Genomic DNA, 144,179 nt, shown 5'->3' with positions numbered 1-144,179 from the left:
TCTGACAAGAGTTTCTGTGTGCAGGCTGACAGATCCATCGGCAGGGCAGAGGAAAGGCAGGGGATAGCCAGAAATGAAAAGAGAGAATTGGACATGAGATTTTTAAAAAGCTATGGAACATGGTAAGTAAATGCAAATAAGTGTATTCTTCCTTATGAATGTTTATGCTTTCACATTTTTCATTCCCTATGAATAAGAAAACATTTAATGCAGTATCTGTTATCCATACGTGGAAACAGATGCCATTTACTATTTCCAGTTTATTTCAGAAATAAATGCTATCAAAATTTAATTAATACATTTTGGCAACATACCTTCTTTTCATTCTTTAGATAGAATGTTTTCAAACTCCTGCTGCATCTGAAATAAGTCAAATATTATTTGTAGTATTTAAGTTAAACAAGAGGCATTATTATAGCAATTATATGTAGCTTACGAAATGTGTTCTTTAAGTAATACTTTTAGAAGTTAGACCTAAGTTGGGGGTTGCATAAATAGAAAAATAACCATATAAATAAAACAAAATCAATTCCTATTATTTTAATTTTGAATAATAGAGAACACATATGTGTAATGCTATTTAGATTAATCTGATAAAAAGTACAATTAATATGGTCTATTGAATAAACATAGCTTGAGAACGCGATGTTTGATCCCATTGGTTGAAAGAAATTTAAACAAGTTAAGCCATGTTTCATACTAAGTATGTTACTTGGCAATTACTAGAAAAGCTGCCCTTTATAAAAGTTTAATTAGTTTTTTTCTTTAATGAATTTTTCCTTAAAATGAGCTTTCTATTCTTATACTTTTAGAAAATTAAAATCTTGAGGTATGTGTTTTATGCTATGAATTTTTCAACCTAAAATGATAAAAATGGACCTGTCATAAGGTCACGTAAAAATTCTACTGGCAAAAAAGAAAAAGTAAAACTGTTTTGCTGTCTGTATATAATTGAAATATTTCTTTATTCATATGGACATAAAGATTTCAGAAAATAATTGATTTGAGGAATAAAAAAACCAATATATAATTCTTTAATTGTAACTTTGTTTTCTTTCTAGAAATTAGGGCTAAATTTGGAAACATTCAACTAATTACTATAGTTATAGTGTACTTAATTATGAAATGTGGGGGGGTATTTCAAATTGCATTATAGATACCCTTATCGGGAGTGTTCTTATTTAAACCTTTCTTGCTTCCTGGTTTAGAAAGATATCTTCTCACTATAGAAAGGTATCCTCTCACTAAATGTTCAAAACAGGGTTTAAAATAGGACACTGAACATAAAACACTGCGGTGATGATGACAATGTGACATCCAATGACTTAACAAATTGTAAGTGTGAAGATAAATTTGTTGGCTGACTTGGTCCCCAGTATTTACAGAAGCTGTTCTCCATAACACCTCTGTAACAGTAGCATGATAGGCGGGCCTTAAAAAATGAATAATGTGACAACAACATAACTAGATGGGCCATGTCAAATAAACAGTTCAATACCAGAAATACCAAGTAAAGAGACAGACCTTTATTGACTCAATTTTATGTTATCATTAATTAATAATATATCATGTAAATCACATTTTTACACAACCTGAATTAAGAAACTACCAATCTAACATTATTATCTTTTTCTCCCAAAGCTCTTTTTCTAAGACATTTATGTGTACTTCTGTGACATTTATGTCTATTTCTAGGGGAAGATTGTGTTTAGATGGTGGAAGTAGCTTCAAGTCCAACATTATTAATAAAAAGTAAAATCTGCAATTTTATTTATATCTTTCCATTTATCAAAAATATAAAAAGGTTAAAGAATTACACACATAAAAAACAATGCATCTGCAACTTTTGATGCCAAGGATTTGTAATAAGAAGGATTTTTCTCATTAGTAGTAGTTCTCAAACTGTGTCCCATGGGGACCTCAGTTTCCACAGGGACACCGTGGCCCCGCACCGCTGCAGAGCCTCCATCCCTCTGTAAGCTAGGCAGCTCTATTTGCCTCTTTTATACTTGCATATTCACGTGAAATTAAAAATATAAGTTATAGCCTTTGAAAAATATTTTAAGGTGTGCAAATCACTGATTTATTTCAAGTCTCTGATTTTACATAAGAGGCAACAAAGGCTCAAATAGATTGTAGATTATAAGTTTTAAGTATTCTTAAAGTATTCTAGGGTTCTATGCCAGTACTTTGAAAAACAAATGCTGTAAGTGAAATAGCAACTAAGAATATTTCCTCACTTAAGATTACAAAAATTTTCACTTAAAAGCAGAAATTAATCCTTGTAGTGTTACAAGATTATTTAATTCATAAAAAGGATTTACTCAGTTTCATTTAAATAACAAAAATCCGTATACGGTCAAGTGTTTAAGGGTCAATCAGTCACTTATGCTTAGGGGTGGGAAAATCAGGGTACAGAAAAACTTTAAAATTGTTATGAACCATCAACAAACTAAAATACATTAGAAAGTAAACCAAAGCATCTCCAAGTGTACCATTGGTTATTAGGCAACAATGTTTAATTTCTAAAATCTAATTTAAATGTAGTCTTTCAAGAAATTTACAATGTGTCACTTTGGTCACATTTATTGAATAAAGTTAATGATGGGTATCTCTTAAAAATGATAAATCCAGGGACTTTAAAAAGATTGTGAAATTTCTGTGTCCTTTCTATATTAGCACAAATAATTAAGACTTTAGAGCATTAGTCAATTAAGCAACTCAGAATTTCACCAAATTAAACACAAGAATTATATCAGAAATCTGAAATCCAAGGGAAAAAGAGATAATTTAACTAACCATAATCAAGTAGGTTGAAATCTGTTACTTTGAGATAGGAATCACCGACTTTTCTCTCTGAGTAGAAATTTTATTGCGTAAAAAATTATCAGAATTTCCAACACAAAGCATCTCCAGGACTGGCCTCATAGTAAGAGTGCTGAGTAAAGACCTGCACTGATGTTTCTGCAGAAGTTAAGTGATGACCTTCTCATTGGTCCTGTGAAGACTGGAAAAACATATGCTTAGTATTTCATTTTTCCGTAAGTGACTTGCATTTTCTTAAGTTGCCTCAATAGTAAATGTAGCTTCCCACTAAACAGCATTTTAATACTGATAGTGTGTCGGAGGAGACCTATGATATACAAGTATAGGTTCTAAGTTGTTCTAAAGAAGTGTACCACTTTCGGAGGGCAGGAGGAGGGGAGTTTCCTAACGAATGAGTTATTCAATGCAGGGAGGGGAGAGGAATGGCTATCAGTGATGTACACGGCTTATCAGGTACATCACTGGAAGCGCTGCACTGGACATATTTAGTAAACAAATTTAGAGATTTTTAGAAAAATCCTTCAAAGATATTGTTGAGTGTTTGCTTTCACCACCTTTCTACAACACACTCATTACCTTGGAGATTTTAACCACTTGGCAGGGCAACAACCTCTGAAGGAGAACAAGATACCCTTGCTGGTGATCAAAATGAACCGGAACAGCTCCAGAGGCAATTATAACACTGTTACCAAGGCACTGGAGGTGGGATCTGCCCTTTCTGTCTTCCACACACCGCTTCCGACAGACCACCTTATTATTTTCATCCAGTTTGTCACTTATACTGCCCTTCACCCTTTGTTAACCTTTCCCTATGTATCTTGTAGGCCTTTATGCAAAGAAGACAGTTTGTCTCAAGGCGCCCTCTGGTGATGCTGACAAAGATCACACAATCAAGACAGTAAAAGTACAAGTGCCAGAATATGCCCAGTATTTAACCCTTTGGGTTTAAGTTGGTAACTTCCAAAAAAAAAAAATAGTTAAACTCGTTAATATTTCCATTTAGGGGAATTCCACCAAACGCTTTTTAAATAATGTCACTGTCCAGAATGTAAATCTTCAAAAACACCTAGCTTAAAGTTTAGAAGATCAGGTTAATGATATGAAAATATTGAGAGGAAAAAATAAAGTCATGTAAAACCAAAAACAGGAGAGCGATGCAAACTGTCCTGGATGAACATTTAAATGATATTCATTTACTATTATCATTTTCCAAAATTATACTACTTAGTTAGTTTCTACTTCCCACTCATCTCATAAACCAGCTCGATAAAAATTGTGCTTTAGAAACTAATGAGGTAAATTTATTTTCTCTCATTCTGTGTTTTGACTTACTTGTTTAGCTTAGTTGCCAATGACTTTCTATCTTTTTCTTCTTTTTTAAGCATTTTTTCCCCCAAACTTTTACTCAGTCTGAAGTTCTGATGAGTTCAGTCTGTTTCTCCATTTGCCCAACCACCCGACTCAGTCCCGGTGCCCTGCCCTTCACTCCTGTTCCATGCCTTGGAGGCTAACCCCTTGGAAGTTGCATCAAAATCGGACTCCCTTCCTGTGTTGCTTTCGGTTGTGAGGCACTGACAACCAAAGAAAAAGGTAGAAAGAGAAAGGTTGGGGTATTTATTCCCCCCCCCTCAGCCTTCCCAAGATTCTGGTGGAAAGGTGGCTGCTCACCTCCACAGATGCAGTTCCCTTTTGCAGCCCTTCTTTCATGGTTCCGGCTCCCTCCAGGCTCTGGAACATTGGTCTTTTGTGATCTACCTTGATGCCTAGGAGTGGGAATGCCTTCTGCCTAGACTCATCTCTGAGTACCCATCATCGCCTTACTGGTTCCCTTATCCCTGTCCGCACCCCTGAGAACAGTCCCATCGTTAAATTTGCTTCCATTAAATTCCTCTAAATGGACCACTTACTGATATGATCTGGACTGATACATGTAGTTAATGTTTTTCCTAACCAGGAGCAGTTTAGAAATATGATGGGCCTTTGAAATTTCTTTTTTTCATTTTGGATGTTTTTTATTATATTTTTCATTTGGAGATAATCATAGATTCATAAGGTTGAATGAAATAACATGAAGATGTCGCATATCCAGAGTTGGGCTTTATGCTCCTCTGCTTTGCATGTTGCATCAAATCTGGAAAATCCAAATGAACTGCCTGAGGATCTGAAACATGGAGTATCCACAGTGTGCTAAGTTCAAAGTTTTATTTTAATAAAAGAAATAAAAATAGGCAAATAATAGTCCTACTTTGAAAACTCACCAGAAAAGTTCTTGCCATGTAAGCCTTTCTTATCATTTTTTTACATATATTTTATTGATTATGCTATTACAGTCGTCCCATTTTTTCTCCCCTTTCTCCCCCTCTGCACTGCACCCCCCTCCTTTCAGCATTCCCCCCTATCCTTAGTTTATGTCCATGGGTTGTGCATATAAGTTCTTTGGCTTCTCCATGTCCTATACTATTCTTAACCTCCCCGTCTATTTTGTGCCAACCAATTATGCTTCTTATTCCCTGTACCTTTTTCCCCCATTCTCTTCCCACACCCTCCCCACTAATAACCCTCCATGCGATCTCCATTTCTGTGATTCTGTTCCTGTTCTATTTGTTTACCTGGCTTGTTTTGTTTTTGTTTTGTTTAGGTTCAGTTGTTGATAGTTGTTTGTTCATTGTTTTGATCTTCTTTTTCTTAGATAAATCCCTTTAACATTTCACATAATAAGGGCTTGGTAACAATGAATTCCTTTAACTTTACCTTATCTGGGAAGCACTTTATCTGCCCTTCCATTCTAAATGATAGCTTTGCTGGATGGAATATCGTGAAAAGCAAGGACCTACAACCTAGACTACTCTATCCTCTGATAATTTTTTATGCCTACTTGAGATTAGAAGGATTCCAAGAAAAATCTCAGGAAAAGAATAATAACCAACATCCTGAGGGCAAGTAAAATGAAAAAAGAAAAACACTATATAAAAACCAGCAACTAATGCTTGAACCCAGTTATGAAAACACAGTAAAGTAATTTCAAGAACCCTCAAGGTCACTGACTTTTTATGATGTTCATTTTGATGGCTCTAAGTGCTCCTCAGCAGCCGAAGCTTCCCATAATCCTCCTGAAAGATATTGTAAACCTCCCCAAAGTGAGATTTTTAAATAAAAATACAGGTTTACTAGGAACCTCTACTGCTGCCTCTCAGCTCTCACTGGTTCTAATCAAAGGAGAGAGAGGAGCGGGAGAGCACACCTTCCTACCAGATAGGAACCCTCCGTAGGCAAGTCTGATGTGTCCTCGTTTACATAAACACCGCCCACCTAAAGCTGACCATTAACCACAAGATGCCCAGCAATGCTTAAGGTATTCGGGTTTGTTTTCTCAAATTTGAGTTTCTATAACTACAAGAAATTGACTAAACGGATCATTATTATTTCTACTTTGATATTTTTCATTTTATTTCCTAAAAATACAATAAGCAACATCCTTTGTCAATCATCATTCACTAGGAGGAATACATTTTAAGTAAAAAGATCAGTTGTAGCTTATTTCGGCAATTTATCTAGTTAAGAAAAGGAAGACATTAGCAATTCTTTAAATCACCTTTGAATAGTTATTGAAGAATTTCAAGGATTAAAATTATTGAGATTTTGGAAGGGAAAAACATTCAAGTTTCAGGGAACACTGTACTACAGCTGTTGATATTATCATGGTAGCATTTAGGTAGCTGTCATGGCAACCATAATGTAATCCTTCATTAATGTCTTGGAACACCCAGGCATTCCAGGAAGCAAGGAGAATGAGTCATCGGGTGGCATGCTCCTGTTGTGTGAGTCAGGAAAATGCCAATGCTGTCATTCAGCATTGTGGCGACATCATCATATGAGACAGAAAATGCAGCCACTATGTGATCTGTGACAGTTTCCACAAGAGCAAAGTGTTGGCTTCATAAAGTATTCCTGTAAGAGCATTTTCACTGATATTGGGACAGATTTTTACTTTGTGTTATTGTGCAGACTTTATATCTTTTCTTTTTATCTTTTAGGCAATTTACAACATATTCTTCACTTTCATGTTTAGATGCAAAGTCCAGGAGAAAGTAGAACACTTTTTTTGCTGCCTTACCAGTTTTGTTTGAAAGCAAGGGAACAGATTGAAATTAATGGCTAAATGAGATACTTTTTTACTTCATTTCCTGGTGTAATATCACATAGAATCTAAAATTGTCAGGACTACTGAATTCAGAGTTGGGTTTTATGCTCCTCTGCTTTGCATGTTATATCAAATCTGGAAAATCCAAACGAACTGCCTGAGGATCTGAAACATGGAGTATCCACAGTGTGCTAAATTCAAAGTTTTATTTTAATAAAAGAAATAAAAATAGGCAAATAATACTCCTACTTTGAAAACTTACCAGAAAAGTTCTTGCCATGTAAGCCTTTCTTAGCATTTTTTAAAAACTTTCTTACTGTTTCATGTGTAGTGTGTGTGTGTAAATAAAAGAGAAGGGAATTTTGTCTCTTTAAATATATATTAAATCCTACTGAGGTTGGGGAAAAATATATGGAAGAAAACAAAACTTCTTTCATAGTTAAAAAATATTGGCAGAAAGAAAAACTCCTTTGACTTGGCAAAGTTAGTTGTGCTATCACTGCTTATAATTTCGTGTTTGAATTCTTGACCATTTGAAAGTATCCACTAATAGAGTTTCCAATAGTTTCACAAATAAAAAAACTTTATGCTTGTTTTCCTGGTCTTTGATAAAGGAGGTTCTCCGAGGTATTGATATTCAATTTCTTTATTGCAAACTACAGTATGTCTGCAGAAAGTTTACATACTTACGCTTAGATGAAAAGAAGGGTGAGCTCTCTAAAATCACAAAGATTCCAGAGCCCTCTTTCTTAGTGGCTAACTAATTTATTTCTCCTCATACTAATCAATCTGTTGAAATTAGATTGCACACTCTCTGTCAAACTGGTTCCACCTCATCTCAGTGACCTTCGCTCTCCAACGTGTTTGCAGCACTGCACAGCCTGGTAGGTAAAGGCATGGCGCCACAGCTGGTGTAAGCCTTCGGTTTGAGTAAAACCTGCTTTTTGATGCTTATTTCTTAAACTTTTAGACATATAATGTTTTCCATTTAAATTCACATTCTATTATTAGAAAACCTTAGTACACACTTTAGCTTATTTAACATGATCATTCAACTATGAACAAAATTTTAACTCAGAATACAGGAAGCATTGGAAACAGCTTCTATTAAAGGTGATAAGGAAATAAACTTGAATTCTCTACTTGATAGTGCTTAATAAATTTCTACCCACTGGAGGGGGCGTGGGAGGCAGCAGGAATTCAAGACTCCCAGACCAGTATTCTTGCTCTGTCATTAATTAGTAGTATCATGTTGTATAAGTGTCATCTTGGATGACACCTTTCATAGTCTCAGTTTCTCTCTCTGTCAAATGAGAGAGCTGGCTGGGATAAATCTAAGATTCTATTCATTCCCAATATTCCTTGATTCTTTTTATGACCTCAAGATATTTGACACAGGAAGTCATTTTTGGAATTTGACTTATATTTTAAAACAACATTTACTACAATATAATGATACTTAATGCTCTTCTTTTCAACCTCAAAATGTTTTTTTTCTTATTATGTAATCTTTTAAATATCCCTTGACTAAGGAGTGGAACTATTATAATCCCCATTTTTCAAATACAGAAATATAGAGTTTCACTACTTGACCAGATGCAACAAACGCAGAGCACTGAGTCATATTTCCTGGTGTCAAGCCTTGCCATTGACAGTTATTTGAGATTGAGTCTGGATACCACCAGCACAGAGTGAGGACAGCTCAGCGCATCTACCAGGGAGACGGTATTCAAGCCTTCTTCTGATACTTGCTCTTGCTGTATCCGTAAGAAAAATTATACATGGACGTGCCCAGCCTTTCAAGAAGCATCGACAGAATAGGGAATGGCACTCCAAGTTAAATTAAATTAAATCACATCTATTTAAGTCAGTTTAAAAGATGACCACCGAATGGCAACATTTTGTGGAACTACCCTGGCTTCCCAGTGACTCCCACTGGAATGTATTTGTGGTATTATATCATATATAGCATGTTGTGTGAAAAGTGGTCAAAACATACTGAATGCAGTAGTACAATGAGTACTGGGTTGAGTAAAGAAACAGTGTGCCATTTTACATGGCAACACGAACTTTTATTTCACTTGTTCAGCAGAGAGAAAATATATCACTTAGCTTTCCTACTCTTCCTGGTTGCCCCTTCATGTTGCTGTTTGAATGTCTCTGAATGACTAAAAGGGGAGGAATTCCACAGCTTAGCATACAGAAGGCCTTTCTCTGGGCTGTGCTAGTTAGTTCTCTTGGTAAATAGGGATAACAAAGACCCCAAGAAATGAACAAATGACAGAAGTAAACAGTTCACAAAAGGGGAAATTCAGCTCTTTAACAAATGGTAGGAAAAGGTTTCATTTCACTAGTAATCAAATATATGCAAATTAAAATTCTAATGAGAGGCTATTTAGCAAAGTGTTTGGTTCTTTTTTTATGATAATACTCAGCAATGGCATCAGTGTGAGAGCTGCTTTCTGGCACGTTGCTTGTCGCACTGTTAAAAAGCTCTGTTAAAAAGAAAATTGTCAGTAATACAAATCAACATGTTCATCACAGGGCTATTTCATACCAAAAAGAAGAAACTGAATAAATGAAACTGAATAAATGTCCAACAAAGTGTTAAAGTATGGCTCCTCCTTGCCGAAACATTGTGAAGCAGTTAAAGTTATTTTTTAAGTGTCTTTAACCAAAAAGGAAAATAAATATTATCATGTAATGTGAGAAATCAGGTTATAAAAACCATGAAAACAAACAGATTTTTTTAAAGATTAAAAAAACTTATCTCTAGGGAGAAACAAAAAACCTTTGGAAAAAGTACTCTAAAATGTTAATAGTTGGCTTCTGATTAGTAACTCATCTTTTTACTTTTCTGTATTTTCAATATATTCATATTGATCACTTAAGGCTTGTAATAAACAAAAATGTAAAAAGAAGACAAAAGCTTTACTTTTTTCATTATTGCCTCTCTTTAAAAATATTATCTGAAGGACAAACTGAACTACCTGAATTTTGTCACTCATCACCGTTATCTTTGTCTTTCTGTCTTACATACTATCTTTACTTATAGTAAATAGATAATTAATCTATTTACCAAAACAAAAGGAAATGTTTTAACAGCTTCCTTAGAAGTTTTGTGTGAATATGCCCTAATAAACCACTGTTTATTCTTTCCTGTTTATTTTAACTCTATTTAAAATTTGAATCTCTATCTCACAGCTAAAACTTCCTTTTGGAATTTAATTGAGTGACCATGTTGTTATTTTTCAAGAAGAAAGGAAAAGAGTAAAAAATTGATGAAAGTTGTTACTATTTAGTCTTCAAAAAGAACAGTATGTCCTTTATCAGAGGAATGTCCAGTACTTGGGAAAAAAAAACCCAGAGGAGAAAATGAAACAGAAAGACCAGTGAACAGGTGTCCACAGGATCCCTTGACAGGTCATGGTGGAGAGGAAGAGAAATAGCCTCCAGGTTTCATCCCTGCAGTTCCTGCTGGTTCCTTTCCCCGTCTTTTTTTTCTTAAAATACTCTGAATTTGCGACTTGTGTTAGGACCATACAATGTCTCCTTGGTAGTGAATTTGATTAATTCTACTTGCATGTCAACAACGTCTCCACTCTATGAGCTGTTCTTTAATATGTGATTCTGAAAACAAAAAATGTCACAAAATGGTGCAAACTTCTTTTATTCTTAAATTTTATACTCATAAATTAAAGATGAATGATATGATCCCTTTTGTGATGGTTGTTGTTAGCTCCCAGCATGCAGATTTAACAACCCATTATTTATCCTCCTCTCTTAGGATTCATCATTTTTCCTACATTACTACATTGAAAGCTCACAGCCCTGTTATTGTTCACGCCCTGTGTATTTACACATTCCATTCTTAGTGCTCACCCATTATGGACTTTTTGCCATCTGGTGGAAAAATAGAGTGGACTACCAGATGGCAGTTTTGAAATTTCTGGAGGTAAAATGAGGTAGTTTTCATCGGGGGAAATTTTTTTAATGCAGTTTTTTTCTTTCGTGCATATTTTGGGGTCTGTCCACTGTTGAGAAGCCCATCCCCCCACCCCCGCCTCCCCTCGCTCTGGTCCCCTCTTCACCACCACTGTACCTGGTCTTCCACAGGCCGGGTCAGCTGCTCTCTAGGTGGTGAGCAACCCCTGCTCCAGCTCTCCCACCCCTGGCGAGCTTGGACAGATCATTTAACTTTGGTTTTATTGCCATTATCAGTAAACATGGGGCTAAAGTAGTTACCCTCTAGCTATAAAATCTTATGATCATTGAATGCGAAATTTGGGGAGCATTGCTGATTATCCAGAATTTTACATTAGCCAACAATACATCAGTTTCACTCTACTTCATGGTAAACTTTGGTTTATATATTTTATGAATACCATCATTTTTTTGATACCTTCAGCTTTTTTTCAGATACCACTTATTTATCTTTAGAGAGAGGGGGAGGGAGGGAGAAAGAGAGGGAGAGAAGCATCTACAGAAGGGTTGCCTCATGCGCACACCCCAACCCAGGACTAGGCCTGAAACCCAGGAATGTGCCTTGACAGGGAATCTAATGGGCCGCCTTTCGTTTTTGGAAGGACACCAAACCCACTAAGCCTCACTGGTCAGGGACACCCTCAGGATCTTAAAAAAAAGAATGTAAAAGTCAATGGGGGAAAGAACAGCTTAGTGCGGAAAGAGGAGCAAGCTTCTTATTTGTTACTGAAGTACTATGTCAAATCCTCTTAACTCTGGCTGTCATGTAAAAACCCAGGTGGGAGAGACAGAAAAGGACAGATTTTGTCTTGTCTTTTTATTTCTCTGTCTCTGCTAGACAAATGGCGGGGGCGGGGGGATGTAAAGTAGCAAAGAGTGGACATGAAGAAGAGCAAAGAATTAAGAAAGCCCTTTTTGAAATCTTGGAAAATTGTGCTTTACTGAAACAGAAATGAAGCAGAATTTACAACAATTCAATGACCCTTAATAATAAAATTAAACACAAAGTTATTTTATTTGATTAAACTCATGGCAAAGAGTCTAATGATAAAACTAAGGAGTATACAAGTATTTTTTTATGAATAAAATAATAACAATTATCCTTAATATCAAACTTTCATTGAAGGTTGAAGAGTAAGAAAAGCAGTATAAAACTAGTGAAATGGAAGTAACAGAAAACATATGTAATGCTGCTGTTGATGATGACAGCGACAGATTAATTCAACAAAGGGAGACTGAACTGATAACCAGCAATTTTCTATAATGGAGAATGAATATGCTGATAGGTAAGCCTATAGCAACATTTAACTGTAAGTCATTATTATTTTCCTATAAATCAAATTCTAATTTGAACTAATATTCATGATTAACACATTTTATATTTTTAATAGGGATATTCAACCTCGTCTGGCAATCAGAAAAATGCAAATTAACAAACAATAAGATGCCATTTTTGAAGTTGTAATGATAATTATTTTATTTAAAAAATAGCAACCTGCCCTGGCCAGTATGGCTCAGTTGGTTGGAGCATTGTCCCATACACCAAAATGTTGGGGGTTCGATACCCAGTCAGGGCACATACCTCAGTTGCAATTCCATCCCAAGTGGAGGCATGTATGGAAGGCACCAATCAATGTTTCTCTCTTTCTCTCCCCCTTCCTCTCTCTAAAATCAATAAACATATTTTAAAAATTAAAAAAAATAGTGTTGGTAAATGGGAGGAAAAAGACATTCTCATCCACTGTTCTTGGATAAAATGGTACATCTTTTTTGAAGGGTAATTTAGCACTGTGTTTCAAAATTTTGAATGTGTCATTCCTTTATCCCAACAACTTCACTTCCAGGACTAGATCCTACAGGAAAACATGACATATAAACACACACACACACATTCTAAGGACATTTATTATATATTACTAAGTACATAAAACATACATGATATAGATGTTAAGGATATATAACATACATATATATTTATACGAGGTCTGTCTGAAAAAGTCCAACCGTTGTTAACATAATGAGAACAGTTTGCACAACATCGATGTAACCTGGCAGCCAAGGAGAGTGGACTAGAATGCACATGCATGAACAATGATGGCTTCACTGTACTAGCCAGTGGGCATGGTAGATGCAGTTGAGTGAGCATGTGTACCGTGTGACCGTCACATTCAAAATGACCGAATGAGTAGAGCAATGAATCTGCATCAAATTATGCATTAAGCTTGAATATTCCTCCACAGAAACTATTTGGTGATTCAGAATGCCGCAGCTATGGGCAACTGGTGATTGGCAGTTTCATCACAACAATGTGCCTGCTCATACATCATGTCTCATGCAGAACCATTGGTGAGATTCAGGAGAATATGATGGGGCAGCTGATGGTGATTGGGAGAACTGTATGAAGGGGGACTTTGAAGGGGACTGAGGCACCATTTTCCTATGTACAATGTTTCTTATATTTTGTATCTTCTTCAATAAATGTCTCATTTTCATATTACATGAATGGACACTTTATGGACAGACTTCATCATAGAAATGTTATATATATGCATATATAGGTTAAGGACATTTATTACAGTATTCATACCAAAAAGTTGGAGGTAGTCTAAATACCTATCAATAAGGAAGTAAATTGTTATACCCATAAAATAATGTAGTATGCAAACACTGGGAAAAATGAGGTTAGGTCTGGTCTACAGTATATTGATTATTTCAAAATTGAAATGTGTTTAAAGCATTTGGTTTGACATCATGTCTAAATTTTGTTAGAATATGTTTAATATCAGCTGAGTTACAAAAGGAAGTTATATGCTACACTGGTACTCTACTTTGTTACCATCAAAATTGCTAGTTATTAGATTTTTGTGTTTTGCTCCTAATGTGTGAGTGCTCAAATATTGAATCCTCAAATTAATCTGAAAGTCGAGGGATTTCACATAGCAATTTGTTCCATATTTTATATAAATATTTGAGTGTATTGAGTAAAACATATTAAAACAACTCAAGGGATCGATTTGCTAAATCAGAGGTTCAGAGACCTTTTCTGTAAAAGGTCAGATAGTCAATATTTTAGGTTTTGTGGACCATCAAGTCTCTGAAATGTCATAGACAATAGGTAAATTAATGGGTATGGCTGTGCTCCAATAAAATTTTATTTACAAAAACAGGCAATGCGCTGGATTTGGCCGGCAGGCAGTTGTTTGCTGACCCCTGCACTATAAGCCAAGGTGCTGCTAATACAGTGAATCTTCTTTTTAGAGGTATCCTGAGTGGATACGTTTATCGTTTCTTTTTAAGGAGGATACATTTCAGTATGCAGCACACCAAATTTTCAACAGTGACTTCATATTATACAGTTTACAAAAATTCAGTTTATAAAGTAATACTATCTGCATGTTTCCTCCTTTATTACTATTACACAATTTAAAATGACTAATTACTTTGTATATTTGAGTAGTGTAAAATATTCTAGAGTTGGATGATTTTAATCAAGCAAGAAATCCTTCTGTGGTCTTTGTAAGCATGAGAAACATGATAATCAAGTAATATTATATATCTAGAAAAATTTCACAGACTCTTTTAGTTGTATACTTTTGTGACTTTAATAACTGATCTGGCATTTTTTAATCCATGGAGTGCCACAAGTATGTAATTAAAAAAAACTTTTTTAAGTATTACAAAAATACTTCATAATCATTATGAAAGGATTGAAAACCATAGCTAAACACAGAGAAAAGTAGATCATTCACAATCATTCCATTTAGCTACAACAGCCTTAAAAGAACTACCTATTTTCACTAATTCCAATTTCCCTTCCATGCACTCTTGAATCCACTCTAATAATTTTCAGTCTCACCTCTTCTCCAAAATTGTTTTCTCAAGGTTACCACTGTTTCGACTTTAATAAATCTAGGTATAATTCCTTAGACTTCACTTACACAATCTATCAGCAATATTTGACCCAATGGAAAACCCTCTTCAAAAGTATTTTGTTCATTTTGCTTTCCGCACTTAGTTTTCAGGAGGGGAAAACACACTTATCTGGTTTCCTCCCTGCCTGTCTAGTCCATTCATCTCAATCTGTTTTGTTTGTTTCTCCTCATCCCACCTTTTACACATTCATGTATCCCAGGATTCAGTCTTGATTTTTTTTCTCAGACTTTTACTACCTTGTATATGCTAAGGATCTTCAAATTCATATTCCCAACCCAGATATCTCTCCTTAATTTTAGATGTATATACCAAACTGCCTACTTATATCTCTTTTTTGAAAGCTATTGGGTATTGCAGACTTAAGATGTACAAAATTGAATTACTGATATTCTTTCTCATACCTGCCCTGTTTGAGTTAATGACAACTCTTCCAATTGCTCTGACAAAAACTTGGTGTCATCTTCTCCTATACCTCACATCTAATCTGTTGGCGCTTCCTGTCACGTTATCTATAACATATACCCAGAAATTAATCACTCACATCTCCTAGACCCAAGCCACTATCATCTGCTACCTATATTAGTATAATAGACACCTAATTGGTTTTATTCCTTTTTTTCTTTCCTTTTCTCTCTTCCTTCTTTTTTCCTTTCTTCCTCCCTTCCTCCCTCCCTCCCCTCCTTGCTTTTTTTTTTTACTGTCTTCACATTAATTCTATTCTTTCCACCAATTGAAACACAGTGTATCTATTAAACAATAAGTCAGATTATGTTGTTCCTCTGTTTAAAACCTAATTGCCTCCCATTTCACTCAGAGTACGTGCAAAATTCTTCTTCATACTTAGAAGGCATTACATAATCTGTTCATCTCAGATCTCTGTCTCTTTCTCTGACTTGAACTTTTATTTTCCATCCCTATCACTCTGTTCCAACCAGACTGAATTTCTCACTATTCCTAAATGCTTCAGGCATATGTCTGTACTTGCTGTTAATTCAATCTGGAATACATTTCTCTCAGATATCCTCATGACACGCACGCTCTTTCCATTCTTTTAGTTCTTTATTTAAAAGCAACTTCTTTTTTTTTCTTCTAAGATATTATTTGTTTATTTTTAGAGAGAGGGGAAGGGATGGAGAAAGAGAAGGAGAGAAACATTTATCAGTTGCTTCTCAAACACCCTGTCTGGGGACCTGGCCTGTAACCCAGGCATGTGCTGTGACCAGGAATCAAACCAGTGACCTTTCAGTCTGTGGGACAATGCCCAAACCACTGAGCCACACCAGTCAGGGGAAAAAGCCACTTTATTTGTTCATTTATTTTTATTGTTCAAATACATTTGTCTCCATTTACCCGCCACCACTCCCCTGCCCTCCCACTCCCCCACCCCCGCCTCAATCCTTCCCCACTTTGGAAAAAGCCACTTTATTAACAAGACCTTTCTTGACTAGCATAATATTTTTCCCACCCCTTCCCCCTCAACCATACATCAAAATTTTATTTCTCTGCTTTAATTTTTGTCCTCTAACATGCTGTATATTTTCCATATTGAGTTTATTGTTATTGTGTGTTTATTTCTCTCTCATGACTAGGATTTTTGTCTACTCACTGCAATATCCTCAGTGCCTAGAAAAGGGCCTAGTATACAGTACTACACAAATATTGACTGAGTGAATGGAGCTTCACCTATGTATACTGTTTTAGTCATTATGCTAATTCTCACTTAAACAAGAAACAAGTTTCATGTTGAATCGTTCTGACAATTTTACCTGTCAATCATGTGCATTTTAAATATTCTTTTTCACTCTTTCTAGTAAGCTCTATTCTCTCCATGAATGTTTTTCCATTTAGGGAGAAAAGCCCAATGTTGTGGTTACTCACTACTTTTTATTGATATTTATAGTAGTTTTAATTATGGTGAAATGGATCAGAGGAATAGAAAATTTCATTTATATTTTATTAAAAAATGGAAAATATAATGGTGATAAATTATTCCAGAACTTTAAAATTTTTTGGTGAAAGGTTAATGAGCCCTTGATATCTGAAATAAAAAGACGAAGTTGGAATTTGTTGCTCATTACACTGAGAGAGCTGTGATGGTCAGGCACAGTCTTTTCTGACAGAGTGGCCCGCTCCACTTATACATGGTTTCTGGACAAGAGGGATTTAAGGACTAGTGGACTTTCAGAGGCATAAGTGGGTTGACATCCTCTGAAGCAGCATGGTTATTCTGGTGAGAGGGGTGTTGATTGGTTGGCACTCTGAGGCATGTTTATTTAAATAAGGTTGTCTCTGACTGGCTTCCTTTCAGAAGGAAGTGGTCTACATTGATTGGTGAGTGAGGCCCGTGGTCACTGATTGATTAAACACAATTAAAACTGGTTCTGGTAGCTCTTTGTTACCATGGTTACTTGTTAGTCTTTTCCTAAGTTTGAGGCAACTTTAACCAAATGTTTACTGTTTAAAAGTTGCCTTATATCAGCTATGTTCAAAATGAAAACTATGTCATATTCTATAATTAGAGGCTTGTATTTTGAAGTTTGGGTCAAGAAAAATTGTTTACTAATTAGTCTCAGGAAAATCTCCCTTTTTTTCAGTTGCTTAGTGTTAGCCAAAAGAGTTATTTGCATAACTATTATTTTTAAAAATATATTGTTAGTTTTCTTTTTGTTTTTTGTACTCTTAGGGGCTCAGGTTCAATTCCTAAAATAACAAATTCTCATGGGAAATTTATGTCTTTTTGTACAATTTTGTAGGTATTTGATGATATTCTTATCCTTGCATTTACTCCATAAAAAAGTTTTTATAGGACTTTAGGTCAAGATGGCATCGTTAAATCTTCCGACAACCACACCAAAATTACAACTAAACTACAGAACAACAATCATTCTGAACTGCCTGAAATCAAGCTGAATGGAAGTCCTACAACTAGGGATTAAAAGAGGAAATTACATTGGTGGGAAGGGTGGAGATAAGGAACAGGTTGGCAGATACATGTGGCAGATAAAAATAGGGAGGGATATCTCAGCTGCAGAGGTCCCCCCTGAGAAGTGAGGGGTCCCAGTCCCACACCAGGCCTCTCAGCCCAGGGAACCAGAGCCCTGAAGAGAAATGCCCATCACTTCTGGTTATAAAAACCAGTGGGAATTGTGGCTGAGTGAGATGGAAGGCTTCTGGAGTCCCAGGCAGTTCTTCTTTAAGAGCCCACATACAACTCACTTGGATTCACTCCCTGTAAGCTCCAGCGCTGGGGCAGCAGTTTTCAGGGAACTAGGGACATACATAGAGGAACTGAATTGTCTGGCTGGGAGGGCGGCTCTCTGCCAGACAAAAGTGCTCACAGAGGCCAATACTTGCTTCTTTTTTTTTTTTTTTTGAGACCCACCCCTACAGAGCTGGCAAGTGGGTGCCATTATTTGAGTCTCCATCAACCTGCCTAACAGTGTTCACCCTGCCCTGATGATTTCCTGAGACCCTGTCTCACCCAACTTCTGGGCCCACACAATCCATAACCAGTGGTATTTCCAATGGCCTCTCTTGACTCATGTTTGGGACTTTTCTAAGATGCCTCAAACAAGTAGCATCTGGTCTCTGCATACCCCATATCTCTTGCTAAGTGGCCCCAGGCATGGCACTAGCAGCCTTGGTTCATAGCTTGGCCTCTCCTGGGTACTTCCAGGCCCAGTACAAGTAACAGCCATCTGCAGATTCCTCTATAACCTGTGCCAGGTGGCCCCAGGCAGAGCACAGGCTGTGGCTAACCTTGCCTCTCCCAGGAGGCTGCAATGCCAGTGCACCTGGTGGACAGCTTCAGACCATGCCAATTACAACTCAACCAACTCCATGAGTGACACAGTCAAGAGCCATGCTCGGAGAGCCCCAAAGCCCCAGTGAAGCAAGTCTTGCTCCATAGGGTTGACTCCAGCACAGCAGCTCCTCTGCTGTGGTCACAGCTGGGCCTTGCAGTCGATAGGTCTGCAAAGTCAGTTCTTCTCAGTGACGCCAGTAGCATTGAAGGCTCAACTACAACAGGACAGGGCACACAGCCCACACAGAGGCATACCTGAAACAGCCAGCTCAGGTGACTGTGGAGGCTGCGCCATAAGGCCCTATAGGACACCTACTATACAAGGCCACTCTAACAAGTCTGGGAGACATAGAAGCTCTGCATAATAAATAGAAATAAACATAGGGAAGCAGCAAAAATACGGAGATGAAGAAACCGATCCAAAATGAAAGAACAGGAGAAATCTCCAGACAAAGAACTAAATGAAATGGAGGCAAACAACTACCAGATACAGAGTTCAAAACAGTGGGGATAAGGATAAATGGTTGTAATGGCTCAAGGAACTTAGAACTTCAACAAACTTAGGGAGAACTTCAACAGCATGAAAAAGGACATAAAAACCTTAAAAAAGAACCAGTCAAAAATGAAGGACACACTAACTGAAATGAAGAGTAATTTACAGGGAATCAAAAATAAAGTAGATGAAGCTGAGAATCAAATTAGCAATTTGGAATATAAGGAAGAAAAAACACCCAAATAGAACAGTAAAAAGAAAAAAAGGGACTTTAACACCACATTGACACCAGTGGATAGATTTTAGACAGAAAATCAACAAGGAAAGAGTGGCTTTAAATGACACACTAGATTAGATAAAGTTGATACCTTTAGAGGATTTCACCCCAAAGTGGCAGAATGTACATTATTTGCAAGTGCACATGGAATATTTTTTAGGATACATCATGTGTTAGGACAAAAAAAACAAGTCTTTATAAATTTAAGAAGACTGAGCCCTAGCTAGTGTGGCTCACTGGATTGAGTGTCGGCCTATGAACTAAAGGGTCACTGATTTGATTCCTACTATAGGGCACATGTCTGGGTTGCAGGCCGGGTCCCCAGCAGGGGGCATGCAAGACGCAACCACACACTGATGTTTCTCTCCCTCTCTTCCCCTCTCGAGACATAAATAAATAAAATTTTTTTTAAAAGAAGACTGAAATCATATAAAGCATCTCCTCGGACCATAACGCTATGAAACTAGAAATCACTCACAAGAAAAAACTGAAACACACAGTCGTGCAGGCTAAATAACATGTTACTAAACAATGAATGGGTTAAAAATGAGATCAAAAAAGAAATCAAAAGATGCCTTGCAACAAATGAAGAGGAGAAAACAACAACCCCAAATTTGTGGGACACAAGAAAGCAGGAATAAGAGGGAAATTCATAGCATTACAGAATATCTCAAGAAAAAAGAGAAAACATAAATAAACAATCGAACTTTACACTCAAAGGAACTGGAATAATAAAAACAAAGTCCAGTGAGTAGAAGGAAGGAAATAATAAAGATAAGAGCAGAAATAAACAAAATAGAGTCTAATAAAACAAAACGAAAGGTCAACGAAACCAAGATCTGGTTCTTCGAAAAGATAAACAAGACTGACAAACCTTTAACCAGATTCATCAGGGAAAAAAAAAAAGAGAGAGAGGGTACCAAATAAATATAATCTGAAATAAAAGAGGAGAAGTAACAACAGACCAAAGATATACAACCACAGAAATACAAAGGATTGTATGAGAATATTACAAACAACTATATGCCAACAAATTGGACAATCTGGAAGATATGGATAAATTCCTAGAAACATACAATCTTCTCAAACTAAATCAGGAAGAGTCAGATAATCTGAATAGACAGATTACAACTAGTGAAATTGAAGCAGTAATAAAAAAAAAAGCAAAAACAAAAATACAACTCCCAACAAATAAAAGCCCTGGACCAGATGGTTTCACAGAGGAATTTTATCAAACATTCAAAGAATTAACACCTGTCCTTAAACTATTCCAAAAAACTCAAGAGGAGGGAAAATTCCCAAGCTCATTTTGTGAGGCCAGCATTATCCTAATTTCAAAACAAGGCAAAGACACTACAAAGATAAAACACTATAGGCCAATATTCCTGATGAACATATATGGTAAAATCGTCAACAAAATAGTAGCAAACCAGATCCTGAAACACATTGAAAGATCATACACCATGACCAAGGGGAATTTATTTGGGAGACTTAAAGGTTGGTAGGATAACAGCAAACCAATAGATGTGATAGACCCTACAAACAAAAGGAAGGATGAAAGCCACATGATCATAGCAATGGATGCAGAAAAAGTATTTGATGAAATCCAGTACCCATTTATGATAAAAGAGCTCAGCAAAGTAAGACTAGAGGGGACATTCACCAATGTAATAAAGGCCATATATGACAAACCAAGAACCAACATCATACTCAATGGGCAAAACTAAGACTGTTTCTTTTAATACCAGGAAGAAGACAGGGAAGTCCACTTTCACCACTCCTATTCAACAAAGTACTGGAAGTCCTAGCCACAGCAATCAGACAAAAAAAGAAATAAAAAGTATCCAAATTGGAAAGGAGATAGTAAAACTGTCATTATTCATACATGACATGATCTTGTACATAGAAAACCCTAAGGACTCCACCAAAAAGCTACTAAAGCTAATAAATGAATTTGGCAAAGAAGCAACATACAAAATTAACATTCAGAAAAGAGTGTCATTTCTATACACAGTAATGAACTGTCAGAAAGAGAAACTAAGAGAACAATCCCGATTACTACTGCAACAACAAAAGAATATGATACCTAGGAATAAATTTTTAAAAGGAGGTAAAAGATCTTTACTTGGAAAACTATGCCATTGAAGAAAGAAATTGAGGGAAATACACATTTGTGGAAGTATATACCATGTTCATGGATTGGAAGAATTAATACCATTAAAGTGTCCATACTACCCAAAGCAATCTATAGATTCAACACCATTTCTATTAAAATACTAATGGCATATGTCACAGATCTAGAACCAATATTCCAAAAATTTATATAGAACCAAAAAAGACCTCAAATAGCTTCCGCAATCTTGAGAAAGACGAATAAAGTTAGAAGATCACAATACCTCTTATCAAACTATACCACAAGGCCATTTTTTAAAATTTATTTTTAGATAGAGGGAAAGGGAGTCCAGGACTTGAACATCGGGGTTACTGTTTAGAAATGAATTGGGGTTACAGGAGCAGAGGAAGGGTGTGTGTGTTCACTGTTGTCAGCTGCTGCTGAGAAGTAAACCAGGATAAGGACTAAAGAAAAAGATGATTCTCAGAAATTTTTTAGTGCAATTACAAAATTAAAAGTCAAATTCTCATATAAAAGAAGAGAATAAGTGATGAAAATATGAGTATGTGGATGAGACCTTGTATTAAAGAATATTTGAATTCGACGGAAGAGATAGAAAAAGCTGCAAGAATCAAGTTATGTTTTTCTATCTTTTTTAAAAAGATTCTATTTATTTATTTATTTATTTTTAGAGAGGGGCAGGGAGAGAGAAAGAGGGAGAGAAACATTATTTTTGAAACCTATCCTTATTGGCATCAGGTTTATAAACTACATTGTATAAACCTGTCTACACATACTATTCATGAGCTCATGAGAAATAATATTTTTAAGAAAGAAGAGTGTCTCTAGATTTTTAAAAATAATTTTCTTTAAAACTGCTTTCAAAGTCTCAGGGTGAAAAGAAACAATGAAAGAAATACATTGAGTTAAAACAATCTCTGGAATATGCATATAGCATGGGTCAAGAAATGAAGAAAAATGGTAATTTAGAAAAAGAAATTATTAAGACTTTAATATTTTAGATCACTTCTACTATTTTAAAGAAGATTCTATTTTTATTTATTTTTTAAAAGATTTTATTTATTTTCAGAGAGGGGAAGGGAGGGAGAAAGAGAGAAAGAGAAACATCAGTGTGTGGTTGCCCCTCGAGCACCTCCTACTGGGGACCTGGCCCGCAACCCAGGCATGTGTCCTGACTGGGAATCGAACAGGCGACTCTTTGATTTGCAGGCCGGTGCTCAATCCAGAGCCACACCAGCTAGGGCCATTTTTACCATTAATTAAGATTTAACTGTCATTTTACTTTATTAAAAACAAAATAAAAATTTATTCTCTCTCTCTTTCTCCCCTCTTCCATTCCTCTCTCTCTGGAACAACAACAACAAAAATTTACTCTTAAAGAATTCAGCTTACTCATTTTCTACATTTCTACAGATTTAAGAGACCCCTAAAAATTATGAAACAGGAAGTTAGGATATGAAAAGCTTATTTTCCCTGGAAATTTAAAACCAAATCAAATTGAAATGGATATTCAGATCAATATATTAAAATATAAGGTAATTTTTAATGAGTTTTAGGACCCCAAATCACCTAATTTGGGGAAATATATACCATTCAATACTTTGAGCAGTGAATTATAGATTTTTTTCTATTAATTTTATAGACTTGATATAACTGAAAAAGACAGCTTTTTTCTTTACCATTTTTCTATAAAAAGATGGTAAACTTTTACCTCACTATTAACTCTCCTATGTTTGACCCTTGCAAAAAGCATACCATCACAGGATCCCAAGCACTAGCATCAAATCAAAAAAATTTTTTGCTAACAGTTTTATTGAAATATAATGAACATACCATACAGTTCACTCATTTAAAGAGTGCAGTTCAGTGGCTTTTGTATATTCATAGAGTTATGCAGTTTTCATCATAATCAATTTTAGAACATTTTCATCACCCTAAAAATTAATGCTGTGCCCTTTGGCAACCATCCTCAGTACTTCATTTCTGTTCATTGTTGCATAAAATTTCATTGTATGGAGAGACTACATTTTAAAATCTTTTTGTCTTTGATGGATCTTTGGGTAGTTTCCACTTTTTGGTGTTGTTAGTAATGCTGCTACAAACATTCATATCTAAGTTTTTATGTGGATATATGTTTTCATTCTCTTGGAAATATATGTATAAATGGAATTGCTTGATGATATCTTTAACTTTCTGAAGAACTGACAGATTATTTTCCAAAGAGGCTGCACAATTTCACATTTTCATTTGCAGTGTGTGAGGGTTAACATTCTTGTCATTACTTGTCATTACCTACCTGTTTTTTGATTACAGCCATTCTAGTGGGTGTGAAGTGGCACATTGTTTTGGTTTTGATTTGCGATTTTCTAATAAGTAATGATGTTGACCATCTTTTCACATGCTTATTATCCATCTGTATATTTTCTTTGAAGAATTTTCTATTCAATTCCTTTGCCCATTTTTAATTGGATTATCTTTTTATTATTGAATCGTAAGAGGTTTTTTAAAAATATATCCTAGGTATAAATCTCTTATTAGATATAGAATTTTCAAATACTTCTTCCACTCAGTAGTTCACCTTTTCACTTTCTTGATGGTGCCCTTTAAAGCACATAACTTTTTGATTATGATGAAGTCCAGCTAATCTATTTTTGTCTTTTGATTTCACATCTAAGGAAAATATCCAAACCCAGTCATCAAGATATATACCTAAGTTTTCTTCTAAGAGTTTTGCAGTTTAAGGTTTTATATTTTGAGTTAATTTTTATGTATAGTATGAGGTAGCAGTCCAGTTTTATTCTTTTGCATGTGGACATGTTTGTCCCAGTACCATTTGTTAACAAGATTATTCATGTCTGACTTAATTATTTGGCACCCTTGTCCAAAAGCACCGACCATAAATGCAAGAGTTGATTTTTAGATTCTCCCTTCTAATTCATTAAATATCTATCCTTATTCCAGTATTGAATCAAATTTTATGAGAACTCTTTCCTGGTCATCTTGCATATTACCCATTGTTTTATGTAATAATGTAAAGTCAGTGCAGTGGAATGTCCTTAACTCTACTTTTTTGGAGATTTTTTGTTTCTTTCTAAATCCTGTGCCCAGCTTATGTTTTGCTGACTCTGACATGTTAGGAAAATAGTCTTACGGAGATAATGTTCATTCCTTTTTTTCTCCATTCAAACCTTCAGTCTCTAACCCAGTGCCTCTCACTTTACTCCCATTCCCTTAAATCCTGGTAACAGGATCTGCTGACTTAGGCATTTACTTCATTGTGTTTAACTCATAATTCATAGACTCATCAATCGATTTCACTGCGTAGGAAGGAGAAAATTAAATCTGGCCTGTTACCTTTCCTTTTAAAAATCTCTCAATTTGAAATTTCAGAATTTTAAAGCCAATTTGTGTGCAATGGAGAAATACTGTGTTATAACATAAAGATGAGATGGTCTTACCTTTTCACACAAAGTTGAAGCAAGGTAGAGGAGAAATTGTATGTATTTAATAGTGCCAAAAGACACTACTTTTTTTTATTAGTGAGGTTTAAAATGATTTCATAATGTTTTCTATTTCCTCACTGAGGGAGGAAAGGAAAACGTAGTCCTAACCGGGAATGCGTCTCCACGGCTCTTGGCTGCTCCCTCTGAGCTCTTTGTTCTTTCCTTTTCATAAGATATGATCTGCACTTGCAGCTCTTTTCTCAGCCTGCTTCCTCCCTATGCAATATCTAAGATCCACAGCCCTCTTGTTATTGCGTCCTGTCTTGGTCTCTTTTAGTCCAAGCTAGCAAGCAGGGTTTTTGCCTCTACAATTCTCTTGGAAGTTTTGAGTTTTCTGTGAATTTTACTGAGGTTCATGTCATTAGAAAAGCCAACATCACGAAGCATTTTGAAATAAGATCTTCACCTAGGGCTCCCTGGACCTATTGTAAGACAATGCCTTTAAAATTCTTATAATTTGAAGATCCTTAAAGAAATTTCAGGCACCACCTGAAATTTTTCCAACATCTTAAGGATTTTCCAGTCTTGGCTTCATCCCTAGACCATGTTTTCCTGGAAGCACCCTGGATTTGATCTTAGGCCAGAAGCCTTTTCTTTATTTTAGCATTATTTGACAATTGGACATGTGGGAGAAGTTATAAAGGGGAAACAAATATTTGAAACTAATACGTCTTCGTTCTTTTATAGTTATTTGTCTTTTTAAGCTTACCTTTCTCATCGATTTTACTTTCAGCTCCTTCGTAGCAAGAGTCCCCTTTCCCCCAGGTTTCAGGGTCCTTTGGTTCACTTGCCGGAAGCCCTTGCTGTCGGCCTCTCCAGGGGCCATCGGGCCCATCCCTTGGAGGCCCTTTTGGTTTTCATTCTGATGCTTCTCCGCCTTATTTCGGGTTCCCCCCACCTCCTGTGTCAAAGGCACTCCTGCATGTGCGTGTTTTTCTGTTGTTGTTTTGTTTTAGTGGCAGCACTCTCTTCTTAATATCAGTATCTGTGCCAGTATTTATTGCTGCTTAATAAATCACCTCCAAACCTAGTGACTCAAAACAGCATTTATTTTGTTCACAAATCTGCAGTTAGGCCAGGGTCCGTGAGGCCAGCTCATTTCTTTACCACTTGCCATCAGCTGGGATGGCTTGAAGCTGGGAACTAGAATCATCTAAAGGCTTGTTCAATCACGTGTTTGTCAATTGCAGCGGGCTTTTGGCCGGGGTGTTAGCTGGGGCAGTCCCAGCTGGAACACCTGTACGAGGACTGACTCTGGCCTGGGCTGCTTCACTCCTGACAGCATGGCTGGGTTCTCAGGGTGAGCTTCCCTCCCAGGGAGAGAGGAAGTCAGATAGAAGCTATATCACCCAGACATGGAAGTCACACAGCATTTCCACCTTTTTCTATTCACCAGGAACCGGTTACTTACCAAGGCCAGCACCCATTTCATGGGAGGAGTGCCAAAGAATTTGTAGATGTGTTTTAAAAACTCCACATCACTCACCTTGTCTTATGAAATAAACAATACATCTAAAGGAAAGTAGTTTTTCCCGAGTCAGTATCACTGAATTTCCAGCAAGTTTGTGTTGTTATTGTTTAATATGTTCTCATATTCTGTGGGAAGTAACAAAGAATTACAAGATAGCACTACTGAATTAAACCATTTTTTTGTTCTAAAAAATATACAGTTCATCTCACTAAACTTTTACAGTGGAAGATTTGATTTCTCCTTAACCCTAGGAATCATTTCTTCTTGGAATGCAATTTAAATTAGCACCAGACACTTATAGTTCACTAAAAGGCTTATGGCAATAGAATCATATTTATAAGATTCATTATTTAGAGTATTACTTTGAAAGTCTTATTTTGGGAAGTATCTATTGACTCAGGCCTTAATAACTAAATATGACATGCTTAAAACTTCTTTTAAAGTCATGTAGAGTTAATATCGAGGAAGAGGTAAGAGACTTAATACTAAGAGGTGAGTTATAGTCATTTTGTGGAGGGAGACATAAAACGGTCATAAAAAAAGAGTATAAAATCAAGTGCACACACTATGTGGTAAAGACAATGACAGTATATATAGATATATATATTTTTTGTGACTCCTGGTGGTTTTAATTTAGTTCTTGATTTGGAGTAATTCCAGGTTCCACATACTAAGACTACTACAGTACAGATAACATTATATTGCAACTGAATTTATTTCAAAATTTAATACTGGTGTTGACTTAGACTATTCTCTCTTACTTCCTTCACAATCAAATATATTATTTTATTCATGCAGAATGATGATCTTCCCGCAAAACTGGAAACTGCATCTTCAAAATATTTACGTTTCAATGAAAGAAATTTCTTCAACAGGAGTTATTATCTATTAAAGCAAAACAAAGGAAATGTGAAAAACTAGAGAATAACAAAGAGAATTTGAAATAAAAAGTAGTTTGTGTAGCTCAAAAGACATATGAAAATGAATATGGTAGAATACAGTGAAGTAGCACAGAATAAACAGAAGATTGAAGAAAGAGCAAAGCAGAATATAAAAAAAAATTAGAAGAAGTCAATCTATTTTTATAGGTTAATTTATTGATCTTTAATTTGCTTTAATTCATTTCACTGCAAATTACATTTTGGGTATACACATTGTATGTGTTTCCTCTACTTCCCTTAATAGCAGTTTGTTCGTAGATTTTTGGGAGGAAGGAAGCATTTGTTTCTCCATTTCAATATTTCTGTTTTCATCATTGTTATCACTAAATTAATCTTTCAGGATGATTCTTACTAGAGGATCATATTATTTTTAAGACTATAAGGAAGAAAAGAAAAATTTTCATTTAAAAATTACGAGTGGTACCTCGGTACTCATCATTAATTTGTTCTGGAACTTGTGATGAGTGCCCAAATCGATTATGGAACAAAGAGACATTTTCTCTTGCAGGGCAGCCTGGTGACTCATACAAGTTCCAGCAAGTGTGACAAGTCCCAAGCAAGCACTGAGTGTTGAAACATTTTTTTTTCTCGTCAAAATGCAATGAGTAACAGGGTTTGATTATTTCTGAAGACCCTGAGTACCGCAGTATGACTGTATACAATTTGTTATATTGTTCAATTTTTAAATTTTTAAATTGATTCTGTTATTCTTTGAATTATCAAATACATGAATACTAATAAAAAGGATTTAACTTTATTTTTATAATTTAAATTTAATTTAGTTGACATTGATAATAAATATTTTAAACTTCAGCTTTTTTCATGTTTAAAGTTGCTCTCTAAATTGTTGACTGAACGCTAAAGGAAACAAATATAATTGTTCAGGTTATACTTATTTTAAAAATGTATCCTTCTTATTTGCTTTAGACACAAGTAGCATGTCAAGAAAATGTAGATTAGATTGAGAGAATCATAATGCTTCTATAAGAAGTCAGCTGGAAGTCAGAATTAAAGATCTAAATCTGAATTCTCCAAAATGAAAACTTCTTCAGGTTCTAAAGAAATAGATTTGGAAAAATATAAGGAACTCTACCTAGAAGAAATAGGTTCCATCTGAGCACCAAATATCTCTGTCTTTCATTGTTGTTGTTGCTGTTACTTCTTGTTCTTACCCATTTGGATAGTCTCTATTGGTAAATATCTGATCTGTAGTTGATCTGATGTACAGTTTTGTGGTCATATCATCACATTCGGATTGATAATGGGAAATGACAAGGTTCTACTTTATGTGGCAATAAAGATGACAGTGTGTATTCTAACATTCTAATAGCTTTAACATAATTCTGACCACACAAAAACAAAACTTTATTCGTAAATATGAAACAGAGAAAAATTCTAGGATTGATCCCTCAAATCAATATTATTATAATATTATAATATATTATACAGTTATAAGGTTGAGTTGGCAAACCATCTAAATTTCACATGCTCAACTGAAAGGGCTTTTGGCTCCTGTTGTTGTGGGGCTGAAGGATGCATCCAGCATCTCAGGAAACTATGATTATGATGGCCAGTTCTGTCCTGCACATGTATATTTTGAAAATCCCACAAAGTCAAGTTAGTATTTGAGCTTAGGGTTGCTCAATTTTGTTTGAAACTAGAAGAGAGGTTATTCTCTTCCTGCTTCCAAAATTTCCCTATTGGGATTTAACTCCAACTGCCCACAGTGGCTCAATGAAGCACTGTTAGCAATTGCCTTCTTCCCTCTCATATTTCCTCACTCCATTGCCTCCCAAATAAACTTCTTGCACTTTAATCTTTGCCTCAAGTTCAGATTCTGGAGGAAACTACACTAAGAAAGAGGTCTACTTTCATCTCCTACCTGTATAAATCAATTAAGGTCTATCTTCTAGTACATAGTAACATAATATTTTTTACTAAGAGTTGAAAAAATTTCACAAAACTTTATCATTTACTGACCACATACCAAATACAAGGTTTTAGACTAGGTGCTTTTCTCTCATTCAATTCTCTCAACCCACCATTATAAACCAATCATAGGTTTTTAATAATATGATTTGTTTGGATGTTTTATCCACTGTACTAAATTACATAAATTTACATAAAGTTTTACCTCCTGGATACCTGCTAGAACTGCCAGTACAATCCTGATTAGAAGTAGTGAAAGCAGATAACATTGTTTTAGTCCCAAAGTTAGGGGAGTATCTTTATTTTTAAATCAAGAAATGTTGTTTTTCGACCCCGAATAGCTGTAGCAATTTTGAGAAAGAAAAACAAAGTAGGAGGGATCACACTACCAGATGTCAAACTCTACTACAAAGCCACTATACTCAAAACAATCTGGTACTGGCACAAGAACAGATCCATAGACCAGTGGAACAGAATAGAAAGCCCAGAAATAAGCCCAGGTATATGGGCATCTAATATTTGACAAAGGGGGCAGAAGCATAAAATGGAGCAATAATAACCTCTTCAACAAATGGTGTTAGGAGAGCTGGATGGCTACATGCAAAAAATTGAAATCGGATCATCAGCTGACACCATACACAAAAATAAACTCAAGATGGATAAAAGACTTAAACATAAGTCGCAACACCATCAAAGTCCTCGAGGAGAACATTGGCAGGAAACTCAGATATCCCACAATTTTTTCACTGACATGTCTCCTAAAGCAAGGGACATAAAGGAAAGAAACAAGTGGGACCTCATCAAAACAAGAAGCTTCTGCATGGCGAAAGAAAACAGCAGCAAAATGAAAAGGGAGTCAACCGTATGGGAAAACATATTCGCTAATGATACATCAGATAGAGGTTTGATCTCCAAGATATATAAAGAACTCACTCGACACCACTCCAAGTAGGCAAACGATCCAATCAAAAAATGGGCAAAGGACCTGGGCAGATGCTTTTCCAAGGAGGAGATACAGAGGGCCCAGAGGCATTTGAAAGGATGCTCAGCATCACTAGCCATCAGAGAAATGCAGATCAAAACCACCATGAGGTACCACCTCACACTGGTCAGAATGGCCATCATAAACAGATCCACAAACAACAGGTGCTGGCGAGGCTGTGGAGAAAAGGGAACCCTAGTCCACTGTTGGTGGGAATGCAGACTGGTGCAGCCACTGTGGAAAGCAGTGTGGAATTTCCTCAAAAAGCTGAAAATGGAACTGCCTTATGATCCAGTGATTCCCCTGCTGGGACTATACCCTAAGAATACCAAAACGCCAATACAAAAGAACCTATGCACCCCAATGTTCATAGCAGCACAATTTACAATAGCCAAGTGTTGGAAGCAACCTAAATGCTCATCAGTAGAGGACTGGATCAAAAAATTATGGTACATATACACAATGGAATACTACGCAGCAGAAAGAAAAAAAGAACTACAAAACTTCGCGACAGCATGGATGGAACTGGAGAGCGTCATGCTAAGCGAAATAAGCCAGGGAGCAAAAGACAAATACCATATGATCTCACCTATTAGTGGAACCTAACCAACAATACAAAGATGCAAGGAAAATAAGACCAGCAACACTGAAAGGAAAAGAAACCAACAGAGACAAGAGGGAAGGAGGAAGGGGGGGTGGGAAAAAGGAAGGGAAGGGGAAAGTCAAGGAACATATAGCAAGGACTCATGGACAAAACCAAAGGGGAAGAGCTGAGGGAGGGAGGGAGGGAGGGGGCAAGGGAAAGGGGTGGGGGGTAGGCAGAGACAAATGTATTTGAAAAAAAAAAGAAATGTTTTTATCTTACTTGTGCTTCACCTGAAACTTTGTACTACTGCCTAATTATGATAAATACTAATGGATTTTCAGGGTGCAAATAGGCTAAATAAAGAATTACTGACTTGATTTTTATTAATTTTAGTGTTATTTCCTTAATGCCTATATCTAAGTCTGAGTTATAGCTAAAGATGAAATGAATGCTTATTTAATTTAAAGGATGTAAGCAGAACAAATTAGCAATCAAAATATAACTGAATTATTGATTGGCTAATTTATATAGTTTAAATTTAATTTTAAGGCCAATTACGAATTTTCCTGTGTTAGGCAGCCCTGGCTATAAAATTTTGGAAATAAAGCTCCAAGTGGCAATTTTCCCTTTAATCCTAATTATTTATGCCAGCACTTGTCTTTAACACATTTTTGTGTAAAAATCTGATTATGTAAATTTATATAGCAAAATGGTGAGATTTCACAAGAAAACATTAATAAAACTCTTAAAATCCTTAAAGGGATGGTGTTATATAAACTTGAATGTGATTATAATCTATGATTATAGTTCCCTTTGAGATTTCTGGAAATTAGGCCTACAAATAAATATAATCAAATACTGAAATATATTAGGAAAATAATTTCCAGAGCATCTGTGTGACCCATGGAAATGGGGAGCAGTTGACATTACAAAGTAGGTAAGTGGACAGATATATACAGAAACACATGCCTTGTTGGCCACTCATGCACCCCAGCTGGGGTCCTGGCCTGCAATCCGGGCATTTGCCCGGACCAGGAATCGAACCAGTGGCCTTTCTGTTTGTGGGAGGACGCCCAGCTCCCTGAGCCACAGCAGTCAGGGCCCAAGTATATTTTTTCTTGACCTCAGTAGGAGATGAACAAATGATTCATAGCATTCTAATTTTATTATTTAAAACAGAGGATCCAAGTTTTTGAAAGTTGTTCAAATAAGGCTCTACTTCAAGAAAAATAAAGTACTTTTGAAAATTTAGATACATTTGATACAATATACACTAAGTCTCAAATGTAGTATCTGGATCTTAAATTATTACAGTAAGGAATAGATATTGTTCAACTTGAACTTAATAAAAATAGCTGAATTTTGAAAAAGTTTACCTGATGTATGAGGTCTGTCAAGATATCCAGCCATGCGATATGAAAAATAGAGACATTTACTGAAGAAGATTCAAGATACAAGAAACATTGTACATAGGACAATGATGCCTTAGTCCCCTTCAAAGTTATGACCTTCTTGAGGAAATCCAGTTTGTTGGTAACAATTTTAATCAAGTCATTAGCAACTACTGCATGATGTTCCTTTTGCTCTGGTAGCAGAAGCCACAGAACGAATTTTGCCACAACACATTTCATGCCAAGATTCTACATCAAAATCTCAGACACAGTAGTTTTTGGAATCCCCAGATCAGTGTCTAGTTCTCACACTGTCAGTCGCCGATCTTTGTTGACTACAGCTTGTACACGTTCAACATTCTAAGGTGTTCTGCTTGTTGCAGACTTTCCAGAATGTGGATCACATTCAACAGATTCTTGACAATCTTTGAAGCATTTATGCCACACTTTTATTTGTTGCAGTTATTGCATCATCCCTAGAAGTCTTCTGAATCATCTGAATAGTTTCCGTGGAGGAATGTTCAAGCTTAACGCAAAATTTGATATGGGTCGGTTGCTCTCCTCACTCATTTTGAATGTGATGGCCACACAGTACACGTGCTCACTCAATGGTGTCTACTGCCCCCACTGACTTGTCCAGTGAAGTCATCATTGTTCACGCATGCACATTCCAGTCCAATCTCCTTGGCTGCCAGGTTACATCAATGACATGCAAACTGTTCTTGTTGTATTTACAATGGTTTGACTTTTTCCAGACTGATTTTGTATGTACTGGCAAACATGATATTCTAATCAGGCAAATTATTTGATAAAATAGATGAAGCCAGAATATTTAAATCACAGATACCAGAGGAAATTTTAAGTCAACATTTTTGTTTTACTTTTTGAAGATGTAAATAATTCTCATGGTTTGAATACCAAAAGTTTAAACATGAATACAGTGAAAAAATCTTTCCCATGTCTTTCATCTGCTGATTTCTCATACCTCAACAGTTAGTGCTAGTTTAATGCATATATAAACCAATACATTATTCTGCAGCATTTTCCTGCTTTTTTTCATTTAACAAAATAGTCTTGTTGATATTAATATGAAAACATAAGTAACTTTGTCTTTTTTGTTATCAACCACATAACACATTCAAATAAATGGATATATCTTGATTTAACTAATGTCCTGTTGATGGATATTTAGGTTGTTCTCAATAATTTGCTGTTTTCAGCAATACAAGAAACATTTTATTTCTTGTGTGTAAAAATATATCTGTGGGATAAATCCCTAGAAGTGAAATCAGAGGTTCAGAGTACAAAGGCATTTGAAATCTTGATAGATACTGTCAAATTCCTGTGTCTCTCCATAGCCCAGCCAAAGCAGTAATGGCAGAAACAATTTTACGCTTTTTCATTTAGAAATGCACAATGAAAAATGGGTTACCTATTAAGGAATTAGAAAGAAAGCAGGACAAGTTTTTTCAGCAATTTACATACTACATTTTCACTCAAAGATACATCCAACAGAAATTTATTGTGCACTTACTACATGCCAAGTGCTTTTTAGGTATTTGGGATATATATATAATCAAATACCACACACACACACACACACACACACACACACAAATCTAACTCAAAATCTCTGCCTTTGTGGAGCTTACATTTGAATTATACATTTTGGAATTCTATGCTACTTCATAAGAAGCCAATTAAATGTAATTATCCTGAAAATGAACTGTTGATATCCTAAGCAAAGCAGCCAGGCATATGCTGCCACTGCTATTTAAGTCTAACTACAGTCAATGTTGCATATAATTTCGAAGCTCCCCATCAAGTCCTTTTAAAACTACACACTTGAGTGAGAGCTCTTTTTATCTGACTCCATCTGCTGTTGGTAGTGATCAGCATACTGTGGGCAGTGTGGTATCATCTGAGATTAGGTTGTGAAATAGGAAGTGGAGTTACAGGCAGATCAGCAAGTAGTGCAAATTGCTGCTGAAACCAATGGTGTCCAATTCAGGTTTGGAGAGTAGGGAAGATAAGGTTATCAGCACATTCCCATCAGTGCACAGTTTCCTTTTTGCAGTCTGTCCTTGTTTTCGTTCTAGAAGGAGGTCAAAGAGATTCTACAAAAAATATTCAGAAGCTTACAGCAGCAATGCTCAGTATATTGAAAAAGTAAATAGAAATGGCAACACGTTAGAAACTGTGAGGGAGACAGAAAAGACCATTGGTGCCAAGGAAAAGTTGGTAGCAAATACAATGACAGAGATAGTATGGTCTCAGGCTTATTTTAAGTACTGTTCCTTTCTAAAAGGAGAATTTTTTAAAACTTTAGCTCCCCATTAGATTTAACTTTATAAGAAGGTGGTAAGCTACAGCTCTTGAAGTGTTGCCAATATCCTAGTTGGTTCTTTGCAGCCTTCAAAAAACAATTGGGAGTTTCACTTTTGATAAGGAAGCCAGACACAATGGCACCTTCAGGTATGAGGTGAAAAACAGAAAGGAGCTAATTCCAGACAGTGGCTCTTGAATCATATCTTGGCAGCTCCCTCATTATTAAAATTTCATCCCGGCACCATAAAAGCCACAATCAACAGTTGGTTACTGAATGAGTAGTTTCTGAAGTCCTAATACTTATCAGTCATGTTTTTCGGTCATTGAATTTTAGAACTAGAAGGAGACTTTCAGTTCCTGCAGCACGTTCCTTTAATAGCTGAGGTCGAGAAGGGGTGAAGTGTCGATGGTAGAATCCAGGTTTTTCTAGATTTCTAGTCCAGCAGAAGTCCGCTACAGGATCAAAAAGAAAAACCTTTAACACTCCGGATTCTGGGCTGCCACAAACGAAACGGTTCAAACTGGAATGACTTTGGGCAATGACACTGTAGCCCCCATGGGGCGTGCACACAGCAGGCGCTGTGAATGGCTGAGCGCCGAGGGTGAGTGGTCATGCTGCTCTGCAGCCGCCAGCCCGAGGAGCCAGCGCTACTGGATACCAGGGACCTCCTCCATCCTGAGTGTGCACATCTGGCCCCGCACTCTGATCACGCGGCTCCGGCAAAGGACAGCTCCGCATGGGCCGGGTAATGGTCTCAATGTCTCCAACCTCCATTTCGTCCCTTTGAGGTAGCACTTTTTCCGAGTGTCCCGGGGATTTCGGGGCCCGTGAACGGCCGACCTTGCTCAGCAGCAGCTCCCGGCAGGCCAGTGGGCCGAGGACGGGAACGCGTAGGGCCTGCAACCCCACTTTAAACGCTCGCCTTTCCTGGGCTCTATTCCTGCCACCCTAGCGCTCGGCGTGTTTCTATTTCGCCCTTCCCTCATTTTCCCCTATACCGTTTTCTCAGCACCTCCCACTTCATGTTTACCAAGTGCTCACGCCCACTTAGTTTCCAGCTCCCTCACCCGCCAAACCCTCGGCCCCTCCCTCTCCTGGATCAGCGAGTCCGATTCACCTCGCACATCCCCGGTCGTCACGTGCTCTGAGCCCGGCCCACAAGGTCACGTGACCCACCACCCCGCCCCGCCCCCGCGCCGGCGCGCTCCGACGTGCCCTGGAACTTACCCTCCCGCGGAGACTAGCCTGCGGGAACCGGCCAGACACGGCTGCCTTCAGGCTTGATTTAGTGTCTTGCAGACCCCTTGCTGGGTGAAAAGGCCGTCGCCTCCAAGAGGCTTCCGGGCCTTCGGTAAGGTGGTGGGCGCGGGGCCCTGCGTACAGGGGGCAGGTTGGTGGGGTGCTGCACAAAGGCGCTCCGGGGCCGGAGCTGAGTCTTCCGAGGGTGGCGGAGTTGAGGGTGACGAGGTGCGCGCGAGGTGAGGCCGGGAGGGACGCTTGAGGGGTCGGGCGTGAAGGTGGGCTCGGGGTTAGAGGGACTGTTGACAGCCCAGGGGCTGATGTGGACGAGACGGTTTAAATGGTAAGAAGTTGTGGCTCCACAGCCCCCCGCTTTCCTGACTTCCTGTGTGAGGGCAGCGCCCGCCCCGCCCCCAGGAAGGAGGGAGTCGGGGTTTGTGTGAGTGTGTGTGAGTGTTAAAGACTAGCTGGTGCCGCCCTCCTTCCTTGCCTCCTGCTGCGGCGTGTGCCCCTCCCTACCTGCTGTGGGGTGTTTAAACCTCCGCCCATCCAGGGATCCCACCTGGGGCCTCCACTCCTGGACTGTTGACCTTAAACTGGGCACTTTCATCTCTGCAGTCTTTAGCGGTGCCCCACCCCTGCTGAATAGACGTTTGCTACTCTTCAACTCTTGGGAGGAATCTCCTCAAAGTCCTTGAATTTAAAATACCCTCTTTACAAGCTTGTTGCCCTCCTCCCACCTTAGGGTACTTGATTGTTTTGCGAGGCAGTTAACTGCCCTATTTTTGTTGTTACTGCAGAGGAGAGCTGTCTACACGGTCTTCATTAAGAAATACGCACAGCCTTTAGCTTAAGAGATGTGCGATGTTTTCCCTCTGGATGCAGCAGCGGTTTTAAATGCATTTGCAAAAGCTCAAAAAGCAAAATGTTTAAAGCATATCTTTATGGAAGTTCTAATGTCATGCCAAGTGAAGTGTTTGTTGTGGGAATAGGCTGTTAACAGTCCTATTGCCTTATGGGTAATAATGATATATGGAAGAAGATTTTAGTGGTCATTTATGCACATATTGCTGTAAGGGCACATAATGTGGAGGAGCATTGAATGAGGAGTCACCTGCTTTGTGGTTCAGATTCTCCCATCCATTTCTAAAGGTGAGAACTTTGAAGACTGAATGTTACAGTGAAAGGTTATTAAAAAGTATATGGTCCCTAGCCACACCTCTTTCATACCAAAATGTTGGGAAATGGTGGCCTGGAGATGTATTTGCTCATATCCAGTATTCCTTACGTGATCTTCAGGAGGGTGTATTAGAGAATGTGTCGTCTTCCTATACTTTTTCTGTCCTGGCCGTTGTTAGCATTTTTCTTTCTCTTTGTTTTAAAAATGCTGCTGGAGCCGTTTCAGAGCTGGAATTAGGAAGCCCGGAGCAGTGACTAAAAAGTAAGCTGCGAAGACTTGATCCTGAGCCATGCAACCTCAAGAGCCACATGGGCTGGGCACATATGTGTGACCCATGGTTGCATGTAGTTCTGATGCTCTGGAGGTGTTTTTCTGTGGGGAAAAATAGTGTAACAGATTGTGTGTGTGTGTGTGTGTGTGTATTGCCCCAGTGTTTGTTGATAGATACCTGTTTGTACTTTGTCAATTATAGGAGTCAGAGAAGATTGCTAAACTCACTGATTCTTAATGATATCTGTATACATTAGTGTCTGTATATAGTCAGTATTTTATATAACTTTATAAATTGTTTTATTCCCCAGTTGTGATGCACAAGCAAATATATGTAAATACTGTAGAAAAACAGCATCTTATTTGTAGTTAATCATTTGGCCTTTCTTCCATTAATTGGAAAGTATCTGTTCAATGCTTTTTGTAAAAGGTGGATAGAAAATGGACTTTACAAATTTAAGTATTTTAAGTTATTCAGTTGACATTTCTGAGAATAAAAAGCTAATAAAATTTTTAGGTTGACTAAAACAGTGAATATGATGTGTAAAATTATTAAACGATAGTACTAATATTTTACTTATCTGAGAAAATTGGTACTAGGAAAAAGCAGCCTCAGGTGAATCTGCCTAAATCAGGCATTATAATTTTATGATAAATAGTGGGGGAGAAAAGTGAAGTTAGAACTTTTATAACAGTTTTAATTATACGTTGCAGAAATTGCAAATATGTACTGTTTTGTGGAGTGAATCAGATATGAAAAGGTATGATGCTACCACATAGCATCATTGTACTTCATTCAAGTCCTGCTTTTCAAATTATGACTTTCTGAGGTACACATCTGGCCACTGTCTTTGTGGTTTGCCTTTTTCAGTTGTTAACAGGTCTAACTCTGCCACTTCCTCGTTGTGGCTGGCTTTGCAGTGATTCAGCCATTTTCCTATTCCTTTTATTGACTTTATTGACTTAATAAATATCCTGCAGTTTCAATTTGCTGTTGATACAGCTTTTCCTTTTACCTGAACTGCAAATGCTGACATCTCAAAGTGCCCCTCCCCTGTTGGTAACCTAGTGCTTCTCGGACTTTAATGTGCATGGGACTCACCTGAATTCTAACAAGCCCCCAGGTGATACCCATTCTGCTCTTCTGCCCAGAACACAGATCACTGCTATCCAGTAGAAAGAAATGCCATCATCTATGTAATTGCGAAGTTTTAAGTGGCTATATGACAAAAGCAAAAAAAGTGAAAAAACCCCAAGCGAAATAAATTGTCATTTTATCATGTAATCAATATGAAATTACTAATGAGATATTTTACATTCTTTTTTCAACTAACATTTTCAAAATTGCCTGGTACTTTACAGCACATCTCAGTTTGCATTAGCCTCGCATCAAATGCTCAATAGCCGCATGCTTGGCAAGTGGCTTGTAGCACAAGTCTGGGGTCTAGAATCCAGATCAGTGCTCTTTTAAGTGTATTTTTAGATTGGCCCCATCTGCAAGCTTTTGAAATTTGTTAGAAATGTAAATTTTCAGGCCCTATCTTATACCTACTCTCTAAAATATCTGGGTTTCAGTAACTTTGTTTTGAAAGCTACAGGTTATGACTACATGAGGTATATGTGGTATTCTGAATGGGATCCTAGACCAGAAAAAAGTTTATTAGGGAAAAACTAATTTGAATAAAGTATCAACATTATTATCAGTATTTGTTCATTCAGTATGACAAACACACTGTACTGATGTCAGATAGTAGGGGAAATTGTAGAGAGGGTATATGGGGAACTCCCTGTACTGTCTTGGCAATAATCATGTAAATTTGAAATGCACCAAAAATAAAATGTGTGTGTTTTTAAAGCAGTTCTTCAGGTGATTCCATTGTTCACTAAAATTCTGAGGAGCATTGCCTCGGCCATTCAGGGCACAGGCCTAGATTATGGTTTCAGTTCCAGGTCGGGGTGCATACAGAAGGCAATCAGTTGATGTTTCTCTCTCACATCGATGTTTCTCTCCGTCCTTTACTCCCTCCCTTATCTTCTTTCTAAAATCAAAAATAAAAGAGTTAAACATTTTTTGGGGAGCAGTGATTTAGATCACTAACATGACCTACACTACTGCAGGTTGGGTGGCAGGATGGAGGCTAGTATGAAGTCGGGTAGGGTAATAATAATAGTATTTTTGTAATAAGAGCTAAAATTTATAAGGCACTTACCATGTGTCAGGCATTGTACCATGTGCCTTATACATATCTACTCTAATTCTCCCATTATGTGGAATGTCCTATTAATAAGCTTTGTTTCATAAATGGAAAAAAACTGAGGCTGAGAGAGGTTCAGCAAAGTAGATCATGTAGCTAGCAAGAGGCAGAAGCAGGGATGTTTGAGGAGGGAGTAATGTTATAAGTGATCAGTTAATTTGTGAGTATTTTTCTCTGACAACTTTTGCTTCTTTAAGTAAGCAGTGATTAGTGTGGATATTCTGTATCAGCTCTTGTTGTTTATAAAGTACTTTTTCTCTTTTCATTCTTACAAGGATCTTTAGAGGTCTGTCTCCTTTCCTTTTGTTTTTCAAATAAGGTAAGGTGCTCAGAGTCTGAGAGCGGATAAATGGCAAATCCTAGATACAAATTTCAGGCCTCTGACACTGAGTTCTGTGCTCTTTCCTTTTACTACAGGAGAATTTAGAAAGGGAGATATTTAAAAGTTTGCTGAAAATTACCTGTATTTTGCCATATATTAGTGGTTTATTTAAAAATTCAATTTTATTGAGGTTTAATGTATACATTAAAATACACTAACACTCAGCAAAAAAGAATACAGATATGCACTCCAACATGGAGAAGTCTCCACAGCATTATTTGGAGTGAAACAGGCCTGACACAGAAAGCTGCAAGTGTGATTTGTGAGTACTTTTCTGTCACAGCTTTGTTTCCTTGAATAAGTGGTGTTTAGTATGATCCTCTCTATCAAGCTTTATAGTTTACTTTTTTTCACATTTTCTCTTTACAGACTCACAAGGATCTTTTGAGGTTTGTATCGTTTCCTGTTTTACAGATGGATGTATTTGTTTAGGCATTCATCAGATGATAGGCCTTTGGGTCTTTTCCAATTTCTTATTCTTATGAATGAAGCTGTTATGAATGTCCATTGTAAGGCCTTTGCATGGACTTACTATTTTCTTCTCTTAGCTAAATACCTAGAAGAGGATTTGCTAGATCATATGGTAAATGTATGTTTATAAGAAATTGCCAAAATGTTTTCCAGAGTGGCTGACTCAGTCCACATTTCCACCAGCAATGAATGAGAGTTCCAGTTGGTGTTACCCTTACCAAATACATATACATATATGTTTAATTCCATTCTAGGAGGGGTTTAGTGATATTTGGGAATTTTAATGTGCATTATTTGGGTTTTAACAGCTTTATTGAGGTATGATTGCTCTATAATATTTAAGTGTGCAATTTGATAAGATTTCATATAGCAACACCTGTGAAGTACATACCATTATCACAGTAATGAACATAATTATCACCTCCCCACAAAAAGAAAATTTTTCTTGAGCACCTTTGTAAATCATTGTCCTGTTCCCTGGTGACTTTGATCTGCTTTCTGTCACAGTGGATTGTATTTTGTAGAATTTTAGGCAGATAGAATCTTCTATCTTGTCTGGATTTTTTTTACCCAGCAAAATTATTTTGAGATTCATTCAGTTTTTTGTGTGTATCAGTAGTTTGTTTCTTTTTATTGGTGAGTGATAGACCCCAGTGTGGATATACTGCAATTAGTTTATCCACTCACCTTCTGATGGACATTGGGGTTGCTCCCAGTTTGGGGTTATCACAAATAAAGCTGCTGTGAACATTAACATACAAGCCTTTGTGTTGTCATGTGCTTTTATTTCTTTTGGGTAAATACCTAGGAGTGTAAGTCCTGTATCATACAGTTAGATATATACTTAAACATTTAAGAACCTGCCAAACTTTTTCCAAAGTGCTTTTACTATTTTACATTTCCACCAGCAGTGAGAGTTCTAGTTGCTTCACATTCTCAAAAACAGTAGTGTTATCAGTCTTTTAAACATTAGCCATTTTAGTAGATGTGTAGTATTATTTCTTTGTGGTTTTAATTTGTATTTCCCTTACGACTAAAAATTTTGGGCATCTTTTTATGTGCTTATTTATCTGTCTTTGGATATTTATGTCTTTTACCCATTTTTATTGGGTTATTTATGTTATTGACTTGTACAGCTCTTTATATATTCTAAATATGAGTTGTTTGTTGGAGATATGTGTTCATGAGGGGTATTGAGCTATAGTTTTTCTTATAATGTTTTTGGTTTTGGCATTGTGATAACACTGATCTCATAGAATGAGTTGGGATGTTTTCCCTCTTTCAGTTTTGTTGGAGAGGTCTGTGTAGAATTTATGCTATCTTCCTTACAATTTTGTTAAAATCACCAGTGAAGCCGTCTGGGCCAGGAGTTTTCTTTCTGAGAAGATTTTAAAGACAGATTCAATATTTTTGATAGATACAGGGTTATTTGGATTATCTGTTTCTTAAGCAAGGTTTGGTAACGTCTTTCAAGAAATTTGTCCAATTCATCTAAGTTGTTGAATTTATTGGCATAAAATTTCTAATATCTTTTTTTGATGTCTTAATCTATAGTTATGTTCTTTGTCTTATTCCTCATATTGGTAATTTTGTGTTTTTTTTTCTCATTTGTTCTTGATCAGTTTGGCTAGAGGATTGTCAGTATTACTGACCTTCTCAAAGAACCAGCTTCTGGTTTCATTTATTTTCTGTAACATTTTACTGTTTTCTCTTTTGATTTCTGCTCTGATTTTTGTCATGTTCCTTTTTCTGCTTGCTTTGGGTTTATTTTTCTCTATTCAGTTTCTTAGAGTGGAAGCTTATGCCTTTGATTCGAGACCTTTTTCTTTTTAATATGGACACTTAGTGCTATAAATTTTTTCTAAGCACTACTTAACTGCATCCAACAAATCCTGGGATTTCATTGTTTCAATTTCATTCAGTTTAGATTTCCTGTTTAATTTTTGTTTTGACCACTGAGTTATTTAGAAAACTGTTTCTTAGATTCTAACAACAGATTTGGGGGTTTTAAGATATCTTTTTATTAATTTATAATTTAATTGTCAGAAAAAACACTTCGTATGTTTTCAGTTTTTAAAAATGTATCGAGTTTTGTTTTATGGCCCAAGATATAGTCTAAGGAAAATGTTTATAAGAAACTACTGAGCAAGCTGTACCATTTATTAGCATTTCCACTAGCACTGTTTGAGTGTTCTCGTTGTTGATATCCTTGTCAGCATTTTGTATTGTCTTTAAAAAATACCTTTATCTATTGTAGTTGGCTTGTGGTGATATCTTGTTTTGGCTATAATTTGCATGGTTAGGTTTTTAATATTTTGTAAAATTTAAACTTGAATAAAAATTAAGAACTGTGGAGTGTTTTCTTTTTCTCCAGTAGAGGACAGAAGGCTTTGAGGGATTGGTTAGTATAGTTCATTATTTGTGTTTATTGGCTTTTTAATACAGGGTGGGGCAAAAGTAGGTTGCAGTTCATATGGAAAGTAATACAATAATTAACAATAATATAAGAATAAACCGTGTTTCATGTACTAGCAACTGTAAACCAAGTTTTGCTCATCCCTGTATTTACATTAAAGGAGAATACTGCTGCTGGAAACATGGGTGTTCATATATCTGTTCAAGTTCCTGCTTTCAGTTCTTTTGGATGTATACTCAGAAGTGGAATTACTGGGTCATATGGTAATTTTATTTTTAATGTTTTGAAAAAATTCCATGCTGTTTTCCCCAATGGTTGCACTACTTTATATTCCCACCAGCAGTGCACAAGAATTCCAGTTTTTCCCCCTCCTCACCAACACTTGTTATTTCTGGGTTTTTGTTGTTTTTATAGTGGCCATATTAATGGGTATTAAGTGGTTTCTTACTGTGGTTTGGATTTGCCTTTCCCTAATTCTTGTGATGTTGAGCATCTTTTCATGTGCTTACTGGCCATTTGTATATATCTTCCCTGGAAAACTGTGTATTCAAGTCCTTTGCCTACAGAGATGCTTCTAATCTCAACGTTAATTTGAAGTAGATTGACATCGTATATCCGCTGTCTTTTTAAAGTAAGTTATTGATGTCAGATTAGTCTTTTGCAAGGGCCAAACCTAAATAATCACTACACTTGTATATGTATTTGCCTTTGTTTTGTGGGTTATATCTTTTTTAAAGCATGGAATTTTGTAAACATTTGAAAGTGGTTGAATATAAGTAGTCATTTCACAAGTTTTTCTTTGAGAGAGTAATGTGTATAATTTCAGAGGAATATTTGAATGGGTTTGGGGGTGGTTATGCCTGGGTAACCAATAGAGTTGTGCAGTTGTGACGTGAATGAAGTTTAGTAAGAGTAAGTTATTAGAGGTTTAGAAATCTTATTAAACTTTATAAAGATCAAGGATATGATTTTCTTATTAATATACAACACCTTGTATAATGACATGGACTGAGACTGGACTGGGCATGGGTTCTTACCCAGAGGAAAATCAAGGTGTTGTTAGGGGTGGGGGGTGGGTGAGATGCCACAGAGGCAAGATCAAAATGATATGAACTGTAAAAAAAAAATGTTAATACTCTTTGTTTTTTTAAACCGATTATTTTAGAAATTTCTTACTAAGAAATTGAAATATGGGGCTCAGGTGTTGAGATGTAGAAGGAAGAATCCATTGATTGGAGTGCATTCAGAAGGAAGTAAAGAGAAAGCTGAAAACTACAGAAGCAGAATGATCATCATAAAAGATTCTTATGAAGCTGTTATTCACATAGTTTTTGATGAACTAGAATCTGAAGGGAAATAATGTTAACCTTTTTGCTCAAGAAAAAACTTTTTGTTCTTTAGACTTTTTGAGGGTTTTTTAAAAAAAAAATCTCAGGCTGTCGTCTTTGTATTCTACATCATCATATTGAAACTCTGTGCAAAGTGGCTCTCAAAGGGATTAAAACTCAGTTTAGTGCTTATTATTTTTTGGTCTGAAAGAGAGCTTGATCAGGGCTCTCTACTAAAGTACTGAGTTTGCGAAATTTTTTTGAATGCAATATGCTTTTCGCTTTCTAGTCTGTTATGTATTAACTGGGTGTTTGCATCTCCATGTATAAGAGATCATTTGTACAGTGATTTTGAAGGTTTAACAACCACTGGTAATGGAGAACTCTAGTACCTCTTAAATAATTATAATTTGTGTTTTGGCGAGAAATAGACATTGTGAAATTCTCTGTAAGTATGGAGTTTAAAAGTAAAGAACAAAAGAAATGTGAGTTTATTTAAATTATTTAAATGTAAGACAACATAATGTAAGATATGTTAATCTGAATATCAAATATGCATGATGTCACTTTAAATTTGAGGTAAAGTTAAGACAGTTGTCTAGTCTTGGCTGGGTGGCTCAGTTGGTTGGAGCATCCCATACACCAGAACATTGTGGGTTCAATTCCTGATCAGTGTGCATGTAGGAGGCGGCTGATGGATGTTTTTCTCTCTCATTAATATTTCTTTCTTGCACTCTCTTCCAACCTTCCCTTTCCCTTCCTTCTCTAAAATCAATAAATATATCCTTGGCTAAGGATTTAAAAAAAGAAAAAGTCTAATAATAAGCATTTAAATTAAGTACTGTAATTAAAATCCAAGTTAGGGAGGTAAGTGGGTCAATATGACACTACAAGATGCTTCAGGCTCATCTTGTGTATTTTTTACCCCCATCCTAGAATGAGCCATTTCACCAAAGAGCCTTGGTTCCTTTATTTGGAGAATGGTATTAGAAACCAAATCTGGATGCTAGGTGTGCCTGTTGCTGCTGGGGTGTCTTTTTCACTGACAGCAAGGAAACACACGTACTAAGCAGTATATAGACATGCATCTGTAATTTTCAGAATGTAATCACCTGTACCTGTGGTGAACTAAAAATTAGTTCATTCAATTCGTACCGATATCGCCAAGCCTAATACATTACCACATGAATCACTCTAGCCTTCTCCCCTTGCTTATCTATAAATTTTCACTCCGGCATTGAGAAATCTGGCTCCTACCACCAACATTCCATTTACATAATTATTCAATTCCAGTATATATGTATAGCAAGATCAGAATTTATGATTTATATTTTTATTACTACAACACAGTGCTCATGTGCAGTTCCTTTGCTTCTATTCTCTTTTGTTTTGTGGGCTCACATCCCATTGTGGAGACCTTTTTTTTTTTTTTTGGAAGATTTTATTTGATTTTAGAGAGAGGGGAAGGTAGGGAGACAGAGAGGGAGAGAAACATCAGTGTATGGCTGCCTCTCGTGCATCCCCACTGGGGACCTGCCCCAGAACCCAGGCATGTATCACGACTGGGAATTAAACCGTTGACCGTTTGGTTCTCAGGCTGGTGCTCAATCCAGTGAGCCACACCAGCCAGGGCTACTAATATTCTTATAGACACCACTTATTTCCAAAATTAGGTCAGCATCTCTCCTCTCTTTCTCCCCTTAGGTGAGGTAGTTCTGTATATGTATAATCTTGTTATACTGTCATGTCATACCTGCTTTCCTTCCTGGGATTCCCTTGACCGCCTAACATTTTTTAAAAAAATTTGCATACATTGAATTTCACATCTTATGTTGTAAAGATTAATGAGTTTGACAAGTGCTTTACCTATGAAACACCCCCCCCTTCTTCTCCCATTCCCAGTAATCGTTGTCTCTATGGTTTTGACTTTTCCAGAATGCCATATAATTGAAATCATTCAGTATGTGGCTTTTCAAAGTGACTTTCAGTTAGCAAAATATATGTAACCTTTATTTGTGTCTGTTCTTAGCTTGATAGCTATTTTTTTAATCACTGAATAATATTCTGTTGTATGATATCTTACAGTTTATCCTGTTTTTTTATTGTAGGACAATTTGGTTGCTTTCAATATTCAGCAGTTATAAATAAAGCTGCTGTAAACAGCTGCTGTGGGATTTTTTTGTGAAATAAGTTTTCAACTCATTTGGGTTAAATACCTTTGAGTGTGATTGCGATTTTATGGTAAGACCATGTTTAACTTGTAAGATGCTGCTAAACTGTCTTCCAACAAGGCTGTACCATTTTGCATTCCTACCAGCAAGGAGTGAATGTTCCTGTTGCCCTACATCTTCACTGGCATTCAGTATTGTTTGTTTTTGGACTTTAGCCATTTTAATGGATATGCAGTGGTATCTTGTTTTAATTTGCAATTCCTTAATGACATGATGTCGATAATTTTTTCATGTGTTTGTTTGCCTTGTTTTCTTTCATGACGTGTCTTAGTATTTTTTTTCCATGTAAAATTTTGGTTCATTTTGTTGAGTTTTAAGAGTTCTTTGAATATTTTGGGTACAAACCCTTCATCAGATGTCTATTGTAAATATTTTGTCTTTCTACAGTTTGTGTTTTCATTCTCTTAGCAGTGTCTTTCACAGAGCAGAAGTTTTAAATTTTAATACATTTCTACTTAATATTTTCTTTCATTGATTCTGCATTTGGTGGGTGTATCTAAAAATTTATTGAAGAGGAAAAATTTATTTTCCTCTCCTGAGGAAAGATGGCAGCAGAGCAGGTGGAAGTTACACTACCCTCCTTCCAGGACAAAACTGGAATTACAACTAAATTATAGAAAAATCAAGCTGAATAACCAACTGAACACTAGCTGAAGAGAAGCTTATAACGAAAGACTTATGAAAGAAAACACATTGAGACTGGTAAGAAGTGTGGAGGCGTGAGAGGGCTGGCTGGGCTTCCACAGAGAGCATCTGAGGTTCTGGAGGGATTTTTCAGTGCCCTGGTGGGAAGAGTGGGGTCTGACCCCAAGCTGATCTTCACAGCCAGAGCAACAGAACCAGGAAAGGAACCCAAATAACATCCAGCTGTGAAAAGCAGTGGGGTTTCTGTCTGCCAGGAAGAGATGGCTAGAGAGGCAGAGAGCTGCTTAAAGGGTCAATATACAAAATTTCATTTGCAGCCATTTTACCCTTGGCTCTGGCAGAGGAAGAGCAGAGTAGACTAGAGCCACATGAGGAGAGCTTGGAGTTGGTGGCTCTGGGGAGAGAACTAAAGGATTAGTCCCCAGGATCCCTGTGCTCAGTCATTCCTTACACTGCAGAAGCCTTCTTTCTTGGGCAGACCACTCTTCTCCTGCAGTATCAGCCTGGGGAGGAAGGAATACCCCACCTACAGGAATCCCTCTGACTTTACTCTGTGGAGCTTAAGAGGGGCTGCTGAGGAGTACAGCTGGCACCAAGTTCATTGATTAAGCCTAACAGAGGCCTGCAGGTGAAGGCAGGTCTCTGGAAGCTTAGGGGACCTCAGCTGACCCTTCTCTGGGTCCTGTGCTGGTAAAAGCTGGCCTTAGTGTGCACCCTGTTTCTTTCTGCACACACCTGGGCCGAGAAGAGGGAGCTGTGAGCTGTGGATCACCAGTAGTTCCAAACAGGTTGCCCAGGGCCAGTAACAGGCAGCACCAGAGTTCGCAGATCTAATTAATACATAGGTACAAAGACAAGGAGGCAGCCAAAATGGGAGGACCAAGAAACAGGACCCAAATGAAAGAACAAGAGAATTGTACAGAAGAGGAGCTAAATGAAATGGAGACAAGCAGTTTATCAGATACAGAGTTCAAAGTAATGTTTATAAAAATTAACAACATGAAAAAAGATATAGACGCCATAAAAAAGGACCAGTCAAAAGTAAAGAATTCAGTGTCTGAAATAAATATTATAGTGGAAGGAATAAACAGTAGGTTAGGTGAAGCAGAGGATCGAACCAGCAATTTGTAAGACAATGTAGGAAAAAAATACCCAAGCAGAGCAGCAAAAAGAAAAAAATTTAAAAAATTGAGAGTCTAAGGGACCTTTGGAACAACATGAAACATAACAACATCCATATCCATAAGTACCTACCCCAGAAGAGAGAGAGCAGGGGTCGAGAACCTATTTGAAGTAATAATGACTGAAAACTTCCCTAACCTGGTGAAGGAAAAAGACAGACAAGTTCAGGAAGCACAGAGAGCCCCAAACAAGATGGACTGAAAGTGATCCACACCAAGACACATCATAATAAAAATGGCAAGACTAAAGATAAGGAGGGAATCTTGAAAGCCACAAGAGAAAAGCAGTTAGTTATATACAAGTGAGCTCCCATTAGAATTATCATCCGATTTCTCGACAGAAACATGTCTGGCCAGAAGGGATTGGCATGATAAAAAGCAAGGACCTACAACTAAGGCTACTTTACCCAGCAAAGCTATAATTTCAATCCCAAGGAAGAAAAAGAGCTTCCCAGACAAAAAAAAGCCAAAGGAGTTTGGTACCACCAAACCAGTATTGCTACAAATGTTAAAGGCCTTCCTTTAAGAAGAACATGACAAACAAACAAACAAACAAAAAAAATAGAGAGAGAAATGCATTAAAAATAAAATGGCAATAAATATGTCCCTATCAATAATCACTGAAATGTAAATGGTTTAAATGCTCCAATAACAAGACATAGGGTAGCTGAATGGATAAGAAAATGAGACCCACATATATGCTGTCTCCAAGAGACCCATCTCAAGACAAAAAGATACACACATACTAAAAGTAAATGGGTGGAAACAATATTTCATGCAAATGGAAAGGAAAAAAATGCTGGTGTAGATACTTATATCTGAAAAAATAGGCTTTAAAACAAAAGCTATAGTAAGAGACAAAGAAGCATACTACATAATGATAAAGGAAACAGTCAAATGAGGATATAACCCTAGTAAACATTTATGCACCTAACATAGGAGCACCCAAGTATATAAAATGAATCTTAATGGACATAAAAGGAGAGAGGGAAGAAACACACTCATAGTAGGGAGATGTTAACACCCCAGTGATTTCAGTGGATATATCTTCTAGACAATCAACAAGGAGACATTGTCTATAAATGGCAAACTAGATCAGATGGATTTAATTGATATCTTTAGAGCATTTTATCCTAACGTGCAGAATATATTATACATTCTTTTCAAGTACACATGGAATGTTTTCTAGGATAAACCATATGTTAGGACACAGAACAAATCTCAAATTTAAGAAGATTGAAATATCAAGCATCTTCTCTGACCATAATGCTGTGAGACTAGAAATCAATCACAAGAAGAAAACTGAAAAATACACAAAGACATGGAAGCTACAAAATGTTATTAAACAATAAATGGATCAATAACGAGATCAAAGAAGAAATCAGAAGATACCTTGAAACAAATGAAAATGAGAACACTACAACCCAGAATCCGTAGGGCACAGTAAAACAATCTGAAGAGGGAAATTAATAGCATTACAGACCTGTCTCAAGAAACAAGAAAAAGTTCAAACAATCTAACTGCACACTTAAAGGAACTTGAAAAAGAACAAACACATCCTAAAGTGAGTACAAGGAAGGAAATAATAAAGATCAGAGCATAAATAAATGAAATACAGTCTAAAAACTGATAGAAAAGATAATTGAATCTGAGCTGTTTTTTTTAAAAGATAAAAAGATTGACAAACTTTTAATCTCTCATCGAGAAAAAAAGAAGACCCAAATAAATCAGAAATGAAAAAGGAGAAATAACAATTGACACTAAAGAAATACAAAGGATTGTAAGAAAATATTATGAACAACTTCATGCCAACCAATTGGACAACCTGGACAAAATGGATAAGTTCCTAGAAATATACAAGTTTTCCAAAACCAGATCAGGAAGACTCAGAGGATCTGAATAGGCAGATTATGTCTAGTGCAATTGAAGCAGTAACTAACAAACTCCCAACAAATAAAAACCCTGGACCAGATGGCTTCACAAGTGAACTTTATCAAACATTCTGAGAACTAATACTTCTCCTCAAACTATTCCAAAAAATTCAAGAGGAGGGGAGACTCCCAAGTTCATTTTGTGAGGCCAGCATTATCCTAATTGCAAAACAAGGTATAAACACTACAAAGAAAGATTTATAAACCAATATCCTTGATGAACATAGATGCTAAAATCATCAACAAAATATTGGCAAACTGAATACAGCACTATATCAAAAAGATCATACACTGTGATTGAGTGGGATTTATTCCACGAGTGAAAGATTGGTACAACATTTGCAAATCAATAAATGTGATTCACCATATAAACAAAATGAAGGGTAAAAACCACATGATCATAGCAATAGATGCAGAAAAAGCATTTGATAAAATCCAGCACCCATTTATGATGAAACTCTCAGCAAAGTGGGAGTGGAGGGAACATACCTAAACATAACAAGACCATATATGAAAACCCACTGTCAGCATAATACTTAACAGGCAAAAACTGCAAGAGTTCTCCTTAAGATCTGGAAGAAGACAGGGATGTTTGCGTGCACCTCTCTTGTTCAACATAGTACTAGAAGTCCTAGCCATAGAAGTGAGACAAGAAGATTTAAAATGCAAAGGAAAAAGTAAAACTGTCATTATTTGCAGATGGTATGATACTGTACATAGAGAACCGTAAAGATTCCACCAAGAAACTACTAGGACTGATAAATGAATTCAGAAAAGTAGCAGGATACAAAATTAATATCCAAAAATTAGTTGCATTTTTATATGCCAATAATGAATTATCAGAAAGGGACATTAAGAAAACAGTTCTATGCACTATTGCTTCAAAAAGAATAAAATACCTAGAAATAAACCTAACCAAGGATGTAAAAGACTTGTATTCAGAAAATTATATGACACTGAAGAAAACTTGAAGATACAGATAGTGGGAGCACATACCATATTCATGGATAGGAAGAATTAACATCATTAAAATGTCCATACTACACAAAGCAGTCTATAGATTCAGTGCAATTCCTGTCAAGATACGAATGACATATATCACAGAACTAGAGCAGATATTTCAGAAACTTACATGGAACACAAAAGGCATCAGTGATTTTTGAAAAAGAACAAAATTGGAGGAATCATGCTACCTAATACCAAGCTATACTGTGAGGCTATGATAATACTACCAGTATTGTGCTGGCATAAAAACAGAGACATAGATCAGTAGAACAGATGAGAGACCCCAGAAATAAACCCACACTTTTATAGTCAATTACTATTTGACAGAGGAGGCAAGCACATCCAGTGGACTAAAGATAGTTTATTCAATAAACGATGTTGGGAAAATTGGGCAGTATGTGGAGAAAATGAAACTAGATCACTTTCTTACACCACACACGAATAAATTCAAAATGGATTAGACTTAAATGTTAGACCCAACACCATAAAAATTCTAGAAGAAAACAGGCAGTAAAATCTCAGACATTGCTCGTAGCAGTATTTTTTTCTGGTATCTCTCTTCAGGCCAGGACAACAAAAGAAAAAAAAAATGGGACTACATCCAACTAAAAACTTTTTGCACAGCAAAGGAAACCATCAACAAACTAAAAAGACAACCTACTGATTAGGAGAATATATTTGCTGATACATCTGATACAGGGCTAATATCCAAAATTTATAAAGAATTTTTAAAACTCAATACCCCCAAAACAGTCCAATTAAAAAATAGGCAAGGGCCTGAATAGACATTTTTCCAAATATACGTACAGATGGCTAATTGTCACATGAAAAGATGCTCAGCGTCTGTAATGGCAAATTAAAACCACAGGAAGCTATCACCTCACCTTGGTCAGACGGCTGTCATCAGTAAGTCAACAAACAAGTGCTAGTTAGGATGTGGAAAAAGAGGAACCCTTTTGCACTGTTGAGAATGCAGATTGGTGCAGCCATTGTGGAAAACAGTGTGGAGACGCCTTAAAAAATAAAAAATGGAACCTTATGACCCAGTGATTCCACTTCTGGGAATTTATCTGAAGAAACCCAAAACACTCATTCAAAAGAATATAAGCACATCTTTATTCCTTGCAGTCTTATTAAAATAGCTAAGATCTGGAAAGAGTCCAAGTGTCCATCAGTAGATGAGTGGATAAAACATCTGTGATACTTTTACACAGTGGAATACTACTCAGCTGTGAAAAAGAAAATTTTACCCTTTGCAACAGCATGTGTGTACTTGGAGAACATTATGTTAAATGAAATAAGCCAGTCAGAAAAAGACAAATGCCATGTGATTTCACTCATGTGTGGAATCTAGTGAACAAACTGAACTAACAAGCAAAATAAAGATAGACTCATACAGCTAGAAGGCTGACAGATGTGTGGGATGGTGGTTAGCGGATGGAAGGATTGAGCAAAAAAAGAAGGTACTCAAAAACATGGACAACAGTGTGGTGACTGTTGGGGGCAGAGAGGATGGGTGGAGGTGAAAGAGTATGGGGGGATAAGTGGTAATGGAAAAAATATAATAAAAAAATAACCTGAAAATTCATTGCCAACTCTGGGGTCACATTTTTTTCTTTTTTAAATTGGAGTATTTTCTCTATTCTTGTAATAATCCAAGAAAAGTTAATATTCACCCATTTCTGACTTAAGAAAGACTTCATGGCACAAGTCTTCCTAAAATACCTTATGGAAATGTTACTTTTATTGCAATATGCTTATTTCCCCAAATACTACTTTTGGCCGTTTTCTCATTTTTGTTTTAGATTTACATCTTCGTTTTTAATTTCCTTTACCAGTTTATAGCTGATTGCATTCTCTGCTGCTTTTTAGTTATCCGATTATTCTCTGTGTCCTTTCTGCTGTTCTATTTATGCTATTTCTTATAGCCAGAATAGTTTATAATATTAATCACTATATTTTCTTTTACTTTGTTAGGCCCAAATATATGCCTTATATTTCTTTTTAGTTTAGAAAACAGGGATCATGCATTAAGAAAAAACTCTTAAGGGTTCTCTAATGGCCTATGATGTCTTGTTAAGTATACAATTTACAGAATTGTTTGGTGGAGTAATTTCTTTTATTAAAATTGTTCTTAATGTTTTTGTTTTGCTCATTAAGTTTAACTGATTGCTTTAGCAGAGGCCTGTTTAGGGATTAGTTTTAAACAAGTACTTTTAAAACTCCTTGTAGGACAGTGCTTAAGTTGTGTTATTTTTAAATTCGTTAACATTTACATGTGAGGCTGAATTAACATTTTGTTCATGGTATTAGAATTGCTAAGTGGGTTATACATATATATATATTGGACTTAATTATAAACTTATTAATTATGGCGACATTTACTATATTTTCAGGTTTTGTTTACTTGTTTACTTTTCTGATATACTTAGTAAGGACACCATACTGAGAGACACAGTTGATTAAAGCAGATGTCCTGGGGGAGGAAGATAACATTTACTGAGCTGTATAATTTGTCGTGGGAAAGAAAATGAGAAAAACTGGCAGACTGAAAGGAGGAGGCTATTAGATTTTAAAATAGCATGATTGAAAGTTCTGAACTTGATTTGCAGGAAGAGGAGTTAGAGATGTAAGCAGTTTTATGCCTGTATATCTGTTCTTGTTGAAACGTGAGGAAGAAGCCTACATGGATATTTTTAAAACTGCAAAGAAAAGCAGTCGGTTGGTATGGGGCATTAGCTATACAAAAACTTTAAATGTACTGGTGGTTAGGTACTTAGTAGTTGTGTGTGTGTGTGTGTGTGAGAGAGAGAGAGAGAGAGAGAGAGAGAGAGAAGGAAAGAGAGAAAGAGAGATGACTGTGGATGCAGGAGTGTGGTGAGGAATATAGAATACATTTCTATTAGTAGTTGAATGAGTAACATTCTGACCAAAATACTTGAGAGGATACCAGGATGAACAGTGTTCAAGCTAATACCTAAAGAGAAGAATCCACAAATTTGGGGAATAGAGGAAGAAACAAGCCAAAATTAAAATAAAAGCATTTGTTTTACTACAGCTTATGTTTTAAGTAAAAATAGGCAGCATAAATTATTCCTACATTTGCTGGTAATTTTTACTTAAATCTGTGTTTTTAGAATTACCCCATAATTATTTTAATTTTTTGACTCCATAGTGTATAATAAGGCTTTTATTTTCATTTTTATTTTATCTAACTTTTCGTAGATCTTGGATTATAACACATAATTCCTGCTATGTGATTTTCTAGAAGCTTATAATAGTATTAGTCTCTCTCAGGAGCTTCCCAGTTTTCATTCCCCATCCTTCACCCCAGTATTACCTAGAAATCTATCTCAGCTCCTGTTCTGTTACTACATTGTGCCCATAATTGTTCCTATTATTGTTTTTGTCATCTGCCTTGATACCTAAACAATTTTTTTTATATAGATGTCTTTTGACTACTCTGTTCTAATTCTGAGTGCCTTTAACTAAAACTTAAGGTACGATGTTTCATGATGACTGTGGTTAAACTGCCTTCTTTATCTTTTTTCACTAACATCTCCTTCATATCTAACTTCTGGTCACTGGAGAAGGTGTAGTCATAAAGCCTGGCAGTGAAAGAGATGGAACATGGTTTGGTCTTTAACCCATTGTTGCTCCTCACCCATAGTCCCTCTTTGACTAGCATAAAATCACACAGTTTTACTTATTCTTCATAATTTTCTCTCATCTATTCCTATGGATAAATGACCAGTTGCTACTTTAACATTCTACAGATTCCTTTACTTGTTTCACTGTCTTCAAAGGTATTTCTTAAGTTATTTTACTATTTCCTGAGAAGAAGAAAAATCATTGAGGATAAATATTTCAGTGTGGAATTTTGGAAAGTTGTAGTGAAAAACTTGTGAGGGTAAAAGGATTAAAGCACATAGTGACTAATGTCCTGGTAATGCATGAAAATAAAGGCTGGACATTTGGAAGGTTAGAATTTCTATTCACTGTGTGGGAAAAGACATGTGGATTTGCCAGGGCTGGGGTTGGGTAGAGACAGGAAGTGGATTTTGATATGGTAAATTTTAGGTATCTATTAACCATGTGGATTTGGTTGTTGTGTGTGTGTAGTCATTTTTAATCTAGAAGAACCTTTTTCATTTTTTATGAAATTGGTTTTTTTAAGCATTCAGGTCTGCTGCCTAAGAGAATGTTTCACATTCTGGATTTGTTTGTATCCTAATAAGTAAGGTTAAACATTTTTTTTTTGACAAGCGCACAACATAGGTGACATTGTTAACATCTCAGTACATCCTGTTAGGAGGCATATATCATCAGGTTGTCTGTTGTACTGTTGGTGTTGCTAAGTTTGACCACTTGGTTAAGCTCATGACTTACAGATCTTTTCATTGTAAAGGTATATTTCCCCATTTATAATTAGCAAATAATCTGTGGGGAAATATATTAGGGCTCCCAACAACTTTTAACATTTGTTTTTGTTCTCTTTACCCACTCAGTACCATAAACTTGAAACAGTTCTTTCATTTTAACATTTTACAAAAGTTGTTTTCTCCATTGCCAGAAGTTTAAAAGGGTATTCTGTCATAATATAAGTAAAGGGCAGAAATGAAATTGAGACAATGTGGGAATGAAGTAGGAGAGGCTATGCTAAAGCGTACCTATGTTTGGAGGGTGTTACTGACGCAGTGTGATATATAAAATTGTACTCTGTTGCTTAGAGCCATAAAGTTATGCTTTAAAAATGCGAGCAATGTTGTATTCATAATTTTTTTCAAGCAATTCTGGCCAAAGTTAATGAATTCTATTTTTTTTAATAGGTTTAAATGTAATACTGGATATTTATTTCTCCTTTAAGGTAAGTTTTATTTTTATTTTTTGAAACAATGTTAGGTTAAATTTATTATTCCAGTTGGTCTAGAAAGTAAATTTTAATTACCCAAGTTACATCATTAATTTATCACTGGGCTTATGGGTTTATCTGTTACAGAGAATAATTGTCCTTAGGGGAAAGATTGTTGGTTACTGCACATACAGCATGCAGTAGTATCATGCCCAGTACTTGGGTGCTGATAAACATTTTTGATATACTGAATATTCAGAATTGCTTAGGTTTCCCGTAGGGTCCTTGAGCAGCATTGGGTTGAGTGTTTAAGTTTCCTAGGTCTGCTATAACAAAGTGCCACAAACTGGGTAGCTTAAAATAACAAAAACATTCTTTCACTTTTCTGGAGGCTAGCTGTCCAAAGGCATCAGTAGGTCTGTGCTCCGTCCGAAGGCTGTCTGGGAAGATCCGTCCTTGCCTCTTCCTAGGTTCTGGTTGTGCCAGCATCCTTAGCATTTGGGCTTATAGCTGAATCGCTCCAATTTCTGCCTCTATTCTTGGGCTTTTTTCCTGTGTCTCCTCTCCTTGTTTTCAGATCTCCCTCTCCTTATATACCAGTCATTGGATTTTGGGGCTCGTCCTAATCAATTATAACTTCACCGTAAATGAATTATGTCTGCACAGACGCTATTTCCAAATAAGGTCTCTGTAGGTTCTTAGGGCTTCACCATACTTTTCTGGGGGAACACACTTCAACTCACAGTGGTTGGAGCTTGACATTGAGTTGTAGTGATGTTGAGATGCTATGATCATTTTGAAGCTTGAATGCTGTATTCTATGAGGTACAAAATATTCTGGAGTTGGTATAGAAATTAAAGTGAAAACTATACTTAAGTCAATTTAGGACTGTTTTTAATAGACTTTGAATGTGAGGGTGTATGGATGTGGATATTTAACATTTACAAATATAAATACTGGTTATTTATTGGCATTTGTGGGATTCAACCTAACAAGAATTGTGGCCCTCCTGAGGTAGACATAATAGGGAATCAAAATAAACTCTTTATCAGTGTATTTTGTCTAACAATAACAATGCTGTATTTTTTATATTAAGAAATGAAACATGTAATTGGATAACTTTCTTTAAAGCTCACTAATGCCCTTGATCATTTTTTAAAATAAAGAGTACAGGGTCAATGAAATTCAGCTCCAACTTCAAAGATGATCTTAGGTAAGGCATGCTGTGAATTTAGGTCAGTGCCTGGCCCTTGGGAAGTGCCTAATACACATTAGCTGTTATTATTAGCGAGCCATTCTAAGAAAGTGAAGACATTGAGGTAGTCATGAAAAGAAGGAAAGTTTATCTCACTTAGTGTATTTACTGTTACAGTTATTGGTTTGGTAATGGATATAAATAACTGAAAAATGTAAATTACAGTATTACGAGTTTTTTAATGTGAGACAATAGAAAAACATTAGACAACATGTTTATTTTTGAATTTGAGGTTTGAAGGTCATGTTCTTTAAATGGCTTATATTATGTGATGCTTGTGAGAAAATGTTAAAAATCCAGACTACATTTAACTTACTTCTTCTCTTCTTCCATTTAAATAAAAATAGCTATATTAATCCAACACGCCATAATGTGGCATGCCATCCTTTTTGAGAGGTGAATATTATTGAATAAAAATGGCTGACAGAAGTAGCAAGATTGTTCCAGGACAAGTTTATATTGAAGTGGAATATGATTATGAATATGAAGCAAAGGACAGGAAGATTGTGATAAAACAAGGAGAACGATACATCTTGGTGAAAAAGACCAATGATGACTGGTGGCAGGTCAAACCAGATGAGAATTCCAAAACGTTTTATGTGCCAGCCCAGTATGTAAAGGAAGTCACCCGCAAAGCTTTGATGCCGCCTGTGAAACAGGCAGTTGCACTGCCAAATAATTCTGCGAAAATGGCACAGAGTCTGCATCTTCAGAGATCAACAGAAAATGTGAACAAATTGCCTGAGCTTTCAAGTTTTGGAAAGCCATCATCATCTGTTCATGGAACAAGTCTTATTCGTGATGCCAATCAGAATTTTGGACCCAATTACAACCCAAGTCAAACTGTCAATCTAAGCCTGGATCTGACCCACAATAATGGGAAGTTTAGCACTGACTCACATTCTCCTAAAGTTTCTGGCCAAAATAGAACATGCTTATTTGGTCACTTTCCTGGTCCAGAGTTCTTGGACATAGAGAAAACTAGCTTCTCCCAGGAGCAGTCTTGCGATTCAGCAGGAGAAGGCTCAGAAAGGGTACATCAGGATTCTGAGTCTGGTGATGAACTTAGCAGCAGCTCCACGGAACAGATAAGGGTAAGATTGAAGGAACGAAATGTTTGTACTTTTATAAAAATATTAATTACAGGTTTTACTTTAAAAAGTTTTTTGTAAGAGAATCATTTGTTTTGCTTTATTCAGAATGTATGGTTTCTATCCTGAATTAAATAGAGAATATGTGAAATAACTTGTGGAGTTCACTATATGGTTTAGAATTACTGTGTGGGCAAAAATTTTCCTCTCTATTGGTTATGTGTGATGTAGAAAGGACTTACTTAATTTACCTAGTGATATTTTTTTTATTAGAAAAAGTTTGTTTTCCAGGAGTACTCATTTTGACTGGTTTCCAGTAAGTCTCCAGGGAACAGTAGATATATGGGGAAAGACATCATGGGACTCTTAACCACTAACTCATGTTCTTTGAAACTTATTAACCTCGGTTAGTAAGAAAAAGAGTTCACAAACCTTTACCTCCATTCATGCACTTCTGTGTCTGAAGTGTCTTAAATATCCATGCTTACTTGCATTGCACGGAAAAAATTTTATGTGTCTGTGGTTTGGTTTTCTTAATTTTTCATAATCTGACTTTGAGGTTAGTTTATGCCAGTTTATTGGTCAGGTGAAGCGAAGTAATTTGAAAAGCTCATGTATGAAATTGAAACTTAAATGTATTTGGCAAAGTCTAATTTTAACTGCACTTTAAAAGTGATACATTTATGGCCTAAAACTATGTTGTAAAATTTAACGATCAAGAGAATAAATTGTATGGCTGCTGTTTGGTGTGGTCTGATTATAATAGAACTAGTACGTTATTTTTCTAGATTTTAATTTTTCTTGTGACATTTTAAATGGAAATAGGAAAAGGGAACCTTTTCTAGAAAAACTTCAGATGTTTGTAATTGATGTAAAGGAGCATACTCAGTTTATCATTCATCTTGGTAAACTTTTTTTTCTTTAGTGTTTGTGTGATACTTTGACATAGAATATATAGTGTTACTTGGAGTTGTTTTTATACGTGGCTCCTTTTTGAGCTAGTGGGATTTGGGAAGGATGTGCCTTTTCTCTTCCATCTTGCCATCACCGCTGTTTCACATTTCAAATTACATTTTTTATTTAGGTACACAGGCCGGCCTGTGTTCTCTTTATTATGGTCATCTTAATTTTTTGGCATGCAAGTTCATGGCTCTTAACCTCTCCTTGGACCTTGACACTGTTTGGAAATTCTGTTAGATTTCACTAGCCAGTCCTTTTTCATACTCGTCATGGCAACTGTTCAAACCTTTTCCATTATCTTTAGTTCTCTGATTCACCTGTTTTTCCCTGTTCTCTTATCAGGTAACCTTTCCTTTTCTTTCACAGCAAAAATAAAAGCCATGGGATAGAACCTTCATCAGCTTTGGGGAGGATGTTAATAGCACTTAATGGCACTTAACAGCAGTTAATAGCACTGGGTTTTGATTTGAATCTGGAGTTCATAAAGGTTTACTTTATGATTTTCATAATTCCATCACTTACCATCTCTGTGATAATTGGGGAAAATTACTGAACTTCTGTGTGTCTCAGTTTTCTTATCTTAAATTGCACATCAGGAGGTGGTTGAGGATTAAGTGGATTACTATATCTAATATGCTTAGAATTATACTTGGCATATTAGTACATTAGGTACCTATTGCTGCTTAATAAATTAGTCCGAAATTTGGTGGCTTAACACAGTAAACATTGATTATCTCACTGTTTCTGTGGGTCTGTAATTTAGAAGCAGCTTAGAGGGGTAGTTTTAAAGATTTAGGGTCTCATGAGTTTGTAATCTTATGAAGGCTTGGCTGGAGATGCTTTTAAGATGGCAAACTCACATGGTGCTAGTTTGGCCTCTTCACATATGGTTGAATGTTGTGCATTAGAGAAGCAATGCATTAGAGAACAAGGTGCATTAGAGAAGCAATGCTTTATTGAACAAGGTAGAAGCCATATGGTCTTTTTTGCCCGAATCTTGGAGGTCTCACACAGTCCTATCTTACTAAGTATACAGTTCACCCCTGTTCTCTGTGAGAGGAGACTACACTGGGAGTAAACATCAGGAAATGAGAACATTGAGGCCACCTTGGGGGCTGGCTATTAAAGTAATCATTACTTCTAGCTATTATTACTGTTGTTTCTATCATCCTTGCCACCATCTAATCTGTGAGTACCCCTGTGTCAGCAATCATTACTCCCAACGCAGCGTGAGTGTTGTCTCACCTATCAGAGGGCAGTCTCTTTATATTTGCTTTTCCCTTTCTTCCACAAACCTTTTGGTAAAGATTATATAGCATTGTGTTCGTGTGGCTTTAGATTCATTATTTACCAAGTGCTTTCCATCAGTATTTAAATTTGCTTATGTTTTTCCCATTTTAGTAACACTTTTCAGGAATACCTTTCTCTCTGAATATTACTTATTACCCTTTCCCTTTGCTGCCAGCTTATGGAAAGAGTTATATAGGTTTGCTTCTCTGCATTTGCTCATTTCCCACTCATTCCTTAACTTACTCTAGTATGTCTTTTTACTCCACCATGCCACCTAAGTGGCTTGCAAAACTATGATATCACACTCAGGATATTGACCTTGGTACAGTAGAAATACTGAGCATTTCCAACACCACAAGCATCCTTTGTGGTTTCCTCCTACCCCCTTTTGAACCCCAGCTCATCACTAATATACTCTCCATTTAAAACTTTATTTCAAGAATATTATATAAATGTAATGATATGCTATATAATCTTTTGAGATTGGCCTTTTCATTCAGCATAATTCTCTGGAGATTGATCCAGGTTGTTGTGTGTATCAGTGTTCTTTTTGTTGGTGGCTGACTCGTATTCTGTGGTGTGCAAAGTATGGTGTGCCGTACTTTGTTTCACCATTCACCCATCGAGGAACATCTCTCTGGGTTTCCAGTTTTGAGCTATTGCAAGCAAAGCTGCTATATATAAACTTTTTCTTTCTCTGGCATAAATGCCCTTGAGTATAATTGCTGATGGTAGGTAGTTGCATGTTTATTTTTTCAAGACACAGGCAAACTTTCCAAATAGTCTTTGTAAAGAAGTCATTATATATAGTCAATACCTAAGAAGTACGTGTTATATCCCACCTCACTGAAGGTGTAGTTTCTACATGAATTATTTGGAATGATTTTGTATGGGAGATTTATTTTATTTATTTATTCAGTCTTTTATGTCTGTATGAACTCATAAGTATTTTTTTATACTTTGGATTATAATCCAGTATTATTCTATTTTGCTGCTCAAGTATTTCAGCTTTGGCAGTTAAGAACTTTTGTTGTCTGTTTTTTAGCACTGCCCTACTTTCTGTCTCTACAAGATACTCCATGGACATCTTGTATATTTTCTGCCCCAGTCTAGAGTCAGCCGTTTCTCCAAGGGCTCTTGTTTTCCTTAATTGGGGAATGGTATGAGAAGCCAGGATCTGTGCTAGTGTACTTATTGCTACTGCATTGTGATTCCTTCAAACAAGCAATCACAGTGTAGTACCAATTGTGATTGCTATGCTCGGGTGGTAGAGCAGGGCAGTACACATTGGTATGCTAACCTGTGTATATACATGTATCTATAAATATTTTCACATGTAAGTCTCTGTATCTGTGTTAAACTAAATGGGTTCATATTGATATCTTCAATTCTAATCTCTAACCACATAGATCATTGCTTATTTATAAACTTTCACTCCAAAATTGAAAGATGTAGCTGCCACCATCCACTGTCATTTGCATTATTGGGTAATTTAGTATGAGAAATGTTAACTTGTGCCCTTGTGGAGTACATCTTTATCAGCTAGAATATAGTATTTCATGTGCATATTTTTTTTTACTTCATTCATTTTCAGAGTTTCTTTGATTAGCACTTTTTATCCCCACCTGATTTAATGAGGTTGTTTCATGTATTTGTAATAAAGTTAGGTTGGGTTTTTTTTTCCCCCTGTCATATTCTACATTCTTTTCTGGGATTCCTACCCCACCTGAAATTTCTACATTAAAAAAATTGCATACATTGGGATTTGTTCTTTTTGCTGTAAAGTTCGGTGGATTTTGACAAATGCACAGTATTGTGTTTGTACAGTTCCAGTATCATACAAAATAGTTTCACTGCACTAATCTCCTGTGTTTCACCTGTTCACCCTCCGTCCCCTTCTCCTGTCCAGTCCTCTGCAACTGCTCATCCTTTTACTCACTGTGTAGTTTTGCCTTTTCCGGAATACCTTTTAATTGGAATCATATAGTAGGTATATTTTTTAGATCAACTTCTTTTACTTAGCAATATGTGTTTAAGATGCATCCATACCTTTTCATGTTTGATAACATTTCTTTTATTGATGAGTAACCCATTGTAGTGATGTACCACAATTTGTTTATTCATCTATTGAGGGACATCTTGGTTGCTTCCAGCTTTTGGCAATTATGAATAAAATTGCTATAAATATTTGCATGCAGGCTTTTGTGTAGACATAAACTTCAGATCAGTTGGGTAAATACCTAAGATTACTTGGGTAATACCTTGGGTAAATACCTGAGATTGCTGATCAGTATGATAAGGCTACTTTTGTAACAAACTGCAAAACTGTCTTTCAGAGTGGCTATACCATTTTGTGTTCCCATCAACAGTGAATGAGAGTTTATCTTTTTCCACATCTTCATCATTTGGTACTGTCAATTTTTTGGATTTTTAGCCATTCTAATAATATGTAGTATCTTGTTTTAATTTGCATTCCTAAGTGACAAATGATATTGAGCATCTTTTTATATGCCTATTTTTAGTCTTTGTATCTTCTTCGATGAGGTATCTAGATCTTTTGCTCATTTTTAAATTATTTTTTAATTAAATTTTAAGAGTTCCTTGTATGTTTTAGATACATATCCTTTATTAGTTATATATTTTACAAATACTTTATATCTGTTGTGTTTTTGTTCTCTTAACAGTGACTTTCACAGAGCTGAAGTTTTTAATTTTAACGAAGTTCAAAACTTAATTATTTTTCTTATGGACCATGTTTTTACTATTAAATCTAAAAACTCATTGCCAAACCCAAGGCCATCTAGATTTTGTTTCAGTTCTAGAATTTTTATAGTTCTGCATTTTACATTTAGGTTTAGGTCTATGATCCATTTGATTTAATTTTTATGAAAGGTCTTTGTGGTTTTTGTTTTTGTTTTTTTCTGTTTTTGCATATATATGTCCAGTTGTTCCTCACCATTTGTTGAAAAGAGTTTCCTTTCTCTTTTGAATTGCTTTGTTTCTTTTGTCAACAATCAGTTGACTATTTGGGTATATTTGTTGGCTCTCCATTCTGTTCCACTGATCCGTTTGTCATTGTTTTGTAAATACCAGGCTGTATGGATTAATGTCGTTTTATCCTAAGTGTAGAAACTAGGTAGCCTGCGTCTTCCAGTTTTGCTGTTCTTCAGTATTGTGTTGATTATTCTGCCTTTTGTCTTTCCGTATAAAATTTAGTTTCACTTTGTTGATATCTACAAAATAGTTTGTTGGGATTTTGATTGGAATTGTGTTGAAATTGCAGTTGGGAAGAATTGACATTGTAACACTATTGAGTCTTTCAAACCATGGCCAAGGAGTATTCTTCATTTATTTAGACTTGCTTTTGATTTCTTTCATCACAGTTTTGTAGTTTTCTGTACGATTTAGCTATCACCCCTAATATCCTGCTGTCTTTGTCATTTCCAAGCAACCATTAATGTAATTTTCTGTTTTAACAAATTTTCTCTTCCAGATATTTCATTTTAGTAGAATTACATATGTGGTCTTTTGTAACTGGTTTCTTTCACTTAGCCTACTGTTTTCAAGGTTCATCTGTGTTGTAGCATGTATCACTTCATTCCTTTTTATGGCATAATAATCTATTTATTTAATCATCACTTTTTGGACATTTTGGTTGTTTCTACCTTTTTGTGAATAGAACTAACTCTGCTGTAAACACAGTGTGCAAGTTTTTATGTGGATATATGATTTTTTTTTCTCTTGAGTTGATACCTAGGAGTAGAAATGCTGGCTCATAGGGTAATTCTGTTTAATTGTTGAGGAACTGCCAGGTCATTTTCCAAAGTGGCTACACCATTTTATATTTCCACTATTAATGTAGGAAGGTTACAGTTTCTCCATATCCTTGTCAGTTCTTAGTGGTTTCTAACTTTTTGATTATAGCCATCCTAGGGGGTGTGAAGTGGTATCACGTTGTCTTTGCATTTCCCTCATGACTAAGGATGTTGAGTATTTTTTCATATGTTCATTGACTGTTTATCTTCTTAGAGAAATGTCTCTTCAGGTCTTCTGCTCATTTTAAGTTGAGCTATTGTTCTATGATTGAGTTTTAAGAATTCTTTATATAGTTTCTTACCAGATACATGGTTTGCAAATATTTTCTCCTATCTTGTGCGTTGTCTTATTTTCTTGATAATGTCTTTTTAAGCACAAGTCGTTAATTTTGAAGTCCGGACTGATCTAATGTTTTGTTTCATTGCTCATGCTTTTGATTCCATTTCTAAGACTCCATTGCCAAGTCTGAGGTTATGAATATTTAGTCCTATATTTTACCTAACAATTTTATAGTTTTAGCTCCTACGTTTAATTTTGATCTATTTTGAGTTAATTTTTATGTATGGTGTGAGGTAAGGGTGCAACTTCATTTTTTTTTGTATGTAGCTATCAAGTTGTCCAAGACCATTTGTTGAAAATACTATTTCCTTCTCTCAATGAATGGTTTTGGCATCTTTGTTGAAAATCAGTTGACATGTATATATGGTATTACTTCTGGACTCTCATTCTATTCTGTTGATTTACATGTCTCTATGCTCGTCCTAGATCATTTTGATTACTGTTGCTTTGTAGTAAGTTTAGAAGTTGAAAAGTACTCTTCCCTCTACTTTGTTTTTTTTTCAAAAATATTTTGTCTGTTTTGGCTCCTCTGTAATTCTATATGAATTTTAGAATCAACTTGCCAATTTCTACAGAGAAACCAGCTGGAACTCTGATAGGGATAGTGTTAAGTCTGTAGCTAGTTTTGGGAAATAATACCATCTTAACAATATTAACATTTCTTTCAGGAAGGTACATTGGTACTGAATTCCTTCAGTTTTATTTGTTCAGGAAACTTCATTTTGATTGATAATTTGTTTGGATATAGAGTTGGTGTTGGTGATTATTTTCTTTCAACACTTTAAATATTTTGCCCAAAGTGGATAAAATATTTTCTGTTTGCATGTTTTGTTTGCATGGTTTCTGATGAGATATATGCTGTTAATCTTTTTCTTGTCCATTGGTTAAGGTTTTTGCCTCTGGCTTCTTTCAAAATTTTCTCTTCATCTTTAGTTTTCTGCAGTTGGTTTATGTTCTGCCTTTATTTAGGTTTTTGGTATTTATACTGCATGTTCAGTTTGGGAAGTTTCTATTGCCATGTCTTCAAGCTCATTGATTTTTTTCCGAGCCATGTTCAAGCTACTGATCGTCACATCTTAGGCATTTTCCATTTCTGTTATAGTGTTTTAATTTGTCTTAGATTTTTTCATCTCTCTGCTTAAATTACTAATTTGTTCTTGAATGTTGTCTGCTTTTTCTTTTAAGATATAATATTTACTTAAAATTTTTTATCTGGTAATTCCAGCATCTGTGCCATATCTGAGCTTGACTCTGATGCTTACTTTCTCTCTTCAGATTGTTTCTTCTTGTTTTTTTGCTATACCTTGTAATTTTTCATTGAAAGCCAGACATAATGTATTGGGTATTAGGAACAGAAGTAAATAGGCATTTCCTGTGAGGTGTTAGTGTCTGGCTTCCCAATAAATCTCCCTGTTACCTCTCTGGCTGGGAGAGATTGAACTGCCTCATTACTTGATGCACATGATTTCTACTAACATCGTTGGTTAGCGAGTAGCCTCCTTGCCGCTTGGCAGTGGTGAAAATTCTAATTCTTCATTAGGCCTCCTGTATGTGCATGCATGTGCACATGCACAGTCTTGTTACTGTCTGGAAAGGACTCCTTTTGTCCTTTCCTTCACCTTCTTTGATACCACCCTGGTGGGATTTGGGGGTGCCTTACTACAAGCTGGCATGTGTGGAAACCTAGGTTCCCTGTTCACCATTGCTGGTGGTATGTGGGCGGAACTGTTAGTTTTTCGGTGGAATTTGGCAGGAGTAGCATAGTAATACGAAAAGTTTTCAGTCTTGTTTGTCCTCCCCTTTTCTGTTTTTTTGTTTTGTTTTGTTTTTTGCTTTGTAGACAGGAATTTTTTGGGCTTTTCCTGGTCTATGCCTGTTGGTGTGTCTGGGTTGCTGACTTGTGTCTTCAAATCTGGGATATATGAAGCCAAAAGTAATCCAGGGAACTAACCAGCATGTTGTTCATTGGGTCCTGAGGTTACTAATTGGTATACTCACTCTACTTTTCAGACTTGTCTTGTGTTTGTTTTATATATTATACCCAGTGTTTTTATTTGTACTTAGAGGAATATAGAACTCCTTTTTCCCAGAATTAGAAGTGCTTAGTAAGTTTCTTAATGGTAGTTTTTAAGTATTAATTTTCTTGACATCTAAACAGTCTTGTTAGTCGTAGCTTTTATGGGATGTCCTCTCATAAGCTTCCACTGTACCTTGTACTATTCCCTTGTTCTTGTTACATTTAAGATTTTTTTTCTTCTCACTAGTCAGTCTGTAATCTCTAAGGTCATGCTAGTTATTTTGTTTATTTCTATATCAAATACCTGGTATAGTATCTGGAGTAAATGTAGATAATGCTAAATGCTTCTTGAATGATGACCAGTGTTTAATCACAAGTAGGGGGAAGGGGAAACCTTTATTAATGTACCATCAAAGGTGCATGTTTCTGTATGAAGAACAGTAACCTAGAACAGTGGTCCCCAGCCTTTTTGACACCAGGAACCAGTTTTGTGGAAGATTTTTTCATGGACAGGCAGCGGAGCTCAGGAGGTAATGTGAGTGAGGCTTTACTCTCTCACCCACTGCTCACCTGCTGTGCAGCCCAGTTCCTAACAGGCCAGGGACCAGTACTGGTCCACAGCCCAGGGGTGGGTACCTCTTATCTAGAAGTGCTAAGCCTCTTGAAACAGCATATCATAGGCTTTAATGAAGAATGTTATTAGAGAGATGGAGTTGGGGGTAAAAAGTTGTGCAATACACAGGTAGACACACAGTATTGTATGATTGTGGTAGACTAGCAATAGTAGACACAGTTTAAAAGATGACAGAATCTTAATAGAGTCATTAAAAAATGTGTACATTATAAATGTTCTGTGTTTTCTCCCTATTTTTGTCCTGGGGAAAGAATTTGAAAATCTAGGTGACACATCAACAAAAACAACAGATGGGGAAACATTTTTTCATTTTTAATGAAAAAAACTCTCATGTGTATGCATGGAATGTCTTTAGCAATTGCTTCAGTAAATTCCAGACAGATGGTTTAAACTCAGAATGACTACTCAAATAATATCATAACAGTCATTTTGAAGCGTGGTATATAAGACTTGAGCTCTGGAAAATCATGAGTGTAACTTTGTACATAGAAGGAACGTGCAAGAATAGGCTTCTATGCCAGGGAAATTTGTGTCTTAGTCTTTCTACAAAAATACATGATTTCTGAATCCTTCTTTTTGTAACTTATGGTTGAATACTATTTATTTGTCTCTTCCTGTCTTATAGCAGGGTGTAATTGAGTCATTTAAAAGTGATTGGAGAGTAGGTGAGTGACAACTTGGTATTTAATGAGAGTTAGAAAAATAAAAAAAATCCAGATAGGATTCATCAGAATAACCCATAGGATAGTAAAAGAGGGGACGGTGAAAGTAACTAACCATCAAGCATTTGAAGGATGCTTACATATGTGGTTGCCTCCCATATGTAATGTAAGTAGAGATAATGTCTTTTTTACATTGAAGAAGCAATTTCATATTTTCAGTTTACAAAGTTGGGAGAAGTTTGCATTTTAAAAAATACTTAGTAATTATATAAACTTTTTGACATTCTCATTTGATTAAATTCAGTTGAACTGCTACTCACTTTAATCATGGAACATGAGTTTTACTTGAAAGAATGACTGATAAACTGGTTATTCATACTAGAGTATTGGTTAAACCTTTTGTCTAAAATAAACCAAAGAAGTCCATCACTTTTAGGAAAACAATTGATTTTTTCGTTGCAAATGATAAAATTCAAGCTTTCAGGTGAAAATTAGGATTTCAAAAACTTTTATCTGCTACCATGAGTTTATAGCTGCTCAATCCAAGACTTTTTTGATGAAAGCAGTAGTGTTATTTGTTTTGTTTTATGTTTTTCATATTGTGTCATGAAATGTTTCAGCATTTATAAGATAAGCATAATTCTGTGAATTAATGTTTTTCAAATGGCTAATGCCTGATGGGTACAAGAGTCGTTCAAAGACAAGATAGGCCAATGAATTTAATGTGACAAAGTACAAATAGTTAATTGATGTGATTTTTAGGTACTACACTGTGATTGATATTTAAGAAACTATCGTTTGAGTTTTGATGGAATGTCAGAGAAGAATGTCCACAATTATGTGAAAAGGTTGCTCTCTTTTTTGTCTGCCTAATTCCATTTTTTTCTTCATATACTTCAACCAAAACAATAAATTGTAACAGATTTAATGTAGAAGCTGATAGGAGAATCCAGAAGAAATTAGAAAGTACTATAAATGTAAAACAATGCCATTTTTCTCAGTAATGTTTTTGGGGGAGGCTCTCATTTTGAATAAGTATGTATTTATGTTAATATGTAATATGTTTATTTTTTAAAAATGAATTTCATAAGTAATTTTAAAATTCCTTGATTTTATTTTTGAATACGAGATATCAATAGATAACTTACATGAACAAGAGCTCTTTGGTGTCTCTAGTGATTTTTAAGAGTATAAAAGGGGCTCTGTGACCAAAAAGTTTGAAAATTGCTCTTTTGATGAAAGGGTCTACATTTGCCTAAGTGAAAGTGGCATTTAATTGATGCCTTGCAAGATTCTTTTCCTTATGTACATAGAGGTCATATATGACATTTATGTTAGTGGTTGATAAAAATTTTTGATAAAAATATTTTAAAATTTGGCTAAGTATTTTTTGGCTAAAGTCTTTTTGAAGAGAGGCAACTGGTAGATGAGTTCTTTATTAAAATGTGTCAATTTGCGAAACATATAGTCAGTGGTCTTAACAATACATAGAACAATATTTAATATTTTATAAACATATGCAGTATTATGAACTATAGTAATATTAAAATGTTGGAAATTTCTTGCCTTAGGGTTTATACTTATACCAAAAATTATTATATATCAAGACACATTCCTACAAAGAAGGCACAATGTGAAAATGTTTAGTTTCAAGATTTGAAAACCTTGAATTTGCAAAACTAGAAATGACAAGAAGTGAAAGACTTATGTCTGTAGTAAGGATAGAAAAGAGGAAGGAAAGATTTCCTGTTCTTGGATTGTTTTAAATACTTTTGTGCTGAAGATAGAAAGTGGAACTCTTAGCAAGAAAAATAAAGGCTGCCTACTATATTGATTCTCCATTAAGCATAATAATACAGTGTGAAAGATAACTCTAATTAGTGACATAACTATTTTTTCAATACTTTGATATAAGATGAATTAACACAATTTTTCTCTTTTCATCTCTTTAGCTTATTGCCTAAAATTTAAAGCAAGTTTGGGCAAGGGGATAATTAAAGTCTTAAGGAATAAGTATTTCTTAATGCAGTGAAACCTCAATCAGTTTTCCTGGGGGACCTAAATTTTTGCCTAATCGAAATTTCTTTAGTAAGACAGGGATACCCAATACCTATTTTTTATTCACCACTTATGAAAGACTTTCTCTGTACTAGATAAAAGGCAAAGACATTTAGTTTCTGTGTTTAACGAGCTGATAGTTTAGTGTATTTTGGTTCACTCTCTTGTATTAGTAAAAATAACATGAAAGATTATTGAACCTTTTAAAAAAGATCAGACTTTTGTACTTATCATTATTAATACTATTAGTTGTCTTTATAGTAGTAGGTTTGTTAGCGTATAGTATCTCTAGGACATACTCAGTGTTATCTTTGGAGAAAAACAAGAAAATTATACCATCAGTTATCATTGCCTAATTTGCCTAAAATGAAGGTGTTGAAAATTTCTAGGTAATAGTTTTGTTTAGTAGGCTCTGACTAATTTAATTTTTTCAAAATGTAAATGTTTACTTTTTAAAAATCGATAAAAGAAGATACATCTAAACAAAAAGAAAATTTGGTTCCCCTACTTTCTAATTTTGGAAATGCTTGTTTTTCCTACTCTTTGAACTCTTAGAGTGTTTATTATTTCTTACATTCATTTAAAATCCTACGTATGTAGGCTTAGTTTTATTTTAGTGACCCTACCTTCTGAATTTTACTTACCATTCTTGGCCTCTTAGCACCCAGATGATACATCTGGCCTTTGTTATCTTTATAGTATCTTCTCCACAGATGAAGACTATAGGAAATGTTAAAATCTCCTTAGTACCCAAAAACAGTGTAGCAGAAAGGATCACCAAGGGGAGAGTTGCTCTGTCTCCCCTTCTCTGAGAAACTAATTAAATGGGAGGGTGTCCAACCCATTACTTCGGGAGAGCACACAGAAGTGCAGTGCTCTAGTGAGAAATGTATTTGAAGCTTATTTTTAAAAGAAATTGGTGGGTGTGTCTTGGCAGTTATTTTTATAATATCCGATTGTTTTTTTATTACCTTAGGGTACTGAAGAACCATGAAAATCAATGTTCAGAGTTTTCTTTTCTTTTCTTTCTTTCTTTTCTTTTTTTTTTTTGCTTAAAACAACCTAGTCCTCCATACTTATCAGCACTCAGTAAGTTGGATGATTCTGTGTATTGGATCAAGTAACCTGCTTCCTGTTGGAACGCACTTTTACACTGTTGATCATCTTGCTTTTATTTTGCATAGAAAAATCAGTTGGAGAGTTAAAAACATTTTGAGCTTGCATTTTGGGTAGTGTTATAGATGTGATGACTATACTTCCTGAACCAAAAATCAGAACACTTGTTCAGATGATTGTGAAAAGTGAGAATGTACTTCTGGGAACAGTGGGAGACAACACTTGAAATTTTAACTGATCTGGATAGTTGCCATTCTCATAGATTGCATTTTTTAATTATTTAAAATACTTACTGATTAATGTGGTATCATACATGTTTTAGGAAGCAGAACATTATTTTCCGAGCTTTGAGTAAAAACAGGCAAACTGAAATTAAAGTTGATAACTTAACACTTAATATTTCTTGTTAGTGTTTTTCTGTTTGTAGCTCCAGGGAGAAAGAATGTGCCAGTTCTTAAGTTTGAAAATATTTTACACTGTGGTAACAAAAACATTTATTAAACATAGCTTTAAAAAACTATTACAATTACTTCTACTTGGTAGGTACAACATAGGTAGTGAGTAATAACCTGAACTTTGAAATCAAATAGATGTAGTTGTGAATGTTGGTTCAGCAACTTCCTTATGAGAAGGAATAATTAACTCTTGGGTGTTAGAGAGATTAACATGATGAGTAAGTCAAGTGCCTCAAATAATGTACATGCTTAAAAAATATTAATTGCTATGATTATTTTTGTTACTGCCAAAGGAAAATATTATTGAAAAAAATAGTTTGAAACTGTGAATTTCTACTTTAGACTTTTAACAGAGCTTTTCTAACCTCTAAGGAGGAAAGCAAACATTTTTAAATGTGCAGTTAGCATATTGGATTAGAATCAGTTTGTTTGGGTGTATGCTTTGTGTAATTCGTGTACTGTATTATGTCTCTTGTAATACATTTGGGGACCCATGACATTTATTTTTGTTTTTTAGCCTGTATGGATAATGTTACTGCTTTAGGCAAGTTGTTTTTTTTAAATTCAATTTATTGGGGGTAACATTCATTTAATAACGTATAAGTTTCAGATGTATAACTTCAGAATACAACATCTGTATACTGCATTGTAAGCTCACTGTTCAAAGTCTTTTATTACTGCAATTTCACCCCCTTTACCTGCTTTATCCTCTACCCCTCTACTACTCTGGTAACTATTCTCCTGTTGTCTGTTTCTATTAATGTATTTGGTGCTTTTGTTTTATATCCCATGTATGAGTGAAATTAATATGGTTCTTGTCCTTTTGTGTGACTTACTGCAGTTAGAATGATACTCATAAGGGCCATCCATGTTGTTGCAAATGGCAATACTTCATCTTTTTATGGCTGAGTCGTATTCCATTGTGTAAATGCAATGTATCTTCTTTGTCCCCCTCATTGGTCAAAGAATATTTAGATTGTTTACATGTCTTCCTGGCTATTGCAAATAATGCTGCAGTGAATATAGAGCTACATATATCTTTATGAGTAAGTGTTTTCAAAATTCTCAGCTAGAGACCCAGAAGAGGGTTGCTGGGTCATACGCTACTCTATTCTTAATTTTTTGAGGAACCTCGATACTGTTTTCCATAGCAGATGCACCAGTTTACATCCCACCCAACAGTGTACAAGGGCTCTCTTTTCTCCATATTCTCTTCAGCACTTGCTATGCTTTTCTTATTGATAATAATTCAGGCAAATAAAAAAAATTTCAACAGAGCATTGCTCAGTACATTTATTTTATATTTTATAATCCTCTGTCGATTTTAATATTCTTATGGGAAACTGGTATCATAAGTTTTGGGGGAACTTATGATGTAAAGTCTAGGAAATACACTTTACTGTTTTGAGTCTTGTTTCTCCAGGACAGAGATTTGTCTGTTACTTTTTTCTATCCCTTCAATCCGGGATGTATTTCATGTTTCCTGAATATAAAAATGAATGAAAGAGAACATAAAAAACTACAAGTGAAGTTAAAAGACATTCACTGGACAATAAAGAATATGACATTTCAATTCTATTTCCTAATTAATATAGTATACATTATAAAATATACATATATATTTTACTGGTACAGGTCCTTTTCTTGTTTTTCCAATTTAATCTGTAATGTACTTCTAAAGAGGACTTGAATTTTGATATAGTTTACTTTTTATAGCTTATAACTGTTAACCTTTCCTAAAAATTTATCATGTTATATTTATGATTTTAATAAACTTTTTACTTATTAATGAAGTGTAAAGGCAGCATAGTATAAGAGAGGCAAAGAACACACAGATTCTGAAGTTAGGTTGCCTGGATTCAAAGTTCAGATTGATCACTGCTTGTTTGACCCTGGACAGGTACTTGAATTTTTCTGAAGCTATTTCTCCATCTGTAAAGTGGGAATGATAGTAGTACTTATGTCGGAGAGTTTTTATGAAAATAAATGAATTAGTATAAGTACTTAGAATAGTGCCTTAGAATAGGTTCACAAAATATATAAATGGTTATGTAAAGATGCACTCATGTTACCTTGATCTCAGACATACAGATAGCACGATGTATTTTTTGACATTTTAATTAAAAGGAGACAAAAGGGGAAATAGCTTAAGACTATTTTAATACTTAGGGAATAAAGTTTGCTTAGCCTGTGAATGTATGACTTATAAAAGTCATAGAACTATAATGATATATCTGGTTGCGGTACTAAAGGTGTAACTTAATTCCTGAGGATAATCTGATGTAGATGTTTATGTGAAGTGATGTGAGGCTATGTTTTCTACATAAGCATTTTTTCAGAGACCATAACAAGATAAGTATTTGAAAATAGAATCTGTAGTGTCTTCCTGTATTTCAGAGAAGCTTGAACCCATCAAATTAAACAGTAGTTGTTAAATATTTATTGTGAACTCGGGGCTTTAAAGAACTGTTACAGTTTTTCATAATATCTGTTAAATATTTTAATCATTTATATTTGGAAAGGAAGATAAACACCAATAGAGAAGAATAAAAGAAACAAAAATGCCTTTAAGATTTACTGGGGTAATTGACTTATGCATTCATTAAATAAATATTTATTGAGCGCCACCAGCTCTGTACCTTGTATTGTGCAGGTTTCTGGGGATATGATGGTAAACAAATATATTTTGTAATAGGACCATACTTTATGAATGTATACTGGACACCTATGTAGAGTAGTGGATTGTTTCTACTGCTTCTGTATTATATCTCATGACAAAAAATTTAACTGGGCATTCTCTGATCTCTGTGCCTTGCTAAAAGTACCTGCAGAGAATGGCCAAAAACGTTGTAGAAACACACAGAAGCCATTATTGTAACCACCAAGGAACTATATAGGATATTCTAGTATGATTCTGGTAGTATAGGTGGTGATGCTTTTAGTTATGAGATTTATTTGATTAGAAAACTGCCAGCCTAGTGTCAGTCTGTTAATCTATATTGACTTTTTTTTTTTTAAACTAGAGCCAAGTGTGAGCATTTCAGGTAATTTCTTGGGATTTAGGTAATTAATATAGGGAAGTGAATAGGATAATATAATATACAAGGTCAGAGGAAAAATACGTTGGGAAGAATAAGTTAAGCAGTTATTAAAGCCAGAGATTTTGCATTTAATTTTTGTGTCTCTTTTATTTGGGTTAGGTACTAATAAAGTTATATTTTTTAAATAAAATTTTTCTGTTTTTAAAGGAAACTGCTAAAGCTCTTTGTGATAACTGTTTCCATAGTTAAGCAAAAGAAATGTTTCATTTTTTAAATAGGTATTAAAATTTACAGGTTATTTAAGGTCAAATGAAACTTACTGTTAACAAGAAAGTGACATTTTTACATAGCTGAAAACTACATTTTCTGTTCATCTTTTCTGAGGTTTATTGGACAATGCCAATGTTGAAGGGATCCAAATTTTATAACTATTTAAAGTACTTATTTTGAAAGAATACAGTATAATACACATTCATCTAATTCTTGTGTACTTTTTAAATAAAATCCATCTTAAAATGGAGAGAGAATTTTCACAAGAGTTGACAAACTTTTTCTGTAAAGAACCAGATAGTAACCATTTTAGGTTTGGTGAGCTATATGGTATCTCTCAAAAGTTTTCAGCAGTATGCAAACAAAGGCATATGGCTATTCTTCAATAAAATTTTACTTAAAAAACAGACCACTGACAACGATTTGGACTAGAGTTTGCTTATCCCTGTAACTATAAGGAAATACAGGGAAGTGCTGTGCTATATTTTTCACTTTTCATTTTCTACCTCATTTTAATAAGTGTAAAATACCATAAAATGCTCAAATACAAAATTGTGCTGGCATTGCCATACAGATAATGCCTGAGGCTTCTGAAAGAATTGTTGCTGTCAACGTAAGAACCATCCAAACCTGTTAAGAATTTTTATGAGTGTATTTAAGCCAAACTGACAATTGCAGGGAAGCAAAACCTCAATGGATTGAGAGAATGCTCTGGGAAAATGGCAGTTTTGTCCCTTAATTTATACATTACAATCAAAATAGAAGTTGTAAGTGGGTTCCAAGAAAATCCATTAGTGATAAATTAGGGAGACTGGAGAAAGCAAAGCGGGGCTGGGGAAACTTCTGGGATGGGATACAAAGTGAAATGATAGGGTACATACTTCTTTTACATAGATGGGTACAATATATCATATTTTCTTTTGCCCTGTATAATACGCACTTTTTGCCCAAATTTTGAAGAGAAAATGAGGATGCACATTATATGTGGGTAGTAAAAATTCCATATCTATATAAGTGTTTTTAATTCTTTTATCTACGCTTATGCATAAAAATTTAACTCTAGAAAGCAACAAAGATATCCATGTGCAAAATAATACCCTGGAATGTGATAACAGGTTTTGTTTCTAGATATAAATAAATAAATAAATAAATAAATAAATAAATAGTTGAATTAAAAAATTAAAAAGTTTTTTTTCTGAAAGTTTGGGCCAAAAATGTGGTTACACATTATACATAGCAAAATACGGTAGTTAAGAGTCAACAATTAACTGGATAAGAATAACGAGGGGATTTGTGGTCTCACTCTGGTGTGGTAACTGTGCTTTGAAGAGTCTGGAAAAAAGAAATTTGACATTCCAAAGGTGTGTTATCATAGATGCAAAAAGACAATAGACAGGCTCAATTAAGGTAAAGATTGACTTTTGTCAGGGAAGAGTCTAGCCTAGGATATGACTGTCTACCATGGCCTGCTTTCAGTTAGAAAGCTTTTAAATTCAGACCATCCTGTGTGATTTCTGGAGGTGAGTTTGCAAGGCTGTTGCACAGGCCTCCCCTGACCTTGTCAGCCTTAGTATGTGACCTCTTTTTGTGCACATTGCCATTATTTGATTTCTCAGAAAGTTCATCAGCTGCTGTAAGACAGTTCATCTTTGTATATTAAAGGAAGCCCAGGAGTTTCATTATGACAATATGGAAGTGCAAGATGTTTGAAAGTTAAGAATTCTAAGTAAGTGTTCACAACCTGTATCTATTATTAAAACTTCATTCAAGATATCAACAGATTATACTGGAGTAGTAGTAGATTTCTGGAGGATTTTTTTTTCTTTTTAATCCTATTCTGTTTCCCAATTTTTTTAAGAAAAAATTACTATTTTTTGGTCTTTTGTATATATATTTTATAATTTAAAGAAGAGGAAATCTAACATTTTGTGCAACTTACTGCATCACTTTTCTAGTGACTAAAGTGTGGTTTTAAAGTTTTACTATCTGCTGTGTATCTGCCTTAGGTATGTCAAATTTTCCTTCACTTATCTTGCTTTCTACTGAAAAGCATCATTAAGCACTCATGTTATATGGATACTATTGCTAACATACACATATGGATTGCACTTTTTGTTTTTATAAAGAACTGTTTCCTATATCAGTTAAAGTAAGTTTTTCTTCAACATTTTAGTTACTGTAATTTAAATTATGGAAAATCTGTTTATCAGTTATATAACTTAATGACCAGATTTTCTTTAGGCATAATCAAGTGGGGGGAAAAAGGCATCTTTTTAATTTTTCAGTTACAGATTTAAGGGTTTAAATGGGAATTAATAAATCTCAGTGTTTCTCTAGTAACTAAATGTAATTATACAAATGGTATGGATACTCTTACAGTAGTTACTTGCTCTGATATATCATTATTGATATGTAATAGTTTTTCTGTTAGTGCATTTACTAAAATAGAATGTGAAGACTGAAAACTATGATAACCAGACTTGTTTCTTCTGCTGGTTAGCACTTGTATTAAAAGGAACTAGACATCTTCATGGCACTTTCAGTACGTCTCATTCTGAAGAGTAACAGTATCCCAAAAGGACATACTAGTTAAGAAATCAGTAAATCTCAACTGAATTTAGATCTCTGTCACAGATTTTCTCATTTGTCTGTTATATATGTAGAGACTCTTGAAGCTTGAATGAAAACCTTTTTATTTCTCATGCTAATGTTCACATACCTGATAAAAAGAAACAAGCATTTAAATAACTGACTTGGAACCAGAGGGAGCCAGCATGTCTCAAGTGAGCTTTAGAACAGTGTAGAGTAATTCTGAGTCTTCAGAGGAGAGTCAGGAGTTAATATGATTTATGGGGAATGTATCTTTGTATTTAAGAATCTTTTCTAAAAATTCTAAACTAAGACCTAGTTTTGATGAGAAAGAGGATTTGGAAGGGCCCCAGCAGGAGACTAAGAATGTTGGAAAACAAGCTGCAGTTTTACTCAGGAGTGTTTATTGGATGATTTCGTCTCTGGCACTTCGAAATATAAGTAGATGTTTTATATTTTTCTCCTTGAGAATTAGGGATATAGAAGGAGGTTGAGAGGAACAAAATTAAGTTGCTTTTAAATTTAGCTGCTGATTTCCGCTCCTTTTTTGGATTAATGGTCTTTAGTGCATATTTAAGATGTTGGAAAGTGGAAAACATGTAAAGTAACTGTGATTTTTTAATGATGACCTTTAGCGCTAATGGTAAGTTTTATTTGAGGGGTTTGAAAACTGTGTAAATCTGTATTAGGGTTCTCCAGAGAAATAGAACCAATAGGAGGCATATAAGAAGATTTATTGTAGGAATTGGCCCATGCACTTACGGAGTCTTGAGAAGTCCCACAATCTGCTGTCAGCAACCTTGAGAACCAGAAAAGTCAGTAGTATAATTCAGTACAAGTCCAAAGGTCTGGGGACTGGGGTGGGCTGAGTGTACTTCCCTGTTTGAGTCCTAAGGCCCGAGAACTATAAGAGCCAGTGTCCTGGAGCAGGAGGAGATGGATGTCTCACCTCAAGTGGAAAACATGAACTTGACCTTCCTCTGCCTTTTTCTTCTATTTTGGCCCTTAATGGATTAGAGGATGCCCATCCCCATTGAAGAGGACAATCTTCTGTACTCAGCGTACTTATTCAAATACTGATCTCTTCTGGAGACACCCTTAAAATACACCCAGAAATAATGTTTTTCCTGCTATCTGGGCATCCCCTTAGCTTAGTCAAATTGACACATAACATTAATCATCACAGTACCTCAAAGAAATGAAAGCAGTGACTTGAACAGATACCCGTATGTCCATGTTTATAGCAGCATTATTCATAATAGCCTAAAGGTGGAAGTACACCAAGTTTCCGTCAGCAGATGAATAAAGAAAATGTGTTAGGTACATGTAATGGAATTTTATTCAGCCTGAAAAAGGAAGGAAATTTTGACATGTGCTATAGCATGGATGAATCTTGAGGACAGTATGCTAAGTGAAATAAGACATTCACAAAAAAGCAGATATCATATGATGCATTTATATGAGGTACCTACAGTAGTGAGAGTCGTGAGAGTCATAGAGATAGAAAGTAGAATGTTGGTTGCCAGGAGCTGGGGGTAGAGGGAGATGGAGAGTTTATAGGATAACACGTACAGAGTTTTAGTTTTGCAAGATGAAAAAAAGTTCTGGAGATGGATGGTGGTGATGCGCGCAAGGAGAGAAGGTCTGGATTGATGAGCTAGTGTCTGGACAGGCCTCAGTCAACATTAGGATGAACTGCTCGAAGAGGTGCTAGACTTTTGACCACTATCATATAGCACAATCCCACTCCACCTCACCTATCTTAACCTTTCCTTACCCTACTGTTTTATCCACTAGTAATTTGGAGTACTTGCTAATAGCAAAGGTTATTCACATTGTGGCTTATTATGAGGATTATAATTCTAAGTGCAGTGACTACATTTCTGATTTACAGTGAACCCAAAATATCTGTGACTTTGAACTAGCTTTTTTTCCTCCTTGCTGACTCTGTATTTTCTGGGTAAACTTGAGTTTTATATTGGCCCCCATGGGTAATGTGTTCTCTTGCCTCTATAGCCTAGATTGTAGAACTTCATAAAGATCATTGTAGAATTGTTCAGTGGTTTTAAAACTCAATGGTCTTTTTTCCCCACGATTTTTTCTCTTTCTCTCACTTCAAAATAAATGTACTCATTGAAGAATAAATTAGAAAATACACACAAAAGCAAAACAAAATCAGCTCTAATTCCATGAAGTAAATTACAAAAACTTTGTCTTAATTTTTAATACGTAGATGTATGTGTGTGAGTATATTTTTATATTTATTGATTCATACTATATGTGTCTTAACTATTTTGAATATCTTTGTCTTAATTTTTAATACGTAGATGTATGTGTGTGAGTATATTTTTATATTTATTGATTCATACTATATGTGTCTTAACTATTTTGAATATCTTTTATGGAATTCAGGGCTTAAATATTTGTTGCTTTAGTGTGGAATTGCCACTAAAACGATGAATAATCATTTACTTTTTATGTGATGTGTATAAGGTTTTTAGTACAGCTTTAAAGAAATAATGTTTGAAACCTTGTAACTATGCACCCAGTTTTGGAATTAATATAATAATAGATTATTCAAGCAACCATATGACAGTGTTGTCATGCAGACTTGTTAATGAATTGGTACATGTGGTGAGTTAGAAACCCATTTATTTGTTTGTGTTTATTTGAAGTGACAGTTTATAAATTCCTTTCCTTAGAGGTTTTTGAAATGTTATTTCAGAGTCTTATTTTTGAAAAAACAAACAAGAATAGTAATTTATGAGAAAATGACAGGAAGGATGGTATGTCAACCATTTAAATGTGTACTATATTTCTGTGGATTAATTTTTGTATCTTTTTGAAATTTATTATTTTTTGCTGTTGCCTGAAACATCAAATTCTATGCTTAAATTTGTGCATATATGCTTTCAACTAGTAAACACAGATGCATTTTTTTTCATTTGTAATTTTACCATAAACTTTTTAGTCTCTAGAAATTTCAGCAACAGAGTCATTTTTAGTCATCCTCTGAATGCTGATCATACAGTTACCATTTGAGTCCTGAGAGAGTGAGGTTTGGAATAGTGGCAGTGTACCAGGCCTTTCCATGTTGCTTCATCAGCATAAAATAGTAACTGAGTCTTGCTATCTCAGCATAATGTCTCAATTGAAGAATTCTCTTAGCTTAACTGACCAAGGACAAACATGTCTGGTTGAATACTTTCAACACAAATTAATAATGAGATTTCATCAATAAATACTAGTTTATAGCAGCTGTTTCTTTTACTTTTATATTTCTTAAAATATTCTGTGGATTGGGAAAGCAGTTTCCTGGCTTAGTTTAATATTTGTGTTAGTGTTGCTCTAGATGCACAGGAAGCCTATGAATTATGCAGTTTAGGAGTAGAGGAGGATCTGAAAGAGAAAAGTGACCTCTGAACCAGCTTTTTATGGCTTTTTATGTGGTTTACCAGTTGGTGTTTGGGGACAGGATATCCCAGATAGAAGGAAAAAGAAAAGATTTGAAGGTAATAGGAGGAAGGGGTAGCCTGACCTTAATCATAGAATTGTGAGTAATATGGGGGGCTTTGAAGCAAGAGTGTGAAGAGAAAACAGACAGTAAATGAGGCAGAAAAACTTATTTGGGGCTGGTGTGATCAAGAGACTTAAATTCTCCGCTTTTATATTTGAGCAACTTCAATAGTCAACGAACTATTTTTTGATGTTTTTAAGCAGGTGAGTAACAAGATCAGATTTGTGTTTTTAGAGGATAACTATTGGTACTTGGAAGATCAGTTGGACAAAGGGAAGAAGTGGAGGCATTTATCATTCAGCAAAAAAAAGCTAGAGACCTAACGTGGTTGTGTTAGGATAAGGGTGGAAGGAATTCAAGATATACTAAGAGGAAGATTAGTAGAACTTTGCTGGGGTAAAAAGAAGAGACACAAGATGACTGAAATTTCGAGTAGCTTATGATGCTGTTACTTGAATTGGTGAATATGCAAGAGTGGTTTATTAGGGGCAGGACAGAGAGAGAGTGATAGAGAAGGGAGTATCATAGCATTTTGAATTCTTACAGAAAATGGCTGTGGAGGGTTGTGGGCTTGGTTCTGGAGGGGAAAGTAGTCTTTTTTGCAAATTTTTTTTACCAATGATAAACTTCCTAACTACACACACCCTTTTGACTGTGTATTGACTCTTTCCCCAGATCTTTTCACAATGGTGCCCTTCACCTCTTACCTACCTGCCCTCTAGATACAGATAATCTTTAGCTACCAGTGTTTTTATTTTATAGTGTGGCACTATTTATAATTGCACTGTTGTCAGTTTGCAGCTATTATTGCAGGTTGATAGCACAGAAATGACTTCATCAGTATGTTTGTGTATGGCTTTCGACAAATAGACATTTGTCCCGTCTCACAGCTTTCCTGCTTGGGACCCGCCTTATTATTTTCTATGTCAGGGAAGAGGCAGAAATGGTGACAGATCTGTGATGGTGTGAAGGGATTGCTCAGGTTGTTGGCACTAAAAAAGTTTCAGTATATAAAAATAAGATATCAAACCCTATAGGAGTTGAGCATCCTTGAATTGCAATAACTGGATAACCACCTGAAATAAAAAGTAAGGAAAAGATTTATTTACCATGAAAATGATACTTATTAAAGCTTTTCACAGTTTTATTATTGAAAGGCTGCTTTTCATTTCTTAGTGTTATGTCAGCTAAAAACAGATTTTGAATGTGCTTGGAAAGACCATCGCTTCACTTTCCCTCATTGGGCTCCCTCCTGTGTTCTTTTACAGGGGGAATAAACCTGTGCTGTGAACCTTTCTGAACACCGTCTCTCACCCCTCTCCCTGGTTAGCACCACTCTTCTTTTGCTTCCAGACCATTGTACGCACACCTCTCCATAGCATTTAGCTCATGCCACTGGAATTGTTTTCTTACCTGTCTCTTTCTCTTTATGCTAGGCTGCTGGCTCTTACGGTCTTATTTTCATCTGCCACGTAGCTCATAATTAGTGTTTAAATGTTTGCTAAATAGGTAAATTATAGAAAATATCAGTATACTCATATACTCAATGCAGTCGTGCTTAAAGATATGAACATTTTTGTTTGTAAGATTTTATATTTTATTTTAAGATTTTATTTACTTTTAGAGAGAGGGGAAGAGAGGGAGGAGAGAGAGAGAGAGAAACAGCAGCGTGTGAGAGAGATATCCATCAGTTGCTTCTCGCATGTCCCCAACCAGGGACCTGGCCCGCAACCCAGGCATGTGCCCTGACCAGGGATCAAACGGGCAACCTTTCAGTTTTCAGGACAACGCCCAACCCACTGAGCCACACCAGCCAGGGCAGAGTTTATATTTTAAAATAGTTAAACAAAGGGTTGGTGTGGCTCAGCTCTTTTCCTTAAAGTTTGCTTTTAGGGAAAAATTTGCTAAAAATATGCTTTTTTCCCCTAAAATTTGGCTTTCAGTGGAAAGATAGCCTTTTAGAAAGTTACATTTTTCCGTTAAAATTGATATGCAGTTTTCAGTAATGAAACTAAGTTTTAGTCTTCTATTAATTTAATATTGGCTTATTGACAGTTTTTTTTTGTCTTGTGTTCTGTGGCCCAATGTTATAATTATTAGCTGTTATGGTAAGGCAGAATTTAAGCAGATAAATTACCAAGGGCACAGAATTGTCTTTCTCCAAATGAGTTAAAATAGAATTAAAAAAGTAATTTTAACATGGAGTCTGATATTTCGGTAAATTTTTTTCTTCATAAATCTGAATCAAAGCTATGACAAAAGGCAGTAGGGACTTATGTTAATCATTCAGTGTAAGTGTAATCTTGCACTTACAGTAGTGTAGATACCTAAGTATTAGTCCTGAGTAGCATACACTGACAAATGAGGTGTAGCTCCTTAGTTATGATGTATTATGACATCCCCTGAAGTTTATTTTAGAAGCAGTTCTTGAAGTACATAATGTCAAAAGTAAAAAGGGGACAAATCTCAATCTTTTTGGTATTAAAAAAGTAAGGATTTGGGTACAAACTAAGTTTAAACTTACCTTCTTTATACATGGTTCCCCAATTCTTCCTTTCTGTGAATAGTAGGAGGGCTATTCTAGTCTATGTATAGATAAAGTGGAACAGGCCAAGTCTTTTTTTAAATAGAAAATTGGGTCATGTACAAAGGTGCTAGTCCCAATTCAGTTGTTAATTAATGACTAATATAGCGCATAAAATTAACTTTTTTTTGTTCTTTTAAAAGGTTTCCTTTAGTGGGGGGTGAAAAATCTACTTGGTTTTTTTGGTGACAATTCATGAACAAGGTTGTTCAGTTAAGTGCAGAATACTTCTTAAAAATATTAGAAAACTAATTTTTATATTCATTTATTGAAAATACTTTATTGTTGCTTTTTAAAATTTTAACTTTTTTTCCCTTTAACTTTCAGAGTAAGAAGCAACTGGTGATATGGACTTCAGAATTATCTTTAAGTATTTATATATTTTATAATACAAATTTATTGAGCATGGTGAACAGTTTGCCGTTTGCCTTAAGTCCATTCTATTAGTGTCTTCTGAGTGATAGTATGTATAAAAATCATGTTACTTAAAAAATGCCAATTCATTTTTTAAAAATATTTTATTTATTTATCTTTTAGAGAAAGGGAACGGGAAGGAGGGAGAGAAACGTCAGTGTGTGGTTACCTCACGTGCACCCCCCTTCTCCCCCGCCCCCGTACTGGGGACTTAGCCTGCAACCCAGGCATGTGCCCTGGGAATTGAACCAGTGACCCTTTGGTTCGCACACTGGCACTCAATCCACAGAGTCACACTAGCCAGGGCAAAAAAGACCTATTCTTGCCTACAACCCCCACCACTGTCTCCACCCCACTAACTCTAGGATGTGACCTAAGAACTTTAATAAGCACCTCTAGGTAAGTCTGATATAGATGATCCATTTACCACCCCATAAGAAACAATGGTTTAATTAGTGTTAATACTATTGCTCTCACTTTTATGAGTCAGTGGAATAGACAGGTGCCCCAGATTCTTGCCCTAATCAAACTCTGAAGGTAATAATTCTCATTGTAACAAAATTGGGAAATCAAGCACATAGGGGAAAAAAAAAACCATATATAATCCCATTATCCAGAGAACTCTGAGAATATTTTAGTTTGTTTTACTTATACTCTGAAATTTTTAGGGAAGAATTGGGACAACTGTAATAGCATAAGCAATTTTTAAAAATCATGCTAAAAAAGAAATTTTTAGAGTTTAGTCAGAAGTTAAAAGCAGTTTTGTGTTTTCATTTTTTCATTAACCTCATACAATTTTTCATTATGTTATTAAAATCATTAACATTTTCAGTGCTTGTATAGTATTGCCTCATATATTGGGTAGTTATTTACTTAAGCATTCCTCTGTTGGATTTTTAGATCTGATAAATATATTGGAATGAACACCTTTGTGGGAAAAATCGTTTTTTCTGTATCCAGGATTCTCTCCCTCACTTAGCTAAGCGTTCTAAAAGTATTTTTAAGAGCTTTGAAACATACTGCCAGACTGTTTTCCGAAAAGGTGCAGCTAATTAAAATTAGTAGCAGTAAACTACAGTTGTTACATTGTACCTTTACCAGGATCCAGTGTTAAAAAAGAACAAGCCTGTATTTTTGCGTCACTAGACAAAATGGTGTATAGTTGCCTAATCATCCCTTGATGTAGTTAATGTTTTGTGTATATGTAAAAATTAGTTTGATATTTTATGTTAATTTTTTTCAACCAAGAATGTATAGTTTTACAAGTTTTTGAGGAAGAAATCGTTAGTGATCAATCAGTGGTGATTACCTTGAAGTTTTCTCAGTGGTCAGAGTGGACAGTCTCCTTTTGTCAGAGATGAGATTATTAACAAAAATACTGAGTGTTCGTGTGTCTCTTCCTATATACTTTGGAATTTTAAAGTTTAAGCTGATTTTAAGTTAAATCATTAAGAAAACAAAGTCCTTATTTCTACTAGAAACTATTTCTAATAGCAAATGAACAATATTTCAAATGACCATCAAAAAAATTTAACTGGTGGAAAGTGAGAATGTGAAATATTAAAGTTTTACCATTCATTCATTGCCAGTAAACCTCTTCTAACTATATTCTTCTGCTTAGATTTACTGTATCTCTTGATCAGACATCACTGCTGCCTTTATTTCTTGGTTTATCAACTTTAAAGAATACCACATTGAAAATTCCCTGATTTTTAAAAATTCAGGGACCATTCTCTTCCTCTTTTCTTTTCTGCAGTGCTTGATCTTTATCTAATTATGTTCATTTCTTCTATTATTTCCTTTGTTACTCCAAGTAGTAAGTGTAATAAGTGTATTTCTGTCCTGTTTACTTACTGAGCTTGCTAGGCTCTGCTTGGACTTCTCCTCCCTGGACTGCCTCTGGAAACCACTTCCAGGCAAAAAACACAGGAGTGGCAGGGCTCGCCTTTGTTTCTTCTCAGGAATCACAGTCCTGCGCTACTTGTACATGTGTGAAAATAATTTCTGTGTTTTACTGACTTTTCTAGTTGTTTATGGAAGGAAGGTAATTTCTGATCCTTGTGGCTGGAAGTTGAAGTCTTTGGGTTGGTACCGTCAGGATCCCCGTTTCTTTGAAATTTTTCTCCTTGAATTTTAAATACTGTCTTTTCCTATTATACCTTCTACTTCAAGCTTCCTGTTTTGCCTCCTTTACTAGATCCTCTTACTTTGATAACTTAATTATATTAATTGCAATAATACTTAATAGCAACAATAGTAGAAGTCACTGTGTCAGTCTTTGTGCTAACTGTATACTTACATTACAGTTTTAATTCATGAAGCAACTGCTTGGTATTCTTCAGGGTTCTGTTTTCCTCCTGATCTCATTCTGTATACTGTCTTAAGTTATTGGCGCCACCTATAGGCTAGTGACTTTTACATGTATATTTTTAGCCCTGATTTCTGTGCTGAGCTCCCAGTCTGTAAACCTGACAGTCCCAGCATTTTCACCTGAATTTTTGAAAGCCGTATGAATCTAATTCAGTCTAAATGGACCTCCTCTTTGCTCTTCTCCTTTTATCCTGTTCTTCATCTTGACATCATTTAATCTGTAGTTAAAAATCTATAGTTAACGATTTCTTCCTCAAAAACTTGTAAAAATTAGATTGTTTTCTAATTGTCCTTATGCAACAGGAAATATGCTTCACATAAACAAAGATAAAATCTGTCTGTTAATTTAACCTTTAAATTATTTCTTGACTCTGGCCCTGCTTCGCCATCCCTACTACTCTTGTCCTCTTGCAGCTTTCTGCGTTCTGTGTCTGTCCAGTTCTACTAACCTCCTAAATGATCTCTGCCCCTCGTTGTGTCCCTCTAACATCTGTAGTATTTCTACATTTTATATTTCTAAATATTAAATCAGCGTACTTCTGGCTTAAAGTCTTTAGTTGTTCCCTAAATGCTACTGGGTAAGGGCAGTGTTTTTTAACATGATATGCAAACTCTCCTTATTCTGTCATTCACTTCTCCTTGGATACTTATCTTGCTGCTCCTTTTGCCTACTCTGAAGTCAGCATCATTCCAGATGGTACCATGCTTTTTTTTTTTTTTTTAATCATCTCAACTTTTTTCTTTCTGCCTCCTGTCTCCCTAGCTTCTACCTGGCTAACTCTTGAATTTCTAAGGTGTTTCTAGGCCTCTCCTTTTTGCTCCATGGTATCCCATGTGTAGCCCTAGCATTGTATCTGTTATGTGTTTAAATGATTTTTGTTATATTTTCTTTTCCTATATTATGAGGTCCTAGAACACAAGACATTTTTATTCATAGTTTTCAAACACATAGTTTCCTCATATGTATGAAAGCAAAGTCCATAATTTTGCTTTTACTTGGGCATATGTGTTTGCATTTGTTTGTCCATTCAGCAAATGTCATTACGTGCCACTGTGCGCTAGGCGCACTGTACTAACCATATTGTGGGCTGAACATTGCATTGAATTTATAGAATTTATAGATTAATTTTTGGAGAAGTAACATGTTTACAAAGTTCAGTTTTTCCATTTAGGACCACAAGTTTATGTATTCAAGTATAATTTTCAGTGCCTAAGGAAAGTTTTATAAGTGTTCCTTACTTGGTTTTCTACATTTCTGTTAGAGCTTATTTGTGTTAATTCTTTTCCAATTGTGAATGAGATTTTTTATTCTGTTAATTGCATTTTGTCATTGCTCACATATGAGAAACTGATTAGATGATTTTATATCTGGCCAACTAATTAAATTTAGTAGTTTTCATGGACTTGGAGTTTCAGGTACTGGTTATGTCAGTGACATATCAGGGTTTTTTCTTCCAGGTATTTATAAGTTTAATTCATTTTTCATATCTTGGTACATTGCTTAGGAACTCCAGTACAAAGTTGAATGAAAGCATCTTAATATTCTTCACTTTAATAAAAATGCTTTTCATCAGTGTCATGCTAAGTATGAGGTTTATTCTAAATAATTTTTAAAAGTCAAATTAGGGAGGCATCACCTATTCCTCGCTTGCTGAGTTTTATCCTGAGTCCATGTTGAATTTTATCAAATACTTTGTTGGTCTGTGGAGATGACCATGTTAGTCTGTTAATGCAAAGGATTTCAGTAAGCGATTTCCTGAAGACAGAGTTTCTTAACATGCTGCTTTTTTCCTGATTTAGTTAATACACTGCTGGATTTGATTACTCAATGTTTTATTTGGTGTATTTTTATTTATAAGTGAAATTGGTTTATAATTTTCTTTCATTTAATTCTTTTCTGTTTTTATTTCAGAATTTCACTAACTTTATAAGCTGTGTTGAAGTAGTTTAATATTTTTTTAATTAGGAAAACTTTAAATTTGAGCTATTTAAACAGTAGGAACTAGCTGTTTCTTAAAGATTTAGTAGAATTTGTCCATAAACATCATTTAGAAAATGGCTGTTTCTTGGTATCTTTATTTCCCCAAGTCTAGAAAAGAATCAGGAACAAAGAGCTTTTTTAAAAATACATGTTGAGTAAATGTTCTCTTGATAAATTTCTGGAAAATGATTTACTGTATAGAATTATTAACAGAGTTTATTTTAGTCAGAGTAGCATTGGTATAGCGAATTCATCAGTATACATAATTGGTTTGAAAGAGAGGTACATGGAAATCTGTCTTCATGGATAGATTTTCCTCATAGGAGGATGCTGTTCAGTAGTAGTCTAAAGTCAAAGCCAGCATTTTTAGAAAAATGTTGATTTGTGTAATTATAATTTCTATCAACCTAATTTATATCAACTACACTGTATTGGCATAATTACCATGTGTAAAAAAGGCCCAAGATAAACATTTTACAAATGTATTCAAGCATGGATTATTTTTACTGTTTTCTCTTTTAAAGCTTATTACGTGATTTATATTCATTATAATTATTTTATAGGCAAATAATTTTTTCAGAAGTTACACTGTAATTTCAACAAAACTGATTTAGTGTATTTACATTTTCTTTTTTTAATTCAATAACTTAAGCATTCATAAAACAAGGGGTATGTTTCAAGTATTGAACATCTGAATATAACTAAGATTTCTGTGATAAAGCAGTGATTCTAAACCAGGGGACCTTTTACCCCCAGGGGACGTTTGGCAATGTCTGAAGACCTTTTGGTTTTCACAGGGGAAGGTAGGGGGACGCCACTATTGCCTAGAGGATAGAGGCCAGAGATGCTAGTAAACACCCTGCAGTGTGCGGTGTAGCGCCCCAGCACCCCCCAGCAAAGGGTAGTCTGCCCCAAAATGCAGCTATGCCAAGGCTGAGAAACCCTGTCATAAAAGGGAAGATACATGCACAGCTATGAATACACAAATATAAAAAGGTGTTTCTCAGACGCGTGTGCTTTTTTCCAACAACTAGAATTGTAACAGTTTACAATGTCCTTATGCAAAGTGTATGAAGAGTATTCTGCCCTTGACATCTAGTGAAACATTTAAAACTAAAAAATGTAGGTTAAGATCAAGCATGTAAATCAGAGTTGCTGCTCATTCTTATTTTTCCAGTTAGGAAATCCACAAATAAGGAAACTTGGAATAAATTAAATGATTTGTTTATAACCATTAAGAAATCATAACTGAGAAGGAATAGAATGTAGTGAATTGTTAGCTGAAGTAATCTATGTCCTTTATCTTTCATTTATATTCCTGATGTAATATTAAGGCTTTGAATATAACAATATTTCTTTTGATTGTTTTCTAATTGTGAAAGTACTCATGTATAAGGCTTTTTGTGTTTTAAAAATTGTCTAAAATCATAGAATATTAGAGCCAAAGTAGACCTAGGTTGTTTAATCCAAGTTTCTCATTTACAGGTATTAAAATATCCATTTTTAGGGAGGTAAAGTGGTCTGATTCAATGTCATACAACTTGTTATTGCCAGATCTTGGGCAACTCTTATGCCAGTTTAAACATGAGTGCTTCAAATTTTTCGCAGGCAACCACACCTCCAAATCATGGACGTCCAGATTCTCCTGTCTATGCTAATCTACAAGAACTGAAACTATCCCAGTCTGCCCTCCCTCCATTCCCTGGGAGCCCAGCGATTCAGATTAACGGAGAATGGGAAACTCATAAAGATAGTTCAGGACGTAGTTATTACTATAACAGAGGAACGCAGGAAAGAACTTGGAAACCCCCTCGATGGACTCGGGATACGAGCATTGGCAAAGGAGATTTCCAGAGTCCGGGAGATCCAGAGGTACGAGTAATCAGGAAGTCGATCAGTGAGTTACCAAACTTTGTGGGTTTTTTTCCGTTATTCCAAGACAAAAGGTGTAAATAGGTTTGTATCTTGGTACTGAAATGGTAGAACACCTGAAATCTCTAAGATACCAGATCATCTTTCCAAGTTTTATTATGTTAATGCTAGTTACTGCCTAATCTCTAACTAGCAGACAGTAGTTAACTTTGTAGTGTGCTTATTTGTTGCAGAATTAACTGTATTAAAGTTGCCTAGTGCCATTGATTTGCTGCATGTGCTGGTGGGCTAGAAGATAGTTAAATTGCTGTTATTGCCCAAGCAGTGACTTGTGGTTTTTTTAGAAAAAGAAGGAAGAAAAGATGTAATGTGACTTAGCCAAATACATAAAGACAGATTATTTAAATGATTAAAATATACACGTGATTGGTTTGTTCTGTGAGCAGGATACTTCTCAGTTTCTATCAGAGGTACAAGATCATTTTTTGTTATATGTAAGGAAAATAAGTATAATATAATGTCTGTGCTACAAATGGACCATTCTGTAAGTCTGGCAGTTCATTCTACAATCATCATTTTCTCTAACAGGCATTCATACTATCTTCCGCCTCCCCACCTTGGTTTCACCTTTCTGCACACTGTCTGATGAAGGGTTGTGTGGTGAATTGGCCAGGTGTATTTTGAGAAATACATACCTTAGAGGTGTGTAGAGATTTCTTTGGGGCTGGCTTAGCTATGTGGGGAAAGCTTGATATGCAGGTGTCAAATCCTGCAGTTTAATAGACAGCGGGCCCTGCACCTGCATAGGACACCTGGCTCTTTAAAAAGCAGCTGGCTTGTACAATTAAAAACAACTACAGGAGCTGGAAAAATCAGGTAACACCTGTATTTAGCAGAATCTAAAAGCTTTTTGTGTTAACAACCCCTCTTGTCCTATTTTTCAGTTGGTTATTTATACCTTTGGTAACTTTTAGTGTTCAAGAAAGAGATTGAGAATAATGAGAGAAATTGTTGCTGGTTACTGTAATAAGAAATACATTAGGAAAATTATTTGAAATGTTAGATCTAGAAAGATTTGAAAATAAATTATCCTGTGTATCAACAATAAAGTAATATCTTGCATTTTGGGAGAGCTGGGAAAAGGGCCAAATTATAGAGTGATTTAAAGGACACACAGGAACTTTTAACATGTTCCTTAGCTTTCTACTTCAATAAATAAAAGAGTGATTTGTATATCAGTGTCTCAGCTTACACTATCCATATCTGCACAAATTGTTTTTAAAATAAGTATTTCCAAAGTGGCTGGAGCACACCATCCAGTAGCTTTTTGAGAAAGGTTGTGCATGGGAGGCAAAGTTAAGACTTTGTGAAAATGTCTATATTCTGCTCTCTTATTTAATTCCTAGTTTTCCTGAATGTAAGGCCTTTTTGAACTTTACTTTATGGCAGCCTAGGTCATCTGTTGGTTGGGGAGTTCCCAGTGTTAGAACCATCAGGTCTTTCCTTTTAGAATAATCAAAGTTTCCACACAAGTCTTAAAATCTTCTGTCTAGAAAGTCAGGGCTGCGAGGGCTTCATAGTCAGAATTCAGTTTGCATATAACCGCTAGTTTCCCCTCTTTCTGTTTAGTACCCATGTCTCGGTTATGACGTCTGAGTTGTCTTCCAACTCAGAATCTTACTGTTTTCCCTCTTGAGAGGGAATAAATACTGTACTTCCGCTGGGATAAGCGAGAGGTGCGCTTCTAGCAGCCATGTGTGAAAAAGGAGATTCTGGCAATTTTAGCCCTCAGTTAAGTACCCCTACTTTCACCTCCAGTTCAGGGAATACCTAATACTTCCAATTCCTGAGCCATTTGAAGATTCTTTATAAATTTTCGGGGCTTCATCTTCGCTTCACCACTCCACTCCTCACTTCCACCAGTTTAGATTCTGTTTTCTTCTTCTGCTTCTCAGCTTCCAGAGTTTTGTGACTGTTGTCTCTTCCTGTGGGTTTAGGTGTTTTAAATCATATATCACTGTGTTTATTTTAATGGGGTTTGAGATGGAGCAAGTGTTCAGTCTTCCATCTTAACTTATCGGCTGATTATTTTAATAGTCACCCTAGAACAAAGGTTCTCAAGTGGGGACAGTTTTGCCTGAGGGGGTGGGGTTAGACAAGGTGAAAACAATTTTGGTTGTTACAGCTGGGAGAGTGCCACTGGTCCCTAGTGGATGGAGGCCAGAGATGGTGTTGAATAGCCTGTGATTCACAAGACAGCTCCCACCCACAATTATCTGGCTCTAGGTGTCAGTAGTGCTGCTGTTGAGAAACCCTGCCTTAGAAATTTTAACACACATACTATCAAATTATAACGTTAATCAGTATCTTCTTGCTCCTTAAAGCTGTATAAGAACTGTATATGTTTTTGTGTAATTGTTGTCTTGTATTTTATTTCTATTTTTAGCCCCCTTATTGTTGTACATGGTGACTCAAAACTAACCCTATTTACCACTTTTTAAAATCACATTTCTTTATAAAAGTTAAGTTATCTTGGATAACTTTTCTACTGTCTTAAGTATACTTTTAAATTTCTTTAGGGAGGACCTGTTAGTGATAGAGTCGTAGTTTTTGTTTGTTCATAAATTTACTTATTTCATCTTTATATCTGAAAAATGTCTTTACCGGGTATACAGATCTAAGTTGAATGTTTACTTGTTTGTTTTTTCCTAATTTATTAAAGCTTTTATTCTCATGTTTTCAGGCTTCCATGGTTGATGATGAAAATTCAGCTCTTAGTTTGATGGTCTTTTCTTTAAGGGTGGCTTGTCTCTTCATACTGGTACTTTTTAAAAACTTCTCTCTGTAATTTCACCATCATAGTGATTAGGTGAAGGTATTTTTTCTATTTCCTGCCAGGGCTTTGTTGGGACCCCTGAATTTGGAGTCCTATCTTTGATTAGTTTTGGAAAATTCATAGCCATTATCTGTCTATAGCTTCTGTTCCATTTTCTCTTTCTTCTCATTCTGGAACATTGAGTAGATGAATGTTTAGTCTGCTCACTCTGTTTGCCACGTCTCTTCATTTTCCTTATATTTCAAAATGTTATCTCTATGTCCCTTTCATTCATTCTCAGTAATTGACAGATGTAGCTCCTCTTCATTATTTTCTTGTTCATCTACATTTTTACTTGATGTTAAACCAATCCTTGAATTTTAAAAACGTGTTATTTTTATTTGTTTAGTAGCTTCCCCTCTTACAACTTTGAAAAGTTTTAAACCTACAGAAAACTAGAAAGATAGTATAGTGAGAATCCATATACCTAGACCCTTCACAAAGATTACCAATTGGTAGTATTTTGGCATACTTGCTTGATTTTTCTCTTCCTCCCACCATCCTCCAGTAACTTTCTTTTTAACCATTTGGGGCAGATGGCATAATTATTTTATTTTTTCTCTTAAGTATATGGACATTTTCCAGCAAAACCACTTTTGTGGTGAAAACAGATTTATTGATGAAAAAATTTAATGCTAATGTATTATTTAATATGCAGTTACTATTCCATGTGTCTCACTTGTCAGGTAATATCATTATAGTTTTTTTCCTGCAGTGAAGGATCCATTTGAAGGATCTATTGCATTTCTTTGTTTTATCTTTTTTTAGTCTTTTATTTTATTTTTTATAATTCCAGTATATAAAGTCTTTGAAAGTCTGAGCATGCTGTTTTTCTGCTGTTACTCATAGTGTGTTGCTTCTCCTTGTGGGCAGCATGTATGTGTCTTAACATGAGATTGTGGTTCTTGGAAATTCATATGTAGGAATTCTTTTTTTAATCCTCACCTGCGAACATTTTTTCATTGCTGTTAGGCAGAGAGAGATGAAAGGAGAGAGGGAAACTTGGGTATGTGCCTGGACTGGGGTTGTGGGCGCTGGGGCCGGGACCCTCAGTTCCCAGACTGGATGGAATTCGCAACCTAAGCAACCTAGGCACGTGCTGTGACCGGGAATCGAGTCCTTGACCTTTTGGATACAGAGACAACACTCCAGCCAACTGAGCCACTCAGTCCAGGACATCACATATAAGAAGTCTTTAATGCTGGGATTGGAAGTTTCTTCCTTTAGAAGTGTTTGCTGTTGTGACTGCCAGGTGCTTAGGCAAACTAGTATCCTATGAACATTTGAAACTTTAGTTTTTATTGGCCACGTAAGTAGTTAATTAGTATTGCATGACGATGGGCTTGTGATTAAAGATTCCCCTAGTTTTCCCCCATTACTGGGGAGGATTCCTGTGATTTCCCTAGTGTGGAATAAAGTGACAAAATTTCCTTCTGGCTCACCCTTAATCTGTAGGTTTAATCCTTGGTGGTCCCAGTTCTGTGCTGTAGGGTGTCCTTTTAGAGCCCCTGACTTCGTGGTCCTGAGTCCTATTCCCTAATATTTCTGCATGGCCTTGAAAAATAACGTTCTAGTTTGAGATTTGGCAAGTGCCTTCAAGGAGAAAGCTGGTCTTTCCTTATCTTTTTGGATTCTTCTACTTAGTTTTTGTCCTCTGAGTTATTACCTAACTAACCTCTTGCTCATTAATGATTTTAAAAAATGTTTATGTAATATTTTAAACTATTTTCATCCAGATGATCAATTGGGTACCTACCTACCTGCTATTCATCTATAAATGGAACATTTTTAAAGCCCTCTCACATGTCTACTAGGCCTCATTTGCTGCAGGATATATACCCCAAAGTTACTGAGCTAGGTATCCTGTTGAGTAGAGGTATTTAGTATAAAGCAGTTAATATTTGGAGAATCCTTGCCAAAAGTACTCTTAGTTTTTATTTCATTGCCATTAAATAGCTCTTTCCTAATGGCATAAAGATCTTAATGATACTCCTGCTCTTTTTTTTTTTTTATGGCAGAAAGGAATATATTGCTCAAAAATTGGGAAACTGGTGAGCATTTTGTCAATTAGAAAGTCATAGTTATAAAAAAGTTGATTGTGTTTCTTAAGTTAATTTTATTAATTAGATTGCCTTCTTTTGTTCTGTTTCTAAAAGATTTTATTCCATTTTGCCTACCTGAGCTTACATTTTAAGTAGTCTCAATTAAATAAAAAAGATTTCTGATTTTTAAATTAGGTTTTCCATTTTTTTAAAAGATTTTATTTATTTTCAGAGAGAGGGGAACAAAGGGAGAGGGAGAGAAATGTCAGTGTGCTGAGAGAAACATCGATCTGTTGTCTCCATCGTGCCCCCTGGCCTGGCTGGGGACCTGGCCCACAGCCCAGGCATGTGCCCTGGCCTGGAATCGTGTGTGCAGCCTTTTGGTTTGAGGGACAACACTGAACCCAATAAGAGACAACAGTCAGGGCTCACTTTTACAAAACATATACAGCTCAGTTTCTGCAAGGCTTCTGCAACATTGCCTATGCCACTTGTGAATGTTTTAATATTAGGCTCTTCTTGTTTTTAAATTACTTCTACAACATTTACAATCTACCCGTCTTAATGCGTCAGACCAAATTACAGTGGTAGAAAACACATGGTCAAGATTTAATTACAAAAACCCTTTTACCTGAAAGTGACCTTGGAAGGGTCATTGCACATGAGAGTTAACCCATTAAATATTTATTGAATGAATGAAGTGCAGCCAAATTGCTACTTAGTCACATTATGGTGCCTTTTATTTGAAAAAGCAGAAATCGTTAACTTTTCTCAGTCTTTTTTTCCCTCATATTATATCCAGAGTTTATGGTGCTTTTTAAAGTAAAGCATATCTAAGTTATTTCTGCACTGAGTTTCTTAACTCTTTGTGCTTGACTCTTTTCAGTATTTTATTTTGTTTTGAAATTTAGTTTCCAACTGTCTTTACTAAACATTTGGTTGAGTGAATTAGGAAAAACTTGCCAATAAATTAGAACATAAAATAGTATTACAAAAGTAGTATCTTTTCTCCCATGTCTCCCTCCCACACATTTTTTTAAAATAGTTTAAGTTACCTCTATTGAGCACTGTTGTTTGCCAGGCATTTGACTAGGACCTTGTGATAGACTCATAGGTGAGTGAGAATTTGAAGATACCTGGTGACCTGATCACCGACTTTGCTTATACATAGATGTGTATGTGCATACACACATGTCATTTTTAAACCTGATTTCAGTTCAAAAGCAGCATTAAATAAAAGGTAGCATTTTGTCTCCCAGTGTGAAAACATTTTCAATTTTATTGTGGTGAACTTTTCTTTCAAATTTGTTTATTGATTTTTTTTTTTTTTTAAGAGAGAGAGAGGAGGAAACATCCATTTGTTTTTTTGTTTTTTGCTTATTTATGCATTCATTGGTTGATTCTTTGTATGTGCCCTGACTGGAGACTGAACCCACAACCTTGGTGGATTGGGATGGACCAAGGATGGCACTGTAACAAACTGAGCAACCTGGCCAGGGCACTGAACTTTTCTGGGGTTGCATTAATGTGATGGAATAACTATTATTAATTTCACCTCAGCCTTACAATGTACCATTTAAAAGAGTGGACAATTTGTTTTGAAAGTTAATTATTAAAATATATTCAGGATATTTTCATATTTACAGTCAAATACAATTGCTTAATCTCTTAGATTTTCAACTACTACATACTCCTATTATTCAAAGAAGAAAAATCCTTATATTTCTGACTATTTATAGCTTCTTTCATCAGAAGAAAACTTCCACAGCATTTGTTACAGCCAGTCAGATAGTCAGTGTGGTTCTCCTCCAAGGGGTTGGTCAGAAGAGTTGGATGAACGTGGGCATACCTTGTATACCAGTGACTATACTAATGAAAAGGTACATTCTTTTGTTTCTCATCTAGTTTTCTTGGTTGAATCCTCTCATAAAGTCGTTGTGTATTGAAATTTTATTAGTATTTTAAAAATTCATGAAGGTATTTTTCATTGTAATTCTGTAGTCATGTCAGCTGACAACCTGAAAACTCAGTATAACTACTGATTCATGGTTTTAAACTGCTTACAATTACATTGATTTTTATGGTGTCAGAACCCACTTAAGACAAACCTTTTTGAGAGTAGACCTGTTGAGTGTCATTCTGTTTGAACTTCTTCAGTAAACAAACTTCTTTATACAGTCATCCCCTGGTATCCTTGAGGGATTGGTTCCAGGACCCTCCTTCTCTCTCACAGATACCATAGTCCGAGGGTGCTCCAGTCCTTGGATTATATAAAATGGCATAGTATTGGCATACTACCTGTATTTGCACATGGGCTAAGCGGAGTCTGCCTACATGTCACTTCATTCACATGGACTCGGTGGAGAGTTTGGCAAACAGCAAATCCCAGTTTTACTTTTGGGAACATTCTGGGATTTTGGGAGAAGTGGTGGAGGGATATTTCAATCTGCAGTTGGTTAAATCTGCGGGTGGAAAACCTGAGGATACAAAGGGCCGACTGTATTTCGCAGGGAATAGATATTTGGGAATACTATTTTTCTTAGCATGTTATTAAAATATACCGCCTCACTTCCTATACTGCTTTTTCTTTTATAACCAAGTTATGTAAAACAGAAGCCAAGAATCTAGTATCTTATGATTAATTAACTAGTTTGGAAATGTATATGGAAATTTTATGTGTATATTACAATCTTAGATCATCAGAGAAAATAACTGGTTGATTGGGCTGGTTTAGAGGATAGGCCCTTGGGAATGAATGGAAGAGGTAGTTTTTTACCCCTCATTTCTGCTTTAATTATTTGACACTGGAACATGAGGAAACAGTAGTATTCATATATATTACAATCAAGATCACATATTTGTATTAGAAGCAGTCTTTCCCTCTTCATAGTCTCGGTTATATTGTATGAAATAGTTTTTCTATGATTATTTAATTATAGTAAGATATGTTGGCTACTTGAAGTTTGGCTTAAATTGTTTAGTAGTTTTCTACTTAAAGATTGAAGAAAAATCCCCTTCTGTTAATGTTTGAATCTTGTTTTCAGGGTGGGTGTGGCCCTGTGTTCAATACATATGTACCTGTGTATCTTTATTACATAAGAGTATTTCTTATGTTTTAAGTGGTATTTGATCTACTAGCTTGACTTTGGAGGAAAGGGAGAGAAAATAAGCTTACATTTAATACTAAGTTTATTTACTCTTTCCAAACGTAGAATGTAAGTCTATTAGCGTAAGGTTGTTAAATTGTTTTTTGCAGTTTTCTAAAGCAAGTAGAATAGAATTTGAAAGAATAACATCTAATGTCTCTGGTTGTGTAAGTCTAAACTGACTATTGTTTAAATTAAAAGATAACACCTGTTCTGTTTTTATAGTGGCTCAAGCATGTTGATGATCAAGGTAGACAATATTACTACAGTGCCGATGGATCTAGGTCGGAGTGGGAATTGCCAAAGGTAATAAACCTTAACATTGAATTTTTATTTAAAAATAGTAGATAAAATAATATGAAAAAGGTTTACGCAGATTTATTTTTAAAGTTTTAATTAAACTTTTATTTTTTATCTTATTTTCTATTGAATTTATTGGGGTGACATTGGTTAATAAAATTATGTAAGTTTCAGGTATACAGCTCTGTGGTACTTCATCTGCGTATTGTATTGTGTGTTCACCACCCCAAGCCAAGTCTCCTTCCATCGCCATTTATCCCCCACCCCCACCCTTTTCCCCTCTTGTAATTACCGTACTTTTGTGTGTATCTGTAGTTTTTTATTTTCTTTGCTTAATCTGTTCAGCTTTTTAAAAAGCAGCAAGATTAGTTTCTTCAGGATTCATTGAGAATCCTGTGACTGGCTAAAGTTTTCTAAAACGTGAATTATCTTTGGTAGATGTTATTAATTACTCCTGTTAAAAAGTTAATTTAACATGAAATTTGTTTCTCATTATTCTTGGAATAAGAATCCTCTTCAGTGCCAATCATGTGCCGTCTTATATCTAGTTATTTTGAATACATTAAGTTTTCTACTTGATGTTGGTCTTATATTTAATCTTTATCTTGAAGAGGAAAAAAATCAACTCAATATTTAAGTTTATTCTTGTATGGAGTATGTGTTATAATTGAGTCAGTTACTGGCCGAGAAGGGTGTCACTGGATATCTCTTTTCAGACACATACCCTAGGGCAAGTTTAAATGATATCTGAGCAAACATTTAGATTTTAATTGGTACATTATTTTAATATTTTAGAAAACAACTATAGTATGTCTGTGGCATCAATTATCAGATAGACTTTAGTTTTTAAAGAAATTTCTTTTCCCCAAAGTTAGTCAATTTAAAGAAAAATATTTGACATAAGTAAATATATGTGGATATAGAAAAAATAACAAGGTGTTACTAATCTAGTGAACTAGTGCTAACAGTAGTTTTTTCATTATGTGAGTGTTATCTGGCTTGGTATTTGTAAGATAAGATATATACAGCCTGAAGTTGATTTGTAAGAACATGCCTTGTGAATCTGTATAGAGACAGTAGCAAAAGAACTCCATTATAATTCTGATAGCTTTAAAATGTTACATTGATCAACCTACATGTATCTCTAGGAACAATGTAGGTTGCTATAATGGAGGCTTGGTGGGGTTAGGGAGAGAGGGATGAAGGAAACACTTTTTTTTTTTTTAGTTAATTTTGCTATCAGGTATAGTGCTGGATTTTTCTTGTAGTTAAAAAAGCTTTGTAAAGTCTTCAAAAAAGCATTTTGGGTACTTTATCATGCATTTTACATAGATACTTCCTTTTTTGCCCAGCTCAGCAGAAACAAAACTATTTCATATTTTTAACCACTTTGTTTAAATAAACACTTCCTTATTAGAAGTCATATTAAAATTTATATTCAGGCAGTATGATTGTTTTTTAAAGTACTAATTACAACTTAACATACTGGTGTTAATGAAGATAATTTTTATATTTTAATCACAAAAGCTCCCATATACAAAGGGTTGAGAGATATTATTACATTGTGGGTTTTTTTTTTAAAGTCTTTATTTTTTTAGAGCAATTTTAGATTTACAACAAAATTGAGAGGAAGGTACAGAGATTTGCCATATATGCCCCCTGTCCCCCAGATGCATAGCCTTCCCTATTTTCAGTGTCACTCACAAGAATGTTGCATTTTTTACCAAGGATGAACGCACACTGACACATCATAATCACTTACAATTCATTGTCTGCCTTAGGGTTCACTTGGTGTTGTACATTCTAGGGGTTTAGACAAAAGTATAATGATACTTAAGAGTATTTTGCCTCCCCTTAAAACTCTTCTGTTCTCTGCCTGTTCACACACCCCTTCCCTTTCCCCAGCAAGCACTGATCTTTTTATATCTCTGTAGTTGTGTCACATTGTTTTTACTTTTTAAAGTTAACTGTAAATGCAAACCAAGAATGAAGAAAGATCTAAAGAAAATGCATTTAAAAGCACCGTAAAAAAAATTAAAAGTGCCATAAATTGCTCTTCACATATTTCAGGATTAAATGTTTTATATTATTTTTTAAATTATGAAATATAATTCAGTAAAACATTTGTAGATTTAAAAGTTTCATATCATTAATTTATACATTTGGATATGATTCTGACTAAAGATAAAACCATATTACTTTTTAATCATTAAAACTGTGCTGAGTGCTCAAATCCCTGTAATATTCTTATTTGATGAACCATAATATAGCAGTTGAGTGGTACAGTAACAGCATTGGGTTTTTTTTTAAGTTTTCTAAAAATTGAATATGAAATGATAGAACTTTATTTTCCAAATTTAATTGTCCCTTAATAAAACTTTTAACTGACAAATTAATATTCCAAGCTTCATATGACTGTTCCAAAATTTTAGGAGAAAATAAGTATTCATAATAGGATTAATAATATTTTGTTTTGTAAATTGTACCAGGAAGAAGTTGAAGAATATGTCGGGCATTACTTTCTGATACTGGTACCATTTATAAGAATAATTTAATCATATTTAATTATTAATTTGTAAAGGAAAAAACTTATGGATAGTGATGGCTAAAATATGTAATATCTTATGTGCTGGGATAGGAATATGTTTTGGGGATATAACTATTTAATATTAAAAACTATAAAATAGTGCTTAGTTTTGTAATATTAAGCTTATGAGATCGATTTTGACTTAAAATATCCAGAAGAAATACCTAAAAGTGTGTGTCATTGAAAATGATTTTGAACATAGATTACATAATATTAATTAAATAGTTTAAAGACATAGTGTTAAATTTTTTGATCCTCTTGACAAATTTGAATTATTGCTCCTATTTATTAGTCTGATTCCCTGGAGTAATGAAATCAAATGGAAAATTCTTTTTTTATTGATTTATTGATTTTCCCCAGCTCAGGGTCAACTGAAAAGAGGGACTCCCATAATAACTTCATGAGGGCTAATTTGGAACCTTTATTTAACTGGTAGCTAAATATTCATGCTGACTTTCGTAATAACTTCTGCACTTTCCTTGGTCAGAAGACGTATAGGCTCAGTATTAGGAAACTAACTTCTTGGAATGCCTGGGTGAAAGAGGGAAGAGAGGCAATGGACTGAGTCATATCAAAGCCTTAAAGGGTAGTTAGTTCTAGAGCAATGGAAATGGATGCTGATTGTGACCAGTGTTATTACTTTTGTGATATTATCTTATTTTCTGCCGCCATTTGCCACTTAGAATAAAATGTCAGAAGTTGTAGGCAATTTCTTGTACTTTCAATTAAATTTGATGTGTAGAGGAGGCTTGACTTGGTTACATGTTGGGTTGAGTTTGGTTTAGGATCCAAAAAAAAGAACATCCTGGTTCTTTTTGTACCTACCAGTAAGAGAAAAATAATCCAGTTCAAAATAGACAAAATACATGACTAAGAAGTACACAGAAGAGGAAGTGACATAAAAAATGCATGAAAAGATACTCAGTTTTACAAGTAACCAGGAAAATGTGAATTAAAACAGTGAGATAGTATTTTACCCTTCAGATAGATTTTATAAATGTGTGCAAATATACATACACTTTATATACATAAGTGTGTATGAGTTCAATAAAACCGTGTAGGGCAGTGCAAAGGCACTACATTATGCTGATAAGTGTGTAAATTAGTACTGTCGCCTGAGCATATCCATTTATTGCCCATCATGTAGAAATGAAAGTAAATAAGATAGAGGTGCATACTCACTAATATGGATACATTTTTTAGAATAAAAACATATTGAATAAAAAGAGCAGGTTGAAGAATATGTGTAATATGATCTCATTTATATAAACTTTAAAACAAGATATATATATATATATATATATATTTAGATACCTAAGTATATATCAAATTGCATGAGAATAATGAACGTTGAATTACATGGTACTTCTGGGGAGGGAGAGAGAGGAGTGGAATCTGGAAGCTGTAATCAGAGCCTCCAACATGTCTATAATATTTTAATATGGCTATTATATTTTCTTTTTTTTTTAAAGGTACCTGAAGTAAATGTCTTAATGTTAGATATGCTAAAGCTCAATGGTAGATTTTCATTGTAGTCTCTATTTTGTATAAGTTTGAAATAATTCAAATAAAATTTCAGTTAAAATTTTTAAACAAAAAAGGTATTTTTAAAGGTGTTAGAAAAATGTTGTGTTAGCCATCTTGTTAAACTAGGGGGGTGGTGTGTAAACTGTGGAGTCTTCTTTTCATTTTCTCTAATTATGACACTGTTTTTGTCTTCTGTCTACACTAGATTTTGTTTCATTTATGCTTTTTATTGGCTTTTATGAACATACCGTTGCCTAGTAAAACAATTAACACATTTAAAATTGTGATTATTACCTAGTTAAATTTTACATTATTTTTGTTGCTACAGAGAAAGGATTTTTAAAAAGTTGTGGCAATTATATAGGTCAAAAGCTAGGAAAAGTAATAAAATTCATGTACAAGCTTTCACACAACTATTCATTTTCATTATTGCTAGCAGTGATTATATTGAAAGGATAATATATCACTGTTTAATAACTAGGTCTCTTTTCATTCAGAGATTTCTGGCACAGAATTTTTTGATAGCCTTTAAGCTTCTTTATTTATTCTAGAAATGATCCCTAAGTGAACTGTGATAAATTTTAGGATGAGCAACAGTGAATTAATAACAAACACTTACCTGTGATTACCTGGCTTGGCAGATTTTAATGTGAAGGATGAAATCACAGCTTTGGGAGACAGCTTGCGAGGGGCCTGTATGGATTCATTTTGGACAGAAAAGAAAGATGTTGGAAGATTTTTTTAATATTAAAAACATCTTAAAATATTAAAAAAGTACCAAAGATACTTTTATTGAAATTATAACCAGTCATTAAATTTTAAGCTTTATTGTACTTCTTAGGTGTGGAGGTAATAGATGTATTAGATAATCTTTTGGTTTTGGTAGAAGAATGTATCCCTTAAAAAGCAGATTATTTGTCTTTTGTTATTTTATTTTAATGTATAATTTGCTAAATTACCTGTATAAAACAGTGTAACTTCTATACCTCACATTTTTTAAATGTTTATGTTTGGTGATATGGTTGACATTTCAAACACATGATTTAATGCCTTATTGATGATAAACGGTTTCTAATTTTATATGCAATTTTCTTGACACTTATTACCTATCATTTGTATGCAACTGATAGATTTAGGAATGTTCTTTAGAGTTAGGACTGTCTCTGCCTTTTCACCTGCTTATATTTCACCACTTCAGAGAAATAAATAATAGTGTGTTTGGCCTGTAAGTGAAAACAAAAGTAAAAATATGTACAAAAATCCCTTTAAATGTCAGAGTACTTTACAGTGTATGTTAAGCATTATTTTAAAAACCTAAACTAAAAATTGAATTTATGTGATTCTAGAAGTAGCAGGAAAGTAAACAGTTGTCTGGTGACTTCATTTTATAAATTTTGGTAACTAATATTTATTGGGAACCTACTATCAAAGCAATATTTGCCACTTTTCATACTTTGTTCAGTTGTTATATCAACTCTGTGTATTAGATATTTCCATTATATCTGTTTTACAGTTGGAGAAATGTAGACTTAGGAAGATTTAATATTTTGCCAAAGATAGTATTGACTTGGTCCCTCTAATACCAAAATACTGATCAAAGATGAGAAAACAGGCCAGAAAATTCATGTTAGTGTCATATGATGAGCTTTACTTAACATTATGTGTCATTGGGAGCCAGCATGTTTAGATTCTAGTTTTGTTTCTATTTCTTATGAAGTATATATTTTTCTTTAGTATAATGCTTCATCCCAGCAACAAAGAGAAATCATTAAAAGTAGAAGCTTGGACAGGAGGCTACAAGAACCAATAGTATTAACAAAGTGGAGACATAGCACCATTGTGCTGGATACCAATGACAAGGTAAGACTTTTTTTGAGAAAGTCTCTTGAGAATTTTGGCAAATTCTTTATTATTTTATTTTCTCCTTCGTTGAATCTGATGATACCTTGGTGACTAGTGTTTTATTGTATTTGGCATCAGTTTGTCCCGGAATACGTTTCGGTTTTGAAGTGTTTTGATTTTTGCACAGTGGACCTTCTTATCTGTAGCTTAATGATGTACATAAACCTTGATACATTTAAGCCTAGAAGTTGACAGGGTTTTTTTGTTTGTTTGTTTGTTTGTTTTTGATAACCCTATTTTAAAGTCACATATCTGTTAATTGTCTTCAACCTCTAGGAGGTTTTATAGTACAGACAATTAATTTTCCCCATCCCAGGGAGATTGTAATCCTTTACCCTTTGTTTCCCTAAATGCTCTGTGCATATAGTGCTGCTTTCATCAGAGAAATAATGTTCTCTATTTCATACAGGGGATGAATTTTGATGCAAACTTCAGAATGGAAAAGCCACAAAGTTTTTAACTTCCTTGTTATATCTCTTTATGTAGCTGCATTTTGGGGATGGAGTAGGAAATCATTTCAAATTTTCAGAACATAGGCATACATGCTAATGTTAAAAGATGATGGTAGCAGCAACATCCCAATACTAAATAAATTAGTTTAGAAAGATATTAATGGGGACTTTTTAAAAATTTCACTATCAGGCTTCTCTTTTGACATAATTAACAGGTTTCCTGCATTTTTAAGTGTGTTACTGAGAGCAGAATGAATTCTCCTAAGGCATAGTTCTCTATATTTGGATACTTTGTCTTAAATTCCTTTATAAATTATCTCAATCTGTCAAGTTTTTTTTTAATTTTTTATTTTTATCTTTTGACTACAAGTGACTAAAATTGGTCTTTGTTAATTAAAAGGAGGATTTTTGTGGAGCTGTAGAAATAGTCTGCACATATTATAAGATAGACTAATGGAACAACAATGAAAGTGGTAGATCAGTTTCTAATTTATGTCTTGTATGGTTGAATGCTGAGGGCATATTAAAGGATTGAAATTCTGGGGTTTGTGCTATTGAAGGACACTTGAAAATACAGTACTATTGAGATTAACCTGAGTAAGATTCCTAGAGATTTTAATAGAAAAACTCATTTTATTCCAATAATCAGATTATAATTCAGGGTATTTAGAAAGCTGCCGAAAACCATATATAATGCTCTAATGTAAAAGCCATTATTGAACCAACTCCACTGCCTCATAATGCTGAGCAAAAAGGATGATTATTTTGGTGATGTAGACTTACAGTTTCTTCTTTTTAATCTTTGTTGAAATTTATGTTCAGTCAATTAGAATAACTTTCATGAAGTGCTTATGTTTCCTTTTTCATCTAATTGTTTCAGAGTTGTGAGGACGCGATTTTCTTGAGGCTAGATATTCACTTATTTTTGGTAGAAATGTCTTTTTTCCCCATCTATCCTTTATAAATAGAATCAGAGATAATTGCTTCACCCAGTAAACTTTCCTTTTAATCATTGGCTAATAATACCTCTTTAAGATTTGAGGCTATGCAAGAGGGACTATACCAGAACAAACTAGCTGACTAATATAAAGGGGTAAAGTGTGTATAACTTGAAATATAATTATAGAAACCTGCTGTGTAGCAAATGTTATGATGTTACAGACAATCTTGGAGGAGAGAGGTATGTGTATATTATGTGTGTATATATGTGGTGCATCTGTTTGTTTCTGCCTGTGTATGGTTTTTACTAAAACCTGCTGTTTGAAGACATTTAATACATATTTACATATGCATATACATTTATAAGTATACATAGATAAATGTATATATGTAAAATGGTTTCTTGTTTATAATTGAAATTGTTACACATAATTACTCCATTTGATGTGGTTTAATTTTTGTAGGACTGAGGTGCTATGAAAAAATAAATTATCATTCATTGTATTCATTTGCTTGTTTTCTAGTTTGTGGGTCATCAGATCTTTCCTCTTTTTCTCAGACTATTTTATTATTAGACACTCTTAGAAGTTAAGAAATTGAAAAATGAAATATCTGAATCTATCAGAAAAAGTACTTCAATTAGGCTAAGCTGAAATTTGGACATTAAGTATAATGTCTTTTTTAGAGATATTTTTGGTATGACATAAATAGTGTAGACTGAGGATGTTTGACTTGGAAGGCCAACCCTTCAAGGGTTTTTCCTGTAAGCTTCCATAACTGCCTAATTTCTCCACTTACATATTATGTAGGATATACATCTGAAGACTTTTCCCCAATTGAATGGATGTTAAATAACAGTTTTTGCATTATGATTTAATACAAATTTCCAGGTTTGTAGACAGTACGTTACCCAGCTTCATAAGCATAGAAAAATAGACTAATACACATGTGAAGATGAATGTTTAAAGAGATTATTTGGTTTTATAGGAAAATTAATAATTGGTATTGGCATATGATTTTTAAAATTCTCTTTTTCTTGGAGTTATTCAAAGCATCTAGGGGAATGGAGAAAATTTAAATGGAGCTTGGCTGTTGTTATCAAAAAAAATGTTTTTTCAGCCTTATCCTCCATGAATAGTCTTAAAAATATCTGTGTTAGAAATCACAAACCATGTTTCAGTAATTGCTTTAGAAATGTACATTATTGGTTTGCCCCTGTTGTATTCCTGTTGGCTTGGATTTTAAAATATTTTTTTCTGGTGAGTTATTAATCTTTAAATCTGAGGTGTCTTTTTTTGCATTTAAAAAATTTGACTTATTTCTAATAATTGGAAAGTGAGCTGTAAATTACTTTAAATGCTAATAGTAACTTAATTTCTTACGTAGCTGTTGACTAAAATAAAGTTCTCATTCTGACAGTTGTCAGGTAATTCCTGTGGCTATTATTTACCTAATCCTGGATATTCATACTTACCATACCAAGATCAAGTCAGTATGGTGAATATTACATTTTTATCCACAGTGTTTAGATTTTACCTACTTTAAATATGGTTAATTCAACCTGATGTAACATCATGATTTTAACCCAACATGCATCATTTCTTTGAGCAATTCTGTATGCAGTATTTGAATTTCACTGTAAATGGTGAAATACGCCGTATTTCATAAACTTTGATATCTGTAGTTTTCAAATCAGTACCATATTAGTTTCAGAGCTCAATATAGAAGGAAAATGACTAGAAAAATAATTTTCTTAGCTTCTCCTATTAAGTTCTCCCACTGTGAGTAAAAGGAGTAATATATAAAATAGAGTAACATTTTTCATTACTTATTTCTTATAGGAATCTCCACCTGCCTCAAAACCCTGCTTTCCTGAAAATGAGTCTTCTCCCTCTTCACCAAAGCACCAAGATACAGTTAGTATGATAGCTTGTAGTAAAATTTAGTCAAGATATTTCAATCATTATCAATAAATGAATCTTCTCTAAGTATAATATTTATTTCTTGGGCTTCTATTAAGCTTCATTGCTTTTTTTTTCTTCTTAAAAATAATTACAAATAACCCTGGCCAGTGGCTCAGTTAGTTGGCACATCATCCCGAACACCAGAAGGCTGCAGGTTTGATCCCCGGTCAGGTCACATACCTAAGTTGTGGGTTTGATCCCCAGTAGGGGCTTGAACAGGAGGCAACCCATCGATGTTTCTCTCACACCAATGTTTCTGTCTGTCTGTCTGTCTGTCTCTCTCTCTCTCAAAAAAAAAAAAATCAACAAACATATCCTCTGGTGATGATTTAAAAAAGGAATAATAATTACAATTGAAATAGGTTTAAATTCAAAACCAGGTTATACTGATTTAAAGACCCCTTTTGGTGAACAATATGGTATTTTAATGATTAATTTATATGCCATTCTTGTAAGTGATATTTGTTTGGTTTTTAGAAATAAATATAAAGATCCTTGGAGAATCCTATCAAATTATATTTGACCTTTTTTCCCTCAGGCCAGCAGTCCAAAGGTAAGAAGAATTTCCCTCCTTAATGAGCATAGATGCCATTGTTTTTCTCTATGCTATAAAATGCATTGCTCAGCCTATGCTAGCTGAGTATTGGAGAAATGAAACTCAACTTCTAAGTTTCCCCTAAACTGAAAACCTCCCATTGACCTTTCTCTATGTATCTGTCTTAACTGGGATGAAATTGTACTTGATCTCTCTATTTGAAGTTCCTCCCATTCTTTCCTGTAATTTGTGGACCCTGTTTTTCCTTGTTTGTTAGTTCTCTTTTCTTTTAGAAAGAAGACTGCAGTTTTTAATGAGGACTGCAAGATTTTGCGTGCTCTGGCTCTTGACTGATTCTCCAGCCTCACCTCATACTTCTTGGTTCTAATCTTTCCTCCTGGCTTGTTTTCCTCAGGCTACACTGCCCTTCTACACATTCCTCAAAGGAGCCTGCTTTGCAGCTTGAGGTCCTTGCACTGTCATTCCTCTGCCCACTGAAATATTTTTCTCCCACATCTTTTTGCCTAATTAACTTCTGTTTATTCATTAGAGCTCAGTTCAAACTTTGCTTCCTCAGAGAATTTTATTTAAATCTTCTAGATTTGGTCAAGTTTCCTTGTAATACTCTTCATGTCATTAAATTATATGATACTTAATTGCATGAAATTGAATAACTGTGCTTCTTATGTAATAGAGGAGCCTTGAATGCTCTATTAATAACCTGCCTTCCCCACTAGACAAAGAAAAGCTTCATTAGAGTAGGAACAGCATCACCCCAATACCTATTGCAGCACCAGGTAGTACATGTTCATTAAATGTTTGTTGAATGAATAAATGAAACCTTTAAAGCTTTTAAAAATATAAACTTTGTTACTTTTTAATTTTATGAAACTATAATAGACTGTTATTTATTAAGATACTTCCGAGTGCTTAGTCAGAGGCAAGGATTCCCACAGATGCCAAATTTTACTTTTCTAACTCTCTCCATTCTTTAACTTTGTCAGGTCTTCCATGGTTCATATCACCTGTTATACACATTTCCCTCTGACATTGCTCAGGTAGTTCCCCTGCCTCCAACGTCCAGACTAATCTCAGCATGATGATGATCATCTCTTTTTTTCTTTTTTCTGAACTCCCAGGTTACATATTGCATTGAATGGTATAAAAGTTACTTCATGTATCCCTTCTCCCCCCTACTGAGGTTTCAAACTCCTAAGGGATAGATAGGGACTACATTTTTACTTTTTTATCTTTTGCATTATTTTACACAGTTCTGGATTCACAAACATTAAAGATAAATGTAAACATATTAGTGGTTTTGTAAAGAATGAGTGTATGGATCTAAGGTGCTGTTACTACCATACTCTTTTTCAGTCCACCGCGGAAAAAAGCAGAAACCTCTTTAAGTTATTTTAAATATAGCTAATATATAATTCATAATAAGACCTTTATCAATTATTTCTATTTTGGTAAAAGGGAATTTCTAGGTAATCTTAGAAATAGGACTTTGTAAATGTTCTATATAGGGGTACAAAGGACTGTTTGCAAACTATTTTTCCCTGCATTAGCCATTTTCTGAAGGGTTTGAAAGCAACTAGACCTTCCTGGACTCATGACACCCTCTGATGGCCATCACCGGGAAGTGCCTCACCAGGGTTTCTTCTCTCGTTCTTTGTGTATCTCCAAGAGGAAACAAAACTAAACAGTGAACAACTCAGTAAATTCTACCTGCGGGCAGTCTGTTTCCACACAGCCACTCCTTTCCAATGGAATGGGGAATGCTGGGAAATGCGCCTCTTTCCTGCTGTCAGCCCCTCCTCACTGAGGCTTCTGCCCTCCTAGACTTCCCTTCCTCCCTCTCCCTTTGCTCTCTCTTCTCCTTTTGCCCTGGTTCCACCTAGTCTTGCCTGTCTGTCCCACTCTTACTCAGTTAATACAAGGAGATTTCTCCCCTTTTTTGGTGAGTTAAAATATGGTTGGAAGCCTTCAGAGGTTAGAAAAAGGAAGCCACGAATTTAGAGATGAATATGATATAATAATCAGTGTTCACTGTTGATGTCATCTTAAAATCTCTGCAAATTGCCCATCTACCTCTTCAAACTCTAGTTTTTTTTAAAAATCAAAGCTTTATTGAAATGTAATTCACATATCATGCAGTTCACCCATTTAAAGTGTATAATTCAGTTGTTTTTAGTATGTTTAGATATGTGCAACCATCATCACAGTCAGCTTTAGACCATTTTCCTCATCTCAGAAAGAAACTCTGTACTCTTCCTTAAGTAACCAGTAGTCTTCTTTCTGTCTTACTAGATGTGCCTTTTCTGGACATTTCATATGAATAGAATCATACAAAACATGTATTTTTCGACAGGCCTTGTTCACATATTTTCATCCAGTCTCTTCTAAGCAAACCAGATTTAAAACTCCATTTCTTAATATAAATTTTAGATATGTTCATTTTTATTTCATTTCTAGTTTTCAAATGCATTGTTATTTTCATAGATAACTGCACATCATTTTTGGAAATGGCAGTTGCATACATTTTAAAAAGTACTATATTTTCTATAAGATGACCTCAGTATGGATTGAATAGGATTTTTATGAACTGTTTTAGAACCTAATCTCTTTGTCACAGTGTACATGTTAGAATATGCATTTTAAAGTTCTCCATTCTGAATACTGAGTAAAATTTTAAAATACACAGTTTGGAAACTTGAGCTTTTCAACCTGTGTTTCCAATTACAGTATTGGAGAAAAAGACATTTTCAACATTTCTTTAAGAAAAGTATTAATGGAAAAAATTGGTAGTTTTTCCATTGAACGATACTATTTTAAAAGCTTTTAAAATGTGTAATTTGAATATCTAATTTTTTAATAGCACTAGTTTAAACTTTTTTTATTAAAGTGAAATTCATGTAACAAAATTAAACATTAACCATCTTAAACTGCACAGTTCAGTGACATTTCATACATTACAATGTGCAGCCGTCCCTTCTACCCGGTTTCCGACATTCTCATCCCTCAGAGGGGAGCTCACACACTCAAGCAGTCCATGTACATCTCCCCATCTCCCACCCTCTCCTCCTGCAGCCACTTGTTTGCCTTCTGTGTCTGTGGTTTATCTGTTCCGGAAGTTTCTGGCTCTTTTTCAACACTCTGTCACTGTGCATGCTTACTTTTACTGTATTACAAGAATCTTAGTATTAAACAATTATGATTAACAACATAAGAATTTTGATGGACTGTATTAATTTTTTTAAAATCCTCATCTAAGGATATGTATATTGATTTGAGAGAGAAACATTGATCAGTTGCCTCCTGTACATGCCCCAACTGGGGGTCAAACCTGCAACTTAGGTATGTGCCCTGACTGGTGATCAAACCCACAACCTTTTGGTGTGCAAGACGATGCTCCAACCAATTGAGCCACCCAGCCAGAAGTGGACTCTTGATTTTGGTACATAATACTTGCTAGCCAAAACTGGGAAATGCCTATTTTACTAAATTAATGCCAGGTTGATTAGAATTTCTGGGGCCTGCAAAGTAATTATGAACCTGTGGAAGTTTTCCTAAATTAATAGAACTGACATTGTATTATTTTCTTGCCTTACTAGGATATGGTAATCTTACTACATTTTTTTTGCTTAAAATTTAGCCATATTTTGCTAATCATTATTAAAACATTTGCTTATTTCATCAAGTTTTGGATATCAACCATATTTAGACTAAGATATATTCATGTATGAAAATGAGCATTTTTTACTCGACTTAAGATATTTTTATGAAGTTATTTTAGTAACACAAAAACATCAGCTAATATTTAATCATGTTCATTAGAGAAAGGATACCAGATAGTTTGAAATAAAGATCTAATTTTTTCCCACAAATATCTCACCTGTATAGCCAAACCTGTATTATTCATCTACCCACTTGGCATTTTTATGTCACATTCAGAATCTTCAGTGTTTGAAAGTTAAAGCTTGTATTTCTTTCTTGTGATAGCACTGCTAATTTGTTGGTCTAGTATTTCAAGAAAGATCTATTGAACTACAAAGATCTATAGATGCTGTATTAGACACTGGTCTTACATTGATGAATTAATAGATGCAGTCCCAGTGTACAAGCTAATGGAGTAGACAGTGAATAAGTAATAGATACGTAGTTGTACTTTGCATTAAATGCAATGAAAACACAAACAAACAAATGGGACAGTAGTACATAATGGGAGAGGTGGAGGAGCTCCTACTTACCAAAGGTCAGGGAGAGAGCTTCTCTTAAAAGGTGTCATTGAAGCTGAGATGCGACCATCTACCCAATTTGCTCAAGTTTGGGAGTCTCCTTCAGATCTTCCTTCTCACCCTCACATTCAGTTCCTGTCCATCTGTCCTCTAAATCTCACTCAGATCGGGGCCCTCTTCACTCTCTCTCTGTCACTGCCCTAGCTCAGGCCTTCAACGTCTCTTACGGAAATTATTACGGTAGAATGGTGTTCTGGTTGATTCCAGCCTGCCACCCTTTCTTAGTTCATTTTTTCTACTGCCTCATTACTCGCTCCCTCACCTCACCTGGTACTCTGAGGAAACTTTAAGGCCCTCACTATGATATGCTCTCTCTAGCTTCTGTGCCTTTGTATTATCTGTTTTTATTTTGTTTTGTTTTGTTTTTTCATCTCCTGTTTCCATCTAGCTCTTATTCCTAGTTTAAGCGTCAGTCTCCAGGAGGCCTTCTTTCTCTCCCAGGTTGTGTTAGATACACCTTTCTCATAGCACTTACCACATTGTATGGTAATCGTTTTTGTGTTTATACATTTTGGATATGGCAGATTTTGTTCTTACTTTATATCCAAGTTAGAATATTTAATACAGCTTTAGTACTTGGGTCTTGATCCCTGTAAGAATTTTGTGAAAGTTTTGGACCCTTTCCTTTAATGATGCATGTACACGCACAATTTAGTATCACTTTCTCCATCCAATGATTTAGGTAAGAATCTGTGATGTAGAGTGTCTCTCTCATCCTTAGGCCTAGACCGTTTGTCGGTATGGCTGTCCCTCCATGTTTTGACACCTGTATTTCCTTTCTGCCTCTGCTTTGTTGCCCTGTGAGTTTCAGTTTGGGCATTTTTATAAGCTCGATTCCTATGTCTCTGCCCTTCCAGTTCCTGTGCTCACATAGCCAATCCCCATCCTCTCAGATTAATATTGTTACTTAAGTTCCTATTTCATTGAAAGCTTCTTTTTCCTTCTCTGCTTCTTATAGTAAATGGAGGAATGATCTTACTGAACATCCTGTGCATACTTACAACTGTGTATTTGATGTTTTTCTTGAGAGACAGCAAAGAGTTCTTATAAAACATATCAGATTTATACATCTAAGGAGATCTAACCTATGCTCTATGGAAAAATTACATAAAAGCTTCATACGAGTATTTCCCAAGTTCTCAGTATACCAAAAATGTGGATCAGCAACAGTGTGTCAGCTTTGTTTATAGATGTGCATTTTTATCAGACAGGCAAAACTTTGAAACATTATTTCTTAGACATTATTAAGAAAATATTTACTATTATGTTCATCTTTCATACAAGAAAAATTTATTTTTTGTAATGAAAGACATGGAGAAAATAGCTGAGGTGTGAATTAAATAGAAACAAATTCTGGATTGGGAGTAATCTCCTCTGTCTGTATGTATGTGTTTCAGTTAAAGTAAAATTGACTGCTCCATCATGTACATACAGTGCTTCCTAATGTTGATGATTGCTATAGGCACAATGATTTGAATTAAGTTCATTTGAATATATAGGAAGCTAAATCAATGAGAAAGGGCTGCTTTAGTTCCACCAGGAATAATTATAAGATAACATTGAATTAGAGCATAATGACTGTTGCCTTTACAGTGTTTGATGATAAAGCTGTCACTATTTTTGACATCAACCAACTGATACATCTAGTTTTTTTACAGAGACCAATTTACCATCTGATAGTGTGTTTAATGAAGCACATACTAAATTTTTAACACCACATTAAGGCCAGTTCTATTCATAATACCATTACTTTTGAATAGTTTATTAAGTACATCACTACATTTGTTCTGTCTGGTTTTTGCATTCTGACAAAATGGAACAGTATCTTAATAATTTTCAGACTATATTGTTGTAAAGTAACAGCAAAATAAATAATTCATTTTTTGTGGTATTTATCATAGCATTGTATTACTTTCTTTGAACAGGAAGTCATTATTTGTTTTCCAGTGCTGACTTGTAGCATTTATATGGAAATCTAATTTGGTAGCAAAATACCTTATGGCTGCTATGACTTGGGAAGAGGAAGCTTTTAATTATAGAATTACTGAAACTAAATTTACAGATGTATTAGGAAATATATTCTAAAAAAGAACTAAACACATTACATACTAATCTTTTAAGCTAATTTTTAGAGTATCAGATCATTTTGATTCAGTCATGTGTAAGGATTATATATATATATATATACATCCACACACAGAGTATTATTCTGTTCCATAGGGTCAAGAGAAATATGGATTATTAAATGTAACGAAAATTACGGAAAATGGAAAAAAGGTTCGGTAAGTACATAAATCATAATGTTCTCATATGTTTCATCTGCTTGCAATAAAAACTATGGATATAATTATATTCTAGTAGAAATGTTTAAAAGGTTCATAAGAATGTCAAATAATATATTTTGTAATATCTTTACAAAATTTTGTATTACTTTACAAAAATTTGTACATACTTTACATATTTTGTAGTGTATGTAGGATTGTCATGAAATGTATGAAAATTTTTGTCTTGACATACTAAGGTGAAATTAAATTCAGAGGTGAAAAAACAGAGGATTCTGACCAAGAATTAGCTTTATTTTAATTTTGTTCAATAAAAAAAATGCACATGACAAAGACCAAAGGTATGCACAATATCTAATTAAAACGCAGTCACCTAAGAAGCTAATGAGATATAGTGTTTTCCTTCAGAGATAGAATACATATGTTTGTATGTACATAGGTTAATTCTTTAAACACAGTCTTTTGACAGTTTATCTTGGAGATGGTTTCATTTCATTGCAGGTAGAGCTGCCACATTGTTTCTAACTGCTGCTTAGTTACATATGGTATGGCTGTGTCACAGTTCATTTAACTTAGTTATTTGTAAGAATGTAATTATGCCTCTCAATTGTGTAAGGATGTTTACATTTTTTTAAAGAGTTTATTTATTTTAGAGAAGGGAAGGGAGGGAGAAAGGGAGAGAAACATCAATGTGTTGTTGCATCTCGCATGTCCCCTGCTGGGGACCTGGCTTGCAACCTAGGCATGTGCCCTACACAGGGAATCAGCTGGCAACCCTTTGGTTCACAGGCCAGCGGCGCTAACTCCATGAGCCACACCAGATAGGGAAGATGTTTACATTTTTTTTTGCAGTTACAAAGAAAATTATACCTAGTATCTTGGCCTAGCTTATTTTGCGGGTATGTAACAAGTCCTGTAGAGTAAATTTTACAAGAGTGGAATTGCTAAGCCATATACAGTGGTCATTTTGGTAGAGCATTCCAAAATGTTCTCTGAAGCATTGAATTGGCCCCTACCTCCCAATAGCAATGGATTTCTCCACACCTTTGCCAATTTAATATGTTGTTAGAGTCTTTGATTTTTGCTAATGGAGATTAGAGAAAATATGGTATTTTCATTTGCCTTTGTGTGGGGGTTGGGGAGTAGAGTGTCATAGCCATTAGTATTTCTTTTGTTGTTGTTGAATTGTCAGTTTATATCCTTTGTCTGTTTTTCTATTGGGTTGTTGGGTTTTTTTGATTAATATCTTAGTAAGATTTTATAATCAAAATGAGATCAGTTTGCTTAAGAAAGTTTAAAATCTACACATAGTTGAGTTTTCAAATCTATGTGGATGAGCAATCAAATCTGTGCTTTAGTTGAACTGTCTTTATTAGATTTTAGTACTTGAAAGTTTTAAATGCTCTGAAATAGCTTTACACTTACTGCAATTATCTGTTCCTTAAACTGTTCTTTAGTAGAAGTCACCTGTAAATTCGGTCTTTATTTTTCTCTTTCTCTCTTCGAATGTATATAGTGCAGGTAATTCTTTGGCCACTTTATTTTTATTGTTGTTTTAACCATGATAATTTTAAATTTTCTATCCCTTTTGGAATATTTTTGGTGATTTATGTTTTCCTAAGAATGTCATCTATTTTATCACCTTCAAATTTATTTACATAGAGTTGAGCAAAATAGTCTTTGAATTTCTAATGTATTAGTGGTTCACATATATTTATGGTCTGAGGACACCTTTAAACTCTTAAAAATCATTAATCACTGCAAAGAACTTTTGTTCATATTGTTTATAGAGAGATACTATGAGAAATTAAAGCAAACATTTTCAGAATATTTATACTCTTTTGAAACTAATGATCTATTACCTGTTAACATAGATAACATTTTTATGAAGAAAAAAAGTCTGTATTTTCTATTTCTAATAAAAAAAATTCTATGAGAAGGATACCTTGTTTTACATTTTCACAAATTTTTAATATCTGTTTCAATGGAAGAAGATTGCTGATTCTTGTCTCTGCTTGTGGCCAATTTGTTTTGACATAAGATTTTGATTGAAGTATGTGAAGAAAATTCTCCCTTAAACAGATAAAGTTGGAAAAGGGGGAATACTTTAATAGCTTTCTGAGATAATTGTGCATATTTTTTCTGCTGCACTGAAACTGACAAATGTAGTTGCAGTGAAGAATTTGAAAAACCATCAGTGAACTTTTCATACTGTTACATTAAAATCCACTGTTTAAAATGAATCTTTGCCCATTCATAATTTGGTAGCATCTTGTGGTCATTTGGAAAATACCAGTTTATTAAGTTTGCTGATTGCAAATGTTGACACATTTTCTTTCATAATGTCAAAGAATCACAAATCAGTAATATCAGAAAAGTCGTAAGTATTAGAAAATTGCCAACTTTACAGTTGGCAGATATGCCAAGTTTTCCAAAATCTACTTTCTCTTTGTAACCTTTAACTTTTTCGTGTCTAACAAAAGTTTGTTATGTGCCATTGAGTCAGCTCCGACTTCTGGCCACCAAGGATAAATGAGTGACTTCCATTATGTCCTGTCCTCACCCACCCTGCTTAGCTCCTGTAGATTCACCCCTGTGACTTTTATGGAGTCAGTTCATCTCGTATTTGGTATTCCTCATTTCCTGCTGCCTTCTAATTTTTTCAGCATTACTGTCTTTTCCAAAGAATCTTGCCTTCTTCTGATATGCTTGAAGTAGAACAGTTTCAGTTTTGTGATTTTTCCTTCAGTTGGTGTTTTAGGCTTAATTTGCTCTAGGACCCACCTGTTTGTCTTTCTGGCAGTCTAGGGTGTTCTTAGAGCTCTTCTTCAACACCATGTTTCAAGTGAATCCAGTTTTTCCCTATCAGCCTTCTTTACTGTCCAGCTTTTGCATCAGTACATAGTAATTAGGAATACCAGGGTGTGGATGTTCTTAGCCTTGGTCTCTAATGACACATCCATGCTCTTAGTGATCGTCCCTAATTTCTTCCATTGCTGCCATTCTGAGTCTCCGCCTTCTCTGCTTTTCTTGGCTGCAATCTTCATTTGAATTAATGACTGAACCAAGGTAAGCAAAATCTTTAACAGTTTTGGTGTGTTCATTGTGTATGTTAGAATTGTGTATTTCTTCTGTAGTCATGATATTTCTCATCTTAATGTTTAAATGCAGTCCTGCTTTGACACTTTATTCTTTCACTTTCATCAGAAGTTGTTTCAAATCATTACTACTTTCCACCAGTAAGGTGGTGTCATCTGCATATCTTACTGATACCTTACATTACTGAAATCTCTTCCACCAATTTTCACTCCTTTCTCTGAGTCTAGCCTAGTTTTTTGTATGATATGTTGTACATACAAATTAAACAAATAGGGAAATAAAGTGTACCCTAGTCTGATACCTTTTCCTATAGGGAACCATTCCGTCTCTCTATATTCTGTCCTGGCAGTATCTTCCTGTCCACCATACAGGTTACACATCAGGGCAGTCTAGCACTGAGGCACGCCTTTTTTTTTTTTCTCTCCCCCCCCCGCCCCAGAGCAACGTAGAGCTTTTTATGATTCACACAAATGATCTATAAAATGTAGACCAAGCTTCTTCTGAAATTCTTTGTGGCACTCCAGTGTCCAGTGAATGATAGCAATTAGATGTTGAGTGGCTTTTTTTTCCTGAATCCACTTTAACATTTAACATGTCAAAAAACACCATTATTTATTGTCTTTGAAATGAAAGAGATTTATTTTGGAGATCTTTATTTTTTTTGAGATAATGTCTTTTTGCCAAATAATCAAGTCTAAATAACCATAGTTTGTCTATTAGTTTTTTTTCAGGCAAAAATTTGGGTCCCATGAAAAAAATGTGACTATTTCTGTTTGTAACACATTTACACAAAGTGCTTCAGTTCTTGAGGCAACTGTTAATTCAGTGTTCAAATTTCAATATTTTTCTCACATATTTAACTCCTGTAGTTTTTATTTTGAAAATTAAACTGAAGTTTATTTTAAATGGAAATACATATTAGCATTTTTCAGTGTAGGGAGTCAGTAGACATTATTTAAGGACAGAGATTGAATATAAAAATTTAAAAATAAAAATAAATTCTTCCAAAATAGTTTAAGACATGTGCACCAAACTAAGTAGTAAAATAAAATGAAAATATAAAAATGATGACAGAAAAGGCGCCAAACAGCCTATCAACAGGCGCAAATGTACTGTACTCATCTGTTGAAAGTAAAAGGTGCTCAGACTAAAGCATAAAATAAAGCTCCATTGAATACTATATATACAAAAAGACATCAAAAAATGATCCAGAAAATTTTTTAAAAAACAAACACTTGTCAAAGACAGAGTAAAAGCTGGAATAGGGAACTTAATACCAGGCAAGTTCAATTCGGGGTAAAATCATCAAGCACCACAAAGATGAGTACTTAAAATGATAAAGCACTGTGAATAAATCTGTGGATATTAAGGATAGCCATTCAACAAATAAGCATGAACAACCATAAGCAAAAAGAACAGGAAATAACAAGAAAAATAAATAGAAACTTGGTAGTAGTAAACTTTTTCTTAAATTTTTTCCCCTCATTTTATTGAGAAATAATTGCCATATATCACTGTGTAAGTTTAATGCATACAGCATAATGGTTTGTTTTACATATATTGTGAAGTGATTAGCTCAGTAGGTTCAGCTAACATCCATCTTCTCATATAGACAGAATAAAAAGAAAAGAAAAAAGGAAAAAAATGTTCTCCTTGTAATGAAAACTCACCGGATTTACTCTATTAAACAGCTTTCCCGTATATCATAAAGCAGTGTTAGCCCTAATCATCATGTTGTACATTATATGTCTAGGATTTATTTATGTTATAACTGTGTAGTTTGTACCTTTTGACAACATTTTCGTCCAATTTCCCCTCCCCTACCCTCTGCTTTTTTTTCTATGAAGTTTTATTGTGTTTTGTTAAGATTCCACATACAAATGAGATCATACAGTATTTGTCTTTCTGTGTCTGACTTATTCACTTAGTATATGTCTTCAAGTTCTGTTCATGTTGTCACAAGTGGCAGGATTTCCTTGTTGTTGTTTTTTAATGGTTGAATAATATGCCATTATATGTATATATACCACAACTTCTTTATTCATTCATCCATCAGTCAGCACTTAGGTGGATTCCTTATCTGGGCTATTGTGAGTAATGTTACTGTGAACTTGGGAGTGCAAATATTTTTTCGAGTTTAGTGTTTTTGTTTCATTTGGATATGGTCCCAAAAGTGGAATTGCTGGGTCATAAGGTAGTTCTATACTTAATTTTTTGAGGAACCTCCATACTGTTTTCCGTAGTGACTGTACCAGTTTATAATCCCACCAGCAGTACATAAGGTTTCTCTTTCTCCACATCACTTGTTATCTCTTGTCTTTTTGATGATGGTCATTCTAACAGGTATGAGGTGATATCTCATTGTGGTTTAATTTGCTGTAGTGATTTGAGCATCTTTTCATGTGCCTATTAGGCTTTCATATACCTTCCTTGAACAAATGTCTATTCAAATTATTCACCCATTTTTAAATTGGGTTACTTGATCTTTTGCTGTTGAGTTGTATGAGTTCTTTATGTATTTTGGACAGTAACCCCTTATCAACTTTATGGTTCGTAAATATCTTTTCCCCATTCCATAGGTTGTCTTTTCACTTTGTTGATAGTTTCTTGTGCTGTGCAGAGCTTTTTAGTTTGATGTAGTCCCACTTGTTTATTTTTTTAGTTTATTTTTTATTGTTGTTCAAGTACATTTGTCTCCATTTTCCCCCACTAGTTTCTCCTGCCCCCACCTCCTACCTCCCACCCTCAATCCTGTCCACCTTTGGCTTTGTCATGGGTCCTTTACACTTGTTTATTTTTTATTCTGTATTTGTACTTTAAGTGTCATATTTTAAAAAGTATTACCAAGACATGTCAAGGAGTTTTATTCTGTATTTTTGATTAGGAGTTTGTGGTTTTGGCTCCTACATTTAGATCCATTTGGAGTTAATTTTTGTTCAGTGTTGTAGGATACAGGTCTAGTTTCATTCTTTTAAGTGTGAATATCCAAGTATCCCAGCACCATTTATTGAAAAGATTGTCTTTTTCCATTGAGTAGTCTTGTGAAATATTAGTTGACTGAGTAGTAATAAACTTTATTTTTTTTTCTTAATACTTAAAGTTTAGACAAAAAAAGAAATAATAATGTAGGTCTAATCGATAGATATTAAATTCTGCATTCTGAAAATGGAGATTAAACCTTTTTTTTTTGAGTGCCTGTAGAGTTTTTACAAAACTGGCCACATGTTTGGCTATAAGGTAAGCCTTAATAAATTCCTGTAGTAGACATATTTGACATCTATTTTAGTCTGCCAGCAATTGACTTCCCTTAAAGGTAAACATTGGTAACCTTTGCCATGTGGATTGAATGAGAATAAATGAGCTTTTCCTTTATTTATTTCTGTATTCAGAATGCTGGATTAGTACCATGTGAGAATAATTAGGTATATACTTACTCTGATAACTTATATCTCTGATTAATTTCATTTGTTTTGGGGCCTTAATGGTCAGGTTGGGACCATACAATTATTAATTTCCAGTAGCCCCATCCCCAGTGAAAACAATTAAAATGTCAGTAATGGCTGTGAACTGTGGACAACATTGATAACCACTAAATAGTCTTTGATTTTTAAAGTTTAGGTGAAAAAACTGGGGAGTTGAACTTTCACTGGTTATCTTTATAATTACAGAAAGAACTGGTTGTCTTCTTGGGCCGTATTGCAAGGTTCATCTTTACTCTTTACCAAAACTCAAGGAAGTAGCACAAGTTGGGTAAGTATTTCTTTTCTTTGGAGGCTTTATATTACAATACATTTAAAGTATGTGGATGGTATTTATTGTAACCGAAGTTCATGAAGTATTCCACAGTCCTTCTATCTATAGCTAGTGTGAAAGTAAAAGTAAATGAAAAGATGAAATATGGCCATCTGCAACAACATGGTTGGATCTTGAGAATATTATCCTAAGTGAAATCAGTCTGCTGGAAGAAGTCAGGAAACATGATTTCATTCACTTGTGGGATATAAAACAGAAAGCAGCAGCAAACAAACAAGCCAAATGAATAAAAATTCATAGACACAGACAGCAGTGTGGTAGTTACCAGAGACAAAGAGAGGTGGGAGGCGGTAGAAAGAGGGCAAAGGGAGCCAAATACATGGTGACGGAAGGAGACTTGACTTTGGGTCGTGAACACACAATGCAACATACAGACAATATATGATAGAGTTGTACACTTGAAACCTGTATACTCTTACTAACCAGTGTCACTCCAATAAATTTGATAAAATTAAAGAAAAAAAAGAACGAAGTTTTCTTAGTAAAAGATGCATTTTGACTCATCAGAGAAAGAAGAGGGATAATTAGAAAAGTCTAGTAAGTAGTTTTTATTAAAATCAGCAACTTCTATTTTATCCATTGAATTGAAAGATGGGCATGCTACTTAGGCATGATAGAAAAATAAATTTCTTGATCCATTTTTAGGATGTAAAAGCTCTCCTATGTTTGTGGCTTTGCTATTTGAGGTATGTAGTCAGAAAATAAGCCGACTGTATCAAACTCCACCCTGAGCTGATCTGACTCCGGATACTAGTCAGTGATTCACATGTTCATGTCTATATATAATATCAGCCAGCTTTTACAAGAAAAAGAAATGTCACCATTACTTGTAGGATTTTTGAAGCCTTTTGTATACTGAGTGTTTACTATTGTTACTCATCAGTGATTTATAGTATAAATACTAAAAATTATAATTTGTGCCATCATTTGTGCTAACACTGTTTGAATGCCTAACATGTGTTAGGTATAATTAAGTGCAATTAGAGAAACATAGTTTAAGAGTCAGTGACCTAGCCAATATTGAAATTGTAGAATTCTTATGAATTTTAACCTTTAGGGATTTACTATTTGAATTTTTACCTTTAGATGAAATTTCATTATACATTGTTAATAATATATGAGGTCTGTCCAGAATATATCCAGCCATGTCATATGAGAAATAGAGAAATTTACTGAAGAAGATACAGGAAACATTGTACATAGGACAGTGATGCCTCAGTCCCCTTCAGAGTAAGCACCTTGGGACCTCACAGTTCTCCCAGTCTCCATCAGCTGCCCCATCCTATTTTCCTGAATCTAATCGATAGTCTGCAATCTCTTTCAAAGGTGATTTTAGTTTTGGGAAAAGCCAAAAGTCCCAGAGTGCCAAATCTGGGCTCTATGGGGGTTGAGTCACCTGGGTGATTTGATGTTTTGCCAAAAAACTCTGCACAAAACGTGATGCATGAGCAGGCGTGTTGTCATGATGAAGCTGCTGATCACCAGTTGCACATAGCTGCAGGCTTCCAAATCACCCATATAGTTTCCATGGAGGAATGTTCAAACTTAACAGTTTGATGCAGATTCATTGCTCTACTTGCTCAGTCATTCTGAATGTGATGGCCACACAGTACACATGCTCACTCAACTGCGTCCACTGCCCCCACTGACCAATATAGTGAAGTCATTGTTCACACATCTCGTTCTGGCCCACTTTCCTTGGCTGCCAGGTTACGTCGATGTCATGCAGACTGTTCTTGTTATATTAACAATGGCTGGACTTCTTCTTGACAGACATTATATAGTAATCGCCCAGGCCAGTGTGGCTCAGTTGGTTGGAGCATCGTCCTGTAAACTGAGAGGTCATGGGTTTGATTCCTGGTTAGGGATACATGCCTAGGTTATAGGTTCAATCCCTAGTTGGGGCATGTAAGAGAGACTACCAATTGATGTTTTTTCCTCACATTGATGTTTCTCTCTCTCTCTCTCTTCCTCTTTTCCCCTCTCTAAAAATCAATGAATATGTCCTTGGGTGAGGACTAAAATAATAATAAGAAGAAAAAATACCATTTCAGATTGATATAATTAAATAAAATACAGTTACATTGTGTTTTGTAGTCTCAATAAAAGCTAAACAGATTTGGAATATGGTAAAATGCTTGGTTATGCAGTCAGTTCTTAATTTTTATTTTATGGCAAATATAATAAAAAGTCTCAGACTACCTAGCTTTTTTCTTCCCATATGTAACACATATTCAAGGAATGAAAACTAATTTAAATAGATTAAGTAAAAGCAAGTAAGTTTATTCAAATAAAAAGTGTGTAGGTATAATGTATTTTGGTATATACAACATTCATAAGTATAAAAAAATTGGTTCAGTAGGCAGGATGTTTTTTGTAGCTATTTTTATTAATTTCTGGTTAATTCCTTTCATCATGCAAAAATCAGCAAATACAGTATGTATCTTACATTTTCTTTTATAGACAAAAGCTGTCACATTATGTATACTTTCGTATTTTGCTTCCTTTTTCTCTCAGGAATATATATTGGAAATCACCCCACTCAGCCCATAACAGTCTTCTTCAATCTTTTTTAGGGTTAAACAATATTCCATTATGTGGATGTTCCATAATTTGTTCTAAGGATGGACATTTAGGTTGTTTCCTGATTTTTCTGTTACAGAATGCCACTTAAGGTGCTACTTTATTAACTCTGTAATACTGATTGTCCAAAAGATTTCAAAGAATTCTAACTTTGTATCTTTGCTCACTCCAATTAGATCTGTTGTAGGTAAAATGTATCCTGAAATACAGTGAAATCACCTCTTACCTGAGGATGAGATGCTAATGCTATCATATAAGCCAAAAAGATAAAAATCACCTAGTGTAAAAATTACCCTTGAATATCTCTTTGGAAAGTATTATGTTAGAACTCAATCTTTAGCAAAGTTGAAATTTTCCTTCTGTTGGGTTTGGTTGGTTTCTGTTAAGGGGTCATGTTATAGAAGAATTGTTCTTTAAAAATTAGATTTACCCAATGAAAAAACCTAAACCAGGAGTGCTTGAGGAAGTACTTGGTTCAAGTTCTATACTCACTCCAGGGTATATACTTATTCATGGAATGCTGATCAAAATCATTCATGCTTTGTATTTATGTTTGCTTCTGTGGATAACTAAAATTGAATAAATGAGATGTATATATGTGGATGCAACTCCACTTTATAAGATTTATTTTTGCATAGATGCTAAATCCAAAAATCCAATGAGCTTTTTCTTCCCCATAAGGGTAGATACATTCCATTAGTTTTCTGGAAAATATTAGTTATTTACTAGTTTGTTATATCAATAATATAAATTATACTTGCTTTTTTCTTAACTAATTTCACCTCATTTGTCCAACAGACATGAAAAGCTGTTGTGTTCTGGGCATTGAGTTAAACTTTGGGGTTTGCACATAAATTACATGGTTTCTATTTTCGTAGCTTACATTATAATGGGGAATATCAACACATTCACAGTTATACAATGTGTCATATGCTCCATCTCAGAAAACATTCATCATATTCCTTGAGTATCTGTCATACAGATACTGATAGTTATTCAAGTTTCTAAAAACAGTCACTTTTGAGGGTGATGATTTTTTGTTGTAGGGGCTGCCCTATGCAGTACAGGGTGATTAGGAGATGATAGTAGAACCCATCTCTCCTGATGTAACAACAAAAAATGTCCCCAGACATTGCCAACTATGCCTTGGGGGGACAAAATCACCTCTGTTTGAAAACTGTCTCCTAGAGGAAGGGGATGGCGACCTAGATGGTAGGGCCACCTAAGACTTAGAAAGGGATACCAGAGGCCATTCGCCAGCAGATCAGAAGGAGGGAGCTTAAGAATTTCTGAGGAGGGGACTGAGCAAGATGGCAGAGGACCAGAAATGACTTCCACTACCCCTGAAATTCTTTGTTGTGATTATAGCTAAGACAAGTCTGTTTATTAATGTATAAAGCGTGAATGTATGTAATAACAAAGTCATAAAATATTCTGAGATAAAATTAGGGCCTTTGCAAAAGGTATTTGGAAGTTCAGCTTTGCTGTGTTCTGTCTGCTTGTAGAATCGTATTTTTGTCTTAATCTGGTTTCATTAATGCTTTTCTCTTGTGTGTCATTTTGCCATTGTGCCGTGTTATGATCTTGTCATTTTCTTCCCTTTTCCATCAAGTCATTCTGCCAACAGGGCTCAGTCTCTGAGATCTTGCCTTCGCTGCTTCCTTCTTCTGTCAGCCTGCTGTCACATCTGTAAAATCTGGTCCTGCTTCCGCTGTCCCTGTGTGTGTGCTTGTTCATGCCCCTTGCCACAATCATTTTTTTCTTTGCCATGAAGCATGAGAGGGTGATTACAGTAGAGAAAACTGAGACTAGATTTTGATAAAGAAAGCCTAACAAACACAAGGTTTTTGCCAGCCATATTGAATGCATCTTTCTAGCATTCCGTGTCATATTATTGTATTTTACTTGGTTGTTATATCCTATCTGGTTAGCTATTTGTGTCTTAATTTATATGTAGCAAACCATCTACTGAGCATGTAGTGACAAGTTAAATTGATTTTTTATCATTTTGTTAAATGTGTGCATTTAAGTTTTAATAACTTTTGAGATTGATCGTTTTTGCACAGAACGTTATCTATGCTCATTGTAGCTTTATGGTTAATTAAATGTCTTTTGAATGACAAAAGGTACTTAAGAGGGCCAAGAATTTGTAGAATAGTTTAAATTTTTATCATTTCTTTTTGAGTACACTAACAAAAATTCTATATAATATCCTAAATTTTTGTTGTAACAAGCACTTATTTAAGTCACATTGCTAGCCACAAAGATGAAGTAAAAGGAAAAAGATGAAGTTGAACCATTTATTAAATGTGAAGCTATTGAGGAGACTGACATTATGAGCAGTGACTAAGTTCTCACAAGGTTCATAAGATCCATTTCCAATGACAAACCTAATTTGACTTGAAAATATTTTAGGAAATGAAATTTCCTCTAACAAATCATTAGGACTTTAAGATTATAGTTCATCAGCCCTTAAAGATTTTAAAACCACCAAATCTTTTAATAACATAGGAATGCTGTTTTCTATTCTTAGTTAACAGACTAAACAAAAATTTAAGTTAATGATAGCAAGTACAGTGTGGGGCTACATTTAACATGGATTTTCTACTGTTTGCTAGCTCTTACCTGATTTACCAAACAGCTGGTTAAGTGCTTCTTCTTCTTCAGCCACCCGTATCAACTATCTTCCTATTCTTTTCACAGTTCCCCATTAAATTGCTAAGGCTTTATAGCATCTGCTCTAGTTACAATTTCTAACAAAGGCTGCATAAAAGAACATGGGACTTAGAGTTTTCTTGTTTCATAAATTATTGGTAATTGTTGACAACATAAATAGTTGATAAGGAAATAACTCTTGAAGTCACAAAATCATAGAATATTTATTACATTGAATGTCTGCCAGATATTATTTATACATATATTGCCTTGCCTTTTTTAACCCATTATTTTACATAATCATGTTAAGTCTAGGATAAATGCCAAGAAATGGAATTGTTAAGGTAAAGAATACATGTGTTTGTAAATAGAATGACCAATTTTCCCTCTGTAGGAGTTGTTCCAATTTATACCCATTTTATTCTCCACTTACATAAGAGGGTCTCACCAACCTAGTTTTTCATCAAATGTTTGGACTGACTTCCTTCTTTCCTCCCGTCTCCCCTTCCTCCCTCCATCCCACCCATACTGTTAGGTGAAAAGATGTTAATATGGCTTTATTTTGTATTTTTCTTATGACAGAAGTTGTGACAATTCATTTCCTTTTCCATGAGTGTATGTTCATGTCTTGCAGATATTTTTCAGTTTTAAAGTGGGAATTGTTATTTTATAATAGGAAGGAGAAGTTTTTGAGATAATCACCTGTTTGATTTATCATTCATAATATATAATTGGTCTTAAGTCTTTTTCAATGCACACATATCCATGAATATTACATAAAGGTTTTTCCTTCCTTCTAAAATGAAGTTTGGAAGTAATCAGTCCAAACCAGAGTTCACAGTGGACCTTAAGGGGGCGACGATTGAGATGGCTTCAAAGGATAAATCCAGCAAAAAGAATGTATTGGAGGTAATACAGTTTGTTCTAAGATTAATTCACTTTCTTAACTGTCATGGGATCTTTTTTGAGTTATTTTAGGAAATGATCTTTTAATGTGACAAGTTTTGGTAAGTTTGGTCTTTAAGTCAGCTTGTGTTATAATTTAAGGGGAAAAAAAGCTGATGTAACTATCTGGGCTTTATTTGCATAAATTATTAAATCTCAGACTATATATTACAAGCTTTTGTTCAAATCTTGCTTTTCCCCAGCAACAATAAAAAGGGTATGGTTTCCTTTGCCTACTAAATCTAATATAAAAATAAACAGTAACTTTACATTTTGTCATTAAAAATCCTCCACAGTAATGTATGATTCTGCATCAGTTATTTATTGCTGCATATCAGACTATTACACAATTTAGCAGCTTCACAGTCATTTTGTTTGCTCAATTTGGCCTGTAATGAGCTGAGTTATTCTTCTGATCTCACCTGGAACCTTTCATGAGGCTTTAGTCATCTAGTGGCTTGAGTGGGGCTGGATGGTCTAGTTCACGTCTGGTATTGGTGCCAGCTGTTTGCTAGGCCTCTTTCTACACAAGGTCTCTCATTCTTAAGGAGTCTACCCCAGGCTTCTTTACATGACGACATCAGGGTTCCAGGAGTCGGGAGAGAAGCTGCAAGATTTCTTGAGACCTAAATTTAGAAGTCTCATGTCAGTGTGTTCCATTGGTGAAAACAAGTCAGAGGCCAGCCAGGTATTCAGGGTTGTGGGGAACTAGAGTATATCTGCTGATGGAGCAGCAGCAAAGTCACATTCCAGGGGAGTGTGGATACAGAGATGGGATGAATTTTTGAGGCTGTCTTTGCAAATGATCTTCCAGAGATCCCAAACTTTCTTACAGCCTGTTTTAGTCTTTTCGTAGCTTGTTGTCTAGGCAGGTTGGATTAGTTGCTCTTTTCCTGCCATTATGATTTTCACTCTATTATTTTGCCTTGGCTGCTGATCCATGCCAGTCTTCGCTTGCCAAAGGTTACGTCTTTGAAGCCCATAGGAAACGTCACCATAACAGTGATGCTTCTTTTTTCGTTTATGTCTTTAAAGTAGCATTTATTTTAGAGTACCCTGAGTTATCATCATCTGTAAGGGTTTTTTCGGGAGTTTTTTTTTTTGTTTGTTTTAAGCGGAGACACTATATTTTTCCTTATCTTTAAGAACCTGTAACAGGGTTATCTTATGTACACTGAATATTCAGTGTTGGTTGACTGACTTGACCCACTCTCTAGAAAGAAATCAGAAAGTCTCTGTTTTCTCAGTTAGCCTTGTAGTGTCAGTACTGATTCCAGAATGTAAAGGATCCCATGGTCAAATACCTTTTTTAAATATTGCTTCAGGAGCTGTGCTTGAGGCATATATCTCAGAATGTTGTTTGAGAAACATTGCCATATGTTCCTGTAGGAAAAAATAAAGTAAAAACAGTTATCAATCAGAAAATAGGGAGAATGCTTTCTCCAGCTACCTTGAAATTCTTCCTTAAGAATCTTTTAACCAAAGAAATTATACATAAATTGGTTATTGTTTTCAAATAGCATAATACAATAGTGTCTTTACTTGAGTTAGTTTATGACTTGATACTTTATTTAGTAAATATAGTAATATGTCTGCCCCAAAGGGATGTGACATATATTGTCTGTGCTGTCTCTGTACTAAGCCATTATACTTGCTTATTAAACAGGAAATAATGAAAGTCTCTTTGTATTGAGTTGGCCAGTAAGTTCATTTAGTTTTTTCTGTACGATGACTCCAGTAGTGCTTAGTTGTCTTTAACTTTGTTTGAAACAAGTTTGTTAGATTATATTATGACAACTGTCATATCAGTGTGCAATTAAGAAAACCATACAAATTGGTGAATTTTTTGTGCAACCCTTTTAATATTGAAGATGGAAGCAAATATGCAATATTTTCGACATACTATTTTTTATTATTTCAAGAATGGTAAAAACGCAATTGAAACACACATAAAAAGATTTGAGCAGTGTGTAGAGAAGGTGCTGTGACCGGTCAAATGTTGTTGTGAAGTTTCTTGGTACTCCTGACATTTTGGCCAAATAATTCTTTGCTTGGGACTGTCTTATGCATTCGAAGATGTTTAGGAGCACTCCTGGCCCCTACCCACTAGAAGCCAATAGTGGGAGTTAGACAACATACTCAGAATATCCAAATCAATAAAGTTATAGGTGAAAATGAAAAATGTGTCTTTTATTTTATGGAAAAACACTAAATGGACTTTTTGGCCAACCCAGTACATTCTTTTCCTACATTTTTAATCAGAGGGAAAAACATTCTCAAATTTATGTAAAAATATCATATGTTTTATTTCTTTATAAATGAATTTTGTTTCAGTTAATTTAAACTGTATAGCTTTGATACTTGAACATATTTTTTTGATAAAATACATTAGATTTTAGCAAGTTTTATAGCATTTATGTGATGGAATTTGGGATCTTAAAATATTAGATTTTCACTGAGAATTTACTGTGAAAAAAACTTCATGTTTTATAAAGTAATTCAGGTGGTATTATTTTATACTAAAATGAAAGATACTCTATTGCTATGTAGTACTTAAACCTTTCATCACATAATATAATACATGGCATCTAATCTGCTGATGGTTTTGTAGAGTTTGAATATAAATGTATTCATTTATTTGGTTGAAAGCACTAACCATACTCTTTTTTTTTTTTTTCCCCCTCTAAAGCTGAAAACACGTCAAGGAACAGAATTGCTTATTCAGTCTGATAATGACACTTTTATTAATGATTGGTTTAAAGTTCTTAGTACAGCTATCAATAATCAGGTATGTGTTTGACTTAGGTAGATTTTTTTTACTTCAGAGCAGCTTTTCTTTTTGGCTTTTTAATTGGTTATTACATATCTAGATTCCAAGTTATATGTGAAAAAACATGTTTTTAATATATAGTTTGACAGTGCTGGGGAAGATGATGGTACTTTAGTAATAAGGGCTGGTAAATGACTTAAGATTCTCATTTATGTAGTGTTTAGCTGTTTAAAGTATTTGAATTATTTTAATTAATTTTCACAGGAAGAATTGGCCCCAAAAGAAAACGTTCAATAAGAAGGGACAGTCAGATTGTGCCTAGTACATAGTATTTATTCAATGGCTGATGAGGCGGAAATAGTACTGTTTGGCAGGAACAGGTCCTAGGCAAAATTGTGAAATGAATAAAGCTATGGTCACTTAATTAACACTTTTTCTTTCCTAGTGACACCTCTCTTGTACCCATCCCCCAAGGTGTTCTCAGGTGTTCCAGCTCTCCCCCCACCCCCTTCCAGTGCCTTCATGTCCCTGGTAAATTTCTTCCTGTATACATGGCAACCGAGAAGAACCTCAGATTTATGTTTGGGACTCTACCTTCTTAGACTCTATTCTTACCCGCTTACCTAATAAGGCTCCTATATAAGGATCGTATGCCAGTGACAAAAATGAAAGCAGATACTTAGGGAAGTGTGCTATGGTTTTAAACTAAATGAAGGCAGAAAAAAATTCTAAGTGACTGGTTTTAGTAGAGATTAAGATGTCTTTGAGAGAATTTATAGGTGAAACCTCATAATTAATATTTTGTGATCTTATTAAGATTTGAAAACAGGGAGTTTGAATTTGATTGTCTCTAAGTATCCTTTCAAGCTCCAAAATTCTATGATTCACTGAAGTTCAGAGCACCCAGATTTGGAATCAGAGTATACTTATTTTTCATCTAACTTTTACTTCTAGCACTTGACTTACCAATCTATCTACAGTATAAATATTCTTCCTTTGCAGTTTATAATAATGTATAATATTTCTGAATCTTGTTCCTTCTTTTCCACTTATTGCTGAAACCAGCACAGACCTTTATATGTTTATATTAGATAAGAGTAACCTCCTAAACAGTTTTCCTTATTTCATCTCATGTCCTGCCAATCCATCCTTAATGCTGTTGCTATATAAAACTTCCTAATGTCAATTCTACAGTCCTCTCCTGCTTACAAACCTTCTGTTAGACTCCCATTAAAATTCAACAACCTGAGCCCAATCTGCCTTTTCAGGTGGGCCATCCACTCTACCCAATATGGGCTTTCAACTTCAGTCACAGTCATCTGGTCACTATTTCTTGAAAGCAAGTCTGGCTGCATTCATTTGACAAATCCGAGCATGCTGTATACAACTGGGGATAGAGCACCATGCAGCCAGATGCCACACCTCTCTATATGGAGCTTCCCAGTAAAGACAGAAGATTATTCAAGACAGACAACTGAACAGTTCATAGAATGACATGTGATGAGTTTTTATGACATTATGGGATGCACAACATATGTTGATTAAGTAGGGACTAACAGTGTAGCGTTCATGGAAGACCTTGCAGAAAAAGGGTTTTGTTTTTAAAATTGAAGCCTGTAGGATCCGGGAATTAACCAAATGAAAAGAGAGGAGTATATTACTGACTATGAAATTATAAAATATGTACCGTTTACTGAGTGACAAAAGAGACTGAGTAATGAATGTAGCAAGAGCTGCAAAACTTTTGCAGGGAAAATCAAAATGTCATTGAGAAATATTAGAGAAAACATAATTACATGAGAATTATATCATGTTCATGGACTAAAAGTCTCAATAATGTAAAAATATAATATACTTCCAAATGATTTATAAATTTAGATTTGAGACTTCTGAATCTCAATTCAAAATCCCATTAGATTTTCTGGTGGAACTTGAGAAGCTTAATCTAAAATTCGTATAGAAATGCAAAGGGATAACAATATCCAAGATATTTTTGAAGGACAATGTACAAGGGCTTGATCTATCATATGTCAAGACTTCATAAAGCTATATTAATTAATACAATGTTGTGTCCATACCGGAATGGAGACACAGATCTGTGGAACAGACCTTCCTACCTTTGGACACTTTATGCCAGATAGAACATTATGCTCTAGCATAATGAGAAAGAATAAACTTTTTAGTAAATGAGGCTGGGTCAACTGGATATCCAAGAAGTTTGAACCTTTTCCTACATTATAGACAAAAATAAATTCTTGGTGGAGTAAGTATCTCAGTGTGAAAGGCAAAGCCAGGTTGGCTTTGAGAACTCAGTCTAGTTTTCTAACCTGCAAAAAGTGGTCATGGTTAGACTGATAAGGATCTCACTTAGTATATCTTGCAGTCCCTAACATTCATAAGTCTGTAATGATTAACTATTAATACAAAGTGTAATTTAAAAAGCTCCTTGGTATAAAAATTAATGCACCATTGGATGTTCAACTTTATTTTATATTCTGCTGTTTTCTCAGTATGTAGCTTCATCTTGTGTCACCACAGATTATAGTCTGACCTCTTAACTGTTATTCCTGTCACTCAATATGCAGGTGATCAAAGTGAGGCAAGATTGCTTCATGGTCAGTGTAAACCCTTTGTCCTGTGACTTATCAGTAATGTTTTATTTGGGGGATTCAGAATTAGTGCCATCTAAGGAGAAGAAAGAATATTTTAAATGGTTCATCAGATACCTAAATCATACCTGCTGTATATATGCTACTTAGTTCCCTAAAATCATTTGGGAGAGCCAGTCACTGATCTTGTGCTCTTTACTCTAAGGTAGTATCAAAAGTAATGTGTGTTTGGGAAATCTCTAACCCATAGACAGTAGAAACTGAAGAAGCAATTGAAGAGGAGGTACCGGATTCACCAGGAATAGAAAAGCATGATAAAGAAAAGGACCATAAGGATCCTAAAAAACTTCGTTGTAAGTTATTCTTTCTTTATTTGGCTGGTGGTTTGAGTGAACTTATTCTCTTTGCTTTTCAAAGATTTTAAATGAATATGTAAAAGCTGAGTGAAATCTCCAGTGTTGTAAAAAAGTTATAAGGTTAAGTGCTTGTAATCTCAATGTGTCAGTCCTCTCCTTATTAACTCATCGTTACTGTTCAGCCTCATTGTGTGCATCCCTAGAGCATTAGTTTTGAAATGTTGCCATACTTCAAAAGAAAAAAACAATATTATGATAAACTTCTTTTGAGGTCTCTAGGAAGGTGAACTCTATTGATTTAAAAATATATAGTCATTATTTATGATTCTAGATAGAATCTTACACTTTAAAAAGTCCAAGGTCATGGGATATATACAGTGGTTCCGTACTGGACACCAGGCAGCTGTCTCGGGACTAGGATATGTCTCTGCGAGTGCAGCTGCATGCATTCCTAGCTCCAGCTCATACGTATGTAAAGAACCAGAGTTAAAGCCAGCAATTTTAGGAATAGCATTGTCTCATGTGGGCCCCTTGTGAATTACATTGTTTAAATAGGCTATTAGCTATGACTCTGAACTTTATTAAATCTGTTTTAACAAATCCACATATTTCCAGTGAAGTTTAGGCCTATTACTGACATTGTCACCATATAACAGTGTAAATAGATAAAAATTTTATCATTGTAATTCTTTACTAATATATTGTTTCCTCAGATGTAGTTATTTTTCAAGAAATTTACTTTTTGAATTTTTGCTATTGTAATCAAAAAAGAAATCAGTATTAAAGGCAATATAGAACATTTTCCAGAGTATTCTTAGTTCAGAGTACAGATAATGATGATGACACTTAGCCAAAACTACAGCTAGTTATGAACTCTTCCCCGCCCCACTGCCCCCTCTCACCTTCATTCAGTAAGGCTAGGGAAGAATAGGAATTTTTTTGTTTATGTCTTATGAATTTTTTTTTTTGCTGGTCTTTTTTTACCTTCTAAAACTGATAAAGAGTCAAAGAAGATGTTACATCATTTATGAAATAGTGAATTTATACTTATAAATTAGAGTAACTTAGGAATGCCTTGATACATACACCATAGAAGGTACAATTTGTGGTCAGTGCTTAGTGATTAAAAATGAAATGTCTTGTTTGATTTATCATTTTGAAATTGAGTCTATGCTGGTTTGAGTCTTCACATGTTACTCTAAGCCATATTAAAGTTAGAATAACTGAATTTATACTGTGATTTTTTTCATATGAGATTAATATATTGAGTGTTAAGTGAAAATACTTTTTTCCAGAAGGTTTTTATTTTACGAAGTGCTTAATATCTGTTTGTTTTAAGCCATGAAAGTGTCTAGCATTGATTCTTCAGAACAAAAGAAAACCAAGAAAAACTTAAAGAAGTTTCTTACACGGCGGCCAACTTTGCAAGCTGTTCGTGAAAAAGGTTATATTAAAGGTACGTAGAAGTGATGTTTATAGTAATGAACTTGGCCATAATCAGAAATAAGACATTTAAAAACGGAAAAATTTTGAAACTGTAAAAATATTCTTATTTCTTATTCATAAAGTTTTTAAGTTCAGTGATTAAGATACATTTGAGTAATTAAAATTTAACTAAAGCATTGAGCAGACATAAATACCAAACTAAGTTTTTAGTAACCCTGTACAAGAGGAACTGACTACATTTATGTGATCAGATGGGTGGCAGATTTTTAGAAGACATGATTTTTAGTTTTGAGATGCACAGATCAGAAGAAATTTTAAATAATCATTAACACAGTAGAAAGCAGGAAAATACTGAACAAGCAGTTTTATTCTTGATTCTTTTCAGTTCTCATTTAAGGTAAGGTAATTTAAAAATTAGTTTAAGGTGTTTTTCCCTAATTTATGTATTTGTTATTTCAGTAAAAGCACCATATTTTACAGGATCTTGTCTTTGTAATAAAGCATTCTTTAGAATTACCAAATATGATTTTAAAGAATATACAATATACTTGTATACCTTTAGTTCTCAAAAGCATGTTTAATTCCAAAGGTAAAATTTTTAAATACATGACTGAAAACAGTGATAGTTATTTGTAAATAAAGATATAGGTAAAGGATATATATGTTCCTGATTATGAAGTTTCTGGCTGACCATCACTGGAGCATCTGTTTGGAAAGCGTCTAAATTAAAATACACAAGAGGGTTTTATTTAAAAGATACTTAAAACTTCTAGGAAGAGTTCGACTAAGTAAGTGTTTCAGATTGGCAACCGTAAGAGTTACAGACAAACAGGTACTTAAAGATAATGCATACAAATTTAACATTTTGAGTTTAGAACTTTAAAAAACAACTGACAAATTAAAGGGCTGCTGGTTTGTTCACCAGAGCCTTTTCATTGTGAAATATAAACAGTTGCCATTTTATGGTGTTATTCACCACATCAGATACTTTCTTTGTTTTCCTGAATGCCTAGCACAAATGTGGCATTTCAAAACTTTAGGGTAGAAAAATTAATAGAACAGCCTTTGAAATATATTTTGTGTAATCAAGTGTTGGCACTGGATGGACATGTGCATGCTTGTTTGAGTACTCGAGTATCTACTAAGTGCTAGGCATGAATATCTGTTTGTGTTCAAGAATAACAAGGTCCCTGCCCTCAAGAAACATAAAAATGAGAGATGGACAAGCTAACTTAAAAGTGTGATGTATAGTATGAAGAATCTAACATCATGATAAAATAGAAGCGACTGACTGAGTGATACGTAGGATGCTCAGAGAGTTTTCTTATGGAGGTAACATTTAGATGAGACCAGGAGTAATGAGGTTGGAAGGAGTTGAATTTAGGGGCATGTTGATCTTTACACATGGGGTAGAAAGTAGTAAGGTTATCAAGCAGATATAAGTTGGGGTGTTCATGGAATTTAGTAAAGAAGAACAGTTATTTGAAATGAAATTGGAAGGGAGGGGGTAGGCAGAGTGCAGATCATATGAAGTATAAGCCACAGTAAGCAATTCTGGATGCACTGAATGGCTTCTATTGTACTGTGAATGGTTTAGCTATTTTGTGAACTAAATTTTAGCGAAGTGGTTCATTTTTAAAAACAAATCTCTTTCAGATCAGGTATTTGGAGCTAATCTTGCTAATCTTTGTCAGAGAGAGAATGGCACAGTGCCAAAATTTGTGAAATTATGCATTGAACATGTTGAAGAATATGGTAAGAAAATGATTTTTTTTAAAATGTTAAGCATACCAACCCATTGTTTTGCCATCAAAATCCTTAGGATTTTTATGATTTTGAGTGATGCAACCCAAAGTTTTTTACAGTCAGAAGATGTTAAGAAAACTCTTGTTTGCAAAAAAAACTTACTTGTTTATACCTGTTTTAAAATAAAACCTTTGTAGGCATCTATTAAATGTCCAGCGCTTCTGATTGGTCTTCTTTGAAACCATTTGGAGTTGGCATTTATTTGCTTAAAATGAAGAAGCAATGATTATGAAACTGAGTTTATTAAACAATTTGACAATGTAGAAGATATGAGGAGATTGTGTTTACTAAGAGAAAGCTGCTTTTTATAATAAAAATGAGATATTTCAAAACTTAAATCAACTATAGTTATCCTTTTTATGTCATTTACTATAAAATAAGACAAACTAATTTGTATTTTGGTTAATTCTTAAATGTTTACAATATTTATACTAGTTTTATATAAATTAATATCTTGACTGTGTTAACTTATATATCTGTATATCATCAAAAACATCTTATTCATTTAAAATATTTGCATAATTTGTTATTTCTGCCAGTTACAGATCTCTCTGACTCTGCTTGTCAACATGACAGTACAGACACCATGCTACTTGCCTTTATTTGAAGTTAAATGAATAGCTTTGTTTAATATGTACAACATTATCATGTAATGAATATTTGAATGTTTAGGCTTAATTGCGTGAATTTGAAATGATTCTATTTCACATAAAAAAGACATTGCTAAGTATTCAAATTATCAATTGCTTTTATAGAACCATTATTTTAGTTGCTAGCTTGTATTAAATTTACTACAAGCAATATTAATATGACATTTTTAAGAGAGTGCTTTAATATGTGTATTTACATTATAAGATGGCATATAAAAAAATGGGTGGGCTTATTTTATCTACTGGCTTTCTTGTTGAACTATCCCCAGGTGTCTGTAGAACTTTATCTTCTGTTGTTGGTATTTAAAGTTTAATGAGGTGATTTCCTTGAGATGATTCACAGCCTACATGATAAAATAGAATTGTTGCTATTTATTAAACAGAATTCAGAGTGAATCTCCACCCCTTTTGTGTCAGGCAGCTGTAAAAAGCCGTTCAGAGGAAAAGAGTATTTGCCCATTTGAGTTAGGGTGAATGTTAACAAGAATTCTGAAACATTTAGGCATCTTTAGAAGAGGCAAACAAGTACTTTAAATTTAAAAGTATTATTTGTCTCTTAGGTTTGGATGTTGATGGGATTTACAGAGTAAGTGGCAACCTTGCAGTGATTCAGAAACTGAGATTTGCAGTCAATCATGGTAAGATATTCCCTGTTGTTATATCCAAAATAATCACTCATCACTGCTAGAATTAAAGTAAAATAAAATTTTTTCTATCTCTACTGTTTTTTCAGATGAGAAATTGGACTTGAATGATAGTAAATGGGAAGATATTCATGTCATCACTGGAGCACTGAAAATGTTTTTTCGAGAATTACCGGAACCTCTTTTTACGTTTATTCACTTTAATGATTTTGTGAATGCAATTAGTAAGTGTGTAATTCTACTTCTATTTTTTTTCCTAGATGCTGAAAATCCTCTCTACAGATTAAGTCACTGCATTCTGTTTTATCTTTTTAAGTTTTTTTTGGTGGATTATTTACTCCAGAAATTATAAAAGTGACCACCAGATGTCACTATATATCACCAAATAATCAGGCTCAAAACTGTCACTACTTTTAGTTTTCATGCAATATTTCTAGTTATTATCTTTTTTCAGAACAAGAACCAAGACAGCGAGTTGCTGCTGTTAAGGACCTAATCAAACAGTTGCCAAAGCCGAATCAGGATACAATGCAGATCCTTTTTAGACATCTCAAAAGGTAAAAAAGTCTCAGCACAAAAAAGAAACCGTAATTAGGAAAACAAAAAATAAGAGAACTGCACAGTTATGAGACATGGTATGGTGTGCCATTGGGGTCAAATCCAGGTTCAGGTCCCAGCTGTGCTATTACTTTCTTTGCAACTTGAAAAAAATGGCTCTTTAGAGCCTCAGTTCCTCGTAGATAAAATAGTTTGGTATAATGAACACATTCAAGGAGATATTATATATAGAGTGCTTTATATATATAAAAATATATACATAAAATATCTATAATGCCTAGAAAACATGTAGTAGGTGTTCAAAAATTGTTGCTAAAGTTAATGTGGAGGTGAGATTGGTTATTAAATGAGGATTATTAAATCACCTTAAAATAAAGCCATCATTACTCTAAGTTACCTATGTAGCTACCTTGATAATTAATTTTTTTCCTTCTGAAAGACCACTAGAATACTAAAATAAATGACTCAGTGAGAGAGAAGTAAAAAAAACAAACAAACCATAAAATGAGTAAAAATCAAAGTTTAATCTCTGTGCCCTAATGAAATTTTTTCTCCCTATCACCCTAGTGGAGTAATCATTGTTACCTGAATTGTAACTCATATTTAAGTTTGTCTTATTTTAAACACTAAGCCAAAATACCACACATATAAATTCGTTAGAGTATGTATAATTATGTCTTCCAGCTGTGTTTATCCAGAAGAGAGCTTCACATGGCATTTGGACTGAATTCTACTTGGCTAAATAGTTCATGTGTACCTTAGGAAAATGAGCATTAGTTTTCATTTCTAAATGCAAACTGTTAATAGTTGTAATACAATTTGAAGAATTTACCTCTTTTTAAAAAATTTTCTCTTTTAACAATATATTTTTCCCCCCTTAGAGTTATAGAAAATGGAGAAAAAAACCGAATGACCTGTCAAAGTATAGCAATTGTTTTTGGTCCCACTCTGTTAAAGCCAGAGAAAGAGACTGGTAATATTGCCGTTCATACTGTCTACCAAAACCAGATTGTAGAATTAATTCTCCTGGAAATTAATTCCATCTTCGGACGTTGATTTCTTTTTGAAGACAACCTGTGGAATAGGAGCCGGATTCGATCAGATTTCAAATCCTTATACATGTTGTATTTTGTTTTTGGACCAAGCAGTGACTCTTTGATTTTGCACTTTTTTGAGGGATCAGAAGGGACTGGAAGAGTCAAGATGGGTATTAGGCCCTCATATTTGCTGCTTTGTTGCAAGATGGTATAACTGTGTGTGATTTTGAATTAATTTTATCCTGAATGTTTGCATTTCGTACTCTGAATTTCAGTAAAAATCAAAACTTGCAATTCTAACCAGTCATATACACTGGATAATTTGGTAAGAAATCTACATTTTTTTTTCCTCAAACTGGATAATGTAGAACTTCTTCCCGTGATTCGTTAGGTTCATCACTTGATAGAACAATACTTTCAGTTATTTTGAAATCACTCCTGGGCATTTTAAACAAAATGAAGTATATCTGTTTTGAAAACTGTGTATTTCTTTTTCAGGGTTTTTGCATGCATTGCAGTCTAAGTGCTAAAATTTATTATAACCCAGACATAATTCCTTGACGGAGGCTTGCTGTCTTTTCCCAGGTTGCACAGCATCCTTATGGGCTATCTTAGTTGCTTGTTTGAGCAGCACACTAATATTACTTAAAACACTGTGATATACTGGAGTTGAATCTAGCATAATTCAGTTCAGGGTATTTTGGGGCTGTCTATGCTACACTGACTTAGCTAACAATCATAATTATATCTAGTGCCATACTGAATTCTTGGTATGACCCTGTGGAAACAGACATTATTTTATGTAAATATACACTGAAGACTTAATGTTCTTCAGTTTATGTATATAATTGTGTTGTATAGCCTCAGAGGACATTCTGACCCCACATTTCTAATCATGATATTGGTAATTTTTTTTCTGTGAATATTAGGTTTCCTTCCAAAATAAGTTGTTATTTGAGAAAGTTAACTGTGTGCACTTTTAGCTTTTAATTACATTTACAGGCAAATCACTGTAATGCAAATGGTACTGGAACAATTCTGAATAGACTTGCTAAATGGTAAATGCACTACAAGAGGAGCCTTTTAGGTTATTTAATATGTACAGAGTACATTAGAAAACAATTTATTACAGAATTCTAACTCTGCAGTATGAATTGTGGAAACCTATATGCAAATTAGATGGATGTCAGATAGGAAATGACATTGCTAAATTTGAGAATTTCTTTATACATTACTAATGTAGATTGGTTTGTACAATAAAAACAGGGTTTGGAAGGTTTTGTTACAGAGAGCATGGTCTGTTGAAAATTTTTTAAAATGTATTTTTCTAGATTAACTACTGTATATGAAATGTCTAATCTGAATAAAGAAAACTATAAGAGGTGTAGAGATTTTTTTCCATTGGAAATGCTTATTTTGGTTTTTAATTTTTTTTTTGCATTTACTGTCATACCTCATTTAAAAAATCAACTGAATCTGATATTTTCTATGGCAAATATATATTCCTCATTTTACATCTTTTCTACCCTCTCCATGTCAATGCCTCGTTTACCCTCCACACCCCACCCAGTTTTTTATTTCTTCATCACTATTTGAAAGTGAATGATTTATGACAATCTCTTTTTCTTAGAATTCCATTTATAATTTATAGATTGCCTGCCTTGGGAACAAATATTTTTTGTATGATCTATCTTAAAAACCTCTCACCTGAGTTTTGTGGTAAAACTATTGTTAGTTGTTGTGATCTTGTTAAATTGATGACAAACCGAGCTATGGAAAAGCAAATTGTTTTGGGCAAGGAGAATAAACCTACAAAGAGAATGTTTATATTTGCCTAAAGATATCCTTACCAATACAACATGATTTAGGACTGGCCTATGTAGTGATCGTGTGCCAGGAAACAATTAGACTCAAATCCGTGATATTCTTCCGCTCAATAGTTATAGATGTGTCAGTGATTAATACTGTCCTGTATTTCTTGTTTCAAAGTACATATGTGTGTATGTGGTCTTAAGTGTTTTATTAGTCTATATATAGCTAATCAGTTTGTTGTAATATTGTATGCACAGTAAGATCAGTGTCTTGTGTTTTCATCCTTTGTGAATTAAAATTTCTCACTTGTTTTTTGTAATAACAAAACCAGTAATACTTTCCTGTCTCAACAGCTTGAGTTTTAGTAGAAAATATATTAAAGGCTGAAATAAACTGTCAGTGGAATTTCATTTACTAAATTTACTTCAGCGTATCATAAGAAAGGTAGTTAGAAATTGAAAAAATTTATTCAAATATGTTATTACATTCTAGTTAGAAGAAAAATACTTTAAATTTTAAAGCAGTAAGAAATTTCACCTTTTACTTGAAAAAGTTAATTATGAAATATTTATGAAAAAATGTTACCTTTCAGACAGGCAAATCTATAGATATTTTTTTCTTAAGTGAAAAGCACAAATGGAATAATTAAGCCAAACTTGAGGCTTAGGCAGATGTGTTACATAAACATGCACACACACATATGTATGTAAATGTGTGTGTGTGTAAATGAGTATGTGTACCTACATGCCATGGCTTTCATACAAATGAAAATTCATTGATAATTGTAAGGGCAGAGACCTTGAGATTTTTGATTCTGTGTGTGTTTGTAAACCTGTAATATTAGCTATTAGATAGCAGCAGTGAAAGGGAAAAAATGTTATTCCATGTTTATGCCAAGAGATTTTTTTTCAGTTCATGGGAGAGGCCTCTAATTAAATATTTAAAGTAAAGAAGTAGTTTTCCATGACACTAATTTCTCCAACATTTTTATGCATTTAAAAAAAAGTACACAGTGAAGCCTACCGCATATCATTTTAGTAAAGAACAAAATAGTCAAATGGGAAAATAAAAAGTCAAATGGGCATCATGTTCTCATGGTCTGATAAAGGTCACATCCTCAAATATTGCTTCTAAATATAGAATTAAAAATGGGTAGAAAATAAGATTGTATGGAGTTTACTAGTCTCCAAACTCCAGCCATCGACTTTAATGATCCTCTTTTACAGAAAGCACTTCTCTGGTGTGAGCTAGAAAAGGTGTTAACTAGAGACTTGAGTAGCCTGCATGTTACAGTCCTGGAGGTGGGGCATAGTTGTTTATGTTTTTTAAACAATATTGCAATATAATTAATACAGTCCTATTGAATGCAGCTTTAGTTTGAAACCAGAAATAAAGCGGGGGGGTAAAAGTGCTGCCGAACAAAATCCACAATCTTACACTATAATGGTGCATTAGACTCTATGGGAAATGCATATGCTTTAAACCCAGGCAAGCAGAGTCAGACTCGTATTCTAGAGAAGGGGAGGGACAGATGCCTAATGAGACATTCTGTAACTGCTACAGACAAGGCAGTTCTCCTGGAGAATCTCAATTAGTCTTCTCAACTGAAGTTTTGTGAACCAGTGGTGGCTGTTAATATATTCAGCTGGATTGAGCTTTTACAAATTAGCTTTATGTGACTATGGCACTTAAATGAACTCTTTCATTTCCTTCATTGCTTCCCTCTCCCACAGGAAAAAAGGAAAGAAAAGAGCACTTTCATGGTACTCTCATAAACAGAGCACTTACGGACCAAGGTAACCACTGCGATATGGATTTAGAAAAGCCTGGTTCCTCAGTTTTTCTCATCAACCTTCCCTGTCACCCCACCCCCCACACCTTTAATTTACTTCTTCTCTCAGTGTTTCCAGAAAAGGAATTTTGGTTAAGATTTTTAATTATTAATTCTGGTAGCCAAATCTTTTATGTGGTTCTAACAGTTGTGGCTCACACTGCAATTGCTTTGAAACCTGTAGTGCTGTCATGAACCTTGTAACGCTGATGAAGTCCGCAGTGCTATCAGAACGAGCAGGGAGCAGTACGTAGGAGCTCTTGTCAGCAGGGCC

General features: G+C 34.8%; 1 protein-coding gene across 5 annotated transcripts; it reads left to right on the top strand.

Annotated features, from left to right (window-relative positions):
- The first annotated feature begins 35,918 nt into the window (after positions 1–35,918).
- On the top strand, positions 35,919–142,368 carry ARHGAP12 (Rho GTPase activating protein 12). 5 transcript variants are annotated; one of them, XM_054592210.1, is made up of 19 exons: positions 35,919–36,076; positions 56,089–56,126; positions 57,714–58,460; positions 90,179–90,442; positions 97,099–97,239; positions 98,731–98,811; positions 104,654–104,779; positions 108,054–108,128; positions 115,230–115,291; positions 122,059–122,140; positions 128,249–128,350; positions 131,076–131,174; positions 134,016–134,118; positions 135,461–135,577; positions 137,224–137,322; positions 138,584–138,661; positions 138,757–138,891; positions 139,122–139,224; positions 140,107–142,366. In XM_054592210.1, the coding sequence occupies exons 3-19, from the start codon at positions 57,783–57,785 to the stop codon at positions 140,279–140,281; spliced, it is 2,520 nt and encodes an 839-aa protein (XP_054448185.1). In that variant the 5' UTR covers positions 35,919–36,076; positions 56,089–56,126; positions 57,714–57,782; the 3' UTR covers positions 140,282–142,366. The 5 variants fall into 5 exon arrangements, with proteins under 5 accessions (XP_054448185.1, XP_054448201.1, XP_054448191.1 ...); XM_054592226.1 differs by lacking the exon at positions 108,054–108,128 and having other exon boundaries at positions 140,107–142,368; XM_054592216.1 differs by lacking the exon at positions 56,089–56,126.
- Positions 142,369–144,179: the final 1,811 nt, after the last annotated feature.

The sequence above is a fragment of the Pteronotus mesoamericanus genome, unplaced genomic scaffold, assembly GCF_021234165.1.
Source record: "Pteronotus mesoamericanus isolate MK-2021 breed Mesoamerican mustached bat unplaced genomic scaffold, CSHL_Meso_final contig_130, whole genome shotgun sequence".
NCBI lineage: Eukaryota > Metazoa > Chordata > Mammalia > Chiroptera > Mormoopidae > Pteronotus > Pteronotus mesoamericanus.
Note: the sequence above shows the minus strand (reverse complement) of the source record. Positions and strands in the feature narration are given on the sequence as shown.

Excerpts from the sequence above, each read along its gene's own strand:
- ARHGAP12 (XM_054592216.1), top strand. The coding sequence starts at position 57,783 with ATGGCTGACAGAAGTAGCAAGATTGTTCCAGGACAAGTTTATATTGAA. Across the intron at positions 115,292-122,058 it reads GAAAATGGAAAAAAGGTTCG|AAAGAACTGGTTGTCTTCTT; the intron begins GTAAGTACATAA and ends TTATAATTACAG. Across the intron at positions 137,323-138,583 it reads TGAACATGTTGAAGAATATG|GTTTGGATGTTGATGGGATT; the intron begins GTAAGAAAATGA and ends TTTGTCTCTTAG.